General features: G+C 45.9%; 1 protein-coding gene, 1 non-coding gene and 1 pseudogene across 3 annotated transcripts; all 3 read left to right on the forward strand.

Moving 5' to 3' along the window:
- Positions 1-17546: 17546 nt before the first annotated feature.
- On the forward strand, positions 17547-69303 carry NUS1 (NUS1 dehydrodolichyl diphosphate synthase subunit). 2 transcript variants are annotated; one of them, XM_063917215.1, is made up of 5 exons: positions 17549-18174; positions 30930-31058; positions 49101-49253; positions 50102-50201; positions 66608-69303. In XM_063917215.1, exons 1-5 carry the CDS (start codon positions 17733-17735, stop codon positions 66696-66698), a joined length of 915 nt encoding a protein of 304 aa, XP_063773285.1. In that variant the 5' UTR covers positions 17549-17732; the 3' UTR covers positions 66699-69303. The 2 variants fall into 2 exon arrangements, with proteins under 2 accessions (XP_063773286.1, XP_063773285.1); XM_063917216.1 differs by lacking the exon at positions 50102-50201 and having other exon boundaries at positions 17547-18174.
- LOC134913575 (U5 spliceosomal RNA) lies at positions 36373-36478 on the forward strand (annotated as a pseudogene).
- Positions 38082-38198, forward strand: LOC134913415 (U5 spliceosomal RNA). The gene has a single exon (XR_010177179.1). It is a non-coding gene; the product is annotated as a U5 spliceosomal RNA (small nuclear RNA).
- Positions 69304-144179: the final 74876 nt, after the last annotated feature.

The following is a 144179-nucleotide window of genomic DNA, read 5'->3' on the forward strand; positions in this document are numbered from 1 at the left end:
ACACCGATCGATCACTTAATTGCCTCAATATCTCATTGCGGTAAGCATCAGTATTCTGTATAACAATTGCCCTTCCTTTATCCACGGGGCGTATTATCACATCTTGATATTTAGATAGGTTTTGGAGGGCAGTATGTTCCCCTTTAGTAAGGTTATGGCGGTAAGTTGGATTTTCTTTATTGTATTTATGAACCGAATCATCAAATAATCGTGTAAAGCACTTGAGTGATGAATTTAGCACAGGCGGGTCATATGTAGATTTGATGGAACTCCTACAGAATTGTTCAACTGGATTTGTATCAGACGTGATGGTATTACTAGCTCCAGGGGTTTTATAGAAATGTTCATGGAGCCTCAATTTCCTCCCAAATTGGTGCATGTCTCGGTTCCACTCATATTCAAAATGTGAGTTTGTCGGTACAAATGCTAACCCTTTGTTTAATACTGCTGTTTCATCAGGAGTGAAAATTCTATCCGATAAGTTGAAAATTAATTGGTGATCTTTTTCCACGGGGGGCGGCCTACACTTCTTCGTTTGGCCACCTCGCCTTGTGTATTTGATTGCGGTTTCCAGTGCGTGTATTCACTGCTAAAGGGGCCTCCGACATATTGTGCATATCTTCACCCTCAGATACAACAAAATCACTGTCACTCTGTGACGCTCCTGGATCTGTGCTTGGTTTTGGTGTGCGTACCCCTCTGTAATTTCTCTGGTACCTCCTATAATTTCTAGACGGTTTATTTCCATTGAGACATCTATATACACGATTTTCTTCGTAGTCTTGGACCACTTTGGTGCGTTTGAGTTTTTTAAACTTAATAAGATCAGACTTATATTAATCACATTGTACTTGTAGTTTGTTGAGCCAGTTCGTAGACGTATCCTGTAGCAGAGTGTCCTTGTGGGTTGTATCAAACTGTAAGATTTTAGATTTCACCAGCTCTAACTCTTTGGATGCTTCCTCGATGACTAAAATCATTAAATCGAAGGCGCATTTATTGAGGATCGCTATCCACTTACGGCAGAACTCCTGACTTTGTCTGCCTATAGTAGGTGTATTTCTGACTCTAAAGCCCCGTGGTATGTATTTGTCCAGATAATAGTCTGAAAGAGTTAATCCATGCATGGTGTAGTTTATTTCACGTTTCTTCAATTTATATATCGTTTGATACAAATCCTCACATGTGTCACTCTGTTCTGCATATTGCGGATCTTCTATAAATAATATATTTTTAATCTGATCATCTGTGAAGCTCATAATGTCCCCTAATGGCATTTGGGGTGGTACAGATATTTCATGTGCCATATTTCAAAGTGTCACAATAGTACAGGCGACTCAAAACAACTAATGAGATTCAATATGCTCAGTGGTTATCAGCAGTTGAAGAAATGACCCTATTTTCTCATAAGCGCCAGTAACAAGCAGCGTAAGTAATTTATAAAACATATACCATGGTGCCTTGAAGGTGATAGAACAATGTCCATCCAATATGCATGTAGTTTTGATCCGGCACTCAATTAATAGAAAAATGTCTTAACCTGGTGTCCAGTCCTAGGTAGGTATCCACCAATTTAGAAATACAGAGGGGACGGCACTCAGAGGATTTTTCAATATTGTATTCAAATATCCAGCTTAAAAATCTCCAACAACGTTTCGGTGCCACAGCGGCACCATCTTCAGGATGTACAAACAGGTGATAAAGTGCAGAAAATGACGATACACACATATACCTACTTACCCCGCTTATATACACACGCCAACTACTGTGGATACCAATCAAACCTGGCAGGCTCGTGGCGCGCACACAGGCGCCGGGACGCACAGGGGAGACGTCACCTGGTAACCCGTGCATCGAGATCCAGCGTGCGCTCCACCTCCCGTGACGTATACCCGTTGCCTGGGGAACTGTCAAACACAGCCGCACGGGGTTACTAAGGACGCTGTACTAACATAGCTGACGGCTCTAGGATGACGCGTACAGCGTCCTTAGTAACCCATGCGGATGTATTTGACAGTTCCCCAGGCAACGGGTAATTCTCCGCTATGGCACCGAAACGTTGATGGAGCAAAACAAAGGTAAGTCCGTGTGTTTCCTATAAAATTATGAGATAATTCATTAGAGTAGGAAGTTTATTATTGAAAAACTTAGGATATATAAAATTATTGATAATTGTGAAGGGCTACCCCCTATGGAATTTCACAACCAATTAAATATAAATAAATGGCCATTGACAAACTATAATTGCTAACTAAATAAATAATATTTAATGTATATACCTCATATCAATCCAATACGAAGCCAATAATAATTTTTTAAGTGGTGGGCTCACCTTTTAATGTATCCTATTGGACTTCAACATCAAATAAGGAATGGCATTCCAGATTAGTACAAACACTATCCAGTAAACTCCCTATAAAAATGGGATATCTAATTAAAGTTAAACAGGGCTTATTATATTTCAGACTTGACAGGATTGATAAAGAACTCACCTTTTTATTGTGCCTCAGGGTTCACCTCACAGCTATAAGTGAGAGTGAACTCTGGGCACCTATAAATACCCCCTGTGGGTATCCGGACTCCAGGTCGACAACAAAAAGGTCGACACCAATTGGTCGACACACCTTAGGTCGACATGGACAAAAGGTCGACATGAGTTTTTCACATTTTTTTTCTTTTTTGGAACCTTTTCATGCTTAACGATCCACGTGGACTACGATTGGAACGGTAATCTGTGCGGAGCGAAGCGGAGCGGAGTGAACGCACCATGCCCGAAGCATGGTGAGCCATGCGAGGGGACGCGGTGCACTAATTGGGGTTCCCCGTCACTCTACGAAGAAAACTACACCAAAAAAACATTAAAAACTCATGTCGACCTCTTTCCATGTCGACTTTGTTCCTGTCGACCTTTTGTCCATGTCGACCTTTTGTCCAGGTCGACCCAAGGTGTGTTGACCAATTGGCGTCGACCTAAGGTGTGTCGACCTTTTTGTTGTCGACCTGGAGTCCCAGACCCCCCCTGTGTGGTTGACATAACTTCCTGTTAATTAAATTAGTCAATTCATTTAGAATCCCATGTACAACCTATTTTAACTTTCTTTATATGTTTCCTTATAAGTTATGGATCAGTAAGTGTAAGCAAGAGACTATATTTGTGTGGTAAAACACTTTGAAGAAATTTAGGGGCGCATTCGTGCTCCTAACAAGCGGCGTGCGTTCCACAGTCACTACTTCCAGTATCGGCGGCGTGCGTTCCACAGCCGCTGCTTCCGGTTCCGGCGGAAGGACGTCATGCGTTCCATGGACGCTGGAGATGCGTTCCACGGATGCTATGTAGCGTTCAGCATATGTCTGCATCCTCATTGGTTGCCGCTAATAACGGCAACACTATACAATGCCCTACTGGTACTATTATCCTAATGTTATGCCATAGATAATAAATTATTCACTATGAGCAACTCCTTTAGTCTCAATAACACTATATTAATGACCACTGGTAATTTATTGTTGATGCCTCAATTAGTGTACCATAATATTCACCCAGTTTACACCTTAATAAATGGTATCCTATATTAATTAGTACCATTATTCCATTACTATTTTTTTATATAATAAAGGCTATTAAGTTTAATTGATTAATTATTATTCATTTTTTATTTCATTATTTATCAATTTCTATTTATTTAACTAATTATTAGTAAAAGCTAGTTGGATTAATTACTTCACTATACATGTTAATCACTATGCTATTCAAATGCTACTAAAATGCCCTATCGATCAGTGGTTAATTTTTTATTTATAAGCGCTAATCTCTATACAACTAAAAAGATGCTTATTATCCTATCTTTATCAATTATGTGCAACACCATGGCATTCATCTAGTATATAAATTACTAAATGATACCTCCATATATCATTAATTAATAAATTACATTTTATACATTTAATTTTTTTAATGTGCTACTCACAACGTATATACCATACAGTACCATTGGCTAGTCAAGCTTTACCATACCGTGGGCTATGTGCTAACAACATATTGTTGAACCCTAAGTACAAATTACAATAAATTGATTATATATACACAAATATGACTGTGCTAATATTATATAGTGCTGAATTTTTTAGTGCTGAATTTTTTATTTTTTATTAGTGCTTCCCATCCTATAACCTACCGCACTAAAACTTAGTGCTACCCAATTTTTAAGTGTATTAACTCAATTTCTTTTCATTAAACATTATTCACAGCACTATCTTTAATAGTGCCAAAATTAATCTATTTTATTTATCGCAACGTTAGGTATCCTATAAATAGAAACCAGTGGTCTTGACTAATTAGATGTTACAGTATATAGGTTACTCCAATGATGATAACTCAGAACTATGAATAAATCTAGTAAATATTACTTATGGGCATAGTGGTCTGATAATTGTACATAGAATAGAGGAGTAACAATTTAATGCCTAGATCAATATATATAATCCAGGACAATATTGAAATAGCGCAAAACAAATTCTGATCCTTTATTATCTACAGAAAAAATGAAGTTGGCACAGGTCTACTGTTGGCTACACACCCTATTCTCAGAGTCGTAACTTTAATGAATCGGGAAAAAATTAATAACTAGTACTAAATTACTGTTGATTCATTAAGGAGTGGTTTATTGGACCTGCTTGTCCTGGGTTATGTCTACCATATGTAATCAGAGATCTAAATATATATAAAATGGATTCACAACCCAAAGTAAATGTAAATATATAGAAATATATCTCTAGATTTACCTACATCGTTGGATATCCAACGAATGTACATACCAATGGTAGATTGGACATAACTATTAAATTATTCCTAAAATAGAGACAAATTAAAACCTACAAAAAAAATGGTATTGTGGGATAAATACCATCAATTGTGATGAATGTGATCCTATATTCTTATTGCCGACTTGACGGGAACGTTTAAGATCATCAAAATAAAGATTAGTGGAATATTAAACTTGAACCATACGACTGTCTATATCAGCATGGTCCCCCATTTACAGAGTTTCGAGACAGATGTTGAATCGTATAACTATAACAACATAAACTCCTATTCATAGGATGGTAAAGCAAATTAATAAGACATATATATATATATATATATATATATATATATATATATATGTTTCATATTAATAAAGACATAACTGGAATAGAACAGATATACAGTTAATGACCCAGAAAGAGCAGATAGACAAGAGTGAAGAGTCCTAAAGGAATGAAACGATATCTATATCTTCATTCAGGCCTTTAGGGGTCAGGGTATCTAGTGTATATATCCAGTATGTCTCCCGTTTGGATAGGGTTAGATCTCTACTGCTACCTCTTGGATCCAACGGTATATGCTCCAAGATTGTGAATGAGAAATTATCCTTAGTTACAGTAGAATTATGTTTATTAGCATAATGTTTAGAGAGACTATGAGAGGGGAGTTTGTTTCTCACATTTCTCATATGCTCCTGTATCCTGATATTTGTAAGTCTTTTTGTCTTTCCCACATAGGAAAGATTGCAATCACATGTGACCCTGTAGACCACATACTCAGTGTTGCAATTAACCAAATGGGTTAATCTATACCATCTCCCTGTCTCTAATTTGATATTAAAAGATTTCCGTTCCATAAATTTACAGCATATACATCTAGAGCACGGAAAACAGCCTTTAGTGGGTATAATATAACCCGTACTCATGCAGGGATTCTTAGGTCTCGCAATTCTGCTAGGTGCTACGATACTCTTTAGATTCGTAGCTTTCTGAAAGATCAAGTTTGGTCTTGAATGAAGGGAAGGACCCAATACGGGATCCCTTAAAAGTATGCCCCAATGGTGTTCCAATATTTTTCTAATGGACCGATTTTCCTGATTAAATTGTGTCACAAAGGGTCTAGAACACTGCTGGTAGTTCGAGGTCCTAATTTTGGGCTGTAGCATCGCTTCCCTTTTTTATAAAGAGGCTTTATACTTTGCTGTTTCAATGGAATCCAGACTGTAGCCTCTTTCCTCAAATCTTTTTTGGATCAATGCTGACTGCTCCCAGTAGTCATCTATATTGGTGCAATTCCGTCTCAGACGGAGAAACTGCGCATAAGGGACATTATTCTTCCATGCTGGATGGTGACAGCTCGTTTGTGGGATGTAGCTGTTTGCGTCGACCTCCTTGAAGAAGGTTTTGCTATTGATCCTTTCTCCTGGTCGACCAGTTAAGGTCAGATCAAGGTAATCGATGCTTCTGGTGTCTTTTTGGTGTGTGAATTTCAAATTGAATTAATTAGATTGTATATATAGCATAAAATTATCTATACTGCTTTCATTTCCTTTCCAGATAAAGGGAAGGTCATCGATGTACCTTTGGTAGAATAAAATGTGATCCTGAAAGTTACAACCATGGGGGTCATTCCGAGTTGTTCGCTCGTTGACGATTTTCGCAACGGAGCGATTAAGGTGAAAATGCGCATGCGCATGGTACGCAGTGCGCATGCGCTAAGTATTTTAGCACAAAACTTAGTAATCTTACTCACGTCCGAAGAATTTCCATCGTTGAAGTGATCAGAGTGTGATTGTGGGTGTTTCTGGGCGGAAACTGACCGTTTTCTGGGAGTGTGTGAAAAAACGCAGGCGTGCCACGATAAAATGCGGGAGTGTCTGGAGAAACAGGGGAGTGGCTGGCCGAACGCAGGGCGTGTTTGTGACGTCAAACCAGGAACGAAACGGGCTGAACCGATCGCAGTGTAAGAGTAAGTCTCGAGCTACTCTGAAACTGCTAATAATTTTCTATTCGCAATTTTGCTAAGCTAAGATACACTCCCAGAGGGCGGCAGCCTAGTGTGTGCAATGCTGCTAAAATCTGCTAGCGAGCGAACAACTCGGAATGACCCCCCATATACGTAGATGTCTTCCCATACTTTCATAAACAGGTTAGCGTACGATGGGGCAAACTTAGTCCCCATCGCCGTACCCTGTTGTTGCAGATAGAATTTGTTGTCGAATTCAAAAAAGTTATGGTTTAAGATGAAAGCTATGCTGTCCAATAAGAAAGCAATCTCGTTCGAGGACAGTTTCGAATCATTCGATAGTACAAGCTCGATGGTCTCCAAACCCTTGCAGTGTGGTATAGAAGAATACAAGGCTTGCACGTCTATAGTGAGCCAATAGTATTCGTCCGACCAAACGAAAGTTTCCAATTTTTGTAAGACACTAGTTGTGTCTTTAAGATAAGACCTCATTTCAATCACATAAGGTTGTAACCTAATGTCTAGGTAATGGGACAAATTAGAAGTCAGAGAGTTAATCCCTGCAACTATCGGTCTTCCCGGTGGGGCAGTTTTATTTTTATGGATTTTTGGAATATGATAAAAATTGGGGACTAAAGGATGTTTGACGTACATATAATCAAACTCATCCTTACAGATCAAATGATCTTTCAGGGCCTTCAATAATAGATGCAAAAGCTCTTCTTGATACGGTCCTGTAGGATTACCTGGTAATTCTATGTACGTCTGTCCATCTAGAAGGATTTTTGACGCCTCAGCCAGATACGCTGTTTTGGTTTGGAGGACAACAGCCCCTCCCTTGCCTGCCCCTTTGATCACTAAATTAGTGTCTTTGCTAAGGGATTTCATAGCCCCCTTTTCCTGTGGATTCAAGTTAGTGCCATATTTGTCACTTTTCAATTTCATTTTCTTGAAGTCTTCCCTCACAGACTCATAGAAAATGTCCAGGTTGCTACCTCTGGACTCGACAGTGTAATATTTAGATGGTAATTTTACCAATGGGGTTTTGTCGTTAACCAGGTTTGAAGAAGGAGGATTTTTTAAGAAATGTCTTTGTACGGTTAATTTGCGAATGTATTTATTTACCTTAAATAGTTTTTAACACCCAGTGCCTTTGGAGCCAGAGTGCGCCAATTCAGACCTCTGCTGACGTCGTCTGCAGCGGACAAGCCCTCCGCATCGACATCAGCGTCAGCCTATTAGAAAAGTGTCACCATTCTATGGTGATGGTGACACTTTTCTAATAGGCTGATGTCGATGCGGAGGGCTTGTCCGCTGCAGACGACGTCAGCAGAGGTCTGAATTGGCGCACTCTGGCTCCAAAGGCACTGGGTGTTTGAAACTATTTAAGGTAAGACTGTTCTGTACTATGTATTCCTGATGACGTTTATGCACAATAAAGCCGAAACGTAGACGTTGTACATTTGTACTCCTCTTGATTTGTACCTGAGAGTGCTGCCATCCTATTTGCTGTATTTGTTACCATTATTTGGAAGGCACCGGGTCGTTGCTGAATGGAAGGCAAGGAGTGCCGGTAATAAGAATACACACACATATATATATATATATATATATATATATATATAATAAGAATTTACTTACCGATAATTCTATTTCTCGGAGTCCGTAGTGGATGCTGGGATTCCTGAAAGGACCATGGGGAATAGCGGCTCCGCAGGAGACAGGGCACAAAAGTAAAGCTTTCCGATCAGGTGGTGTGCACTGGCTCCTCCCCCTATGACCCTCCTCCAAGCCAGTTAGGTACTGTGCCCGGACGAGCGTACACAATAAGGGAGGAATTTTGAATCCCGGGTAAGACTCATACCAGCCACACCAATCACACCGTACAACTTGTGATCTAAACCCAGTTAACAGTATGATAACAGCGGAGCCTCTGAAAAGATGGCTCACAACAATAATAACCCGATTTTTGTAACTATGTACAAGTATTGCAGATAATCCGCACTTGGGATGGGCGCCCAGCATCCACTACGGACTCCGAGAAATAGAATTATCGGTAAGTAAATTCTTATTTTCTCTATCGTCCTAGTGGATGCTGGGGTTCCTGAAAGGACCATGGGGATTATACCAAAGCTCCCAAACGGGCGGGAGAGTGCGGCTGACTCTGCAGCACCGAATGAGAGAACTCCAGGTCCTCCTTAGCCAGGGTATCAAATTTGTAGAATTTAGCAAACGTGTTTGCCCCTGACCAAGTAGCTGCTCGGCAAAGTTGTAAAGCCGAGACCCCTCGGGCAGCCGCCCAAGATGAGCCCACCTTCCTTGTGGAATGGGCATTTACATATTTTGGCTGTGGCAGGCCTGCCACAGAATGTGCAAGCTGAATTGTATTACACATCCAACTAGCAATAGTCTGCTTAGAAGCAAGAGCACCCAGTTTGTTGGGTGCATACAGGATAACAGCAAGTCAGTTTTCCTGACTCCAGCCGTCCTGGAACATATTTTCAGGGCCCTGACAACATCTAGCAACTTGGAGTCCTCCAAGTCCCTAGTAGGTGCAAGGCACCACAATAAGCTGGTTCAGGTGAAACACTGACACCACCTTAGGGAGAGAACTGGGGACGAGTCCGCAGCTCTGCCCTGTCCGAATGGACAAACAGATATGGGCTTTTTTGAGAAAAAACCACCAATTTGACACTCGCCTGGTCCAGGCCAGGGCCAAGAGCATGGTCACTTTTCATGTGAGATGCTTCAAATCCACAGATTTGACTGGTTTTAAACCAATGTGATTTGAGGAATCCCAGAACTACGTTGAGATCCCACAGTGCCACTGGAGGCACAAAAGGGGGTTGTATATGCAATACTCCCTTGACAAACTTCTGGACTTCAGGAACTGAAGCCAATTCTTTCTGGAAGAAAATCGACAGGGCCGAAATTTGAACCTTAATGGACCCCAATTTGAGGCCCATAGACACTCCTGTTTGCAGGAAATGCAGGAAACGACCGAGTTGAAATTTCTTTGTGGGGCCTTCCTGGCCTCACACCACGCAACATATTTTCGCCACATGTGGTGATAATGTTGTGCGGTCACCTCCTTTCTGGCTTTGACCAGGGTAGGAATGACCTCTTCCGGAATGCCTTTTTCCCTTAGGATCCGGCTTTCCACCGCCATGCCGACAAACGCAGCTGCGGTAAGTCTTGGAACAGACATGGTACTTGCTGAAGCAAGTCCCTTCTTAGCGGCAGAGGCCATAAGACCTCTGTAAGCATCTCTTGAAGTTCCGGGTACCAAGTCCTTCTTGGCCAATCCGGAGCCATGAGTATAGTTCTTACTCCTCTACGTCTTATAATTCTCAGCACCTTAGGTATGAGAAGCAGAGGAGGGAACACATACACCGACTGGTACACCCACGGTGTTACCAGAACGTCCACAGCTATTGCCTGAGGGTCTCTTGACCTGGCGCAATACCTGTCCCGTTTTTTTGTTCAGACGGGACGCCATCATGTCCACCTTTGGTATTTCCCAACGGTTTACAATCATGTGGAAAAAACTTCCCGATGAAGTTTCCACTCTCCCGGGTGGAGGTCGTGCCTGCTGAGGAAGTCTGCTTCCCAGTTTCCATTCCCGGGATGAAACACTGCTGACAGTGCTATCACATGATTTTCCGCCCAGCGAAAAGTCCTTGCAGTTTTTGCCATTGCCCTCCTGCTTCTTGTGTCGCCCTGTCTGTTTACGTGGGCGACTGCCGTGATGTTTTTCCCACTGGATCAATACCGGCTGACCTTGAAGCAGAGGTCTTGCTAAGCTTAGAGCATTATAAATTTACCCTTAGCTCCAGTATATTTATGTGGAGAAAAGTCTCCAGACTTGATCACCCTCCCTGGAAATTTTTTCCTTGTGTGACTGCTCCCCAGCCTCTCGGGCTGGGCTCCGTGGTCACCAGCATCCAATCCTGAATGCCGAATCTGCGGCCCTCTAGAAGATGAGCACTCTATAACCACCACAGGAGAGACACCCTTGTCCTTGGATATAGGGTTATCCGCTGATGCATCTGAAGATGCGATCCGGACCATTTGTCCAGCAGATCCCACTGAAAAGTTCTTGCGTGAAATCTGCCGAATGGAATTGCTTCGTAGGAAGCCACCATTTTTACCAGGACCCTTGTGCAATGATGCACTGTTTTTAGGAGGTTCCTGACTAGCTCGGATAACTCCCTGGCTTTCTCTTCCGGGAGAAACACCTTTTTCTGGACTGTGTCCAGAATCATCCCTAGGCACAGCAGACGTGTCGTCGGGATCAGCTGCGATTTTGGAATATTTAGAATCCACCCGTGCTGTTGTAGCAGTATCCGAGATAGTGCTACTCCGACCTCCAACTGTTCCCTGGACTATGCCCTTATCAGGAGATCGTCCAAGTAAGGGATAATTAAGACGCCTTTTCTTCGAAGAAGAATCATCATTTCGGCCATTACCTTGGTAAAGACCCGGGGTGCCGTGGACAATCCAAACGGCAGCGTCTGAAACTGATAGTGACAGTTCTGCACCACGAACCTGAGGTACCCTTAGTGAGAAGGGCAAATTTGGGACATAGAGGTAAGCATCCCTGATGTCCCGGGACACTATATAGTCCCCTTCTTCCTGGTTCGTTATCACTGCTCTGAGTGACTCCATCTTGATTTGAACCTTTGTAAGTGTTCAAAAAATTTTTTAGAATAAGTCTCACCTAGCCTTCTGGCTTCAGTACCACAATATAGTGTGGAATAATACCCCTTTTCTTGTAGTAGGAGGGGTAATTTAATTATCACCTGCTGGGAATACAGCTTGTGAATTTTTTCCCATACTGCCTCCTTGTCGGAGGGAGACCTTGGTAAAGCAGACTTCAGGAGCCTGCGAAGGGGAAACGTCTCGACATTCCAATCTGTACCCCTGGGATACTACTTGTAGGATCCAGGGGTCCTGTACGGTCTCAGCGCCATGCTGAGAAAACTTGTCAGAAGCGGTGGAACGCTTCTGTTCCTGGGAATGGGCTGCCTGCTGCAGTCTTCTTCCCTTTCCTCTATCCCTGGGCAGATATGATCTTATAGGGACGAAAGGACTGAGGCTGAAAAGACGGTGTCTTTTTCTGCAGAGATGTGACTTAGGGTAAAAACGGCGGATTTTCCAGCAGTTGCCGTGGCCACCAGGTCCGATGGACCGACCCCAAATAACTCCTCTTCCTTTATACGGCAATACACCTTTGTGCCGTTTGGAATCTGCATCACCTGACCACTGTCGTGTCCATAACATCTTCTGGCAGATATGGACATCGCATTTACTCTTGATGCCAGAGTGCAAATATCCCTCTGTGCATCTCGCATATATAGAAATGCATCCTTTAAATGCTCTATAGTCAATAAAATACTGTCCCTGTCAAGGGTATCAATATTTTTAGTCAGGGAATCCGACCAAGCCACCCCAGCTCTGCACATCCAGGCTGAGGCGATCGCTGGTCGCAGTATAACACCAGTATGTGTGTATATACTTTTTATGATATTTTCCAGCCTCCTGTCAGCTGGTCCTTGAGGACGGCCCTATCTATAGACGGTACCGCCACTTGTTTTGATAAGCGTGTGAGCGCCTTATCCACCCTAAGGGGTGTTTCCCAACGCGCCCTAACTTCTGGCGGGAAAGGGTATACCGCCCATAATTTTCTATCGGGGGGAACCCACGCATCATCACACACTTTATTTAATTTATCTGATTCAGGAAAAACTACGGTAGTTTTTTCACATCCCACATAATACCCTCTTTTGTGGTACTTGTAGTATCAGAAATATGTAACACCTCCTTCATTGCCTTTAACGTGTGGCCCTAATAAGGAATACGTTTGTTTATTCACCGTCGACACTGGATTCAGTGTCCCTGTCTGTGTCTGTGTCGACCGACTAAAGTAAACGGGCGTTTTAAAACCCCTGACGGTGTTTTTGAGACGTCTGGACCGGTACTAATTGTTTGTCGGCCGTCTCATGTCGTCAACCGACCTTGCAGCGTGTTGACATTATCACGTAATTCCCTAAATAAGCCATCCATTCCGGTGTCGACTCCCTAGAGAGTGACATCACCATTACAGGCAATTGCTCCGCCTCCTCACCAACATCGTCCTCATACATGTCGACACACACGTACCGACACACAGCACACACACACACACAGGGAATGCTCTGATAGAGGACAGGACCCACTAGCCCTTTGGAGAGACAGAGGGAGAGTTTACCAGCACACACCAAAAACGCTATAATTATATAGGGACAACCTTATATAAGTGTTTTCCCTTATAGCATCTTTTTTATATATTTCTAACGCCAAATTAGTGCCCCCCCTCTCTGTTTTAACCCTGTTTCTGTAGTGCAGTGCAGGGGAGAGCCTGGGAGCCTTCCCTCCAGCCTTTCTGTGAGGGAAAATGGCGCTGTGTGCTGAGGAGATAGGCCCCGCCCCTTTTTCGGCGGCCTCGTCTCCCGCTCTTAACGGATTCTGGCAGGGGTTAAATATCTCCATATAGCCTCCGGAGGCTATATGTGAGGTATTTTTAGCCAAAATAGGTATTCATTTGCCTCCCAGGGCGCCCCCCTCCCAGCGCCCTGCACCCTCAGTGACTGCCGTGTGAAGTGTGCTGAGAGGAAAATGGCGCACAGCTGCAGTGCTGTGCGCTACCTTTAGAAGACTGAGGAGTCTTCTGCCGCCGATTCTGGACCTCTTCTTACTTCAGCATCTGCAAGGGGGCCGGCGGCAAGGCTCCGGTGACCATCCAGGCTGTACCTGTGATCGTCCCTCTGGAGCTGATGTCCAGTAGCCAAGAAGCCAATCCATCCTGCACGCAGGTGAGTTCACTTCTTCTCCCCTAAGTCCCTCGTTGCAGTGATCCTGTTGCCAGCAGGACTCACTGTAAAATAAAAAACCTAAGCTAAACTTTTCTAAGCAGCTCTTTAGGAGAGCCACCTAGATTGCACCCTTCTCGGCCGGGCACAAAAATCTAACTGGCTTGGAGGAGGGTCATAGGGGGAGGAGCCAGTGCACACCACCTGATCGGAAAGCTTTACTTTTGTGCCCTGTCTCCTGCGGAGCCGCTATTCCCCATGGTCCTTTCAGGAACCCCAGCATCCACTAGGACGATAGAGAAATATATATATGCATTGCCAGTGGATGGAGGAACTCTAGAAGTCTTAAATATATATATGTGTGTGTGTATGTGGGTGCGTGATGCTGTGCTGACCAACCCCGGCCTCCTTGTGTGTTATTTTGTGCTGCTTTCTGCCATGTGTGTAGTGTGCTGTATGCATTGTGTGCCCCTTACTGTCTCCATGTATGTAGTGTAATGTACCTAGTGTGTGCCCCTGCTGCCGCCATTTATGTAGTGTGCTGTATGAAGTAATGTGTGCCTCCTGTTGCCACCATGTATGTAGTGTGCTGTACGTAGTGTGCGTCCCCTGTTGCCGCCATCTGTGTAGTGTATGCCCACTGCTGCCGCCATGTATGTAGTGTGCTGTACATTGTGTTTGGCCTCTGCTGCCACCATGTATGTAGTGTGCTGTACATAGTGTGTGGCCTTTGCTGCCACCATGTATGTAGTGTGCTGTACATAGTGTGTGGCCCACTGCTGCCGCCATGTATGTAGTGTGCTGTACATTGTGTTTGGCCTCTGCTGCCACCATGTATGTAGTGTGCTGTACATAGTGTGTGGCCTTTGCTGCCACCATGTATGTAGTGTGCTGTACATAGTGTGTGGCCCACTGCTGCCGCCATGTGTGTAGTGTGCTGTATGTAGTGTGTGCCCCTGCTGAAGCCATGTATGTAGTGTGCTGTATGTAGTGTGTGGCCTCTGCTGCCACCATGTATGTAGTGTGCTGTACATAGTGTGTGGCCTCTGCTGCCACCATGTATGTAGTGTGCTGTACGTAGTGTGTGGCCCACTGCTGCCGCCATGTATGTAGTGTGCTGTACATAGTGTGTGGCCTCTGCTGCCACCATGTATGTAGTGTGCTGTATGTAGTGTGTGGCCCCTGCTGCCACCATGTATGTAGTGTGCTGTATGTAGTGTGTGCCCCTGCTGCCACCATGTGTGTAGTGTGCTGCATGTAGTGTGTGCCCCCTTCTGCCACCATGTGGTAGTGTGCTGTATGTAGTGTGTGCCTCCTGCTGCCACCATGTGTGTCGTGTACTGTATGTAGTGTGTGTCCCCTGCTGCCGCCATGTGTGTAGTGTGCTGTATGTAGTGCATGCCTCCTGCCACCATGTGTGTAGTGTGCTGTATACGTGTGTCTCCTGCTGCCACCATATGTGTAGTGCGCTCTATGTGTTTGTTTGTTTGTTTGTTTTTCCTGTGTGGGCCATTGTGTATGATTTTCTACTTTTTGAGGCTAGTGTATTTTTGTTTTATTTTCCTATTGAGGCTATCATGTTTTTTTTTCCTTGTGCAATGTGTTCACAAAGAATTGCTGTACAGAGTCAGACGCATGCACCATGAAGTATATTAGACGTTCGCACATTCCTGGGCCGTTACAGGTGGTTGGCTAATCAGATGCAGACGTGGCATAGTAATGGGCATGTTGCTGAAAGTGGCTGCATATAGAGACGTAGAGACGCTGCAGTGCTCACAATGGAGGTCATACTCAGACAGGTGATCTGTGCCTAGCATAGGGCTGGTGTACAGTAGGTTAGAATTGTGCGACCGATGGTGGCATCTAAAGACGCACAAAGCATGAGTGCAGCCCCTTTATACACCGACAGAGGGCGTCTCAGTCCTTGCACGGATGTACACCAGGGAAGGGCTATATAGCTGTATTAGCACAATGTTGCAGACACAACTGCAGCTAAAGAAGCATCGAGACTGCAACTGCGAACAACTCCGAATCAGGCCTTATGAGGAGTGATCCCGCCCTCTTGACAAACTCCACCCCCTCGACAGACTACACACCATCTGGGCTGCTTCCATAAATTTCCCGGGCTGGTTTTAGATCCCAATCCGCCCCTGGCTATGAGCGAGATAAATTCCAGGCTAAATGGCCATGAAGAGGCAGGAGGAGGCAGTCAGGTCTGCTCAACAAGAAAAGGGGGGCATCGGTATAGGTGGGAGGTGCAGGGGCGTGGAGGTGCGATTGCATCATCGTAGCCACGCCCCTCCGCTATACAATGCCTAGATTATAGCATTGTACAGCATTGTAAAGAGGGGTGTGGCGCTATGATGATGCAATTGCGTCATTGTCCCGCCCACTTTTGCAGAGTAAGCAGGCAGATAGGGACTGGGAAAAGAGGAAAAGATGGTATGCCAGTTCCGGGAGCCTTGTCTTCTTTTTTTAGGAGAGTAAGCCAGTATGCCCCAAATATCTTGACCTTGGGGCCAGTGTGTTTCATGGGGAGGGAAGTTGAGAAGGAACTCTTTCAAATGATGCTCTGCATAGCGGAGCAATGGGTGAGTAGGTGCCACGTACATCTAAACAGTGTCAGGAGAAGCTAGAGGCAACGAACCCTAGGGTGTCAGAAAACAGGGAAATTATGTAAGGCCACTTCCCTGTCACTCACAATGTTGGGAGATATATTATTATAATAGCTACAATCTGAAACACAGAGGACGCTTCTTTGGTTTATAATAACTCTAGTTCATTTAATTTTGTAATAAAGTGTGATATATGTCATGGAGAACAGAACAACTTCCACAAAGTCTTCAAGGGGTACATTTACTAAGCACTGATAAGAGCGGAGAAGTGAGCCAGTGAAGTTGCCCAGGGCAACCAATCAGCACTGAAGTAACATCTATAATTTGCATACTATAAAATTATACGGAGCTGCTGATTGGTTGATGGGGAAATTTCTCCACTGGCTCACTTCTCCGCTCTTATCACTGTTTAGTAAGTTCCCCAAATCTTGGTTTGGCAATGTTGGCTGATTAATACTAAAGTGGAATTTTAACAATTTTTATTTTTATTTAGCTGGATTTGTTGTGATTGACCCTTTGTCAAATGTCATAGAGGCTCAGGTAAGGGCAGCATGTGACAGGAACATAACCAACTTTCTGATTGTTGCGACAGAGGTGTCGCAATCAGGATAAAAAGACAGAGGGCGGGATGTACTAAGCGGAAAATGCGGTAAACTCCCTGTTTACCGCATTTTCCTGATGTACTAACCCCCGGCCGGCAGGACAGCGCTGATAGTCCATAGAAGCCTATGGGCTTCTCTCCGCGGCGCTGTGTGAGGGATCCGATCGGATCCCTCCCAGCATGCCCTGCGGCCGCCCCCGTCACCCCACTCCTGGGGCCGAATCCCGGAAGTCAGGCTGCCGCTGCGCATCGCGTAGGACAGCTCTTATCGGAAGAGCTGTCCTCCGCAATGCTGATCGCATATGTTAGTACATATGCGATCAGCATCGTGGCGCAGGGCGGCGATGTACATTAGTACATCCCGCCCAATGAGCCCTCAAATCAGCTGTCATGCCTACTGTGGGATAGCTGGCTGGGCTGTATGACATTGTTGCAGAGTTTGTGACTCTATAACAGTAATGTAAACACATTTCACTCATTTTGTAAGGCCATTCATGTGCAGTATTTCACTCATTTCAGAAAACTTTTTATCTCCATTGTACATAACAACAACTCCCATACATTCCAACTGATTGCATTAGAATTCTGGCTTCTGCATTAAGCGTAGACCATTCCTCGCCGTGACAGCAGATGTCGCTGTCACTTTCTCAGACTCGTCACTCCTGACATCCAACTCTATTGTTGGTGCCGTAAACCTTTCCTAGATTCCGGCTCCAACCTGCAGTAGCCACATCACTTCGCTTCTTTCCTGCGGAAGTGACATCACGCTGTATACTGACCAATCCGGGCCGCGGATGTGTTATGCCCCGGAGTCACACACAGTGTATGGCAGGCACTGAGACAGTGGTGGGATGCTAGCAGCGGGGCTGAGGTGCCGGTGTCAGTGAGCGGCGGACATGTCCGTGCTATACGCGCTGGCCTGGCGCCTCCTGCACGTGTTGCTCGGCGTGCAGCGCGCGCTTCTCTCGTGGCTCCGGCTCTGGCACTGGCGGCTGTGGCGGGCTGCGGGCGCGCTCCTCGTGCCGGCTGATGCTGGCTTCCACGAGCGGGGTCTGCGAGGGGACGGCTCATGCCTTTCGCGACGACGAGATTGTACCGGCAGTTGCGGGTGCCCGGAGCCCGCGGACATCCCTTCCCTCCGGCAGCGCTGTGACTGCTCCTACCTGCAGCGCGATTTCACCGCGCATCACCGGAGAGACCGAGCCAAGCTCAACAAGCTGCCCGTGCACCTGGGGCTCCTCATCGGCGAGGAGCAGGAGAGCTACACGGACGTGGCCAGCCTGGTGGTGTGGTGCATGGCTCTGGGTATCTCCTATGTCAGCGTCTATGACCAGCAAGGTACCTGGGGAGGGGGGTGGCCTGCATATGGTTATCGTGTGTGTACCCCCCGACAGTATTCGGCCCACACTCTAGTGCCCAGCACTGTGACCCCTTATTTTCTTGCATGCATTTAAAAACTACAGCTCCATTACATCAGCACCCATGACATGCCAGGTATCCCCCGTTTACTGCAGCACTGGTGGGTAAATGCCCTGATCTGGGGAATCTGCTTGCCATACTATCACTCAGCAGTGATACCCATGAGTGACACTGGTTCGGTGGCAGATTAGAACCAGGTGACATGCTGGCTTGATTTTAGCCAGACACAACCTGTATCAATTATGAGTGTCCCTGATTAAAATTATATTATGGTAAGTATAAAGGAACCGTGCTCCACTTTCATTCCTTTATACTTACCATAATATAATTTTAATCAGGGACACTCATAATTGATACAGGTTGTGTCTGGCTAAAATCAAGCCAGCATGTCACCTGGTTCTAATCTGCCACCGAACCAGTGTCACTCATGGGTATCACTGCTGCGTGATAGTATGGCAAGCAGATTCCCCAGATCGGTTATGTCTAAATCCAAGTTGGCTAAAGGACCAATGATGTCACCATGATGTCACTCGTGACGAGGGAGCTGAAGCAAGGTTGCAACATGGAACCCGAAAAGTACCCTTGCTGGCTCAGTGGCTTGCTTCGCTTGCCAACAGGTTACTAAAGGGAGTAGTTGTTGACATGGATAGTGAAAGTGCTATCCCACTGGCCTTGCTCATACCCCAGATATCAGAGGTCCTTTAGCCCACTTGGATCTAGCATCGACTGTCCTCATGGTAGCGCCTTTAAAATAAGTTTTGTTTAATTTGAAGATTCCGCACTTGTACTTTTTAATATAGTTTTCTCTAACGTCCTAGTGGATGCTGGGGACTCCGAAAGGACCATGGGGAATAGCGGCTCCGCAGGAGACTGGGCACAAAGTAAAAGCTTTAGGACTAGCTGGTGTGCACTGGCTCCTCCCCCTATGACCCTCCTCCAAGCCTCAGTTAGATTTTGTGCCCGAACGAGAAGGGTGCAATCTAGGTGGCTCTCCTGAGCTGCTTAGAGTAAAAGTTTAAATAGGTTTTTTATTTTCAGTGAGACCTGCTGGCAACAGGCTCACTGCATCGAGGGACTTAGGGGAGAGAAACGAACTCACCTGCGTGCAGAGTGGATTGGGTTTCTTAGGCTACTGGACATTAGCTCCAGAGGGACGATCACAGGCCCAGCCATGGATGGGTCCCGGAGCCGCGCCGCCGGCCCCCTTACAGATGCTGAAGCAAGAAGAGGTCCATAAATCGGCGGCAGAAGACTTTCCTGTCTTCATAAGGTAGCGCACAGCACTGCAGCTGTGCGCCATTGCTCTCAGCACACTTCACACTCCGGTCACTGAGGGTGCAGGACGCTGGGGGGGGGGCGTCCTGGGAAGCAATGAATTTACCTTAGTTGGCGAAAAATACATCACATATAGCTCCTGGGCTATATGGATGTATTTAACCCCTGCCAGTTTTCCAGAAAAAAGCGGGAGAAGAGCCCGCCGTGAAGGGGGCGGGGCCTATCTCCTCAGCACACAGCGCCATTTTTCCCACACAGCTCCGCTGGTAGGAAGGCTCCCAGAATCTCCCCTGCATCCTGCAACTACAGAAACAGGGTAAAAAAGAGAGGGGGGCACTTATTTGGCAAAATAACAGATATAAGCAGCTATAAGGGATAGACACTTATTGTAAGGTTGTCCCTATACATATATAGCGCTCTGGTGTGTGCTGGCAAACTCTCCCTCTGTCTCCCCAAAGGGCTAAGTGGGTCCTGTCCTCTATCAGAGCATTCCCTGTGTGTGTGCTGGGTGTCGGTACGTGTGTCGACATGTATGAGGAGGAAAATGATGTGGAGGCGGAGCAATTGCCTATAATGGTGATGTCACCCCCTAGGGAGTCGACACCTGAATGGATGGCCGTAATTAAGGAATTACGTGACAGTGTCGGCACGTTACAGAAAACTGTTGACGACATGAGACAGCCGGCAGCTCAGTTAGTGCCTGTCCAGGCGTCTCAAACACCGTCAGGGGCTATTAAACGCCCGTTACCTCAGTGGGTCGACACGGACACAGACACTGACTCCAGTGTCGACGGTGAAGAAACAAACGTATTTTCCAGTAGGGCTACACGTTACATGATCACGGCAATGAAGGAGGTTTTGCACATCTCTGATACTGCAAGTACCACAAAAAGGGGTATTATGTGGGGTGTGAAAAAACTACCCGTAGTTTTTCCTGAATCAGATGAATTGAATGAAGTGTGTGATGAAGCGTGGGTTACCCCCGACAGAAAACTGCTAATTTCTAAAAAATTATTGGCACTATATCCCTTCCCACCAGAGGTTAGGGCTCGTTGGGAAACACCCCCTAGGGTGGATAAGGCGCTCACACGCTTATCAAAACAAGTGGCGTTACCGTCTCCAGAAACGGCCGCCCTTAAGGAGCCAGCAGATAGGAGGCTGGAAAATATCCTTAAAAGTATATACACACATACTGGTGTTATACTGCGACCAGCAATCGCCTCAGCCTGGATGTGCAGTGCTGGGGTGGCTTGGTCGGATTCCCTGACTGAAAATATTGATACCCTGGACAGGGACAATATATTGACTATAGAGCATTTAAAGGATGCATTCCTATATATGCGAGATGCACAGAGAGACATTTGCACTCTGGCATCAAGAGTAAGTGCGATGTCCATTTCTGCCAGAAGAGGATTATGGACGCGACAGTGGTCAGGGGATGCGGATTCCAAACGGCATATGGAAGTATTGCCGTATAAAGGGGAGGAGTTATTTGGGGGCGGTCTATCGGACCTGGTGGCCACGGCAACGGCTGGGAAATCCACCTTTTTACCCCAAGTCACCTCGCAGCAGAAAAAGATACCGCCTTTTCAGGCTCAGTCCTTTCGTCCCCATAAGGGCAAGCGGGCAAAAGGCCACTCATATCTGCCCCGGGGCAGAGGAAGGGGAAAAAGACTACAACAGACAGCTTCTTCCCACGACCAGAAGCTCTCCCCCGCTTCTGCCAAGTCCTCAGCATGACGCTGGGGCCTTACAAGCGGACTCAGGCACGGTGGGGGCCCGTCTCAAGAATTTCAGCGCGCAGTGGGCTCACTCGCAAGTGGACCCCTGGATCCTGCAGGTAGTATCTCAGGGGTACAAATTGGAATTTGAGACGTCTTCCCCTCGCCGGTTCTTGAAGTCTGCTTTACCAACGTCTACCCCCGACAGGGAGGCGGTATTGGAAGCCATTCACAAGCTGTATTCCCAGCAAGTGATAATCAAGGTACCCCTCCTACAACAGGGAAAGGGGTATTACTCCACGCTGTTTGTGGTACCGAAGCCGGACGGCTCGGTGAGACCCATTTTAAATCTGAAAACCTTGAACACTTACATAAAAAGGTTCAAGTTCAAGATGGAGTCACTCAGAGCAGTGATAGCGAACCTGGAAGAAGGGGACTACATGGTGTCTCTGGACATCAAGGATGCTTACCTCCATGTCCCAATTTGCCCTTCTCACCAAGGGTACCTCAGGTTTGTGGTACAGAACTGTCACTATCAGTTTCAGACGCTGCCGTTTGGATTGTCCACGGCACCCCGGGTCTTTACCAAGGTAATGGCCGAAATGATTCTTCTTCGAAGAAAAGGCGTCTTAATTATCCCTTACTTGGACGATCTCCTGATAAGGGCACGGTCCAGAGAACAGTTAGAGGTCGGAGTAGCACTATCGCAAATAGTACTACGACAGCACGGATGGATTCTAAATATTCCAAAATCGCAGCTGATTCCGACGACATGTCTGCTGTTCCTAGGGATGATTCTGGACACAGTACAGAAAAAGGTGTTTCTCCCGGAAGAGAAAGCCAGGGAGTTATCCGACCTAGTCTGGAAACTCCTAAGACCAGGCCAGGTGTCAGTGCATCAGTGCACAAGGGTCCTGGGAAAGATGGTGGCTTCTTACGAAGCGATTCCATTCGGCAGATTCCACGCAAGAACTTTTCAGTTGGATCTGCTAGACAAATGGTCCGGATCGCATCTTCAAATGCATCAGCGGATAACCCTGTCTCCAAGGACAAGGGTGTCTCTCCTGTGGTGGTTACAGAGTGCTCATCTCCTAGAGGGCCGTAGATTCGGCATTCAGGATTGGGTCCTGGTGACCACGGATGCCAGCCTGAGAGGCTGGGGAGCAGTCACACAGGGAAAAAATTTCCAGGGCTTGTGGTCAAGCATGGAAACGTCACTTCACAGAAATATCCTGGAACTAAGGGCCATTTACAATGCCCTAAGTCAGGCAAGGCCTCTGCTTCAGGGTCAGCCAGTATTGATCCAGTCGGACAACATCACGGCAGTCGCCCACGTAAACAGACAGGGCGGCACAAGAAGCAGGAGGGCAATGACGGAAGTGGCAAGGATTCTTCGCTGGGCGGAAAATCATGTGATAGCACTGTCAGCAGTGTTCATTCCGGGAGTGGACAACTGGGAAGCAGACTTCCTCAGCAGACACGATCTTCACCCGGGGGAGTGGGGACTTCACCCGGAAGTCTTCCACATGATTGTAAACCGTTGGGAAAAACCAAAGGTGGACATGATGGCGTCTCGCCTTAACAAAAAACTGGACAGATATTGTTCCAGGTCAAGGGACCCTCAGGCAATAGCTGTGGACGCTCTGGTAACACCGTGGGTGTACCGGTCAGTGTATGTGTTCCCTCCTCTTCCTCTCATACCAAAAGTACTGAGAATCATAAGAAGGAGAGGAGTAAAGACTATACTCGTGGCTCCGGATTGGCCAAGAAGGACTTGGTACCCGCAAATTCAAGAGATGCTCACGGAAGACCCGTGGCCTCTACCTCTAAGACAGGACCTGCTCCAGCAGGGACCATGTCTGTTCCAAGACTTACCGCGGCTGCGTTTGACGGCATGGCGGTTGAACGCCGGATCCTGAAGGAAAAAGGCATTCCGGATGAAGTCATCCCTACCCTGATCAAAGCCAGGAAGGATGTAACCGTACAACATTATCACCGTATTTGGCGTAAATATGTTGCGTGGTGCGAGGCCAGGAAGGCCCCTACGGAGGAATTTCAACTGGGTCGATTCCTGCATTTCCTGCAAACAGGACTGTCTATGGGCCTCAAATTAGGGTCCATTAAGGTTCAAATTTCGTCCCTGTCGATATTCTTCCAAAAAGAACTAGCTTCTGTACCTGAAGTTCAGATGTTTGTCAAGGGAGTACTGCATATACAGCCTCCTTTTGTGCCTCCAGTGGCACCTTGGGATCTCAATGTAGTGTTGGGATTCCTAAAATCACATTGGTTTGAACCACTCACCACTGTGGACTTGAAGTATCTCACTTGGAAAGTGGTAATGCTGTTAGCCCTGGCTTCAGCCAGGCGTGTATCAGAATTGGCGGCTTTATCCTATAAAAGCCCTTACCTAATTTTTCATACGGACAGGGCAGAATTGAGGACTCGTCCTCAATTTCTCCCTAAGGTGGTTTCAGCATTTCACTTAAACCAACCTATCGTGGTGCCTGCGGCTACTAGGGACTTGGAGGATTCCAAGTTGCTGGACGTAGTCAGGGCCCTGAAAATATATGTTTCCAGGACGGCTGGAGTCAGAAAATCTGACTCGCTGTTTATCCTGTATGCACCCAACAAGCTGGGTGCTCCTGCTTCTAAGCAGACGATTGCTCGTTGGATTTGTAGTACAATTCAGCTTGCACATTCTGTGGCAGGCCTGCCACAGCCAAAATCTATAAAAGCCCATTCCACACGGAAAGTGGGCTCATCTTGGGCGGCTGCCCGAGGGGTCTCGGCTTTACAACTTTGCCGAGCAGCTACTTGGTCAGGGGCAAACACGTTTGCTAAATTCTACAAATTTGATACCCTGGCTGAGGAGGACCTGGAGTTCTCTCATTCGGTGCTGCAGAGTCATCCGCACTCTCCCGCCCGTTTGGGAGCTTTGGTATAATCCCCATGGTCCTTTCGGAGTCCCCAGCATCCACTAGGACGTTAGAGAAAATAAGAATTTACTTACCGATAATTCTATTTCTCATAGTCCGTAGTGGATGCTGGGCGCCCATCCCAAGTGCGGATTGTCTGCATTACTTGTACATAGTTATTGTTACAAAAATCGGGTTATTGTTGTTGTGAGCCATCTTTTCAGAGGCTCCTTCTGTTATCATGCTGTTAACTGGGTTCAGATCACAAGTTGTACGGTGTGATTGGTGTGGCTGGTATGAGTCTTACCCGGGATTCAAAATCCTTCCTTATTGTGTACGCTCGTCCGGGCACAGTATCCTAACTGAGGCTTGGAGGAGGGTCATAGGGGGAGGAGCCAGTGCACACCAGCTAGTCCTAAAGCTTTTACTTTGTGCCCAGTCTCCTGCGGAGCCGCTATTCCCCATGGTCCTTTTGGAGTCCCCAGCATCCACTACGGACTATGAGAAATAGAATTATCGGTAAGTAAATTCTTATTATTTTTTTCATTAAACTGGAATGAGTTGCCCTGTTATCTTTAATATTTTTGTTAACTTTCCAGCAAAGGGCTGGGTGATCTGAATAAGATGCTGGTAGGTTGGGTCAATTCTAAACTTACACCTTCAGTGACTCATCTTACATTTTAATGCCTTGTATTGTAGGTGGGAAGGAATAATTGTTCTTGAATATCTCGGGGCTTGTTTTTGCTAGTCACATATTGTTAAGGTTAAACTGATGTCCATTAATCCTAATCTTAGCATCACACAGGCTAGTACATTTACCTGACGTTGGCTGACAATCATTGTTCAGGGTTCTAAACCATTTTATAAATCAAGCTGAAAACTCTGGTTGCCAACAAGTCATCTGGTATAAGTTTGCATGGAAAGCACATCATCCCTCTCTCTTGGGCAGAAGAATTTCTGCACACTTACCCTAAAATTTGTTGTTCAGCATATATTGGCACCATAGTGTGGTTAGCTGTTTATGACTTAATCTGAATTGAAAATAATTATTTTTCAGAAAACGTTCTTTTACAACTGACATTGACAGCAGTAGCTTTCCATATTGTTGCTGGTACATAAAACATTTATTGTCAGTCTGGCTTGGGACACAGCTCACATAGCCAAGTAGGTGGAAGACGGGCTTATGCCCTCATTTTCATAATGAGCTATCTGCACTAGGCGCTGTGTATGTTTAATATGTGTACTACCTTGTTCACGCGTGCACTGCATTGCCAAACTAATGGGCCCACTTATCAACGATAAAACCCGTTGGGAATGATGAAGCTTGTTGCGTATGATAAATGCTGCTCAAGCCAGTCAGCTTCCAACTGTCTTGTGTTCCGCTCCTGTTGTGTGAAAAATGACAGTTGGAAGCTGACGGGAAAACCCATTGATCATTCACAATGGGGTCATTTCTATTCCCGGCACTATTCAATACAGTGCCAATTGACACCAATTACCGGGAATTCTTCTCTCACCCCCGGGGATGAGAGAGAAAATCCGACAAAAGTGCTGCCGCGAGGCTGATTCTGTTGGGAATCAGCATCGCAGCGGGGAGTTAAGTCGGAGAATGCCCGTTCTCACCGACTTAGTTTGAATTGTCGGGAGAACATGCCTTTGCCGACTTAACATGAGCTGAATTGAATAGCGACGGGACCTAACTCCCGGCGCTATTCAACTGTCGCTGAATAGAATTAACACCATTGAGTTTTATGACTCATTGATAAATGGGCCCCTATGCCCGGCAGCTGCGACACTAGGGACAAGATTCAAATCTCCGCCTGCCCACTATTGGGCCTGCCGGCAGTATTCTAATGTTACTGCGGATGGGCGTGACAAGTTCATTTCAGCTCACTACCCCGGGGAGTTGCGAGCTGAAATACGGGTAAAGAGACCCGTTTGGGCATTGGTAAGGCACATCACTGCAGCCAGGGAGCACTTAGCCCTAGGATAAGCTGTAAGGCTGCCTTCTGCATGGCACTGGGACACTGCATAGGCAAGTCACAGTGCTGGGAGTTGGGGCTAGTATATTTAAAAGGTGAACAAATGTACATGTATTACACTGTAAGCAGATGCATTTAAGTTAATGTGCATCTCTGCAGCAAGGACTGCAAATTGAAATATTTGAATGTGTTTTTTTTTTTTTTTTAAACAGTTATATTTAATGTGCTGTGTGCAGTTCTAGATTTATAGAAACTAAAGTTTAAATGTGTGGACTACTCACTTTGAGAAATATATTTTATGGTCTTTGATTTACAGATGTGATACTGCTCGCCTTACACAATTTCACAACCCACATTCGGGTACGATTATTCGTTCCCGTGTGCGACACATATTGGAGTGTGAGCACCATGTGATGATATGGATTGCGGTTGTGCAGGAGCGCACCTGCGGGCACTCTTACTGTGGCAAACGAGCCATGAATACCCACTGACACCAGTAGGATGAGCCTTATCACATCTGAGCCTTGCTGTTTGGGAAACAGAATGATTTTGGGATGTTCTCACATAGGAAGTCCTGTGTTAATGACTCTATCCCGAGAACAGCAAAGGCCTGATGTTAATTTAAGAAACTCTCTATGTAATGCACACTAGTGGGTCTCCTTTCTGTCGGTGTAATATGCACAGCAGGTAATTTGGTAAAAGCAGTTTGTGGTTTTCTAAGAGTGTACTGTATAATTGTGGAAAAATGCTTAATTCTATTACTGTTTAAACCACACAGATACTATGATTGTGTGACAAATATATGAAAGGAAGGATGCAGTTGACCAGTTCCTGTGGAATGCAATTTGTATCCATGTTTTGCTATACAGTTTCCTGATTTGTGTACTAGTCTTAGGGGTATATTTAATTGGCGTCAGATCCATTCCGACAGGCATTTTTCAGGAATGGATCCGACAACCCCTATTCTATCCCATCTCAATTCGACTTTTTCAAGTCGAATTGAGATGAGAAACCCAGAAGAGGAGAGGGGGGGGAGACCAGCAGGGGACAGCTGCGGGCAGCCAGAGGAGATCAGCGCTACAGTAGTGCTGCAGAAGGATGTCACACAGCCGCCCAACCTCACGGCAGTGTCCACTTGGCTCTTACTATAAAAAGGGCTGATATGGATCTATAGGGTAAATCCACGTGGACTGGTCCAGCACTGGTTGCTTGACCATTTTTAAAAAATGTACTGAAAAGAATGGTTTTTATCCCAGCTTTCTAGAACTTTTCTGAGCTGAGATATTGCATTTACCCCAAACGTCCGCAAAAATGAAATGTCATACGCCATGATACAAAAATTGCTGCCTTCTTCATATGAAGGCAAATAAAAATAAAGTAATGGGTGTTTCTGACTACTAACTTAAAGGGGTAAGACTACCAACTTATAGGGGTACGCACACACACAAAAAAATGTATATATATGTGTGTGTATATAGAGAGATATAGATAAGATATATGTATGTATTATATATATATATATATATATATATATATATATATATATGTATATGTATGTTGAGTCTCCCTTATCCAAAATGCTTGGGACCAGAAGTATTTTGGATATGGGATTTTTCCGTATTTTGGAATAATTGCATACCATAATGAGATATCATGGTGATGGGACCCAAGTCTAAGCACAGAATGCATTTATGTTACATATACACCTTATACACACAGCCTGAAGGTAATTTTAGACAATATTTTTTATAACTTTGTGCATTAAACAAAGTGTGTCTACATTCACACAATTCATTTATGTTTCTTATACAGCTTATACACACAGCCTGAAGGTCATTTAATACAATATTTTTAATAACTGTGTATTAAACAAAGTTTGTGTACATTGAGCCATCAAAAAACAAAGGTTTCACTATCTCACTCTCACTCAAAAAAGTCTGTATTTCGGAATATTCCGTATTTTGGAATATTTGGATATGGGATACTCAACCTGTGTGTGTATGTATATGTGTGTGTATATATATATATATATATATATATATATATATATATATATATATATATATATATATATATATATATATATATATATATATATATATATATATATATATATTTAAAAATGCTTAAGCCAGAGTGAGTGATCAAGGGAGGCAAAGCTATAGCAGATAAGCTAAATCATTTTTGCTCAGTGTCCACTACAGAAAGGGAGATGGGACCATTGTTAAGTTGAAAGCATATTCATAAAAATTAGGTAGGTAAAAGTACATTTACAGTTGAGAAGGTCATAACAGAACTCTCCAAACTTAAATTCAATGGGGCTAGATGTGGTTCATTGAAGGATACTAAAAGCTTAAAGGGATTCTGGTAAGACCATTAACAGAACTATTCAACCAGTCGCTAGTTACAAGAGTAATTCTAGAGGACTGGAAAAGAGCAAATGTAATCCTACTGCACAAAAGTGGAAGCAAGGAAAAGTCTACTACTCAACAGCGAGCTCTACATCAGTAATGGAAACACCTTTAAAAAGCGAGAGTTGTGCAGTGTCTGAGATCCAGCAACTTACAGCATCCCAGACAGCATGGATTTACTGGGAGGGTCAAGTGAAACTAAACTTTTTTTGAATGGCTGATGGGTATGTGTGTCTTTTTGCAGGTGACACAAAAGTATGCAACAGCTAAGACACCAGGAGGGTGAAGTACATGATTGGATATCTAGGTAGATTAGAGGAATGGTCAACTACAGTTTAATGCTAAACAATGCAAAATCATGCACTTAAGTCTCAAAAACCTAAAGGCTAAATATAGTATCATCGGCACTATAATAGCTACTGAGGAGGAAAGGGATACACGAGTCACTATTTCAGGTGACTTACAGGCAAGTAAGCAATGAGGAAGGCTAGTCAGATGCTTTGTTTCATAGGAAGAGGAATCTACAGCAGAAAAGTAATAATGCCACAGTATAGGTCAATTAGTACGGCTTCATCTAGAATACTGTGTTCATTTCTAGACGCCATATCTTCAGAAGGATAAAAATACGTTAAAGACTACAAAGAAGGGCAACTAAAATGGTGCAATGTATAGTTTGGAGCAGATAAGGGAAAAGGGGACATGATGGAAACTTTCAAATATATCAAGGGTTTTAACAATGTACAGGAAGGAGACACTCTTTAAAAGAAGTATTAGAACATGAGGAAATGTACAGAAACTGAACGGATGTAGGCTCAAAGGAAACTTGAGGAAAAATTTCTTTACGCAAAGGGTGGTGGATAGGTGGAATAGCCTCCCAGCCGAGGTGGTAGAGGCTAAGGGGTACATTTTACAAAGGTGGTAGTTTTTTTTAGAACTGGTGATGTTGCCCACAGCAACCAATCAGATTCTATTATCCCCTGGAGGCAGCTAGATAAATGTTAAGTAGAATCTGATGGGCGCGCAAACGGGTCTCTTTATGTGCATTTCAGCTCGCTACCTCCGTGGGTAGCGAGCTGAAATGAGCTTGTCGTGCCCGTTGGCAGTAACATTGGAATACTGCCGACGGGCGCGGCCGGGGAGGGGGTTAACATTTGAATCCGGCCCTAAGAATGCTTGGGATAAACACAAGAACAGCCTTAAAAAGAAATAAGGATCAAATAGGGTTGAGGTTACCAAAAAGTAAAGTGGCAGACTTGATGGGCCGGGATGCAGTCAGTTTGCCAGTTGTTGGGATCCCGGCGATCAGGACACCGACGCTGAAATCCCGACAACTGGAATCCCAGCGCTCCAGGGCTATTCCCACTTGTGGGTGTTCACGACACCCATGGAGTGGAAATAGATCTTGTGGCGAGCCCACAGAGGGACTCTCAGCGCTTGCTTTGCTGTCGGCATTCTGGTGGGCGGGATGGCGCTGTCGAGATATGGACAGCCAGCCGCCGGTAATACATACCAGACCCGATGGGTCAAGTGGTTCTTATCTGCCGTCAGATTCTATGTTTCTGTGAGTCTAATAGGCAGTTACTGACAGAGAGCATATATCCATAGTAGTGATGAAGTAAGCCCACTCCGGTTACTCAAGGATGAGTAACCTCCTCTGTTTTATCTACAATGAAGATCGACTGGCGTTTAGGGGTCATTCGGTCACAGCCACTTTTCTTTTGTATATTGACTGTACAGGAACCTCTTGAAGATTTGTTTACAAATCTAAATGATTTAATCTGGCGCACATTTTTATTATGTCTTTGGCTGTTGTGGTTGGGGATAATGAGCTGAGGTGGAGATGGCAGAGAGGCCGTTTTGGACACATGGGCTAAGAAAGGAGTGGAGAGGGTGAGGGTCCGTGTCATCGGAGTAGAGACTTTATGGATCATGCCGCTCAATACTCATGTTCATGGTCATTCATGTGGTAGAAAGCTGTGTTATTGCAGGGAAAGGGCACTTGTCTGCCGCCTTAACATGTACTGTAGTTATGAAAGTCCCTTAATTGTGGGAGTGGCAGAGAGGAAAGCAAGTTTTTATTTAGTTTTTTTTCCCTTTTATTCCTTTGGTAATTGTGTAACTGGTATGAGCATGAAATTATACTTAATATGCATTAGAGGAGCTATGCTTTCAAAAATAAAATAAAAAAAATTCTTCTCCCAAGTGTCAAAACAGTTGCTCTCATAAGCATGTGTTATTTGCAGGTTTACTGTTAGTCCAAAGTTGTTCTGACTGCCTCTTTCCTCTCTGTGTTTGGTAGCAAACAGAACATGTGGACATATACACACAGCACAAGAGTAATGGAATTTTTTTTTTTATCTGTCCTTTCAGGGATCTTCAAGCAAAATACTTCCAGACTTATGGATGAAGTTTTAAAACAGCAGAAGGAATTATTAGGTGATGAATGTTCAAAGTATCCACTAGAGTATGCAAATGGTAGCACTGACAAAACAGATAAAGGTAAGCTAAGTTGGCAGAGTGTAGTGTTTGTTTATTAATACTGAAAGTTGGTTCTCTTGCAGTGTTGCAAAGCTTCCCTCTACCCCTATTTACATGCCACATTCATGCAGGATTGTGCAATATGTTTATATCCACCATTTAATTGGTAAAAGTAAGTATATAGTTTATCCAAAGTGAAAGATGTTGCATAAACACTTAATATTATTTAGTGTTATCAATTTAAGAGTCCTCTGCCTTCTTGGAGTAACAAGTACACAGATTGAGTTTATATATCTGCTATAAGACATGTCACATGAAGCAAGGAAGGATTATAAATATACTGCATGCTGGAAAGATGGTGATGACTCGATCAACCATGTGATGTGAAGTCATAATGCTTGACCTAACAAATTGGGTTGATCATAGTTCAAGATACACCACCCAGCATTGCTAAGTACAGTCTCTTCTGCATGCACTGAATTTGGTGATTCAGCCATTTTTGCAGATTACTTAACTATAGTGTATTTTTTTTTATTATTTTTTTTTAAATTGCAAAGTGTGAGGATTAGCAAAGAAAAAAAAAATAGAAATACTGGATTGGCTTGTCACCCTGTCAACATGGTGACGGGGGACTACTGTGGAGAACATCATGTAACTGCCACCGATGAGGAAAGCTAGACTGAATAAATCGATCATGGCGATGATGTGATCATATTGACCAAGAGAAGTATCTTATGGAAATGCACGTTATATATTACTATTGAAGCTACATAGTGGACTTTTTGTTGTCGTCTTTATCATCCTTTTTATGGTGCACAAAGTGTGGACAGCTTACAGAGTATATACAAAAAGAGTGCAACCATAACCCTGCATGGAAATTGCCTTGTTACTGCTAATAAGCAGTATTTTAGAATGAGAATTATCTCTGATTATAGTTCTCTAACCTGTGTTACATCAGTAATACATTACTGTAATACAGAGTACTACTTTCAACTTTAATTAGTTTATAAAAAAAATAAAATAAAATGAATAGAGGGAGGGGAGCAATGGAAGCTGGATTCTAGGTACATTGTGGAAATTAAGGGTATTGATATCCAAAACTCTTTTAATAGCCTAAAAATGCTGATTAATCTGGTAACATTTGTGTTAACATTTTACTTATCAGTAAAAAGTGTAGTGAAATGTAAAATTAAAAGATTAGTCCATATAAGTCCCTGTGCTTATACTTTTATTCTTGGAGTCATTTCTCCTATTAGAATGTAAAGGGCCCCATACACTAGTATGATTTTACACAATTTTATACAATTCCGATATATCCGTCTGATATATTGTATGAAATCGTGCACAATCATATGTGTTTTAGATCGTATCCAATCTGATGCGCGTGGCTGTCGGATAGGATCCCCTAGGTTGTTGGTGCTGCACTAATGTACCTGAATTGGATGGAATCTGATGGAAAAAGTGTTTATGTGCATGTGATATATCGCATGCAATGTAGTGTTCACTCTAGGCTGTTTTAGCAGGGCGCCGCGCCCTACCCGATTTTATTAAGGCAAAACCCACCCTGCCCTTTCTGCGGCGCCCTGCTAAACAGCCTGCCCGCTTCCTGCTTTCCCAGCGTGTATAGATGCCGTGCGCATGCGCACAGCATCCATTCACGCTATGGGAGAGTGCTTGGGGGAAGCCCAGCACCTCCGTAGGTGCTAGGCACGCCCCCTTTAGTGACGCCGCCCACGCCCTGTTTTCAGACGTGTGCACAAGTGCCCCCACAGACCGGTGCCCTACCCTCAAAAATTCCTAGGGGGAACACTACAATGTATCACAGGGAAGTTTGACTGACATTCTCAGGACACTCCCAGCCCCCAGAGTCCTCTATCCAGCCCATCAGATATATCTTATGGTACAATTGTATGCCGTACGATATATTGCATGCAATATATAACTCCTTCATCAATCGTATGCGATATATCTTATGCAAAAAATAGCACAAAAGTACCAAAACGTATGGAATCACTCCTGGGAAGGTCCCGGGGTAGTTCAAGGGAAATTACATCCGACTTCAGCCTCAGACATATTGTTGTAGTGTATGGGGCCCTTAAATGTCCTAATTTGGTTGTTGGGAAGGTATTCCTTGTCAGTAAATATCTGCGTGGAGTTTGGTTGTTTTGGTAAGTTCAGTATTGTACTTGATATTGTATATTAACTTAGTACTCCACAAACTGATTATGGATAGGGCAGTATTATAGACACCCAGTGACCTTCAGGTTTCATATTAGTACAAGGTAGATATTCCACTGCTTTTTTAAGATAGTCCTACTTAGTCAATTAGTGATGTACCTTCTGTTATGATACAAACCTTCTAATTAACTGTAGGGTTAAAAACAGTCAGTGTAATTCAGAGTATTACGGAGAAGAATACATTGAATCTACTGCTAAATATGGAGAAATCACCAGACGGTCATAGTAGTAAAAGATCCTCCAAGAGGCAATTATTCACAGCCTGATACATAGTGTTATGTGTTTATATATACCACAGTAGTTAGCTGTGTTGTCACTTTAATTTCATATTTTCCCTGTAGAATTAGATCAGTATAATGCAGAGAGATGTTTTGCTAATGTAAGAATAGTGCCTGAATACCAGGCTTCTTTCTACTTGATTATGGAAGCGAGTGCAGAGTACATTAAAGCTGCAGGGTAACTGCCGCGGTCAGCCTTTCTGCAGTGTTCATTTTTCAGTGTTCCCAAGTGAGGGAAGGAAGAATAAATGAGGGAATAGCGCCCTGCTCGTGAGAACTTAAAATGTATGCTAGGACATCAGGCAAGGGTGACTCAGTGGGGTAGTCACTGCTAGGGCAGAAAGGGATGGCTTATGATGATTAGTATGGGTAGGCTTTAGTAAAGAGAGGGTTGTGTACCTGTGTGAAGTGTTGCAAAAACATAAAGAGTCAAATGATCAACACAAGTGCAGAGCATTTGGATGGACATATGAGCTGCGCAGCAGCATTAAGAATTGTTTGGAGTAGAGCTGTGTGGAGGCCAGATAAGTCAAAATTCTCCAGTTGAGAAGTGAGCAGTGAATGCCTTTGTTGTCGCAGATGTAAGAAATGGTCTAATCATGGAGATATTCTGGAAGGTGGAAGTGAAAAGAATGGGAGAGGAGGCCATGAATGTAGGGTATGAAGGGAAGGGATGAGTTGAGGACAGCATTTATCCAGCAGACTTGTGGCACAGAAGAGGTGATAATTATTAATGCATAGTAAAAAAAGGGGGAGAAGAGGGCACTTGGCTAATGACACTGAGATTTCGTCACCACACTTTGATATCAGAGTGGGCAAGTAGGGAGGGCAGTGATGGGGTAAGGGGAGTCTAGTGGGAGGTAATGTCTTGGTCCAAGGAGTAATGGTATATTATGGTAAATCGAGCTTAAGGGTGCAGGCTGGCATGTGGAGATAATAGTATGCTGTGGGGATATAGGCTGATATGCACTGATTAAGGTCAAGTGTGCAGTCTGCTTTATTTTACATACCCCATTTCTCTTATTGTCACATACTGCAGTTTTTCATTGTATTTCTTTTTCATCCACTAGGGGTCACTGGAGTACTCTTGGGATATGGACGGGCGGAGCCGAACAAAGGCACTGAATATTCAAATTTAGGACCCTCCCACCCCTCCATATCCCCGAGTACCTCAGTGTACTGTCTCAGTGTTTTTTCGGTGCTCACAGCACGAACATCGGCTTGTGGTATAGCCACACTTGGATTTTTATTTTTAAATTTTATTTTTAATTTTTATTTTTACAACTTAGCACATCCCTTCCCAGTTTCTGAAAAAACATGGGTCCGGGATAGTGCCGCTGCACGGGCAGCGCATGGCGTGTCGGTCCTCACAAAGAGCACCCTCACAGCCACAGACAGCATGGCGTGTCGGTCCTCACAAAGAGCACCCTCACGGCCACAGACAGCACTGCTTCTACAAACAGCAGCCAGGACTAGAGAGCTGGACGGGCTTGCAAAAAGCCGTCGCAGCCAATAGATCACTGGAAGCTGACTGCGTCACAAGGACTACAGAGCTGACGGAGCTTACACAACGAAGCCCCGTTGCAGCCATGAGTCACACCACTGAAGCTGGACGGAGCTTATACAGAAAGTCCCGCCACAGCCAGAAGTTACAGAAAGGTAGGCTGGGGAGCGGGGCGGTCAGCGCAGGCTGCCGCCCCGCTATGTGTGGGTTAATGTGAATACAATACAGCTCCGTCCCGCCGCACAGCAGGGGGAGCTCATACCCGCCAAGACAGCCACTACCTTCTGAGGAGACAAGCCGTCCCAGTGCTCCGGCAGCCGCCAACTCCGTCCTGCCGCATAGCAGGGGGAGATCAGACGACGCTAAACAGCCGCTATGTATCACACAGACGGGGACATCAAGCCGCCCGTCCCAGCGCTCCGGTCGCCGCCAAGCTCCCTCCTGCCGCAGCAGGGGGAGTTCATACGAAGCAGCTGCTCCGTCTGACATCAGGCCGCCCGTCCCAGCGCTCCGGTAGCCGCCAGTCCGTCCTGCCGCACACTGGGCTCCGTACGGCTGCACAGCAGGTAAGCCATACTTAGTACCAGTATGACCGCCGCTCCGTCACGGCCTGCAAATGCCAGGGCAGGCTTCCAACACTGGGTATATATATACGGCCGCCCAGCTACGTCCGGCCGCCCATCAGTCTCACTACAGAGACGATCACAAGTGCAGGCTTCCCGCAGATGATCATAGGGGGGGAAGAGGCACGGTGGAAGCTGGCGGATATATGACCAGCTGGGTATATATATATTTATATATATATCTATCACAGATATAAGCTTGTTACCGATACTGACAGTAATAATTGAACTATATTACTGGCTGTGATTTTCAGAGTTAACCTATATTAATGGCTGCTATTAACAAAGCTAGGGAGCCTATATTGATATATTAATATTAATGTCTGATGTGATCATGGCCTATCAGCTTATATATATATTTATTCATAGAACAGTTGTAACCGTCCTGTGGTTATACTGTATAATAACCTATACGGAAAGGTCAGCATGGCAAACGGGCCATTTTAACCATGCTGCCTGTTGTTTTCCAGTTTGTGATTCTGGAACATTCCTGCCCTACATCTCTAAGCCACTGGAGGCGCAGGGGTGTTAGTGGGAAATTTTAATCGGCATAAGTAAGCCATGTAAACTGTTTTTCTACATGATTCTAGAACATTCCTGCCCTACATCTCTAAGCCACCAGAGGCGTAGGGGGGTTAGTAGGAATTTGGTTCGGGTTTCATAGGCCATGTGAACTGCTTTTCACATAAAGATTACTCTGTTTTCTTCACAGCGAATAAATCTTTAGTTTTACTAAAGATTTCCGTAGAGAGAATCAACCTTGAGTTTAATATTATTATGCTGTTCACCAATACAATATATATATATGACATGATAACGTCATAAGGCGTGCAATGGCTGTCCGTGGCCTATTGGGGTGTCTGTCTGCATAGCGAGTAAGGCTCTAGTACAGACCAAAAAAAATACCATTGGCATCGGAGTCTCGGAAGTTATTCCGCCAGCTCTAACAAAAGACAGTTTTCCAGAGGAATTCCCTTTGGGTACCACAGTGCTTATTTAACTGGTCTTATAATGTAATGCACGATTCTATGTCAAATCTCACACCGATAACCACGAGTGAGAAGGGTTCATTAGACCAGCACTCAGTGCAGGGTTGTTGCGAACATACATTGCTAAATTACAGGGAGTCAATGTCTCCATTGTTCCACTTAGTAGACTTTGACCACTATTTAATCGTTTACAATATGACGCCATCCGACATTGGTAAATGCGTCTGTGTCAAACATAAAGACCCATGAAACATTTGGGTCACTAGACATTACGGTTAAAAGAAGCTACAGAGTATATCTGTAAAGCTTCTAACGACGTTTCATCGTCGCCAGTTCAGCACGACAAGGCCACAGCTTGTTGGTCCTACATTTGATATTCAGCCGTTAATCGAAACGGAATTCTTGTGCCGGCATTTAATCCCTTTAGACTTCAGTTTCAAGGCGGTGATACAAACACTCACGCCTTGTAACGACAGGTCGCTACGGTCTGCAAGCCAGTAGTTGATGACCTCTTTTCCAATTGTGGGAGCGCGTCTTTACATGTTACCTTTGCGGGGTTTCCAGACTTCAACAGGGTCATGACTGCCTCTGTCGAACGGATTGGCAGGTAGCCATTTGGTCTCTACTGGGTTTCAGCTGTCTTTATAATACAGGCAGAGTCAGGGTGGCTTATTCCCCTCTGGTTGGGGTAACCAATCCATACAGCTCCGTCGCAGTTGCAATCAACAAATCACTTACTGCAGTTTGAAAATGGATTTGCTGCGGGTAGTATGGGCATATTGGAGCCACAAAATACTGGCATTTGCAATGCGTATATACCCATTCCGGTTTGTTCATCACAGGTTTTAGCGTTTGCAATTCGCCACAACCATTAACCATTTCATGTCTACCGTTGCTTATCGCTTTGGGTGTTTACCAAAAGTGATGTTGGGATGATAGCTCATCTCACATACGAACTCTGTCTCAACAAAGTTCCTCTAAACTTGCGCTACTAAGGTATACTGCGGTAGCAGAGCAAGTTCGAAAACAATCGCATCTAATTCCGTCTAAACGATGTCAATGCCTAGGTAAGATGATAAATACGGTAAATCAAAGACTTTTACCTACTACACCAGCAATAACAAATGTACGTCTAGTAATTAGTGCAAAACACGCACACTAGCGGTACATTGGTGTATTCACCTATTACGAATAACGATGTGTTTTCAATTTAGTTCGCCACCCTTCACTCGCGTTTCCCACAGAGGGAAAAGGGTGCATATACTCTGGACGACAGTCGCAGAGGGTCAGGATTTGTAGTTAAAATTAGCAACAAAGGTTCTAAAACACGACAGATTGCTGTCGATAAATGTCCTAGAACTCTGGGCATTTTACAATGCAATACATAATTCGCTTTCAGTCTGACCAGGTATATACTCTGGTTTCTCTTCAGAACGAATAAATCTTTCGCCTTTTACTAAAGATTTCGGTGGAGAGGAACAACCATGAGTTTCATGTAAATTTTTGATGCATGTCCCACGCTGGCCTTAAGCAGTCAAACAAGGCAACGGCAGTTGCATACACAACAACCAGTGAGAACCAAGTAGCCGCATGGCAATGCGGCAGGTAACTCAGATCCTCAATGACTCAGAACACCATTATGTGAAAATGTCAAGAGATCATTATGTGAGTGGACATCTGTTAGACAGAGGATCTCACCCGTCAGGATTTGGATCCTGAAAACTGGACATTAAATCTAGAGGTGTTTCATATGTGAGTCCACAGAAGGGGGTTACCCTCAAGTATACATGATGGCATCTCGCCACAATTACGAAAGTTCAGTATGTGTACAAAACAGATCACAAGGGCAGTGGCGGTGGAGTCTCTCACATTCATGTGGTCATTCAGCATCGTGTATCTGGCTCCACCATTTTCCGCTGCTCTCTCCGTTGTCAAAACGGATCATAAGACAGTTTGTCACAGTCATACTGGTGGTATCTCATGGGTTTCGGAGAAGTTGCTTCTCGAATTTTCAAGGAATACTTGCACACGATCTTGGCCCGCTCATAATACGTCCAACCTGTTACATCAGGGAACGTTAGTTTACCCATAGTTCCCTAGGTACCTATTATCTAGGTACCGCAGCTGCGGTTGACGGGGTGAGGGTTCAGACCGCCCTCTTAAGAAATTGAGCATTACAGTATCGGTTATACTAACCATGTTACGAAATAGTAAGCCGTTTAAGGCAGCTCATTTTTACAAAATTTCGTGTGCTTACATAGGTTGTAAACCTCGGAAGTTCCAACATCATCCTTCAAGTAACCCGTATTCTGTTAAACGGGGTGGGATGGAAAACTGCGTTGATCTGCACGAAGAGTGCAGGTATCTGTGTGGTAAACTTATTTTCAAAGACGTTTGCTTCTATTTGCGTCTGTACACATCTTTCTACAAGGTGTCATCAAAGTTCACACTCTATTTATCCCACCTACAGCGCCAGGCGACTTGAAGTTGGGTTCAGATTTCTTACAGTTTCATATTGTGAACCCTTTCAACAAATGGGAATTAAGTTTCTCACTTTGGAAAACAATTTTTTCTTCTAGCCTTGGCTTCGGCAAGGGTTTGTTTTCATATTTGGGTGCCTTGTATTCCAAGCCACCGTATTTCAGTTTTCTCATGACAAAGCAGATCTTCGGACGAATCACGCTTTCGTATTCTTCACATCAATGTACCAATAGGGGTTCCTGTGTGGACAGCACATTCTAGAACTGAATGTGGTACACGCATTACGCGTTTATATATGTGCCGAACGTCAACAGTACGTGTTATGAATACGTTGTTTGTTCTCTATGATACTGCCAACTGGGGTTAGCCAGTTTCTCAGCAGACATTATCGAGTTGGGTAATAATGATGACTACAAGTCAGGCTTACCTTAAGGCTAGGTTACAATCGCCTACGTCAGTAATAACTCATCCCACAGGTTCTGTGGGAATGTCAGACCCAGTGGGTCGTGGAGTGTCTAAAACGCGGCTATATAGCCTTCATGTGCACCATGTTTGTGCACGTTTACACGTTATAAATGGTGGCGCCATCAGCATCTAGCCTTGGGCTGCCTACTGTTACAAGTATCAAACAGCTCTCCCGCCCACGAGGGAAGCTTTGGTACGTCCCAAGAGTACTCCAGTGACCCCTAGTGGATGAAAAAGAAAATAGGATTTTGGTACTTACCAGGTAAATCCTTTTCTTTGAATCCATAGGGGGCACTGGACGCCCACCCAGAGCAGTTTACCTGGGTTGTTTTAAGCTCAAGAGAGCTTAGGGTAACAAGTTTTACTTGATTGATATTAAGCTCAGAGGAGCTTATGGTAACACATTTTCACCGATTGGTTCAAATTATAAAGTTCTATCGGTTATGGTGTCAACTGTTTAGTTGACAGTAAGGTTATGGGTCAACATTGTTGTTGTCCGTTATGTTATAGGTATTCTCCATTGTCAACCTCTCTATATCGTTCCTGTTCGCTCAGTAAAAAACACTGAGACAGTACACTGAGGTACTCGGGGATATGGAGGGGTGGGAGGGTCCTAAATTTGAATATTCAGTGCCTTTGTTCGGCTCCGCCCGTCCATATCCCAAGAGTACTCCAGTGCCCCCTATGGATTCAAAGAAAAGGATTTACCTGGTAAGTACCAAAATCCTATTTTTCATTGCTTCTGGCTCTAAACATAACTTTATAAACCTGGAAAAACTAAAATAATTTTGGTTACTTATACATGCTGATGTGTGTAGAGCCAGCAGCTAGAGTACAGGTGAAACTCAGAAAATTAGAATATCGTGCAAAAGTTCATTTATTTCAGTAATCCATCTTAAAAGGTGAAACTATTTTATATTCTATAGACTCATTACATGCAAAGTGAGATATTTCAAGCATTTATTTGTTATAATTTTGATGATTGTGGCTTACAGCTTAAGATAACCCCAAATCCCGAATCACAGAAAATTAGAATATTACATAAAATCAATACAAAAAGGATTTTAAATACAGGTATGTCGGCCCTCTGAAAAGTATAATCATGTATATGTACTCAGTACTTGGTTTGGGCCCCTTTTGCATGAATTACTGCCTCAATGCAGCGTGGCATGGATTCTATCAGCCTGTGGCACTGCTGAGGTGTTATGGAAGACCAGGATGCTTCAACAGCGGCCTTCAGCTCTTCTGCATTGTTCGGTGTCATGTGTCTCATCTTTCTCTTGGCAATGACCCATAGATTCTCTATGGGGTTCAGGTCAGGCGAGTTTGCTGGCCAATCCAGCACAGTAATCCCACGGTCATTGAACCAGGTTTTGGTACTTTTGGCAGTGTGGGCAGGTGCCAAGTCCTGCTGGAAAATGAAGTCGGCATCTCCATAAAGCTTGTCTGCTGAAGGAAGCATGAAGTCCTCTAAAATGTCCTGGTAGAGACTGCGTTGACTCTGGACTTAATAAAGCACAGTGGACCAGCACCAGCAGATGACATGGCTCCTCAAATCAACCCAGACTCTGGAGACTTCACACTGGACTTCACTCATCTTTGATTGTGTGCCCCTCCATTCTTCCTCCATACTCTGGGACCTTGGTTTCCAAATGAGATGCAACATTTGCTCTCATCAGAAAAGGACTTTGAACCACTGAGCAACAGACCAGTTCTTATGTTCTTTAGCCCAGGTAAGACGCTTCTGATGTTTGTTGTTCAGGAACGGCTTGACAAGAGGAATACGACATTTGAAGCCCATGTCCAGGATCAGTCTTAGAGAGCCACCACACAATCTCCAGCCTCGGTCCACTCTTCACACTCGGTCACACTCGCTCCCCCACACTTTTGAATTGCCTTTTTCTGACAATCCTCTCCAGGCTGCGGTCATCCAGGCTGCTTGTGCACCTTTTTCTTCCACGCTTTTCCTTCCACTTAAATTTCTATTAATATGCTTTAATACAGCACTTTAAGAACATCCAACTTCTTTTGCAATTTCCTTTTGAGGATTTCCCTCCTTGTTGAGGGTGTCAATGATGGTTTTCTGCAGAACTGTCAGGTCAGCAGTCTTACCCATGAATGTGAATTGTACTGAACCAGATTGAGAGACCATTTAAAGCAGGGATGGGGAACCTTCGGGCCTCCAGCTGTTGTTGAACTACACATCCCAGCATGCCATGCAATAGTTTTAGCATGGCCAAATAGGAAAACTGTAGCAAGGCATGCTGGTATGTGTAGTTCAACAACAGCTGGAGGGTCAAAGATTCCCCACCCCTGATTTAAAGGCTGAGGAACCCTTTGCAGGTGGTTTGGATTAATTAGCTGATTAGGGTGTGACACTTTGAGCCTACAATTTTGAACCTTTTCACAATATATTCTAATTTTCTCTTACGTCCCAGAGGATGCTGGGGACTCCAAAAGGACCATGGGGTATAGACGGGATCCGCAGGAGCTTGGGCACACTTAAAAGACTTAATCTGGGTGTGAACTGGCTCCTCCCTCTATGCCCCTCCTCCAGACCCCAGTTAGACTTTGTGCCCAGGAGTGACTGGATGCACACTAGGGAAGCTCTCCTGAGTTTCTCTAGAAAAGACTTTTGTTAGTTTTTTTTTATTTTCAGGGAGACCTGCTGGCTACAGGCTCCCTGCAGCGTGGGAGTGAGGGGAGAGGAGCAGACCTACTTCTTCTTAGTTAAGGGCTCTGCTTCTCGGCTACTGGACATCATTAGCTCCAGAGGGTTCGATCACTTGGTTCGCCTAGCTGCTTGTTCCCGGAGCCTCGCCGTCACCCCCTCACAGAAGCCAGAAGAAAGAAGTCTGGTGAGTATGAGTAGATCAGAAGACTTCAGGACGGCCGAAGACTTCAGTAACGGAAGGTACAGCATAGCGGTAACGCTGTGCTCCATGCTCCCACACACATCACCAACGGTATTTACTGGGTGCAGGGCGCTGGGGGGGGTGCGCCCTGGGCAGCATGTTACTGGAGTTTTGGGGCTGGCAGAGAGCTTTCCAGAAACCCCCGCCGGCATTTTTCAGTTTTAAATTTGGCGGGCCGAAGCGCGCCGGGAAGGGGGCGGAGCTTCGTCCCGCGGCTCACAGGCGCCATCTTCTCAAACACGCGGCTGAAGTCTCGCTGCCGGGACCTCCACATTCCTCTCACAAGTAACGGGGAGATATTCAGAAGGGGGGGGCCGCAGTGTGGTGCTTATTATCATTACTAAGCAGCGCTGGGTACATATATCTTTTCTTGGGATATATGGGTGCTGGGGTGTGAGCTGGCATACTCCCTCTGTGTCCTCTATCTGGGCTTCATTGTGGGCCTGTGTCGGTACTACGTGTCGGCATGTCTGAGGCTGAATGTTATTCACCAGAGGAGGTTATTGGGGAGCGGATGCGGCGCTAGATTTGGGACTGTCGACGCAGCCGACACCTGATTTACTCGCATTGCTCAGTACGATAAATTCGAATGTTGCTTCTTTATCAAAGAGGTTGGATAAGTCTGAGTCACAGACGCAGGTGTGGAAAAAGTCCATGGAAGAGGCTTTGTCTCGGGTTCAGCGGCCATTTACTCAGGTGGTAGATACTGATACCGACACGGACTCTGATTCTGAGGTCGATTTCACTGAGGCTGCTTTACATGCACGGTTAGTTAAGAGTATTCAGTACATGATTGTGGCTATAAAAGATGTTTGTTCATTTCTGATGAACCTGAGGTACAGGAAACAAGGATTTGCTTGTTCAAGGGGAAAAAACCTGATGTGAAGTTCCCCCCCCTCTCATGAAATAAATACTCTTTTTGTGAAAAGGCTTGGGAGTCGCCGGATAAGAGGTGGAAGATTCCCAAGAGAATTTACATGGCGTATCCTTTCCCGTCTGATGACAGGGGAAAATGGGAGGCGTCTCCAAATGTTGACAAAGCTCTATCTCGTTTGTCTAAGAAAGTGGCACTTCCGTCCCCTGACATGGCAGCTCTCAAGGATCCGGTGGATCGTAAGCTGGAGACGTCTTTGAAGTCCATTTTCGCTAATTCGGGTGCATTGCTCAGACCTGCTGTGGCGTCGGTATGGGTGAGTAGTGCTATTGCTAAATGGGTTGAGAATTTAGCTAATGATATGGATACCCTTGATTAAGATAATGTCCTTTTGACTCTCGGTTATATCAAGGACGCTGCAGATCACCTGAAGGATGCGGCGAGGGACGTCTGTCTCTTGGGTTCAAGAACCAATGCCATGTCGATATCAGCCAGGAGGGCGTTGTGGATCCATCAATGGAACGATGATGCAGACTCCAAGAGGGCTATGGGAATCGTTACCCTTCAAAGGTACTGTCTTGTTTGGGGACGGCTTGGCTGACCTTGTCTCGACTGCGGGTAAGTCCTCTTTTCTTCCTTATGTACCCACACAACAGAAAAAGGCACCACATCAGCAAATGCAGTCCTTTCGTCACAATAAATACAGGCGTGGAAAAGGATCGTCCTTCCTCGCTTCAAAGGGTAGAGGAAGGGGAAGGAAACTTCCTGCAGGCTCAGGCGCCCAGGACCAAAAGTCCTCCCCTGCTGCTACAAAGTCCACCTCATGACGCTGGTGCTTCCCTGGGGGAGTCCGGACTGGTAAGGGGCCGTCTACGAATATTCAGTCAGGTCTGGATTCAATCAGACCTGGATCCTTGGGTCCTAGATATTGTGTCTCAGGGATACAAACTGGAGTTTCAGGAGATACCCCCTCACCGGTTCTTCATTTCGGCATTACCAGTAGCTCTTCCGGACAGGGAGGTGGTGCTAGCAGCGATTCAAAAATTGTGTCTACAGAGGGTCATTGTTCCCGTTCCCTCGTCCCAGCGGGGGGAGGGGTGCCTCTTTGTTGTGCCGAAACCGGACGGTTCAGTCAGACCAATTCTAAATCTAAAATCCCTCAATCCATACTTGAAAGTTTTCAAGTTCAAGATGGAATCCCTTCGAGCGGTAATTGCCAGCCTGGAAGGGGGGGATTTTATGGCGTTAGTCGACATAAAGGATGCCTAGTGTTCACTCAAGGAGTGAAAAGGGGCAGGGTGCCGGACTCCGGGGGCACATGTGCCCGCGCCCGAAACGGGGGCGTGGCCACGCCTACGGCATTTTAGGGGCGGGGCGGCCCACAGACGCTACTATGTGGCCGGCGACGTCACTGTTGGGGGCGTGCCCAGCACCTCCGTCGGTGCTGGGCTTCCCCCCAGCCCTCTCCCAATGCGTGAATGGATGCCGCGCGCATGCGCACGGCATCTATACACGCCGGGAGGGCAGGAAGCGGGCGGCTGTTCTAGCAGGGCGCCGCAAAAGGGGCAGGGCGGGTTTTGCCTGCTAAAAAAACGGGCAGGGCGCGGCGCCCTGCTAAAACAGCCTAGAGTGAACACTAGATGCCTACTTACATGTCCCGATATATCCTTCGCATCAGGCCTTCCTCAGGTTTGCGATACAGGATTCTCATTACCAATTTCAGACGTTGCCATTTGGGCTCTCCACGGCTCCGAGGATTTTCACCAAAGTCATGGCGGAAATGATGGTTCTCCTTCGCAAACAAGGGGTTACAATTATCCCGTACTTGGACGATCTCCTGATAAAGGCGAGGTCCAAGGAACGGTTGCTGAGAAGTGTAGATTTGTCACTGTCGGTTCTGCGACAGCACGGTTGGGTACTCAATTTGACAAAATCTCAGTTGATTCTGACCACTCGGCTGCCTTTTCTGGGCATGATTCTGGATACGGATTTACAGAAAGTATTTCTTCCAGAAGAAAAGGCTCTGGAACTGCAGGCGATGGTCGGGGAACTTCTGAGGCCGACGAGTGTGTCAATCCATCACTGTACTCGGGTTCTGGGGAAGATGGTTTGCGGCGTACGAAGCCATTCCATTTGGCAGGTTTCATGCCTGGGTGTTTCAGTGGGACTTGCTGAGCAAATGGTCCGGGTCTCACCTGCACATGCACCGGAAGATAAGTCTATCTCCCAGAGCCAGAATTTCTCTCCTGTGGTGGCTACAAGATCATCACCTCCTAGGGGTCGCCGGTTCGGTATCCAGGATTGGGTGCTTCTAACAGATGCAAGTCTCCGGGGCTGGGGCGCAGTCACCCAAGGAAGAAACTTCCAGGGGAAATGGTCGCTCCAGGAAGCCTGTCTCCACATAAATGTTAAGAGCCATTTACAACGGCCTGCTGCAAGCAAGAAGCCTTCTTCAGGGTCGACCTGTCCTGGTACAGTCAGACAACATCACAGCGGTGGCGCATATAAACCGTCAAGGCGGAACAAGGAGCAGAGCGGCAATGGCGGAGGCCACAAGAATCCTTCGCTGGGCGGAACAACACGTGAGCGCCCTGTCAGCAGTCTTCCTACCGGGAGTGGACAACTGGGAAGCAGATTTCCTCAGCAGACACGATCTCCATCCGGGAGAGTGGGCTCTTCACCAAGTGGTATTTGCAGAGATGACAAAACGTTGGGGAATTCCGTTGATCGACATGATGGCGTCTCGTCTCAACAAGAAGCTCCCGAGGTATTGTTCCAGGTCAACGGACCCCCAAGCCAGTGCAGTGGACGCCCTGGTGTCTCCGTGGGTTTTCCAGTCGGTGTATGTGTTCCCTCCACTTCCTCTCATTCCAAAGGTACTGGGGATCATTCGACGAGCAAGGGTTCAGGCGATTCTCGTCGTTCCAGATTGGCCAAGAAGGGCCTGGTACCCGGATCTTCAGGAATCACTGGTGGAAGATCCTTGGCCGCTTCCTCTTAGAGAGGACCTGTTGTTGCAGGGTCCATGCGTGTTTCCAGACTTACCGCGGCTGCGTTTGACGGCATGGAAGTTGAGCGCCAGATCTTAGCTCGTAAGGGTATTCCCAGGGAGGTCATTCCAACTCTCATTAAGGCTAGGAACGAGGTTACGGCGAAGCATTATCACCGTATTTGCAGAAAGTATGTTTCCTGGTGTGAGTCTAAAATGGCTCCTGCGGAAGATTTTCACTTGGGTCGCTTTCTCCACTTTTTACAGGCGGGAGTAGATGCAGGCCTGAAATTGGGTTCCATCAAAGTGCAGATTTCGGCTTTGTCTATTTTCTTTCAAAAAGAGTTAGCTGTCCTCCCAGAGGTTCAGACTTTTGTGAAAGGAGTAATGCATATCAATCCTCCGTTTGTGCCTCCTGTAGCTCCATGGGACCTTGATGTAGTCTTACGGTTTCTCATGTCTTCCTGGTTTGAACCTTTGCATAAGGTTGAGTTGAAATTTCTCACTTGGAAGGTAGTTATGCTATTGGCACTGGCGTCTGCCAGGCGGGTGTCAGAGTTGGCGGCCTTATCTCATAAGAGCCCGTACTTGATTTTTCATTCGGATAGGGCGGAATTGAGGACTCGTCAACGATTTCTGCCGAAGGTGGTTTCTTCATTTCACATTAACCAACCTATTGTGGTCCCGGTGGCTACGGAAGCTGTGGCGATTCCAAAATCTCTGGATGTTGTAAGAGCGTTGAAGATCTACGTCACTAGGACAGCTGTTGCTAGGAAAACTGAGGCGCTGTTTGTCTTGTATGCTTCCAACAAAATTGGTCATCCTGCTTCAGAACAGACTATTGCACGCTGGATTTGTAGTACGATTCAGCAGGCTCATTCTTCGGCCGGACTACCGGTGCCGAAATCAGTAAAAGCCCATTCTACCAGGAAAGTGGGCTCATCTTGGGCGGCTGCCCGAGGCGTCTCAGTGTTACAGCTTTGCCGAGCAGCTACTTAATCGGGTTCAAACACTTTTGCTAAGTTATATAAGTTTGATACCCTGGCCGATGAGGACCTTGCGTTTGCTCAGTTGGTGCTGCAGAGTCGTCCGCACTCTCCCGCCCGTTCTGGAGCTTTGGTATAATCCCCATGGTCCTTTTGGAGTCCCCAGCATCCTCTAGGACGTAAGAGAAAATAGGATTTTGGTACTTACCGGTAAATCCTTTTCTCCTAGTCCGTAGAGCAGGCTTTTTCAACCAGTGTGCCGTGGCACACTAGTGTGCCACGACCAGTTGCAAGGTGTGCCACGGAGCCAGATACACTTCCTGCACCTTCAGAGTGAACTGTTGGCCCGGGCTCTTCTTAGAGGATCAGTCGTGCTCCAGCCGTGACCTATGCCTTGAAGACGTGGCGGTGTGATATCATAGGTCACAGCTGCCGCATCTCGCACCCAGCCAGCCCACCCACCTGCATACATATCTTCCAGTTGCCGCCTACATCCACAGCTTTCCTTGCCTACCCATGCCCACACCTGCCCGACTGCCCACTGCTCAGTATTCGCAGCACTCCACTATGAACAACCCCTGCCACTGAGGGACAAGGAGGAGGACAGCTGACTGGTAGGGGCTAATATTTGTTATTTTATTTCTCCTGTGGGGAGCAATAGGATTTATGTGGGAGCAATGTAATAGTTTTTTCTGTGTAGACCAATGTATGTGTGGATTTTTTTTTTTTTTTAACTGTGAGGGCCAATGTGTGGATTTTATTTTCCTGTGGGGAACTGATGGTGTGCCTTGGCAATTTTAAAATATTGTTCGGTGTGCCGCGAGTAAAAAAAGGTTGAAAATCACTGCCTCAGAGGATGCTGGGCGCCCGTCCCAGTGCGGACTATTACTTGCAGTGTTTTCTTGCTGGTTAAATTAGTTTATACACGGGTTGTGTATTTCTAGTTTCAGCTTGTTGCTGGTGTTAATTCATACTGTTATCTGGTTTAAAGTTATACCGTACAACCGGAGTGTTTGTGGGGTGGGCTGGTATGTTTGTAGCCTTTAGTTTAAACAAAAATCTTTTCCTCTAAATGTCCGTCTCTCCTGGGCACAGTTCCTATAACTGGGGTCTGGAGGAGGGGCATAGAGGGAGGAGCCAGTTCACACCCAGTTTAAGTCTTTTAAGTGTGCCCAAGCTCCTGCGGATCCCGTCTATACCCATGGTCCTTTTGGAGTCCCCAGCATCCTCTACGGACTAGGAGAAAAGGATTTACCGGTAAGTACCAAAATCCTATTTTCTGAGACTTTGGATTTGGGGTTTTCTTAAACTATAAGCCACAATCATCAAAATTATAACAAATAAGGGCTTGAAACAACTCACTTTGCATGCAATGAGTCTATATAATATATTAGTTTCAACTTTTAAGTTGAATTACTGAAATTAACTTTTGCACAATATTCTAATTTTCTGAGTTTCCCCTGTAAGATATGTTTGGAGGCATTGTTTAAGATGCTACTCCTACGTCCTTGGAAGTGAAAGTGTTAAAGAGTTCAGCAAAGTTGCAGGTGTGCTTGAACAAGCCAATAAACTAGGGACATTTTAAGGTGTAAATCCCTTTACTCACTTTAAGTATTCAGTCCTGGTGGAATAGTTGTTGTGTCAAACAGGAGGCAGGACCTTGAGGCTCCTACACGATGTCAAATTATCTGTTATTAACCCTATGTTCTGTATATCTACAGATTTCCGCCATTTGTCTGTACTAAAGGTGCTATCGCCCGAAGATGGGAAGCCCAACATTGTGAAAGCTGCTCAAAGTTTTTGCCAGCTCGTGGCAGAGAAACAGAAGACGCCAACAGACCTGGATGTAGAATTCTTTGACAATCTATTAAGAAGTAATCTATTTAATTTGTACTTGTCTTTATTCACCATGTTTAAAGTAATACAAATTAATGTGTTAGAAAAAATTACTTGCATGCATTTTTGTTTCTGGTGGTCTGTAGAGCATGAAAACAAACTAGAGTTTCAGCATGCTGTTTTAAAGTGGCTTATTGTGACATTTGTTCTATTCACTAGACTAAAACAATAGTGCTTTCCATAGATAATTGCATACAATTCGTATGTTAGCTTGTAAAAATACTGCAAAAGCATTGGTAAAAATATTATATATATTTTTTTTTTTATTTCCATTTATTTTTTTCCAATTTTATATTCAGTTTAATCTGAAATTAGAAAAATGCGTTATGCAGGCATTTACCGCTCTCGGTACAAGAGTAGGCTTTAATATCGATAATGCATATCGACACCATTTTTTTCAAAGACAAGGCCACTGTATTCTTGCCAACACTTCCATTCCCTCAGTTCTGTGGTTCCCAACCTTAGGTGCTAGTACCCCATGGGTAACTCTCTGTGACTGTCAGGGGTACTTGTCAAATTTTCTGTTATTTTATGGCAGTTCATGAAGGTGATTAGACAGAGGAAAAGCAGTGTCTTAGCGATTTCTAGCCACATGTATCGCTGTACTGCTACTCTTAATATAATCATGGGTGTCCAGTATTGATAAATTTTAGTATAATTTCAACCAGATTCTGATATTTAAATTGAGGGAATAGTACTCTCTGTGGAGAACTCACGACAGTATAGATAATGTCATGCACATTCCATAAGGTACAGTGTCTTCATATGTCTTTATTGATACTTCATGGAATTTATGACCATAATCTATCATTCTTTTCTTTTGTAGGTACACAGAATTTCCCAGACCCTGATCTAATATTAAAATTTGGTCCTGTAAACAGCACATTAGGTTTTCTGCCATGGCACATACGACTTTCGGAAATAATGTAAGTGTATGCATCCTGTGTTGGAGTTCCTCTTTTTATTTGGGATGTGGTGTTATCCCTCCTTATTCTTGCTCCTTCTAAGGTTAAAATATCCTCTTGGGCCAGATTCAATTAGCTGCTCTAATTACCGCAGGCTAGTAGCAGTGCACGGGGCTAAAGCAAATGCAGCCAGCACGCTGCATTTAACACTGTGTTTTCTGTTTGCCCTCTCCTTAGGCTCACACAGTAATCTGTGGTAAGTAGGGCTTTCTCAACGCAGCCGCTGCAAATGCGTTCATTCATAGCTCTGGGCACTTAATCCGGAATATAAGAGTTAGTAGCGGCCGGCAAGAGGATTGTTATTGATTAGCTCCACTCGTTAAAGTCCAAGGTTACAGTCATGTTGTAAGCATTCCGGCAGAATACGGCTCTGAATCTATTTTTGAATTTCTGATACAATTTTAAGTAGACACTAGAAGAAAGGTAATGGTTTTTCTCTAACGTCCTAGTGGATGCTGGGGACTCCGTCAGGACCATGGGGAATAGCGGGCTCCGCAGGAGACGGGGCACATCTAAAAAAGCTTTTAGGTCACATGGTGTGTACTGGCTCCTCCCCCTATGACCCTCCTCCAAGCCTCAGTTAGGTTTTTGTGCCCGTCAGAGAAGGGTGCAATCTAGGTGGCTCTCTTAAAGAGCTGTTTAGAAAAGTTTTTTTTTTTTTAGGTTTCATTCAGTGATTCCTGCTGGCAACAGGATCACTGCAACGAGGGACTTAGGGGAGAGATCTCCAACTCACCTGCGTGCAGGATGGATTGGGATCTTAGGCTACTGGACACTGAGCTCCAGAGGGAGTCGGAACACAGGTCAGCCTGGGGTTCGTCCCGGAGCCGCGCCGCCGATCCCCCTTACAGACGCTGAAGAAGACGGCAGAACGGAGGTCCGGAAACAGGCGGCAGAAGACTTCACAGTCTTCATGAAGGTAGCGCACAGCACTGCAGCTGTGCGCCATTGTTGTCACACGGCTCACTGACCTAGTCACGGAGGGTGCAGGGCGCTGCTGGGGGCGCCCTGGGCAGCAATATAAGTACCTTATTGGCAAAATAAATACATCACATATAGCCATTAAGGCTATATGTATGTATTTTAACCCAGGCCAGTTCTTAAAAACCGGGAGAAAAAGCCCGCCGAAAAGGGGGCGGAGCTTATTCTCCTCAGCACACAGCGCCATTTTCCCTCACAGAAAGGCTGAGGGGAAGGCTCCCATGCTCTCCCCTGCACTGCACTACAGAAACAGGGTTAAAACAGAGAGGGGGGGCACTGATTGGGCGATATAAATATATATTAAATGCTATAAGGGAGGAACACTTTTATAAAGGTTGTCCCTGTATAATTATAGCATTTTGGTGTGTGCTGGCAAACTCTCCCTCTGTCTCCCCAAAGGGCTAGTGGGTCCTGTCCTCTATCAGAGCATTCCCTGTGTGGGTGCTGTATGTCGGTACGTGTGTGTCGACATGTATGAGGAAAATGTTGGTGAGGAGGCGGAGCAAATTGCCTGTAATGGTGATGTCACTCTCTAGGGAGTCGACACCGGAATGGATGGCTTACTTGTGGAAGTACGTGATCATGTCAACACGCTGCGAGCCGGTTGACGACATGAGACGACCGGCAAACAAATTAGTACCTGTCCAGGCGTCTCAGACACCGTCAGGGGCTTGTAAAAACGCCCATTTACCTCACGGACACTGACTCCAGTGTCGACGGTGAAGAAACAAACGTGTTTTCCTTTAGGGCCACACGTTACATGTTAAGGGCATGAAGGAGGTGTTACATATTTCTGATACTACAAGTACCACAAATAAGGGTATTTTGTAGGGTGTGAATAAACTACTTGTAGTTTTGCCTGAATCAGATAAATTAAATGAAGTGTGTGATGATACGTGGGGTTCCTCCGATAGAAAGTTATGGGCGGTATACCCTTTCCCGCCAGAAGTAAGGGCGAGTTGGGAAACACACCTTAGGGTGGATAAGGCGCTCACACGCTTATAAAACAAGTGGCGTTACCGTCTCCAGATACGGCCGCCCTCAAGGAGCCAGCTGATAGGAAGCTGAAAAATAGCCTAAGAAGTATATACACACATACTGGTGTTATACTACGACCAGCAATCGCCTCAGACTGGATGTGCAGCGCTGAGGGGGTATGGTCGGATTTCCTGACTGAAAATTTTGATACCCTTGACAGGGACAAGATTTTATTGTCTATAGAGCATTTTAAGGATGCATTTCTATATATGCGTGATGCGCAGAGGGATATTTGCATTCTGGCATCAAGAGTAAATGTGATGTCCATATCTGCCAGACGAAGACACGACAGTGGTCAGGTGAGGCAGATTCCAGACGGCACATGGAAGTATTGCCGTATAAAGGGGCGGTCCATCGGACCTGGTGGCCATGGCAACAGCTGAAAAATCCACCTTTTGTTCCCCGAGTCACATCTCAGCAGAAAAGGACACAGTCTTTTCAGTCTCAGTCCTTTCGTCCCCATACGGGCAGGCGGGCAAAGGCCAGTCATATCTGCCCAGGGGTAGAGGAACGGGAAGAAGACTGCAGCAAGCAGCCCATTCCCAGGAACAGAAGCCCTTCACAGCTTCTGCCAAGTCCGCAGCATGACGCTGGGGCAGTACAAGCGGACTCAGGTGTGGTAGGGGGTCATCTCAAGAGTTTCAGCACGCAGTGGGCTCACTCGCAAGGGGACTCCTGGATCCTACATGTAGTATCCCAGGTGTACATTGGAAATTCGAGACGTCTCCTCCTCACAAGTTCCGGAAGTCTGTTTTACCAACGTCTACCTCCGACAGGGAGGCAGTATTGAAAACAATTCACAGGCTGTATTCCCAGCAGGTGATAATCAAAGTACCCCTCCTACAACAAGGGAGGGGGTATTATTCCACACTATATTGTGGTACTGAAGCCAAACGGCTCGGTGAGATCTGAAATATTTGAACACTTACATACAAGCATTCAAATCAAGATGGAGTCACTCAGAGCAGTGATAGCGAACCAGGAAGAAGGGGACGAGATGGTGTCACTGGATATCAGGGACATTTACCTACATGTCCAAATTTGCCCTTCTCACCAAGGGTACTTCAGGTTCGTGGTACAGAACTGTCACTATCAGTTCAGACGCTGCCGTTTGGATTGTCCACGGCGCCCCGGGTCTTTACCAAGGTAATGGCCGAAATGATGATTCTTCTTAAAAGAAACTTGGACGCTTTCCTGATAAGGGCAAGGTCCAGAGAACAGTTGGAGGTCGGAGTAGCACTATCTTTAATAGTTCTACGACAGCACGAGTGGATTCTAAATATTCCAAAATCGTAGCTTTTCCGAGGACACGTCTACTGTTCCTAGGGATGATTCTGGACACAGTCCAGAAAAAGGTGTTTCTCCCAGAGGAGAAAGCCAGGGAGTTATCCGAGCTAATCGGGATCCTCCTAAAACCAGGAAAAGTGTCAGTGCATCATTGCACAAGAGTCCTGGTAAAAATGGTGGCTTATTACGAAGCAATTCCATTCGGCAGATTTCACGCAAGAACTCTTCAGTGGGATCTGCTGGACAAATGGTCCGGATCGCATCTTCAGATGCATCAGCGGATAACCCTATATCCAAGGACAAGGGTGTCTCTCCTGTGGTGATTACAGAGTGCTCATCTTCTAGAGGGCCACAGATTCAGCATTCAGGATTGGATGCTGGTGACCACGGAGGCCAGCCTGAGAGGCTGGGGAGCAGTCACACAGGGAAAAAAATTTCCAGGAAAGTGTGATCAAGTCTGGAGAATTCTCTCCACATAGATGGAGCTAAGAGCAAAATTATAAGGCTCTAAACTTAGCAAGACCTCTGCTTCAAGGTCAGCCGGTATTGATCCAGTGGGATAACATCACGGCAGTCGCCCACGTAAATGGAGGGCAGTGAAAAAACTGCAAGGATTTTTCGCTAGGCGGAAAATCATGTGATAGCACTGTCAGCAGTGTTCTCTCCGGGAGTGGACGACTGGGAAGCAGACTTCCTCAGCAGGCATGACCTCCACCTGGGAGAGTGGGAACTTCATAGGGAAGTTTTTCCGCATGATTGTGAGCCATTGGCAAAGACCAAAGGTGGAAATGATGGCGTCCCGCCCGAACAAAAAACGGGACAGGTATTGCGCCAGGTCATGAGACCTTCAGGCGATAGCTGTGGATGTCCTAGTAACACCGTGGGTGTAACAGTCGGTGTATGTGTTCCCTCCTCTGCTTCTCATAACCAAGGTATTGAGAATTATAAGACATAGAGGAGTATGAACTATACTCGTGACTCCGGATTGGCCAAGAGGGACTTGGTACCCGGAACTTCAAGAGATGCTCACAGAGGACTAAGGGCCTGGGGAGCTAAGAAGGGACTTGCTTCAGCAGGTACCATGTCTATTCCAAGACTTACCGCGGCTGCGTTTGACGGCATGGCGGTTGAATGCCGGATCCTGAAGGAAAAAGGCATTCCATAAGAGGTCATACCTACCCTGGTCAAAGCCAGGAAGGAGGTGACCGCACAACGTCATCACCACATGTGGTGAAAATATGTTGCGTGGGTGAGGCCAGGAAGGCCCCACGAAGAAAATTCAACTAGGTCGAATTCTACACTTCCTGAAAACAGGAGTGTTTTGAGCCTAAAATTGGGGTTCTTTAAGGTTTTAAGTTTCGGCCCTGTAGAATTTCTTCCGAAAAGAATTGACTTCAGTTCCTGAAGTCCAGATTGTCAAGGGAGTATTGCATATACACCCCTTTTTGTGCCTCTAGTGGCACCGTGGGATCTCAACATAGTGTTGGGATTCCTTAAAATCATATTGGTTTGAACCGCTCAAATCTGTGGATTTGAAATATATCACATGAAAAGTGAACATGCTGTTGACCAATATCTCACATGGACAGTGACCATGCTGTTGGTCCTGGCCTCGGCCAGGCGATTGTCAGAATGGGCGGCTTTGTCTTACAAAAGCCCATATTTAAATTTCCATTCGGACAGGGCAGAACTGGGACTCGTCTCCAGTTTTCTTCCTAAGGGGGTGTCAGGTTTTTCACCTGAAACAACCTATTATGGTGCCTGCGGCTTCTAGGGACTTGGAGGACTCCAGGTTAATAGACGTTGTCAGGACCCTAAAAATAAATAAATATATATATATATATATATATATATATATATATATATATATATATATATATATATATATATATATATATATATATATATATATAGTTTAGGACGGCTGGAGTCAGAAAGTCTGACTTGCTGTTTATATTGTATGCACCCAACAATATGGGTGCTCCTGCGTCTAAACAGACGATTGCACGTTGGATCTGTAGCACAATCCAACTTGCACATTCTGTGGCAGGCGTGCCACAGCCTAAATCTGTAAAGGCCCACTCCACTAGGAAAGTGGGCGCATCTTGGGCGGCTGCCCGAGGGGTCTCGGCATTACAACTTTGCCGAGCAGCTACGTGGTCAGGGGAGAACACGTTTGTAAAATTTTACAAATTTGATACTCTGGCTAAGGAGGACCTGGAGTTCTCTCATTCGGTGCTGCAGAGTCATCCGCACTCTCCCGCCCGTTTGGGAGCTTTGGTATAATCCCCATGGTCCTGACGGAGTCCCCAGCATCCACTAGGACGTTAGAGAAAATAAGAATTTACTTACCGATAATTCTATTTCTCGTAGTCCGTAGTGGATGCTGGGCGCCCATCCCAAGTGCGGATTGTCTGCAATGCTTGTACATAGTTATTGTTACAAAAATCGGGTTATTCTTGTTGTGAGCCATCTTTTCAGAGGCTACTTCGTTTTGTTATCATACTGTTAACTGGGTTCAGATCACAAGTGGTACGGTGTGATTGGTGTGGCTGGTATGAGTCTTACCCGGGATTCAAGATCCTTCCTTATTGTGTACGCTCGTCCGGGCACAGTACCTAACTGAGGCTTGGAGGAGGGTCATAGGGGGAGGAGCCAGTACACACCATGTGACCTAAAAGCTTTTTTAGATGTGCCCTGTCTCCTGCGGAGCCCGCTATTCCCCATGGTCCTGACGGAGTCCCCAGCATCCACTACGGACTACGAGAAATAGAATTATCGGTAAGTAAATTCTTATTTTTTTATTTTTTGTTTTTTCTTCTATAGTATTGCAATGGTTTCCAGCGAGATGTGGGCAAACATGATCAATGAGTAGTGAGGTTTCTTGGCGGTTTGTTGTAGCGAGTTTACATGTCATAAAAGAGAATAAAAATTAAATATTTTGTGTAGGAAAGATTACTGTATTTTCTTGCCGGTTTGTAAATGTAAGAACATCTCGGTTAATTGTAGTACACCACATGGCAACAAAAGTGACATCTCACCCATATGTGCTTAATTATGTATACATAGGTGCTCAAACCATGGTCATTGTTGGTTTCCCTTGAGATAATAGGAATTCCTTTTTATTTTAAATTTGTTTATATGCGATTTGTCAATAAATTGTTATTTTATACATAGAGCAAACCATCCCTATTATTACTATTAATTTGCTTAGCCAGCGTGGGTATTTACTCCTTTTTTACTACTTGGTTTCTGAGGAATTGACCTTCCTCCTACCTGCTGCTGTTGGTTGCGCACCTGCATATTTATTTATTGTACTTTGGTTTCCCTTTTGGCTGCTTTAACAGCCCCCACTCTTTATGGAATACTTTCCGCTAGATTTTAGAATTGATCTGCATCCGTTCAGCCACAAGAGCATTAGTAATGTTGGGCAGTTAGGCCTGTCAGCATTTCAATTCATCCCAAAGATGTTAACTGGTTTATCCACACCAGCCTCTGTAAATTATTCTTTGCTGCACCTTGCTTTTCTGCATGGGTACCCCCTCTCCAAACAGTTGCCACAAAGCTGGAAGTGCACAAATCCCTAGAACAGTGGTTCTCAACTCCAGTCCTCAAGAATCGCTGATGGGTCATGTTTTCTTGATTTTTCTTTAATCACTCACAGGTGAATGAATCTGTTTTGTTTGATTAGTAGCTATACCACTTGCTTTCACAGAGAGAAATCCTCAAAACATGGCCTGTCGGGGAAATCTTGAGTGTTGAGAAACACTGCCCTAGAATGTAATTGTGTGATGCAGGATTAATGTCTCCCATGGGCCAAAATTATTCCTCCATCAAATTTTATAGTGTTGTAGCAGTAAGTTTTTGGGTGGACAGGAAGCTAAATACTAGCATATGACAACTAGATTCTCCTGCCAGATTGTGAAGCACAATTTGTCTCTACAAAACGCTTTCCACTGCTCTAGAGTCCAGTATGTCTAGTACGCTATTCCAGCCAATCTTTGTCAGTGCACATAATGATCTGAGGCTTACGTGCAGCTGCATAACCATGAAAACCCAATCTATGAGTCTCTAGACCAGTGATTTTCAACCTTTTTAAACTCGTGGCACACTAAACAAGATTTCAAAATTGCCAAGGCACACCATCAGTTGTTTTAATAAAATATAATACATATAATAATAAATATCGTCATATATTTAATATATGTTTGATATTTGTTATTATTTCTCTTAAAATTAATAGAACTAAATAGGTTTTACTTACATAAGAATATCAGTGGGAAACCTGTGCTTGGTGATGTCTCATGATGTCTCTTGTCCGAGGACGGATGGTTGACAAGCATACCCTCAAGTCCTCCTCCAATGATTGAAGCCGTGACCTGTTCTTACACTTCATGGTGTTCATAGCAGAAAAGGCAGCCTCACACAGATACGATGTTGAGAAAGGAAGGAGTGCTTCAATCACCTTTTTTGTGACCATGGGGAATTCTTGTCGGAGAGACAACCAGAATGAGGCCATATCTGTTGATGAGTGCTTTAATTTCAGCCCTCTGTCATTCCTTATTTCTGCCAGCTCATCTTCTTCTGCAACACTTAATGCTGCCGACGCGTATGCACTTGGCACAAATGGATCTCTCACCCAGTCCAAGGAAGAAATATCAAGTGATGGGAAATACTTGTCAATGTTGTTACTCAGCAGTAACAAACTTTGTAGAATTAAATTGACAAGATTTTTGTCAAGTCTGCAACTTTTAGTCAGCTCAAACATCTCAACTTTGTTGTCTTTTTTTATTCTGGCTCCCCACAATGTTAATTTTTCCTTGAAAGTGGTAATTTTGTCAGTACAAGTAAGAATATTTTCATTCTTTCCCTGCATACTCTTGTTAAGAGTATTCAAGGCTTGGCAGATATCCGCTAGGAAGGCAACTTTATTGCACCAGGTCTCATCACTAAGCCGGTCAGCCATCTCAGAATTTTCAGAAGTAAAAAAAATGATGAGCTCTTCTCTAAGTTCATAGAATCTTGAAAGCACCCGACCTCGAGATAGCCACCTCACGTCTGTGTGCAGTAGGAGTTGAGTGTGAGCAGCATCCATGGCAGAACATAGTACTGAAAACAACCTTGATTTTAATGGCCTACTCTTGATGTAGTTGACCATTTTTATTGTCTCGTCCAGTACTTTTTGCAGCTCAGGTACTACTGACTTTGAAATGAGGGCCTCTCTGTGAAGGAAACAATGTGTAAAAACAATGGCAGGGTTCTTTTGCTTGGCTAGTGCAACAAATCCTTTCACTCTTCCCGACATAGATGGAGCACCATCTGTGCAGATGCTGATGCATAATTCCCAAGACAAATTGTGAGAAGTGAAATAAGTGTTCACAACATCAAAAATGTCTTGGCCTTTTGTTGTTTCTGGAAGTATTTTGCAAAACAAAAATTGTTCAATGAATTCTTCATTACAAACAAACCTGCTGAATGCTAGGAGTTGAGCTTTTCCAGTGATGTCAGTTGACTCATCCAGTTGGAATGCAAAGACATTGGCTTCTTTAATCTTGGTGATCACTTGTGACTCAACATCTTCAGACATGTCTAGTATTCGCCGACAAATAGTGTTATCAGACAGAGGGATTTTCAAAATCTCTTGTTCATATTTCTCACCAAACATGATATTTACAATTTTACAGCATGCTGGTAAAATTACTGACTCTGCAATTGTATGTGATTTCATCTTCTTTGCCACAATTTCTGCAACAGCATAGCTTGCTTCTTGAGCTTTGTCAGAAACCGTTGTGATTTTGGCCCACTGTTTAGCCTGGCGTTTTTGTTCAGCTAGAAGTCTGTTAAAATACTCAATTGGCTTCTTGCACAAATGTGAGTGCTTTGTGTGAAGGTGTCTCTTCAGCTTACTTGGAACCATGGCTTGGTTTGCCAGTTTCTCACCACATACAAGGCATTCAGGACGTGGCTGCTCTTCTCCAGATGAAATGAATCCAAAGGACAAATAATCTTCTTTATACTGGCGCACAACGGCTTTAGCACCAGAACTATGACCAGCAACATTTGATTCACTGTCATCATCATTTGACTCTAATGCATGTTTCTTAGTTAGAAACTTGTCCATGTTTCATAAACTCTGTGAAAAAGAAAAAAAAACAAGTAAATTCAGAATTTATATTCCTCAAAAACACACTGACTCCCACATAAAAAAAACACTGGTCCCTACCTGTCCGTGTCTCAACGATGTAAGATTCTGCAGCCTCAATCAAGAAGAGCCTCGGTCACACGCTGGAGTGGCAAGAAGAGCCTCGGTCACACGCTGGAGTGGCAAGAAGAGCCTCGGTCACACGCTGGAGTGGCAAGATGAACCTCGGTCACACGCTGGAGTGGCAAGAAGAGCCTCGGTCACACGCTGGAGTGGCAAGAAGAGCCTCGGTCACACGCTGGAGTGGCAAGAAGAGCCTCGGTCACACGCTGGAGTGGCAAGAAGAGCCTCGGTCACACGCTGGAGTGGCAAGAAGAGCCTCGGTCACACGCTGGAGTGGCAAGATGAACCTCGGTCACACGCTGGAGTGGCAAGAAGAGCCTCGGTCACACGCTGGAGTGGCAAGAAGAGCCTCGGTCACACGCTGGAGTGGCAAGATGAGCCTCGGTCACACGCTGGAGTGGCAAGAAGAGCCTCGGTCACACGCTGGAGTGGCAAGAAGAGCCTCGGTCACACGCTGGAGTGGCAAGAAGAGCCTCGGTCACACGCTGGAGTGGCAAGAAGAGCCTCGGTCACACGCTGGAGTGGCAAGAAGAGCCTTATATAAAACACATTGGCCCCACAGTAATAAAACACATTGGCCCCCACAGTAATAAAACACATTGGCCCCCACAGTAATAAAACAAATGCTGTCACCCCCCCCCCCCCCCCGCCCCGGTAATTCCACACACCTACCCCCAGCGTTTTACACACCATGTCCCCATTGTAATTCCACACACGTCTCATTGTAATTCCACACCTGCCCCCCCCAGTATAATTCTACACACATGCCCCTCATTATATTTCCGCACAGCTGCCACCCCATATTAATGCAACACACCTGCCCCCCAGTAATGCCACACACCGCCACCCCCACAAGTAATGCCCCATACATGCCCTCGTATTTACACACATCAGCTCCCCCACTTAGTAATTCCACACACATGCCCCACTTAGTAATTCCACACACCAGCTCCCCCCTTACCAGCTCCCCCACTTAGTAATTCCACACTCCAGCTCCCCCCTTACCAGCTCCCACCTTAGTAATTCCACACACCAGCTCCCCTTTACCAGCCCCCCCTTAGTAATTCCACACACCAGCTCCCCTTTACCAGCCCCCCCTTAGTAATTCCACACACCAGTTCCCCTTCCAGCCCCCCTTAGTAATTCCTCACACCAGTTCCCCTTTACCAGCCCCCCCCCTTAGTAATCCCACACACCAGCTCCCCTTTACCAGCCCCCCCTTAGTAATTCCACACACCAGTTCCCCTTCCAGCCCCCCTTAGTAATTCCTCACACCAGTTCCCCTTTACCAGCCCCCCCCCCCTTAGTAATCCCACACACCAGCTCCCCTTTACCAGCCCCCCCTTAGTAATTCCACACACCAGTTCCCCTTCCAGCCCCCCTTAGTAATTCCTCACACCAGTTCCCCTTTACCAGCCCCCCCCCCTTAGTAATCCCACACACCAGTTCCCCTTCCAGCCCCCCTTAGTAATTCCTCACACCAGTTCCCCTTTACCAGCCCCCCCCCCTTAGTAATCCCACACACCAGTTCCCCTTCCAGCCCCCCTTAGTAATTCCTCACACCAGTTCCCCTTTACCAGCCCCCCCCCCCTTAGTAATCCCACACACCAGTTCCCCTTCCAGCCCCCCTTAGTAATTCCTCACACCAGTTCCCCTTTACCAGCCCCCCCCCCCCTTAGTAATCCCACACACCAGTTCCCCTTCCAGCCCCCCTTAGTAATTCCTCACACCAGTTCCCCCTTACCAGCTCCCCCACTTAGTTCAAAACAATAAATATAATATATAGTGGTGAGGAGCGCCGGGACCTCACCACAGAGCAGCAGAGCAGCGTGTGAGAGGGCGGGCGCAGCGACAGCCGGACCGTGACCTATGGTGAGTCATAGGTCACGGTCCGGCTGACTGCGGAATGGATGTTAACAGGATCACAGGATCAGTGAGAGCGGGTGCGGCAGAGATCAGGTCCGTGCGGCGGGGCGGATGGCGGCAGTGACGGCTCTGGCGGCAGTGATCGGGTCAGTGCGGCGGGACGGATGGTGGCAGTGACGGCTCTGGCGGCAGTGATCGGGTCAGTGCGGCGGGACGGATGGTGGCAGTGACGGCTCTGGCGGCAGTGATCGGGTCAGTGCGGCGGGACGGATGGTGGCAGTGACGGCTCTGGCGGCAGTGATCGGGTCCGTGCGGCGGGTGCGGACGGCGAGCGGCGGCACACTCAGCAACTGTTCGCGGCACACTAGTGTGCCGCGGCACACCAGTTGAAAAAGGCTGCTCTAGACTGACTGTTCTCGTTCCTTTTTTCTAAATCAAGTATGTTTTATTGATTTTTCTTTCATTCCACTAGGGGACACTGGAGTTTACGCTTGGGTATTGAGGGGTTAGCTAGTGGGAACCGGCACATCTAAATTAAAGTGTGTGAGTTTTCTACCCCTCCACTACCCACTATTCCCCAGTTTGAAAAATGTGAAAGAGGGCGCTGGTCACAATGGAGCTTGCTACAGTAGTTTATTAGGTATTTTAATCTTTTATTTCTTCTTTACTTCTAACTTGATAGTAACACCAGGAGGTGTTTACAGGGTTACCAGGGCTCATCAAAGCCTGTGCTACACCCAGAGATTCTGGCTTGCGGCCCCTAATACAAAGCAGCCAGCAGTGTGAGAGTACTCTGCCTCCTCCTCCCCTCTCTGCAGCGGTATTTTAATTCCGCTGAAAGACGGCGGGTCACGGCGGTCAGAATCTTTGGCTATATCGCCGTGTACATAGTCTTCGCACAGTTTGAAGCGGCGATGAGAACGGCGGGGAACAGACGGCGGGCAGCATAAGGCTGCGCTGCAACATAAAGTGCTGTCTAGCAGGCGCCTCCGTTCCCCTGCGGCGGTCTATAGACACCACTAAAATATACAAACGACGTGGCATAAAAGGCTGCGCTGCACCAGCCATTACTATGTAGAGGGGAAGCACTATAAAGGCAGGGGTTGGAGTTTCACTATGGCGCCAGTTTTTTCTCACTTTTAGCAGAGTATATAACCTGCTAGACGATTACAAGGCTGAGTAAATACAGGAACAGTTACAATTATATCTGTACCTCTCCTTACACAGGCTGAGCACAGATTTACAGAACCTGAAGGAGACTTGCGCTGCACGTCTGTGCAATCCACGTCTCCTACTAAAATACTGCAAGAGAGACACACAGCTTCTGCAGTTGCCTTCAAGTCTCCTACCAACATCGTTATCCCAGCAAGGTCGTGAGTATGCTGGGGTGTTGGGTTAGTTGGTGGAGATAGGGACTTAAGGGTGGGTTGTGTGGCCTCCCCCTCTACTCCCTTATCATTGTCTGGTCTATTTTTCCTTTATATATATATTTCACATAGTGTGTGTGTGTATACTGCTCTTCACCTGTGTGTGTTAAACATGACTGGCAGGTCAGGCACAAAAGCTTCTCATGCTTCCAATGCAAAGCTAAGTTTACATTGTCTGATTCACACAGTAACTCCTTGTGTGAACAATGTACCACAGGTGAGTCAAATAAAGCTGACGATGCAACTGCCTTGGCGTCAGCACTAGCTGTTTCCGTTGCAACTTTATCAGCAGATTTGGCTAAATCCCGTAAATCGGAGCCAACCTGGGCCAAGAATTTAACAAAATCTATGGAAAGTCTTGTGACTATTTTAGGTTTGTCTAACAGACTTACCCAGTAACCATCTCAGTCTTCTTCCCAACGATAGAAGCGACCTCTTCTGTCTATTCTTCAGTCTGATGAATCGGACAATGATCAACTACACGACGACGTGGAGGAGAGTGAATGGGAAGAACTCCCGGAAGAACCGGTCCAGGATACCGGCGACAGTGGTCATGGGGTAGAAGGTCTTATTCTGATGGTAAAGAGGGTTCTCAATTTTCCAGAGGATCGAGTACCAGTTGTTCAAAGAACAACACCGTTACCCCAGTTGTTAATCCATTTTCACAACTTCCTGATCATCTGGCTACTGCATGGAAACATCCAGAAAAAGCGTTTCCAAATGCCAAAAAAGTTCCTGTCTTATTATCCGTTTCAACCTTCCATGGCAAGTGGGAAACTCCACCACCTGTGGCTGCTTCTGTGTCTCGTTTATCCAAGAAGACTACCCTTCCAGTACCAGGAGCCACTTCACTTAAGGAGGCTTCAGACCGTAGACTGGAGTCCACTCTAAAGTCCATATACACAGTGGCAGAAGCCCAGCTCAGACCTAGTCTGGTAAGCGCCTGGGTTAATACTGCCATTGTCAAATAGGCAGAAGAATTGAGCAACGGCTTGGAGTCTGGTGTATCTGGAGCGGAGCTTAAAATTATAGCGGTGCACGTACGTGAATCGGCTAATTACTTGGCGTCTGCCGCTATGGACACAAGTCTTATTGGTTTCAGAATATCTGCTTCAGCTGTTTCGGCTTGCAGAACTCTTTGGCTAAGATCTTGGCACTCGGATACAGAGTCCAAGAAAGCGGCCGAAGCCTTCCCTTTTGCAGGTGATGCTTTATTTGGACCGGAATTAGACAAGTGGATTTCTCAAGCCACTGGAGGGAAATCCATATTTTTGGCATGTAGAATACTTAAGTGCCTGTAAATGCACAGCGCTGATGAGACAGACTGCTTTAGATGAGACAGTTCCCTGCAGTCCCGGAGATCAGCCCAGCTGCTTGTGTAAAGATGGCGCCAAAATCTGTCGGGGAATGAGGGAGAGTGAAATGCAGCTCCAGGGCCGGAGCACCAGCAATAGATGTCGCCCAGAGCTGGGGGAGGGTCTACAGGTCAGCGCCTTTTCCCCTATGCTGGTCCTCACCACCGGGTACTGTGGAGCCTATGTAAAATGGATTTTAGTAAATCCGACCTGTGCTCCCTGCCCTGGTGGATATAGTGGGGGGTCCCTGTGCAGTACAGTGTCCATGCCAGCGACGCGGTCCATCTCCTGGGACCGTGACTGGACTGCGCTTTACTGGCGGGTCCCCTCCCTGATGTGCAGCCACGCGATCCAGGAGAGCGTCAGCGGCGGTGTGCCTCCGGTGCAAGTACCTGGGAACCCGGCTGCGGGAGTATGCAGCGCTGCTGGGGAGGTGATGGAGCCGCAGCACAGAATGTCAGAATTACCTAAAGCTCTTTTCAGGGCTGCCTAGCGCAGCTCCACCTGTTAGTGACCTGCTCTGCAGGCACCAACTTACAAACTGAGCTCCAGCGCCCGGAGGCGTTGTTATAGAGGAGTCTGTGCAGTGCATCCTGGAAACAGTCAAAGCTTTAGCCTGTTGGTGCCTCGGATCAAGATCCAACTCTACACCCTGGTGTATTCCCTGTGGAATCCCAGTGTACCCCGCTGAAGAAATTCACTTTTTTGGGGGGTGTCTGTAAGTAATTGACTCCCGATGGGAGCTATTCACTTGTCTTGCCGATCGGTCACAAGTGCCACGTGCGCCCATTTTTTCTGCTCGCACCCTCCTGAGGTGGCGAACAGTTGTGTGAAAAGTCAGGCCGTTCTGCAGTGTGCCCATTACTGTGCACAGATTTATTAGCCTTGCACGTCTAATCCTGACATTTTTGGGCATGATGAGAACTGGCAACCTCTTGGGAGAGAGGAGGTGTTTTGCCAATACTGTATGAGCAAACAAAATCCTATCTTACTCTGTAGAAAATTGTATACTGCAAACTGCTCCAACTGCAAGATTTCCGGCTGCTGAGTATCTGCAGTTTCTCCCTCTGTGGTACTTAGGAGATTAAAGCGAAGGACCCATTTGCCTTGCTTGGGGGCCAGATTTGCCCACGCCTGTTTGTCAATATCTCCTTGCTTACACTTTAAAATCACTGTTAAAAAGAAACTGCTGCTATCAAACGTCCCGTTGTGCAGTTTTCTGTAGTGTGGGACAGGGGAGAAAATACAACACTATGAAGGAAATACTGCACTTTCAAAGCCCACCTGCCCTACCGGTATGCTTGGTCAAAAGAGGTTTTCATGCAAATGTTGTCATACACTGGTTGCTTAACAGGTGTGATGGCCTCTATGTGCCATCTGGCCACTTGCAGGCCTTGTGGGTCTACCACAATAGGAAAAGTGGTTACCCTTGTGGTTGGCATTGTCCTCTTATAATGCAGTCTTTGCAAGGCTGCTGCTTTACATAATCAATCAGGTTCTGTTATATAAGTTTTTCCAAACTGTAAAACGCAACTACATATGCTAGCATTATATAAATCTAAGCAAATATGTTTGAAACTGATTTTGTCCAGTTTTTTTACGCCTTTCTTAAAATATATATATCTAATGTGGCGAGTTTGACTAATTGAATGTATGTGGACAGAAAACATGTAGACAAGTGAGTCATCAAAGCTTTTACAGCAGCAGGAGACTAATTTGCTGATCTTGTAGACCGTATAACATGCAACAAAGTTACTGAAGGCAGAGCTACATGTGGTAAGAGTGGTGTCCTGATGAGATGAAGAAAGGAATGAAAGCATACAGGAAGCCACCAACAGAGTTGGATAGTGGAAGAAGCAGATCATGATCCCAGAACAGCATAGCACAGAGTAGTGGAGTACAGAAAACCATAGGAAGTGATAAACTAGTGATATGTGCAAGGTGATAAAGGCACCAGCCAATCAGATCCTAACTGTTAATTTACATATTGGAGCTGATTGGCTGGTGTCTTTATCACCTTGCACATATCACTGGTTTATCACTTCCTTATGCCTTCTCCAGGTTAATACATCTGCCCCCATGTCTCATGCTCATCTATTTTAAAGATTGTAACCTGATGATATTTTTTTTTTTCTTCCCCTCTTTCAGTTCTTTACCAACACATGTGAATATCCAATATGAAGACTTTTTTTTTGCTCTACGTTGCTACGCGGGCTGTGAGCAGCGTCTTGGGAAATGACCTTTTCGGTTACACCTTTCGGACTTCATTCAAAAAAGGACTGAACACATGCTTACAAGCAGTCTGTTATTGTCTCTTTGGTTCACAGTACTTACCCCAGATTTGGTCTCCACCTATTATACATCTGTTCCTAATGTTGTCTTAATGATTAGAAAGTGTCATCAGCACTCTGGAAAGCAGAAGGGATATATGTGGATACGAGCACTGTGTAAAGATATTGTTAATTGAGGCATCCACCTGCAAATAAAGTGTTCCATGTAAGGTGTATCGTAAGAAAGTCTATTATGACTACCTATGAAGAATTGTTTAAGCAAGCAGTCCGTCCAGCTATTGGAAGGTATCGTATGGGCTGTTGAACGGCCAATCACGGGGATGTTTCTTCGGCCAGCACGCACTTAAGATGTGCAGAATGTCAAAGGTCATTTATTGTCCACTGCAGTAAAAAGGACACATGCTTTAGTTACCAAAAATGCTTATTAGAGATGTATAATTTCATTAAGTGTCCCAATAATATGAAGTATTTTAAAATACTACACATTAAAATACAAACCAAAAAGTTAAAATCTTTATTTCAAATATATTCTTTGTTATGGATCAATCAACGTTTAAGTAGAAATGTAAAAGAACTGAATAGCTGTAGCACAAAATTGCACTGGAACTAGTCAAACAACTTGATAAGTTTATAATTTATCATACAACAGTAATATTTAGGATAAAACAACTTAAAGTGGTTGCCTGGAGCTCCAAACCTCTCAACTTCTACTATATTAGGTTGTAGCTGCTGTTGCTTATACATTGTAAAACAAAGCTTTTACAATATTTATGTATACATAGCTATATATGATTGCCACCGTGACATTGCTTCCATTAGGATGGGTAATAAAATTTGGACAATGAGCAGTATTTGCAAGCTTCCCATGCTGAAAATACACTTGAAATTCATGATTATTTTAGTGGTGTTCTGTTTGCAGTTATTTATTACTTTTGTCTTAATTTGCTATTGGTTACCATGTAATCCTTTCTACCATATGTATTTAATAGAAGTGTTCCATGTTAACAATGTTGCTTGCAGTAGCTTCTGCTTTAGTCTATTTGAGTAGAACTCTGCCAGAAGGGTATACTTTTTGGTTCGTGGTTCTTTTTCTAATGCTGTTGATTAAGTCCAAGGAACTTCAGTCTTTAGGAACTATGCCAACACAGAGTGACCTGTTTCAGGTTGACACAAATGCATTTTCCTAACTTTTACTACATAATTGTGCCGCACAGTGAATAAGACTGTAAAAAAAAAAAAAAAAAAAAAATTAAAAGTGTCTACAATATCAGAAATGTCTTCGTTTTACCTATTTACAAACCTCCACTTTTACAAAATTAGAGATCTCCAGTAAAATATACTTCCAGCAGACGGAACGTTGGACCATCTGCTTTTTTTGTTTAGACCCACCAGGCGTATTGTCTGCATTCTCCATTACTAAAGAATACTAATATCAGAGATTGCAAGCAGTGGAAAGAATAGTGCAGACACATGGGTACCAAGTAGAAGCCCTGCAGCTTTACTAAGTATGTACTAGTTACTATAGGTTAAGCCAGTTTCTCTTGTGCTTAGGGAGGCCAGTTCAGGGCTGTTTTCAATCCCAGGATTAGCTATTGAAAAACTCACAATCCCTGGAGACACGGGATTGAGGTGATAAAAAAAAAAAAAAAAAATCTCATTCCCCCGCTAAGGAATAAAATAACTTTATGCCCCTCCAACCAGTCCAGAGAGTCCACTCCAAAAAGAGCAGCAGGAACATAGGTACCACCATTGCACTTCCGTCCCAGTTAGTCCCAACACCAAGAAGCGGTGATGAGTGTCACACTTGGTGTCACTCGACACCCGCACCACCCAGACGCTCAGCACTGTAGTATTCTGCGGCTGAAGAGGCAGGCTGGTATGCTGCGCAGCGTGACCTCTCTGAAGTCACGTCGGGCAGCGTCTCAGCCAAGCGCTGCTAGTGCTCAAAACTGCTCAATCCCAAAAAACCTAAACTGTGCATATGCAACCGAATCCTGCAAATCCCAGGATTGGCCTCCCTAATTTGCTCCTTTTTAAAATGGCGTAAACTTTCTAGAACAGAACTTAAATACAGGTGACAATTTTGTCATTCTGTATTTCTATAATAAGACACTAAATTATGTAACAGGTCTCTGAACCTACATTTCTTGTTTGCTGTATTCTGCCTAATACACACTTTGTGTTTTTTTATTTTGTGGAGTATTGGATTCATATTCATGTAGATGGAGACTAGAGCTTGATGGCTGTGGGAAATCCTATTCTAACATAAGTTTTATTAAAAATGTGCACTCTACCATTTGTGCCAAGCACTTTGTCCATCTCTGGGGATTTATCTATGAATGTATGTGAACCTGTTATGTCATTATCTTGACAACTTCTCAATAGCATTTTTACAGATGCGTCCTCTTGTGCTCTATGTTGCTGTAATGTTTGGCTAAATGTAAATTTGTACATTTTTTTTTTTTTATGGTTTTAAGAACCCGACCATGAATTTTAATATGGAAAAATATACATTGTATAAGAACAGATTGTAAATAAAGTCATTTAATACTACTCTGTAATCTGTATATGTTTTGAAGTATGTTTTCTAGTGCAACTCAAGATGTGTCACACATAAATGACCCTTCACATTACGTGACGGAGCCCCCGCAAGTGTGTCCAGTCAACAGAACAAGAGACGGAGAGATGGATTTTCCTCTATCCCACCCAATCCACTGACTGCACTGATGTTAGACATCATCATTCCGCGGTTGTCACTGATGCAAGTGTCATTCATCATCTGAACACTGTTTATATAAGGTGAGGGTTAGAGGAGTTGAACAAAAACAGGTAGGCAACAGCCACTGCAGACTTGGTTGTCCAAAGGGCTAAGTAAGGGAAGTGGGGGAGGGGGTTTGTTTAAAAAAAAAAAACCGCTGGTGTTTGGGTGGTTATGTTGGGAGGGTGACTAAGAGCAGTGTTTGGGATGGTTATAGATTGAGATATATAGATATGAGAGAGAAGGGCGCAAAAGTGAGAATGGATATGGGTGGCTAGATATAGATATCTTTAGATCTGTCTATTAATAGAGATGGATATCTTCCTATAGATCTACTATGTCCTAGGAAATACTGGGAATCCATTGAGTACCATTGGGTATAGATGGGCACTTAAATTTGATAGTGTGCGCTTGCTTCTCCCTCTATGCACCTCCTACCAGACTCCGTTTAGAAAATGTGCTCAGAGGAGCCGGTCGCGTCTCTGGAAGCTCCTGAAGAGTTTTCTGCATTTATTTTCGGTGTTTGGTGCCATCTAGTCCTGCCTGAAAATAGGTCTGCCTGCTTCATGGGACTAATGGTCCTGTTCCTCGCTGACAGGACACCAGCTCCTGAGGGAACTATTCGCAAGCCCCACGACGGCGAGCGTACATTCCCGCGGTACGCCGCCATCTCTAACAGCCAGAAGAATGAAGTGGTTGAGTACTAAACCGGCGTTCCAGTTAGCGGCTCGCCGGCCGTTATGGCGGCATGAGGGTACGGAGACGCACGGCTTAGGAGTCAGTCTCCATTTTAGGCACAAGACATATACAGCCAGTATAAAAAAAGCGGGAAGACCGTGTGCCATTGAAGGTGCAGGGCTTCACTATGAGCGGATTCATCAGCTGACCAGCACCATTTTCCCTCTGCAGCTGACACAGACGCTGACTGACAGGGACGCGCAGCTCGTCCGGAGAGACTCCAGATTACCTCCGTGGTACCAGGGGGTCATAGCAAGGGGGGGGGGGGGGGGAGAGATTATTAGTGTACTAAGTCCCTAATCTAGGTACTTAGTCTGCGACCCTGCTATACTTGGCGTTATCGTTAAGGGCACCGTGTGCTGTTTCCATACTCCCTCTGTCTCTCCCTGGAAGGGCTCTTTGTAGGTTGTGTATTTAACATTTTCCTGTGTGTGTGTGCTGTCACTGTTATAGTATGTCAGACAAAGAGTGTGTTTCATGTAAAGCACAGTGTTCCTCTTCCCCAGGGGGTTCACTAGTGTGTACTCAATGTAGTGTCTCTTCCCAGGCTAGTGGGGCAGAACCAGCATGGCTGGACTCCATTAGGGGAATGATTTCCACAATCTCTACTGAGTTATCTCAGAATGAGAAAGACACAATACTTATCTCAATCTATGACTGAGTTTATGAAAGGACTCTGTACCCAAACCAGCTTCTCTGTCCCCTGCCATTTGTCCGCAGAAACGCACTGTGGCCATATCCTGCAGTCTGACTCAGATGATGAAGGGTCAGACATGGAGGAGGAGGAGGTGGAATCGGGTTGGGGGGGGGGGGGGGGGGGTACTCTGTCGCAGGGAATAGAGGCTCTTATAGAAGCTATCAGAGAAGTTCTGAATATCCCTGATAAGGTGACAGGGGAGAGTGAGGAATCTTATTTTAATATAAAAAAGAAATCCTTGGCCACTTTTCCTGTGCCAGAGGAATTCAATACCCTGTTTGAAGAACCGTGGGTTAATCCTGATAGAAAATTTAAAATCCCTAAATGGTTATTTTCATACTTAACTTTAACTCCTGAGGATATGAAAAAAATGGGAAAATCCACCGATAGTGGATGCATCAGTATCCATGCTCTCACGGAAAATTGTATTGCCTGTCCCGGGTGCAGCCTTCCTGAAAGACGTGGCTGACCGCAAAATTGAGACTACGCTCAAATATTTCTATACAGCCACGGGGGTGGCCCAGAGACCCACTATAGCATGTGGGTGGATTACGCGAGCCATTGCTAAATGGTCTGGCAACCTAATTGTGGGGTTAGATACCTTACCTCAAGGGGAGAGTGTTTTGCTGCTGCAACATATACAGGACTCTGCGAATTTTATGGTGTAAGCCTTAAAAGAAATAGGCTTGCTTAATGCATGCACTTACAGCTATGGCAGTGTCTGCACGCAGGGGTCTATGGCTACGCCAGTGGACTGCGGATGCGGACTCCAGGAAAGGCGTGGAAGGCCTACCTTTCACAGGCGAGGCCTTATTTGGAGATGAACTAGACAAATGGATCTCCAAAGCTACTGCGGGTAAGTCCACATACCTTCCTTCTGCAGCTCCCCCAGCTAGGAAGGACTACTCGGGTCCCAATTTACAGTCCTTTTGGACTGCCAAGTTAAGGGGCAAACCCAGAGGTTCTTCTACCACCACCAGAGGCGCTAGAGGTAAACCATGCAAACCAGCAACTGCCGGTTTCACAGGAACAGGGTTCAAGCTCTGCATCCTCAAAACCTTCAGCATGATGGTGAACCGCGATGCCTGGAAAACTGGCAGGTGGGAGCCCGGCTAAAATTCTTCAGTCACATCTGGACAAATTCGTGCCAGGATCCCTGGGTCATAGATATTATTTCCCAGTGCTACAGACTGGAGTTCCAAGAGCTCCGACCTCACAGATTCTTCAAATCTGGCTTACCAGTTTCACAAAATTCAAGTATAACTTTACAGGACACCATTCAAAAACTGGTACAGACTCAGGTCATTGTTCCAGTTCCACCTCATCTGTAAAGCAAGGGGTACTATTACAACTTGTTTGTAGTACTGAAACCAGACGGTTCAGTAAGACCGATTCTGAACCTCAAGTCGTTGAACCCGTACTTACGAGTGTTCAAATTCAAGATGGAGTCTCTGAGAGCGGTGATCTCGAGTCTGGAGGAGGAGGAATTCCTAGTGTCTCTGGATATCAAGAATGTGTACCTTCACATTCTGATCTGGCTGCCTCATCAGGCTGGTGGACAGCATTGGCTTCTCAATCAGACTAATCCTGGATCACGGGTGGATTCTGTACCTACCAAAATGTCACCTAGAACCAAAACAGAGGCTTACCTTCCTGGGAATGATACTGGACACAGAGTCTCAGAAAGTGTTCCTCCCCTTGGAAAGGCAATGGTAATCCAGTTGATGGTTCGGGCTGTCCTGAAGCCAACCCGGATCTCTGTGCATCTGTGCAGTCGCCTTCTGGGGAAAATGGTGGTACGGAAGGTTTTATGCGAGTCCCTACCAGCTAGATCTGTTGGACAAATGGTCCAGATCGCATCTTCACATGCACCAAAAGATCAGTCTGTCGCCAAAAACCAGGATCTCCCTTCTGTCGTGGCTACAGACTTCTCACCTAGTCGAGGGTCGGAGGTTTGGGATTCAGAATTGGATTCGGCTAACCACAGACGCAAGCCTCAGAGGTTGGGGAGCAGTCACCCAGGAGTTGCAGTTTCAAGGAAGATGGTCAAGTCAGGAAGTCGTCCTTCCAATAAACATCCTGGAACTCAGGGCTATAATACAACCCCCTTCTGCAGGCCTCCCCTCTTCTTCAGAATCGGGCCATTCAGGTCCAGTCGGACAATGTGACTGCAGTGACGTTCATAAACTGACAGGGCGCAACGGAAAGCAGAGCCGAAATGTCAGATGTGTCAAGAATTCTCCTCTGGGCGGAAAAACATGCCATGGCATTGTTGGCAGTCTTCATTCCGGGAGGAGACAACTGGGAAGCAGACTTCCTCAGCAGACACGACCTGCACCCTGGGGAGTGAGGCCTTCACCCGGAGGTGTTCTGGTGGTTGACACATTGGTGGGGATATCCACAAATCAACATAATGGCCCCTCGACTCAACAGGAAGCTCAAGCTGTATTGTTCTAGATCGAGAGACCAACAAGTGCCGGTAGATGCTCTGACGACTCCGTGGGTCTACCAGCTGCTGTACATGTTTCCTCCACTTCCTCTGATCCCAAGAATTCAAAAAAGATTAAAAAGAGAATAGGTTCAAGCAATACTCATTGCTCCAGACTGGCCACGAAGGGCCTGGTATGCAGATCTTCTTAAGATGCAGCTCAAAGATCCGTGGCCTCTACCTCTTCTCGAGGATCTTCTGCAACAGGGCTCGTTCATCTATCAATACTTATGTCAGCTATGTTTAACGGCATGAAAGTTGAACGGCTGATTCTAGCCAGGAGAGGAATTTTTGACAAGGTCTTCCCGACTATGATCCAAGCCAGGAAGGGGGTAATGTCTAAACATTACCACCGTATCTGGAAGAAATATGTCTCTTGGTGTGAGTGCAGACAATATTCTGTGGTAGAATTCCATCTAGGACGTTTCCTGCTTTTTCTGCAGTCGGGAGTGGATGTGGGCCTGCGTGTAGGCTCCATAAAAGTCCAGATTTCGGCCTGGTCTATTTTCATTCAGAAACAATTGGCTTCTCTCTCTGAGGTCCAGATATTCTTGAAAGGTGTTTTGCACATCCAACCTCCCTTTGTGCCTCCCACGGCACCTTGGAATCTCAATTTGGTGCTGCAGTTTCTACAATCGCACTGGTTTGAACCGTTGCAGGAGGTTGACGTAAAGTACCTTACGTGTAAGACCGTCACACTGTTGGCCTTGGCTTCAGCAAGACGTGTGTCGGAGTTGGGGTTGTGTTCTTACAAGAGCCCCTATCTAATTAATGTTCCATGAGGACAGAGCTGAACTCTGTACTCGTCAGCAATTTCTTCCTAAGGTGGTGTTTGTGTTTCACATAAACCAACCTGTTCCGGTTGTTACGGACACCTCTGCTACTTCAAAGTTCTTGGATGTTGTGAGAGCTTTGAAAGTGTATGTAAAGAGGACAGCTCATCACAGGAAATCAGACTCCCTGTTCGTTCTCTATGATCTCAATAAAATTGTGTGTCCTGCTTCAAAGCGGTCTATTGCACACTGGATCAGGCTCACTATCCAGCATGCTTATTCCACGGCAAGCTTGCCGGTTCCTAAAATCTGTACAGGCCCACTCTACTAGGTTGGTGGCTTCTTTTTGGGTGGCTGCCCGGGGTGACTTGGCTTTACAGCTCGGCCGAGTAGCTACTTGACCAGGATCGAACACGTTTGCTAAGTTTTACAAGTTCGATACTTTGGCCTCTGAGGACCTTCAGTTTGGTCAATCTGTTCTGCAGGAACCTCAGCACTCTCCCACCTGGTTTGGGAGCTTTGGTACTTCCCCATGGTAATAAATGGATTTCCAGTATCCCCTAGGACGTAAGGGAAAATAGGATTTTTTATTACCGGTAAATCCTTTTGTCGTAGTCCATAGGGGATACTGGGTGCCCGTCCGGTGCTTCGGTCTTCCTGAACTGTTACTTGGTTAAGTATTATGGTTTGCTCAGCTGTGGCTGCTCCTGTTTCAAGTTTGGTTAGCATGGCTTTCCTCTTGTTCAGTGTGTGCTGGTTCGTAATCTCCCCACTTTCCTTATCTACCCTTCTCTTAAAGTATGTCAGTCTCCTCGGGCACAGTTTTCCTAGACTGAGTCTGGTAGGAGGGGCTTAGAGGGAGGAGCCAGCACACACAATCAATTTCTTAAAGTGGCCATGGCTCCTAGTGGACCCGTCTATACCCATGGTACTAAAGGGATTAGTTTGCAAATACAAGTTATCAGTTCCGCACCAACTAACACAACCTAAAGCTGTACATGCGTATAAATATATGTATACAACCAATATAAACAGCGTTGTTATTTAAACAATTTTGCAACACTTAATTATTGGTGCTCCCAAAAAACTTTTTGTAGATCAGCTACAAGTATGTGGGGAAAGAAAAGACGAAAAAATTCCTTTTTGGGAGCACTCTTTAACATGAATTCATATGAATATAATCAAAATATGGATCTGAGATAAGCAGTGTATTGATGAATCATCTAAAACATAACATTTATTCTGTTTATTTTAAAATAAAGACCTTGCGGTCAAAATTTAAAAGTCTTGATCTTCTCCATTGTTGTGAATTCTAGACAAGAAAAAGGTGAAATAAAGAGTTTAGTTGTGAGGATATGCAATGATTGCTATTCAACCAGGAAGCAGCAGTGATAGCAACTCCAACCACATCTGAATGAGGCCCATAGATATACTGTAGATCGAGATAGACAGAGATATATATATAACTCTGTGGAAAGAGTTTTATAGGTTGGTGCGCTTAGTCTAACGTTCAAATGTTCCTTTGAAGGAAGGGGTCGTCAAAAAGTCCAGATGTTTGGACTTAATCGGTCGTGAATGCTCCGTCAATAGACACCTCCCAAGCTTCTTTGGTGGCTGCTCAGTTCTTCAAAATATGACCTGGGTATATTCAGTCATGCAATTCTGTAGAGGCAGGGGAGAAGAACAAGCGCCATATGGTGTAGTATTTTAGATAAGTCGGAGTATTATGTACACGTATATAAAATGTAAGTACCGGATGGATTCTTGAGATCAGGCCTGTCTGTCTCTCTCTATTCTTGGTGGCTGTTCCCCACCTATATGTTAGGAGACAAAGATCATCGCCATATAGTGTAGTAACCTCGTATTTCTCTTAGGGAACCCTCCCCTATATTTCATGCGTACCAAATAAAAAATTCAATTTAGCATATAAGATATACTTATATCCAGGTGGATCAAGTCGGTCCAGTATGATGTATTAGCTCAATCAATCGCCTGCTGCTGCCTTATATAGCAATATCAGAATTTTAATCAACAAATATAATATACAAAATGAGGAAGCCCTGGAGGCGAAACGCGTTGAGACTGACCTACCTACTGCTTATATCAATCGGCTAAGATTTTTTATTTGATTTATCTTTATTTGAATTTTGTATATTATATTTGTTGATTAAAATTCTGATATTGCTATATAAGGCAGCAGCAGGCGATTGATTGAGCTAATACATCATACTGGACCGACTTGATCCACCTGGATATAAGTATATCTTATATGCTAAATTGAATTTTTCATTTGGTACGCATGAAATATAGGGGAGGGTTCCCTAAGAGAAATACGAGGTTACTACACTATATGGCGATGATCTTTGTCTCCTAACATATAGGTGGGGAACAGCCACCAAGAATAGAGAGAGACAGACAGGCCTGATCTCAAGAATCCATCCGGTACTTACATTTTATATACGTGTACATAATACTCCGACTTATCTAAAATACTACACCATATGGCGCTTGTTCTTCTCCCCTGCCTCTACATATATATATATCTCTATTTATAAATAGCTATATATAGGTTGATAGAGCTAGATATACAGTGCATGTATGTATGTGTGTGTGTGTGTGTGTATGTGTATGTGTGTATATATATATATATATATATATATATATATATATATATATTTATATATAATAAGAATTTACTTACCGGTAATTCTATTTCTCGTAGTTCGTAGTGGATGCTGGGGACTCCGTAAGGACCATGGGGAATAGCGGGCTCTGCAGGAGACTGGGCACTCTAAAGAAAGATTTAGTACGATCTGGTGTGCACTGGCTCCTCCCTCTATGCCCCTCCTCCAGACCTCAGTTAAGGAAACTGTTTCCCGGAAGAGCTGACATTACAAGGAAAGGATTTTGGAATCCCGGGTAAGACTCATACCAGCCACACCAATCACACCGTATAACTTGTGATAAACTTACCCAGTTAACAGTATGAATAACCAACAGAGCATCAACCAATGCATGCCAACATAACATAACCCTTTATTAAGCAATAACTATATACATGTATTGCAGAAAGTCCGCACTTGGGACGGGCGCCGAGCATCCACTACGGACTACGAGAAATAGAATTACCGGTAAGTAAATTCTTATTTTCTCTGACGTCCTAGTGGATGCTGGGACTCCGTCAGGACCATGGGGATTAGCGGCTCCGCAGGAGACAGGGCACAAAAATAAAAGCTTTAGGACTAGGTGGTGTGCACTGGCTCCTCCCCCTATGACCCTCCTCCAAGCCTCAGTTAGGTTTTTGTGCCCGTCCGAGCAGGGTGCAATCTAGGTGGCTCTCCTAAAGAGCTGCTTAGAAAAAGTTATTAGGTTTTTTATTTTCAGTGAGTCCTGCTGGCAACAGGCTCACTGCAACGAGGGACTTAGGGGAGAAGAAGTGAACTCACCTGCGTGCAGGATGGATTGGCTTCTTAGGCTACTGGACACCATTAGCTCCAGAGGGATCGAACACAGGCCCAGCCATGGAGTCCGGTCCCGGAGCCGCGCCGCCGACCCCCTTGCAGATGCCGAAAAGTGAAGAGGTCCAGAAACCGGCGGCAGAAGACTTTTCAGTCTTCATGAGGTAGCGCACAGCACTGCAGCTGTGCGCCATTGTTGTCAGCACACTTCACACCAGCGGTCACTGAGGGTGCAGGGCGCTGGGGGGGGGGGGCGCCCTGGGCAGCAATGATAATACCTTGTTCTGGCTAAAAATACATCACATATAGCCCCTGGGGCTATATGGATGTATTTAACCCCTGCCAGGTCTCACAAACACCGGGAGAAGAGCCCGCCGAAATAGGGGGCGGGGCCTATCTCCTCAGCACACAGCGCCATTTTCCTGCACAGCTCCGCTGCGAGGAAGGCTCCCAGGACTCTCCCCTGCACTGCACTACAGAAACAGGGTAAAAAAAAACAGAGAGGGGGGGCACTTTTTTGGCGATATTGATATATTAAGCTGCTATAAAGGAAACAACACTTCTGTAGGGTTGTTCCTATATATTTATAGCGCTTGGGTGTGTGCTGGCAAACTCTCCCTCTGTCTCCCCAAAGGGCTAGTGGGGTCCTGTCTTCGATAAGAGCATTCCCTGTGTGTCTGCTGTGTGTCGGTACGTGTGTGTCGACATGTATGAGGACGATGTTGGTGTGGAGGCGGAGCAATTGCCGGTAATGGTGATGTCACCCCCTAGGGAGTCGACACCGGAATGGATGGCTTTGTTTATGGAATTACGTGATAATGTCAGCACGTTACAAAAATCAGTTGACGACATGAGACGGCCGGCAAACCAGTTAGTACCTGTCCAGGCGTCTCAGACACCGTCAGGGGCTGTAAAACGCCCTTTACCTCAGTCGGTCGACCCAGACACGGACACCGAATCTAGTGTCGACGGTTAAGAAACAAACGTATTTTCCAGTAGGGCCACACGTTATATGATCACGGCAATGAAGGAGGCTTTGCATATCTCTGATACTGCAAGTACCACAAAAAGGGGTATTATGTGGGGTCTGAAAAAACTACCTGTAGTTTTTCCTGAATCAGAGGAATTGAATGAAGTGTGTGATGAAGCGTGGGTTAACCCCGATAGAAAACTGCTAATTTCAAAGAAGTTATTGGCATTATATCCTTTCCCGCCAGAGGTTAGGGCGCGCTGGGAAACACCCCCTAGGGTGGATAAGGCACTCACACGCTTATCAAAACAAGTGGCGTTACCGTCTCCTGAAACGGCCGCCCTCAAGGATCCAGCTGATAGGAGGCTGGAAACTACCCTGAAAAGTATATACACTCATACTGGTGTTATACTGCGACCAGCCATCGCCTCAGCATGGATGTGCAGTGCTGGGGTGGTTTGGTCGGATTCCCTGACTGAAAATATTGATACCCTGGATAGGGACAGTATTTTATTGACTATAGAGCAGGCCTGGCCAACCTGTGGCTCTCCAGATGTAGTGAAACTACACATCCCAGCATGCCCTGCCACAGTTTTAGCATTCCCTAATAGCAAAACTGTGGCAAGGCATGATGGGACTTGTAGTTTCACAACAGCTGGAGAGCCACAGGTTGGCCAGGCCTGCTATAGAGCAATTAAAGGATGCTTTTCTTTATATGCGAGATGCTCAGAGGGATATTTGCACTCTGGCATCGAGAGTAAGTGCGATGTCCATATCTGCCAGAAGAAATTTATGGACGCGACAGTGGTCAGGTGATGCGGATTCCAAACGGCATATGGAAGTATTGCCGTATAAAGGGGAGGAATTATTTGGGGTCGGTCTATCGGATTTGGTGGCCACGGCAACAGCCGGGAAATCCACCTTTTTACCTCGGGTCCCCTCCCAACAGAAAAAGACACCGTCTTTTCAGCCGCAGTCCTTTCGTTCCTATAAGAACAAGCGGGCAAAAGGACAGTCATATCTGCCCCGAGGCAAAGGAAAGGGTAAGAGAGTGCACCAAGCAGCTCCCTCCCAGGAGCAGAAGCCCTCCCCGGCTTCTGCAAAGCCCTCAGCATGACGTTGGGGCTTTACAAGCGGACTCAGGGGCGGTGGGGGGTCGACTCAAGAATTTCAGCGCACAGTGGGCTCACTCACAGGTGGACCCCTGGATCCTGCAGGTAGTATCTCAGGGTTACAGGTTGGAATTCGAGAAGTCTCCCCCTCGCCGGTTCCTAAAGTCTGCTCTGCCAACGTCTCCCTCAGACAGGGCGACGGTATTGGAAGCCATTCACAAGCTGTATTCTCAGCAGGTGATAGTCAAGGTACCCCTCCTACAACAGGGAAAGGTGTATTATTCCACACTATTTGTGGTACCGAAGCCGGACGGCTCGGTAAGACCTATTCTAAATCTGAAATCTTTGAACCTGTACATACAAAAATTCAAGTTCAAGATGGAGTCACTCAGAGCAGTGATAGCGAATCTGGAAGAAGGGGACTTTATGGTGTCCTTGGACATCAAGGATGCTTACCTGCATGTCCCAATTTGCCCTTCACATCAAGGGTACCTCAGGTTCGTGGTGCAAAACTGTCATTATCAGTTTCAGACGCTGCCGTTTGGATTGTCCACGGCACCTCGGGTCTTTACCAAGGTAATGGCCGAAATGATGTTTCTTCTGCGAAGAAAAGGCGTATTAATTATCCCTTACTTGGACGATCTCCTGATAAGGGCAAGGTCCAGAGAACAGCTGGAGGACGTAGTAGCACTAACCCAAGTAGTGCTGCAACAGCACGGGTGGATTCTGAATTTTCCAAAATCTCAATTGACCCCGACAACACGTCTGCTGTTCCTGGGAATGATTCTGGACACGGTTCAGAAAAAGGTGTTTCTTCCGGAGGAGAAAGCCAGGGAGTTATCCGAACTTGTCAGGAACCTCCTAAAACCAGGAAAAGTGTCTGTGCATCAATGCACAAGAGTCCTGGGAAAAATGGTGGCTTCTTACGAAGCGATTCCATTCGGCAGATTCCACGCACGAACTTTTCAGTGGGATCTGCTGGACAAATGGTCCGGATCGCATCTGCAGATGCATCAGCGGATAACTTTGTCTCCACGGACAAGGGTGTCTCTTCTGTGGTGGTTGCAGGGTGCTCATCTGTTAGAGGGCCGCAGATTCGGCATACAGGACTGGGTCCTGGTGACCACGGATGCCAGTCTGAGAGGCTGGGGAGCGGTCACACAGGGAAGAAACTTCCAGGGAGTGTGGTCAAGCCTGGAGATGTCTCTTCACATAAATATACTGGAGCTAAGAGCGATTTACAATGCTCTAAGCCTGGCAAAACCCCTGCTTCAGGGTCAGCCGGTGTTGATCCAGTCGGACAACATCACGGCAGTCGCCCACGTAAACAGACAGGGCGGCACAAGAAGCAGGAGGGCAATGGCAGAAGCTGCAAGGATTCTTCGCTGGGCGGAAGATCATGTGATAGCACTGTCAGCAGTGTTCATTCCGGGAGTGGACAACTGGGAAGCGGACTTCCTCAGCAGACACGATCTACACCCGGGAGAGTGGGGACTTCATCCAGAAGTCTTCCACATGATTGTGAATCGTTGGGAAAAACCAAAGGTGGATATGATGGCGTCCCGCCTCAACAAAAAACTGGACAGGTATTGCGCCAGGTCAAGAGACCCTCAGGCAATAGCTGTGGACGCTCTGGTAACACCGTGGGTGTTCCAGTCAGTGTATGTGTTTCCTCCTCTGCCTCTCATACCAAAAGTACTGAGAATTATACGGCAAAGGGGAGTAAGAACGATACTCGTGGCTCCGGATTGGCCAAGAAGAACTTGGTACCCGGAACTTCAGGAGATGCTCACGGAAGATCCGTGGCCTCTACCTCTAAGACGGGACCTGCTTCAGCAGGGACCGTGTCTATTCCAAGACTTACCGCGGCTGCGTTTGACGGCATGGCGGTTGAACGCCGAATTCTAAGGGAAAAAGGCATTCCGGAAGAGGTCATCCCTACCCTGGTAAAAGCCAGGAAGGAGGTGACTGCACAACATTATCACCGCATTTGGAGAAAATATGTTGCGTGGTGTGAGGCCAGGAAGGCCCCGACGGAGGAATTTCAACTGGGTCGATTCCTACATTTCCTGCAAACAGGATTGTCTATGGGCCTCAAATTAGGGTCCATTTAAGGTTCAAATTTCGGCCCTGTCGATTTTCTTCCAGAAAGAATTGGCTTCAGTTCCTGAAGTCCAGACTTTTGTAAAAGGAGTACTACATATACAGCCCCCGGTTGTGCCCCCAGTGGCTCCGTGGGATCTTAATGTAGTTTTGGATTTTCTCAAATCCCATTGGTTTGAGCCACTCAAATCGGTGGATTTGAAATATCTTACATGGAAAGTAACCATGCTACTGGCCCTGGCTTCAGCCAGGAGAGTGTCAGAATTGGCGGCTTTATCGTATAAAAGCCCATATCTGATTTTCCATTCGGACAGGGCAGAACTGCGGACGCGTCCTCAGTTTCTGCCTAAGGTGGTTTCAGCGTTTCACCTGAACCAGCCTATTGTGGTGCCTGCGGCTACTAGCGATTTGGAGGACTCCAAGTTGCTGGACGTTGTCAGGGCATTGAAAATATATATTTCAAGGACGGCTGGAGTCAGAAAATCTGACTCGCTGTTTATACTGTATGCACCTAACAAGCTGGGTGCTCCTGCTTCTAAGCAGACGATTGCTCGTTGGATTTGTAGCACAATTCAACTTGCACATTCTGTGGCAGGCCTGCCACAGCCTAAATCTATCAAGGCCCATTCCACAAGGAAGGTGGGCTCATCTTGGGCGGCTGCCCGAGGGGTCTCGGCATTACAACTCTGCCGAGCAGCTACGTGGTCGGGGGAGAACACGTTTGTAAAATTCTACAAATTTGATACCCTGGCTAAAGAGGACCTGGAGTTCTCTCATTCGGTGCTGCAGAGTCATCCGCACTCTCCCGCCCGTTTGGGAGCTTTGGTATAATCCCCATGGTCCTGACGGAGTCCCAGCATCCACTAGGACGTCAGAGAAAATAAGATTTTACTTACCGATAAATCTATTTCTCGTAGTCCGTAGTGGATGCTGGGCGCCCATCCCAAGTGCGGAGTGTCTGCAATACTTGTACATAGTTATTGTTACAAAAAAATCGGGTTGTTATTGTTGTGAGCCGTCTGTTCAGAGGCTCCTACGTTTGTCATACTGTTAACTGGGTTCAGATCACAGGTTGTACGGTGTGATTGGTGTGGCTGGTATGAGTCTTACCCGGGATTCAAAATCCTTCCTTATTGTGTACGCTCGTCCGGGCACAGTATCCTAACTGAGGCTTGGAGGAGGGTCATAGGGGGAGGAGCCAGTGCACACCACCTAGTCCTAAAGCTTTTATTTTTGTGCCCTGTCTCCTGCGGAGCCGCTAATCCCCATGGTCCTGACGGAGTCCCAGCATCCACTACGGACTACGAGAAATAGATTTATCGGTAAGTAAAATCTTATTTTCTCTAACGTCCTAGTGGATGCTGGGGACTCCGTAAGGACCATGGGGATTATACCAAAGCTCCCAAACGGGCGGGAGAGTGCGGATGACTCTGCAGCACCGAATGGGCAAACACCAAGTCCTCCTCAGCCAGGGTATCAAACTTGTAGAACTTTGCAAATGTGTTTGAACCCGACCAAGTAGCAGCTCGGCAAAGCTGTAATGCCGAGACCCCTCATGCAGCCGCCCAAGAAGAGCCCACCTTCCTTGTGGAATGGGCTTTTACTGATTTTGGATGCGGCAATCCAGCCGCAGAATGAGCCTGCTGAATCGTGTTACAGATCCAGCGAGCAATGGTTTGCTTTGAAGCAGGAGCACCCAGCTTGTTGGATGCATACAGGATAAACAGCGAGTCAGTCTTCCTGACTCCAGCCGTCCTGGCAACATAGATCTTCAAAGCCCTGACTACATCAAGCAACTTGGAATCCTCCAAGTCACGGGTAGCCGCAGGCACCACAATGGGTTGGTTCAGATGAAAAGATGACACCACCTTTGGCAGAAACTGCGGACGAGTTCGCAATTCTGCCCTGTCCATATGGAAAACCAGATAGGGGCTTTTACATTACAAAGCCGCCAATTCTGACACACGCCTAGCTGAGGCTAGGGCCAACTGCATGACCACTTTCCACGTGAGATACTTTAGCTCCACCGTCTTAAGTGGCTCAAACCAGTGGGATTTCAGGAAAGCCAAGATCACGTTAAGATCCCAAGGTGCCACTGGTGGCATAAAAAGAGGCTGAATAAGCAGCACTCCCTTAACAAACGTCTGAACCTCAGGCAGTGAAGCCAGTTCTTTTTGAAAGAAAATGGATAGGGCCGAAATCTGGACCTTTTATGGACCCTAATTTTAGGCCCATAGTCACACCTGACTGTAGGAAGTGCAGGAATCGACCCAGCTGGAATTCCTCTGTAGGGGCCTTCCTGGCCTCACACCAAGCAACATATTTTCGCCATATACGGTGATAATGTTTTGCTGTCACGTCCTTCCTAGCCTTTATCAGCGTAGGAATAACTGCTTCCGGAATGCCCTTTTCTGCTAGGATCCGGTGTTCAACCGCCATGCCGTCAAACGCAGCCGCGGTAAGTCTTGGAACAGACAGGGCCCTTGTTGTAACAGGTCCTGTCTGAGAGGCAGAGGCCATGGGTCCTCTGTGAGCATTTCTTGCAATTCCGGGTACCAAGTCCTTCTTGGCCAATCCGGAACAATGAGTATTGTTCTCACTCCTCTTTTCCTTACAATTCTCAGCACCTTTGGTATGAGAGGAAGAGGAGGAAACACGTAGACCGACTGGAACACCCACGGTGTTACTAGTGCGTCCACAGCTATCGCCTGAGGGTCCCTTGACCTGGCGCAATATCTTTTTAGCTTTTTGTTGAGACGGGACGCCATCATGTCCACCTGTGGCAGTTCCCATCGATTTGCAATCTGCGTGAAGACTTCTTGATGAAGTCCCCACTCTCCTGCTGAGGAAGTCTGCTTCCCAGTTGTCCACTCCCGGAATGAACACTGCTGACATTGCTAGTACGTGATTCTCCGCCCACCGAAGAATCCTGGTGGCTTCTGCCATTGCCACCCTGCTTCTTGTGCCGCCCTGGCGGTTCACATGGGCCACTGCCGTGATGTTGTCTGACTGAATCAGCACTGGTTGGTTTCGAATCAGAGGCTCTGCTTGACTCAGGGCGTTGTATATGGCCCTTAGTTCCAGGATATTGATGTGCAGACAAGTCTCCTGACTTTACCACAACCCTTGGAAGTTTCTTCCTTGAGTGACTGCCCCCCACCCTCGGAGGCTTGCATCCGTGGTCACCAGGACCCAGTCCTGTATGCCGAATCTGCGGCCCTCGAGGAGGTGAGCACCTTGTAGCCACCACAGAAGAGAGACCCTGGCCCTGGGGGACAGGGTGATCATCCGATGCATCTGAAGATGCGATCCGGACCACTTGTCCAGCAGATCCCACTGAAAGATCCTCGCATGGAACCTGCCGAAGGGAATGGCTTCGTATGACGCCACCATCTTTCCCAGGACTCGCGTGCAGCGATGCACCGACACCTGTTTTGGCTTTAGGAGGTCTCTGACCAGAGTCATGAGCTCCTGAGCCTTCTCCTCCGGGAGAAATACCTTCTTCTGGTCTGTGTCCAGAATCATGCCCAGGAAGGGCAGACGCGTCGCAGGAATCAGCTGCGACTTTGGAATGTTCAGAATCCAGCCGTGCTGACGCAACACTTCCTGAGAGTGTGCTACGCTGATCAGCAACTGCTCCCTGGACCTCGCCTTTATGAGGAGATCGTCCAAGTATGGGATAATTGTAACCCCTTGCTTCCGAAGGAGCACCATCATTTCCGCCATCACTTTGGTAAAAACTCTCGGTGCCGTGGACAGGCCAAACGGCAACGTCTGGAACTGGTAATGACAGTCCCGTACCACAAACCTGAAGTACTCCTGATGAGGCGGATAAATGGGGACGTGCAAGTAAGCATCCTTGATGTCCAGAGACACCATAAAATCCCCTTCCTCCAGGCTTGCAATGACCGCTCTGAGCGATTCCATTTTGAACTTGAATTTCTTCAGATAAATGTTCAGGGATTTTAAATTTAAAATGGGTCTGACCGAACCGTCCGGTTTCGGTACCACAAACATAGTGGAATAGTAGCCCCTTCTCCTTTGAAGGGGGGGACCTCTACCACCACCTGCTGGAGAAAAAGTTTGTGAATTGCCTCCAACACTATCTCCCTTTCCATGGGGGAAGTTGGTAAGGCTGATTTTAGGTAACGGTGAGGGGGCATCACCTCGAATTCCAGCCTGTATCCCTGAGAGACAATTGGTATAGCCCAAGGATCCACCTGTGAGCGAACCCACTGGTGGCTGAAAAGTCGGCGACGCGCCCCCACGGCTCCTGGCTCCGCCTGTGGAGCCCCAGCGTCATACGGTGGATTTAGTGGAAGCCGGGGAAGACTTGTTCCTGGGAACTAACTGCATGGTGCAGCTTTTTTCCTCTACCCCTGCCTCTGGCAAGAAAGGACGCACCTCTGACCACCTTGCTCCTCTGAGAACTAAAGGACTGCATTTGGTAATACGGTACTTTCTTAGGTTGTGGAGGGACAAGGCAAGAAATTTGACTTCCCAGCCGTAGCTGTGGAAACTAGGTCCGAGAGACCGTCCCCAAACAATTCCTCACCCTTATAAGGTAAAACCTCCATGTGTTTTTTAGAGTCGGCATCCCCTGTCCATTGCCGAGTCCATAAGACCCTTCTGGCAGAAATGGACATTGCGTTAACTCTAGAGCCCAGCAGGCAAATGTCCCTCTGGGCATCCCGCATATATAGGACCGCGTCCTTGATATGTGCCAGGGTCAGTAGAACAGTGTCCCTGTCCAGGGGGGGGGGGGGGGCTGGGCTGCAATATTAAGTACCTTGGCTGGCAAAACTACATATAATATAGTCATAGAGACTATATATGTGTAAAATCCCCTGCCAGATATACCTACAAAAAAGCGGGAGAAGTCTGCCGGAAAAGGGGCGAGGCTATCTCCCTCAGCACACTGGCGCCATTTTCCCTCACAGCTCCGCTGGAAGGATCGCTCCCAAGCTCTCCCCTGCAGTTTCCAGATTACATAGGGTAAAAAAGAGAGGGGTGGCACTAAATTTAGGTGCAATATTGTGTATACAAGCAGCTATTGGGAAAATCACTCAGTTACAGTGTTAATCCCTGTGTTATATAGCGCTCTGGTGTGTGCTGGCATACTCTGTCTCCCCAAAGGGCTTTGTGGGGTCCTGCCCTCAGTCAGAGCATTCCCTGTGTGTGTGCGGTGTCGGTACGGCTGTGTCGACATGTTTGATGAGGAGGCTTATGTGGAGGCGGAGCAGTTGCCGATAAATGTGATGTCACCCCCTGCGGGGCCGACACCTGAGTGGATGGACTTGTGGAAGGACTTACGTGAAAGTGTCAACTCCTTACATAAAAGGTTTGACGACATAGCAGATGTGGGACAGCCGGCTTCTCAGCTCGTGCCTGCCCAACTGTCTCAAAAGCCATCAGGGGCTCTAAAACGCCGCTACCTCAGATGGCAGACACAGATGTCGACACGGATACTGAATCCAGTGTCGACGACGATGAGACTAATGTAACTTCCAATAGGGCCACACGTTACATGATTGAGGCAATGAAAAATGTGCACATTTCTGATGTTACCCAAGGTACCACAAAAAAGGGTATTATGTTTGGGGAGAAAAAACTACCAGTAGTTTTTCCCCCATCTGAGGAATTAAATGAAGTGTGTGAAGAAGCGTGGGCTTTCCCCGATAAGAAACTGGTAATTTCTAAAAGGTTACTAATGGCGTACCCTTTCCCGCCAGAGGATAGGTCACGTTGGGAAACATCCCCTAGGGTGGATAAAGCGCTCACACGCCTGTCAAAGAAGGTGGCACTACCGTCTCCGGATACGGCCGCCCTAAAGGAGCCTGCTGATAGGAAGCAGGAGGCTATCCTGAAGTCTGTGTATACACACTCCGGTATTATATTGAGACCGGCTATTGCTTCAGCATGGATGTGCAGTGCTGCAGCTGCGTGGTCAGATTCCCTGTCAGAAAATATTGATACCCTAGACAGGGACACTATATTGCTAACCGTAGAGCATATAAAAGACGCAATCTTATACATGAGAGATGCACAGAGGGATATTTGCCGGCTGGCATCTAAAATAAGTGCAATGTCCATTTCTGCCAGGAGAGGATTATGGACTCGGCAGTGGACAGGTGATGCAGATTCTAAAAGGCACATGGAAGTTTTGCCTTACAAGGGTGAGGAGTTGTTTGGGGATGTTCTCTCGGACCTCGTTTCCACAGCGACAGCTGGGAAGTCAGCATTTTTACCCCATGTTCCCTCACAGCCAAAGAAAGCACCGTATTATCAGGTACAGTCCTTTCGGCCCCAGAAAGGCAAGCGGGTTAAAGGCGCGTCCTTTCTGCCCAGAGGGAGAGGGAAAAAGCTGCAGCATACAGCCAGTTCCCAGGAGCAAAAGTCCTCCCCCGCTTCCTCCAAGTCCACCGCATGACGCTGGGGCTCCACAGGCGGAGCCAGGTACGGTGAGGGCCCGTCTCAAAAACTTCAGCAATCAGTGGGCTTGCTCACGGGTGGATCCCTGGATCCTTCAAGTGGTATCTCAGGGGTACAAGATGGAATTCGAGACGTCTCCCCCCCCCCCCCCCCCCCCCCCGCCGTTTCCTCAAATCTGCCTTGCCAACAACTCCCTCAGGCAGGGAGGCAGTGCTAGAGGCAATTCACAAGCTGTATTCCCAGCAGGTGATAGTCAAGGTGCCCCTCCTTCAACAAGGACGGGGTTACTATTCCACAATGTTTGTGGTACCGAAACCGGACGGTTCGGTGAGACCCATTTTAAATTTGAAATCCTTGAACACTTATATAAAAAAATTCAAGTTCAAGATGGAATCGCTCAGGGCGGTTATTTCAAGCCTGGACGAGGGGGATTACATGGTATCACTGGACATCAAGGATGCTTACCTGCATGTCCCCATTTACCATCCTCACCAGGAGTACCTCAGATTTGTGGTACAGGATTGTCATTACCAATTCCAGACGTTGCCGTTTGGTCTGTCCACGGCACCGAGGGTATTTACCAAGGTAATGGCCGAAATGATGATACTCCTTCGAAAAAAGGGAGTTTTAATTATCCCGTACTTGGACGATCTCCTGATAAAGGCGAGGTCCAGGGAGCAGTTGTTGGTCGGGGTAGCACTATCTCGGGAGGTGCTACAACAGCACGGTTGGATTCTAAATATTCCAAAGTCACAGCTGGTCCCTACGACACGTCTACTGTTCCTGGGGATGGTTCTGGACACAGAACAGAAAAAAGTTTTTCTCCCGGAGGAGAAAGCCAAGGAGCTGTCATCTCTAGTCAGAGGCCTCCTGAAACCAAAACAGGTGTCGGTGCATCACTGCACGTGAGTCCTGGGAAATATGGTAGCTTCCTACGAAGCAATTCCATTCGGCAGGTTCCATGCAAGGACTTTTCAGTGGGACCTGTTGGACAAGTGGTCCGGATCGCATCTTCAGATGCATCGGCTGATAACCCTGTCTCCAAGGACCAGGGTGTCTCTGCTGTGGTGGCTGCAAAGTGCTCATCTTCAAGAGGGCCGCAGATTCGGCATACAGGACTGGGTCCTGGTGACCACGGATGCCAGCCTTCGAGGCTGGGGGGCAGTCACACAGGGAAGAAACTTCCAAGGACTATGGTCGAGTCAGGAGACTTCCCTACACATAAATATTCTGGAACTGAGGGCCATTTACAATGCCCTAAGTCAGGCAGAAAACCCCTGCTTCAAAACCAGCCGGTACTGATCCAGTCAGACAACATCACGGCAGTCGCCCATGTAAACTGACAGGGCGGCACAAGAAGCAGGACGGCGATGGCAGAAGCCACAAGGATTCTCCGATGGGCGGAAAATCACGTGTTAGCACTGTCAGCAGTGTTCATTCCGGGAGTGGACAACTGGGAAGCAGACTTCCTCAGCAGGCACAACCTCCACCCGGGAGAGTGGGGACTTCATCCAGAAGTCTTCCAACTGATTGTAAACCGTTGGAAAAGGCCACAGGTGGACATGATGGCGTCCCGCCTCAACAAAAAGCTAGAATGATATTGCGCCAGGTCAAGAGACCCTCAGGCGATAGCTGTGGACGCTCTAGTGACACCGTGGGTGTACCGGTCGTTTTATGTGTTCCCTCCTCTTCCTCTCATACCCAAGGTACTGAGGATAATAAGGAGAAGAGGAGTAAGAACTATACTCATTGTTCCGGATTGGCCAAGAAGAGCTTGGTACCCGGAACTTCAAGAAATTATCTCAGAGGACCCATGGCCTCTGCCGCTCAGACAGGACCTGCTGCAGCAGGGGCCCTGTCTGTTCCAAGACTTACCGCGGCTGCGTTTGACGGCATGGCGGTTGAACACCGGATCCTGAAGGAAAAGGGCCGTTTTCTGGGCTGTTTTCTGCACTTCCTACAGTCAGGGGTTACTATGGGCCTAAAATTGGGTTCCATTAAGGTCCAGATTTCGGCTCTATCGATTTTCTTCCAGAGAGAACTGGCTTCACTACCTGAAGTTCAGACTTTTGTTAAGGGAGTGCTGCATATTCAGCCCCCTTTTGTGCCTCCAGTGGCACCTTGGGATCTCAACGTGGTGTTGGATTTCCTAAAGTCACATTGGTTTGAGCCTCTTAAAACCGTGGAATTAAAATCTCACGTGGAAAGTGGTCATGCTGTTGGCCTTGGCTTCAGCCAGGCGTGTGTCAGAATTGGCGGCTTTGTCATGTAAAAGCCCTTATCTGATTTTCCATATGGATAGGGCAGAATTGAGAACTTGTCCCCAGTTTCTCCCTAAGGTGGTATCAGCCTTTCATTTGAACCAACCTATCGTGGTGCCTGTGGCTGCTAAAGACTTGGAGGCTTCCAAGTTGTTGGACGTAGTCAGGGCCCTGAAAATTTATGTTTCCAGGACGGCTAGTGTCAGGAAAACTGACTCGCTATTTATCCTGTATGCACCCAACAAGCTGGGTGCTCCTTCTTCAAAGCAGACTATTGCTCGCTGGATCTGTAGTACAATTCAGCTTGCACATTCTGCGGCTGGACTGCCGCATCCTAAATCAGTGAAAGCCCATTCCACGAGGAAGGTGGGCTCTTCTTGGGCGGCTGCCCGAGGGGTCTCGGCTTTACAACTTTGCCGAGCAGCTACTTGGTCGGGGTCAAACACATTTGCTAAATTCTACAAGTTTGACACCCTGGCTGAGGAGGACCTAGAGTTTGCCCATTCGGTGCTGCAGAGTCATCCGCACTCTCCCGCCCGTTTGGGAGCTTTGGTATAATCCCCATGGTCCTTACGGAGTCCCAGCATCCACTTAGGACGTCAGAGAAAATAAGATTTTACTCACCGGTAAATCTATTTCTCGTAGTCCGTAGTGGATGCTGGGCGCCCATCCCAAGTGCGGATTGTCTGCAATACTTGTATATAGTTATTGTTTAACTAAAGGGTTATTGTTGAGCCATCTGTTGAGAGGCTCAGTTATTATTCATACTGTTAACTGGGTATAGTATCACGAGTTATACGGTGTGATTGGTGTGGGTGGTATGAGTCTTACCCGGGATTCTAAATCCTTCCTTATTGTGTCAGCTCTTCCGGGCACAGTATCCTAACTGAGGTCTGGAGGAGGGTCATAGGGGGAGGAGCCAGTGCACACCAGGTAGTCCTAAAGCTTTCTTTAGTTGTGCCCAGTCTCCTGCGGAGCCGCTATTCCCCATGGTCCTTACGGAGTCCCAGCATCCACTACGGACTACGAGAAATAGATTTACCGGTGAGTAAAATCTTGTTTATTCCAGTCAGGAAAGAGCAACATTATTCCCTAGCTGCTGTATACCGTCTAGCTCGATTTCATCCCTTAATGCCTCCTGTACCACCGTCGTTCAGGACTAATAACAGGTGGTCTTCAGTTTGCCGGCTGTTGGGATCCTGGCACACAGTATACCGGCGACGGCATACTGACAACTTTTCTCCCTCTTGGGGGTCCACGAATCCCCTGGAGGGAGAATAGATAGCGTGGTGTGCATAGTGCACCACCGTGCCTGCAGCATGGTGAATGCAGCGAGCCTGCAAGGGGCTCATTTGCGCTCGGCCAGCTGTCGGTATGCCGGCGGTCGGCATACCATACTACACCGCTAATAACTAATCTGGAGAGACTTACTCTTGCAGCAAAGTGCACTTAATCTGAACTGAGGTTTGCATTAACGGGGCCCCGATTGTAGAGTAATTCTTAGGTGACTATATTTTCAGTTGTATATTTAAGGTTGTTAAAATTGTTACTTATTGACAACATACTGTATGTTGTAATATGTACCTGATGTATGTAAAGGTATAACAGAGGAATCTACTTTATATATGATATAAGTATTGTGGCTTGTGATAATTTCTTTCAAATTCTTACACAGGAAAAAGCTTTTACAGAAGTATTCCAGTATAATAAAAAGCCAACATAAAGATGGTGTAGTTAATGTCTGTGTAAATTGTATTTTGAATTGTACTATGATCCAGCTGTGTAACCTGTTTCTGTGAGGAGACTTAGGGGTACATTTACTAAGCAGTGATAAGAGAGGAGAAGTGAGCCAGTGGAGAAGTTGCCCATGGCAACCAATCAGCACTGAAGTAACATCTATAATTTGCATACTATAAAATCATACAGAGCTGCTGATTGGTTGATGGGGAAATTTCTCTACTGGCTCACTTCTCCGCTCTTATCACTGCTTAGTAAATGTACCCCTTATTTCTCAACCCATGAAATGAAACCGAGAGGTAATAGAGACCTGTAGAACCTATAACCATTACCATAACCCAACCTATATACTTAACTAGCAAATTGAACTGCACGTGATACTTACCATGAGTCTCACATTACACAACATGAGTGCTGTGTGACTCGGTAGCGTTGATCATCTGTTTTGCAATTTATTTTCGTGAAAATGCGTCTTAGACGCAATGTAATGCCATAGGATGAGCAGCTTCTGTTGATTAAAATGGCATGCAGCATGTCTACAGTATATTCTGTGTGTGACTGAGACTGTATTTACTTACAAAATGCTATACTACAGTGTTTCTTTTTCATCCACTAGGGGTCACTGGAGTACTCTTGGGATATGGACGGTGTTAGCAAGGACTGGGCACTGAATATTCAAATTTCAGTAACTCCCCTCCATACTCCCAGAATACCTCAGTGTTTTTTCGGTGCTCACATGGACAAGAGCACAAGTGTGGACCTCCAGAGGGGGACATACATTTTTTGCTTTTAAATATTTTTGTTTGTATTTTTTATACATTACAATCCTTTCCCAGCTTACACAAAAGCTCTGGGTACGGGATTATAGAAGCTGCTTCGTGCAGCTCTTGGCGTGTCGGGCCTCACAAAGGAGCCCCCTCACAGCCACAAGCAGCTCAGCTAACAACAGTTGAGGCTGCAGAAAGGACTGGACGGAGCTTGCTGGAAGAAGCCCCGTCAGAGCCCAAGTACATCAGCTACCTTCAGCTGAGGCTGCAGAACGGAGCTTGCTGTAGAAGCCCCGTCAGAGCACAGGAACCCAGGTATTTATGACCGGGGCGGTCAGCTCACGCTGCCGCCCCGCCGTGTGGGGGGACTGCTATGTGCGTCGCCCGAGGCATCCCGCTGCTCCGTCCCCGCTGTTATCAGCTCCCCGCCGCCGCTCCCCTATTCCTGGCCGCCGCTCAGAGGGACGCGCTGGAAGGCCGCTGCAAGCGCCGTTCTCAGTGCTCCCTGCCTGTAGTGCAAAATCAGACCGCGGACAGCGTTCAGTGCTGCCGCGGTCTGTCCCTGTAACGGCCGGAGGCTCCGTCGCTTAGGGGAAGGTAACTGCTCCCTCAGACCGCGGACAGCGTTCACTGCTGCCGCGGTCTGTCTCAATAACGGCCGGCAGCTCAGCACTGCTAGCGCTCCCTGCACACACTAAGGGGGTAGCAGGGGGGGGGGGGATGCCAGCGCCTCTGATCACTCAGACCGCGGACAGTGCACACTGCTGCCGCGGTCTGTCCCTGTAAATCAGCCCTCTAGTAACTAGTGGGCTCATGCTGGGCAGTCAGGAGTTTCCCTGTCCCTATTACTTGTAGCGCAGCTGCAGGGGGGGGGGGGGGGGGGGAGAGATTATGCCACAGCAGCAGCAATAGACAGCCTATGCTAAAGGGGCTGCATTCTGTTATATATGCATTCGTGTAGCACTTGTTATACCATAGACAATGTTATACCATAGAAAATGTATATAAAATACTGTATGTATATATGGTCATGTAAGGAAATATGCTATATGTTCTTTGACTATAAGCACATGGCTGGAGGCCATTTTAATCATACTTTCTGTTTCTTTTCCAGAACGTTCCTGTCCTACAACACTGCTCCACCGGATGGCGCAGGGGTGTTGGTAGGAATTTTTGGATCAGGTTTCTTATGGTCTGGCCACGTGCACTGCACTTTGACCATATACACATTTTCGCAATTTTACTGAGGTGGAATTGGTCTGTCTTTGTCTATTTATTTGTCTGGTTACATAATAAGTAAGTCACCAGCAAAGACGGAAAAGTTGTTTCACTGCAATGTCTGTACCAGTGGGTTCCCGGTGAGTTCTACCACATGCACAGTATATTTTATACTCCCATTTCATCTCCTATTTTGCAAAGATAGTTCTCATTTGCCTTATAAATTCCCAGTTTCTGCTATGTTGCAATCCTGACGATTCTATGCCAGGCCTAACTGCGCAAGATGAATGTGAGAAGGGTGAATAGAGTCAGATAGTGTGGGTGCGTCAGACTGAAGAGGCTCTGACAATTTATAAGGTGGTCTTTACTAGACCACAGATCTCCAGCGTGTTTCTTATTTTTTTTTCGGAATCTCTAAATAAGATGTTAATAGGATCCTGATACACAGGTTTCTAAACCTCGCCGATTTCAGTCTAGTTACCCGTTTCCAAAGTCAGTGACATCTCCATGGGAGCTATGCTAGAGTCGCTGTATACAGCAGCAGGGGTGTTGCTTCGACCCTGTTTGGTTGGCATTTGGGTAACTACGGCGTTGCTTGTCTGTATAACAGGACTCCGGTCCGCCCTACAAAACGTCCACCTTATGCTTCTCGCTGATCAAATCTGCTGATTATCTATGTACAGCTTCTACGGACGTCTGCCTAGTCAGTTCTCGCATTTTAGCGTCATTCGTGGTGGCACGACAAGTGCTCTGGCTGCGTCCTTAGCAGGCGGAGGCAAAGGTCGAGAGAAGAATCAAAGCATTACCTTATGCGAAGGTTGTTTGGTCCTAATTTGGACAAATGTATACTCTGGCCCAGTGTTTGAATCCTTTAGACCTCAGCCCTTTTGAGGCCGTGGTAGAGAAACAGCCACGCCTGGTAGGCGAGGTCGAGGACGTGGTTTTCAACAAACCAACACCAGCGTCCGGACGCTAAGGTCACCGGCAAGCCAGTGGCAGGACGGGCTCCCAGCCCATCTCGGTTCTCCAGTTGTGGGAGCACGCCTTCAGACGTTTCATTTGGCGTGGTTCCAGACATCCACAGATGGGTGGATCCGCAATTTAGTGTTAAAAGATAAGAGTTCGACTGTCTACCGCCTCTGCGGTTTTTCAAGACAGGACTGCCTGTGTCGGACGGCAAGAGGGCGGTTCGGTAAATTGCCATTCACTCTCTGCTGGATTCAGCAGTTTTGTTTCCAGTCCCTGTACACCAACAAGGTCAGGGTTATTATTCCAGTCTGTTTGTGGTACCAAAGCCGGATGGCTCGGTCAGGCCAATATTGAATACTTACTTCAGATTCAAGATGGAATCTCTGCGGACAGTACTTGCAGGTTCAGAGCCACAGGAAATTCATGATTGCGCTGGATCTCGAGGACGCGTACTTACACATTCCGATTTGCCCACCTCATCAGAGGTTCTTGCGTTTTGCGATACGGCAGATCCATTATCAGTTTCAGGCTCTACCGTTTGCCCTCTCGTCGGCGCTTAGGGTATTCACCAAAGTGATGTCTGTTATGATGGCTCATCTCATATCGCTGGAAGTGATAATAGTTCCGTATTTAGACGTTTTGCTCATCAAAGCTCCGTCTCACCAAATGCGCCTGCAACATGTGTTGCTAACGTACAATGTGTTGGATTGTCATCTTCAAGAACTCGCATCGGATTCCGTCTCAACGACTTCAATTCCTAGGGATGATTCTCGATACGGTAGATCGAAGAATTTGCCTACCAGAACAGAAAGTACAGACTATTCGTCATCTGGTACGATTAGTGCTCAAGCCTCGGTACATTTGTGCATTCGCCTGTTAGGCACAATGGTGGCGACTTTCAAAGCGCTTCTGTTCGGAAGATTTCACTCACATCCTTTTCAACTGCATGTGCTCGCACAGTGGTCGGGCTCGTATCTGCAGATTCACTAGAGGTGAGGTTGTCTCCACGGGCCAGAGTTTCTGTACTCTGGTGGCTCCAAGTACACAATCTAACCGCAGGAAATCGGTTCTGCGTCTGGGATTGGATAGTTCTAACCACAGACGCGAGTCTCAGAGGTTGGGGAGCTGTAGTTCAAAATTGTCAGCTCCACGGTCTCTGGGCGGATCAAGAAAGATTGCTGTCTATAAATGTCCTAGAACTCCGGCCAATTTACAATGCGCTACGACAAGTAGTGCACATGCTTCGGTCTCAGACTGTCCAAGTGCAGTCAGACAACGCAACGGCGGTCGCGTACATCAACAAACAAGGAGGAAAGAGAAGCCGCATGGCATGCGGGAAGTAGCTCGAATCCTCAATTGGGCCGCCCATCACCAAGTGATATTGTTGGTAGTGGTCATTCCGATAATGGACAACTGGGAGGCAGATTATCTCAGCCATCGGGATTTTCATCCAGGAAAATGAGCATTAAATCCAGAAGGGTTTCACATGTTGGTCCAGAGGTGGGGTTACCCTCAGGTGGACCTGATGGCATCTCGCCATAATCACCAAACGCCCCAGTATGTGTCCAGAACGCGAGATCCAAAGGCAGTGATGCTCTCACGATTGCGTGGCCGTACAGCCTCGTGTATCTGTTTCTACCATTTCCGCTGCTCCCTCTGTTGCTAAAACGGATCAAACGAGAGTCCGCCACAGTCATACTAGTGGCGCCTCATTGGCCTCGGAGAGCTTGGTTCTCGGATCTTTACGGGCTACTCGCAGAAGATCCTTGCCCGCTTCCGCTACGTCAGGACTTGTTACAAAAGGGTCCATTCCTTTACCCCGATTTAGCGCGGATGCGTTTGACGGGGTGGCTGTTGAGACCGCCCTCTTAAGAAGAGAGGGCATTCCACTATCGGTTATTGTAACCATGTTACGTGCTAGAAATCCAGTTACGACAGCTCATTATTACAGGATTTGGCGTGCCTATATAGGTTGGTGTGAAGCTCGGACGTTTCCGACATCATCTTTTAAGTTATCCCGTCTTTTGTTATTTCTACCGACTGGCTTAGATGGAGGACTGCGTTTATCTACTCTAAAGGTGCAGGTATCTGCTTTGTCAATTTGCTTTCAAAGACGATTGGCTCTATTGCCGCCTGTACACACCTTTCTGCAAGGTGTCCTCAGAGTACAGCCTCCATTCATTCCACCTACAGTGCCATGGGACTTGAATCTGGTCTTAGATTTTGTACAGTCTTCGTACTTTGAACCCTTACATCAAGTGGATATTAAGTTTCTCACTTGGAAAACGATTTTTCTCCTAGCCTTAGCTTCGGCAAGGCGTTTTACAGATTTGGGTGCATTGGCATGCAAGCCACTGTTTTTAGTGTTTCATGATGACAGAGCGGAGCTTCGGATGAATCCCGCTTTCTGGCCAAAGGTAGTGTCATCTTTTCACATCAATCAACCAATAGTAGTTCCTGTGTTAAAGGACATTCTGGAACTTTGGATGTGGTACGCGCATTACGCGTTTATGTATCCCTAACGTCTACAGTTTGTAATACGGATACGTTGTTTGTTCTCTATGATGCTGCCAAAATGGGTTGGCCAGTTTCTAAGCGGACCTTATCCAGATGGATTATACTGACCATACGTCAGGCTTACCTTCATGCTAGGTTACAGCCGCCTACATCAGTAACAGCTCATTCCACAGGTTCTGTGGACACTTCATGGGCAGCTGGTCGTGGGGCTTCTACGACGCAGCATTGCCGTGCGGCTACATAGTTATCAGTGCACACGTTTGTGCACTTTTACAATTTTGATACGTTTGCGGCATCAGCATCTAGCTTTGGCCGCCTAGTGTTACAGGTGCCAAACAGCTCTCCCGCCCACGAGGGAAGCTTTGGTACGTCCCAAGAGTACTCCAGTGACGCCTAGTTGATGAAAAAGAAAATAGGATTTTGGTACTTACCAGGTAAATCCTTTTCTTTGAATCCATAGGGGGCACTGGACGCCCACCCAGAGCAGTTTTACCTGGTTGTGGTAAGTTCAGTGGATCTTATGGTAACACATTCTCACCGATTTATCGGTTATGGTGTCAACTGGTTAGTTGTCAGTTACGTTATGTGTCAACTTTATTGTTGTCCGTTATGTTATAATGTTATAGGTAATTCTCCATTGTTCATCCTCTCTATCCTGTTCACCTCAGGAAAAAACACTGAGGTATTCTGGGAGTATGGAGGGGAGGAGAGTTACTGAAATTTGAATATTCAGTGCCCAGTCCTTGCTAACACCGTCCATATCCCAAGAGTACTCCAGTGCCCCCTATGGATTCAAAGAAAAGGATTTACCTGGTAAGTACCAAAATCCTATTTTTCCTGAATTTTTCAGATACAGTTGCAATTACACACACAATACAGGCATGCTGCATATCATTTTAATCCGCAGAATCTGCGCGTGCGTCCTATTGTATTACATTGCATGTAAGGCGCATCTTTGCAGGAACAAATACAAAGAAGACCATCAGTGCTACCAACTCCCACCATGTCATGGCGCGACTTGGAGGGCTGTTTAGCGTGATTTACATAATTGCTGCAGAGGACACATCTGTAATGCTTCAAAAGTTTACAAAGCAGTTCCTCAAGCAAACTTAAAATCAGATAAATACGCTTACCTAGAAATACAATCATATGATAAAGAATAGTATATTTGCCATCAATGTGTAATACACAGCCGTATGGCTAAGCAGGATACGTACGATTTACTGGCAGAATGGAAACCGTCTGTCATGAGCCAGACAACGGGATCCCATCTGCCAGAATGCTGGCAGCGGGGCGAGTGCTAGAAAGCCCATTGTGGACTCGCTGCGCTTGCCACGCTGCAGTCACAATGGCTTGTGTTCACCACAGGTTATATTCTCCCTATATGGGTGTTGTGGGCACCCACAGAGGTAGAATAGCCTGTGCCACCGGTCTTCACCACATGTCAAGATTCCGGCATCAGTATTGTGACCACCAGGATCCAGACTAGCGGTAATTTAACCGCTTCCCGGATAAGCACCTATTAGAATTCAATGTGTTCAGTTTGATGACATATATCTATATAGGTGCACATGTGTGCTCTCATCACTGGTTCATTGTCATTGTGCACATGGGTGACAGCAGAAGTCTAGCATCTACAACCCAGATGTTTTCCACACCACACTGCTACTTAAATTTGTACATACAGGGGTATATTCAATAACTGTCGGAAGCTGTTGTCGGAAAGACTGCAGCTTCCGACAGATTTTAGTCGGAAGGGGTTCCGACCTATTAAAAATATTCATGTTTTTCCCGACAAGTCGGAAAACATGTGGATCAGTGGAATAGCCGCCGATCCGCGTGCTTCTGTTGGAAATGGGGCCAAATCCGACAGGTTTTGGCCCCCTTTCCGACAAACTGAATCTGACTTGAAAACAAGTTGGATTGAGGTAAGGAGATGGGGAGCGTTGCGGCAGGCTACGGGTATGAGAGGTACCTTGCCTGGCTGTCCCCCGGTCAGGCACCTCTCTCCCTGCAGTGCCTGCCACAGACATCACTAGTCTTCACTGCCGCAGATGCTGGCAGCTCGCCCCGCCGTCTCCCCTGCCGCTGTCTGCGCACCCGGCAGCTGCTGACAACGGCAGAACAGCACCCCGGGTACTGCCAAATCCGACAGTCTGATTTGGGCGTCCATTGAATAGGGGTTGAGGATCCATTCCGACAAATGCATGTCGGAATGGATCTGACTTTTATTAAATATACCCCTCAGTGATAATTAGAACAATAATCTATATTAAAGAGTCTAAACATCTGCATTTTGAAATTGCTATCTCTCAATTCGAGCACATGATGTTATTTAACAAAACATTTCTGGATAATGTGGTTTGTGGTATCTGTTTTTAATTATGTTTCTATATTATTTGATTATTATTACTTTTGCAACATACAGCATTTAAATGTCTATGTGTGCAGTTCTAAAGTGTTCTATGTATTAGTGATAATTTACCTTATTTCCTTAGATACAGTTTTTGAGTATACAGTAAGTATTATTATATACAAACCAGGGTGTACTACGCTGTAGATAATACATTACAGTACATATTATCACTTACAGCAACCTTTTTCACTTTGCGTAGGTCTGCATGTAGCGTAGGAATAAGTATCATATGAAACATTTCCATGAGAAGTTTATATTGTACACTTGCATTGTTTTGGGTGTTACTTCCATTGTGATAAATCATGACATATATATTTATTAATTTTTAGTATGTGGCTAGTATCTTATATGACTAAATAATAGTTACATTTTATAAATTTCCATATATACATCAAAGTTTTTAATAGTGCCCCAGCAAGAGAGAATTATTTTTGTCTTCTCTGGACTTGAGTTCAATTATATGGGATTGGATACAGTTGTACATCCATTACTGATAGAGAGCCAGCAGGACTGCAACGACATCAGCAGAATAGGAGAAAGGTAAGGGGTGAAGAGTTGAGAAGTAGAAGAAAGAGGAGACACCTTCAGGAAAATTCTACGCTTTTAATAAATCACAGCCATGTGTGATGCGTTCCATAAGGCTCCACAGGGAAAACAGTGGGGTGTAGGTGGTGGTAGGACCGAGCACCAAATAGTTAAGCTTTTACATATCCCAAGATGCTCCAGTCTTTTCCCCCTTATACTCCGCCTCCATGCTCAGGATCCTCAGTTTTAGTTTGATGATGGCAGGAGCCGGCTCACTGTTTAAACAGTGTGGCTGCTTCTAAACAGCCCCATGCTTTTATTTTAGGATTTACTTTTTATTTTTTAGAACTTATGCACAGCAGCACTAGGTTGTCCTGGGGACACCACCAGCGCTGCTATGCCATCACCCTCCGGCCATAGGTACTTCCAGCAGGGCATGGGGAGCGACGGCTAACAGCTCACTCCAGAGACCCCAGGATTGTGAGCTAACATTGCCTGCCGCTGAGCTGCTCCTCCTTCACCCTCCTCTTCCCCCTCAGAGATCTATAACAGCCATCTTCATTGCAGCTACAGGTATGCTGGGTCCAGTCTCCCTATATACCTCTCCAAGGAGCCATGTTATACAGCACTAACATCCTACCTGCCACTGCGTCTGTGTAGTTGATTTAGTGCCTACCACAGTGTATTTAAATTGTATTCTGCATTGTCTCTGACTTGTGCTAGCTTTGTTGTCTGTTCTTCTTTCATATTCACTATCAGCATATAACTGTCCCTTGTTTCCTTCCCTTTCACCTACCTCCATATATTTAAGGGGTACTACATCTTCACAGCTCTCAGAGCTGGTGAAGTTAGTCACAGTATTCAAAGATAAATTCTTCAGCCTGAACATCTCATGGAACTTGGATGTGAAGCCTGAAAAAATGTTTGCGGTTCCAGCAGTGACTGCCAAGTGTGAGACTCCCCCACTGGTGCATTCCCACATAGCCCGTTTAGTTAAATCTTCTACCTTCCCTATCCCTTCAGCTTCTTCCCTAAAGGAGACTACAGATTTGAAGCTTGTCTTAACTCTGTAAATTCCCTTACAGGTGCTGTGACTAGACCTACCATGGCCAAGGCCATTGAACACTGGGCAGACACTTTGGCAGAAGGACTTCCCTCAGATGTTTCACGGGAGACTCACATCGCTCATATCAGGGAGGCTGCCTCTTACTAAGGGGAAGCAGTTTTGGATGCCGATCTCCTAGCTTCCAAGGCGTCTGCTACCTCCTTGGCTGCCCACCGCATCATCTGGCTCCGCTGTTGGAAAGCAGACATGAAATTCAAGAGGCCTTGGAATTCTTAAGTTTCAACAGGGATATTCTGTTTGAAGCCAAATTGAACAAAATTTTGGCTACTCTGGCAGTCGCCAAGACGGTTTTCCTGCCCTCGGTCTCTGCTTCATGGGATCAGATCTCTACCTATCGATCACAAGTTAATGGTAAAGGCCAGTCCTTTCCCAGACAAAAGACTTCCTCAAAGACTACCCAACCCAAACAGGCTTGGGCTGCAAGATGACCCCCTACCAAGACTGACTACAAGCCCTCGGCCTGAGAGGGCGGGCCTCCTGAGGGGCTTCAGGGTGGGAGGCAGACGTCTTCAGTTCCCACAAGTCTGGCGCCTGACCGCTGCAGATGCCTGAGTGCAAGAAGTGGTCTCCCATGGACCCCCCCCCCCCCCTTCAGTTCCCAGTAAGGATGAAGATCTCCAAAAGGTTATTCAATCTTTCCTGTAATCGGGGGCAAATGCAGGATTTTCAGTCAGGTTCCGTATAAATATCCTATCCATCTATCTATCTATCTATACACTGTATATATATGTGTGTGTGTGTGTGTGTGTGTGTGTATATATATATATATATATATATATATATATATATATATATATATATATATATATATATATATATATATATATATATATATATGTGTGTGTTTATATATATATATATATATATATATATACATACATACATACATACATACATACAAACAGTATATGTTAACAAGTTAGTCCAAGAATATCAGCTGCCCTTCCTCAAGAAATGTACATATGTCTTAAAAAAGGGCCATACCATCCAGCATCCAACTACGTGTGTGTGTATATATATATATATATATATATATATATATATATATATATATATACACACACACACACACACACACACACACACACACACACACAGTGAGAGAGAGTATACAGTATGTGTGGCACCCAGCATACACACAGCATTCTTAGAAACACAAAGCATACATGTAGAATGCACACACACAGCATGCTTAAAGACACACAGAGGGCATATACACACACAGCATACTTCTTGCACACACTCACATAAACACACACCAGTTGTAAAAAAATACCAAAGGGCATACAACAACCCCCGCCCCCCTTTCCCCCATACTTCATACGTAGTTTGTTGCAGCAGCAGGAGCACCTCCGTGACTACTGGCCGTGCTGTCCGGTGCAGAAGCTCTTCCTCACTGTCAGGCAGGGCTGTAATAGTGTGCGCGCAGTGAGATGCCCGGCCATTACCGATTCAGCTTTCAGCTGACGCAGAAGCGCTGATAACTGAATCGGCAGTGGCCGGGTAGCGGCAATGGGGTGCGTGGCTGGTGCAGAGACAGAGACGAGGTTGTCTCCGTCTCTGGAAAAAGAACTTGGTCTGTCAGGGGGGATTTCTGGGTACTCAGAAACACCCCCTGCGTGCGCTACTGAATCGGGAGTGATAGTGCCTGTTCTTTGGTCTCAACAAGGGACCGGTTTCTATTCCACCCTGTTTCTGGTTCAGAAACCCATCGGGTCTCATCGACATATTCTCAATCTCAAATCTCCCTCTTCTCTATTGTCCTAGCTATGGAGCCTGGGGATCTTATGGTGTCAATGGACGTTCAGGATGCTTACCTACATGTCCCTATAGCACCCTCTCATCAACGATTCATGCGTTATTTAGTATACAGTATTTCAATAAAAGCTGTGACCATTTTTTCTGATTGTGAGTCAGACAAATCTCTGTGCCCAAATGCAAATGGTGAATTTTTGCATACAGTGCATGCACGGTCTTTCTGTGAAATTGGATGTTTCGGGACTGTGAATATGGGGTAATAAATGTATTGAAAAATAGAGTTAACGCATTTTGTAACTGGCTTACTACAGTTACCAGAATATCTCTGTGCAAAAAATGCTATACCAGCTTGCCCAGACACACCTGCAATGCACCAGGGAAAATGCAAATAAAGACAGAGTACAAGTTGTGGTTGTTTGTTTGTTTTTTGTTTAAAGAAAAATTACACACACCCCATGTTTGAAGTCATTTTTTTTTTATTGGATTCATACCATTCCATGGGTCCTGAAGTCTAATCTGGTTTCAACACAGTGAAGACATTTGGGAATGCCCAGGAACTCTGGACGTAGGTGAGCAATACATTGGAGAAAGATGATTGCGTGGGAGAGTTTGTTTTCGAATAGGCTTTAATAATTTAGGTGGTGTTGTTCACATTTTAAGTACATCATTTCTCCATAACTGACAAAGCTTCTTCACTACGGAAAGTGTTTGTACTGTGCAAATAAGCCCATGTCACGACATTATTTTGTTCATTTTAAACACTGAATTTTAATATATTTCATACCTTTAAATAACTAAAATTATAGTGTTACATAAATATGGCAGCTGCTCTACACTTTTTAAACAAATAACTTCTGCAAATGATCACCTGCTCCCAAGATAGTGCATAAGCTTTTTGTTAGGTTTGATAACAGTAGTATTGTGTTTTTGTTATTGTTGTTATTATTATTATCATTACTATTATTATTTTATTAACTTGGCATAACATTTTTATAGCATATTGTTTTGAATGTAAAAAATGTTACACTTGTTTTCTAGAATTTTATATCTAAAAGTTTTACCTAGGTCAGAAAATGCATAAAAAGAGAAGAAACATTTGCAGAGCAACAACACAGCGCTCTTCATCAGAACAGTTGGCAAACAGGCATCCAAGGGACCTACATTACTTTTTATTTTATTGCACTTATTTCCTGAAGTTTCTGGTGGGGAGAACAGCACAGTCCTGTGATTTAGATTTTCTGCAGTGTGGTACACTGTGTTCCACAGGGAATATATTGGGGTGTAGAGATGGATCTTGATCCAGAGGCACCAACAGGCTAAAGCTTTAGACTGTCCCAGGATGCATTGCGGGCCTCCTCTATAACTGCGCCTCCATGGCACTGTGTGCTCAGTTTTAAAGTTGGTGCCTGCATGAAGCAGGTCACTTAACAGGGGGGCTGCACTAGGCAGCCCTGAAAAATCTATTTAGAAGACTTCAAGGGCTGCAGCACTTCATATGTCAGTGTGACATACTGTGCTGCGGCTCCATCACCTCCCCAGCGGCGTTGCATACTCCCGCTAGCTCTGTTCCTGGGTACTTGCGGCGGAGGTGCTCCGGTTCCTAGGCACACCACCGGAGACGCTCTCCTGGATCGCGTGTGTCACAACTGAGGGCTGAGGCTGACCTGGGGAGGCCTCAGTTAAAGGGGCTGGAGTGTAAGTGAACCGGGGTGGTTGGATAGGGTTCTTAGACATGAAGAGGATTAGGCACTGAAGCCCGAAGGCGTGACGAAGACAACGTGGTCAAATAAAGTTTGTTTATTAAACACACAGTCTGAAACACCAAGGCAGTTCAGGTAATTCAACGGTAGATTGTGCAATGCAAACGACAGTACAGTTCCTTTAGCACAGTGGTAGAAACATGCTGTGGCAATATAGAATGAGTTGGAAATAAAGTCACTGCAAGACCCGGAGATGTAATGTCTGTTGGCCACAACTAACCACTGTAGAGGGAAACAAGCATGACCAGCAGGTTATACTCTGAGAGCTGGAGTTGAGATAGATGCACAGAGGTTGAGAAGAACACAGGAGAACTGCCGGGGATGCCGGATGGAACCGGAATAGACGGGAAGGTGTAGCAGAACTCACCAATGATGTTAGAGTCCGATGGTGAGTACCGATGCTGGTGAGTGTTGATAGTGATGAGTATTGATGGTGGAACACCGATGAAGCGGGAGATCGATGGCGGAACACTGATGGAGCTAGGGATCGGTGGCGGAACACCGATGGAGTTGGAGATCGATGGCGGAACACGGATGGAGCTAGAGAGCTGCAAACAACGGGAGTGGAGAGATACCAAACACTGCTGGAAGTGGAACAGAGTCCAACGCTGGAAGCTGAAAGCTGATGTAGGTATCACAGCAGATAACCAGGAAGCAGAGCTGGAACACTGCTGAAGTCAGGCTGCACCGCAAGCTGGTAACTGGTGCAGGTCTTTAAGTGGAGCTAAATCACAGGAGTTGAACACAGGAGCTGTTATACTTGGAGACTCAAACTGTAGATTCCACAAACAGGAGAGACGTGTACAAGGATTGACAAACAAAGCACTGATGATTAGGCAGCCTTGATGCAGGATATTTATACCAGCTGGGAAGCAGGCAGAGTCCAGAGTGCAGCTGCTGGGTAATCAGCATACTTGCCTACTTTTGAAAAAGCATTTCAGGGAGATGTGAAAGTAATACCTATCAGTGCGGGCGTGTACTGCTACATCTGAGAGGTGGGTCATGAAAATGATTTATATCCAAATGTAAATGGGCCCCAAAGTTAGTAAGATCTACTCGTTGAAGAAAAGACTCTTATATTTTGCAGGATTTGTTCATGCATTGTTTTACAAGAGGTTCCACTTCCATATACTGTAAGTGTCCATGAGAAACATTATTTAAAATGTATGTTGTCATAGGGATCATTGTGCCTTATAACCAATACAGGGAAATGGCACTGATGTTCCCTTTTGAATGTATATATCTCTGATTTCTTCCCCCCCCCCCCCCCCCCCAAGAATGTAAAAGCTACATAATAGGGATAAGGTGCAATGAGGGAGATTGCTGGACTATTCAGGGAGTCAGGGAGATTGCTGCTATTTCAGGGAGTCTCCTGCAGAATGAGGGAGGGTTGGCAACTATGGTAATCAGGCAGAGTCCAGAGAGCAGCTGATAGACTGTAAAGCAACATGTGATGAATCCAAACATGGCTGCGCCCATGTTTGAATCTGGAGGGAAATATATATATATATATATATATATATATATATATATATATATATATAATCTCTTGTAGGTCCGGCTCTCCAAATACATAAATTGCCAGCCCGGGTGCCCCCACACCTTTCACAATAGTGCTGTTTCCACGTGCGGCACTCCTAGGCATACATCAATCCAGTCTACTCGGCAAACAGGGTAACGTTTCAGTGCCCCCTTTATTAATAAATCGGCACTTTCATCAGACAAACAGGTACAACATACAATCTTGAAAACTAGAAAATTGAACTGTCCCAAGGCGCAAACAAAACTTATGCAGCTGGCTACAAACAAAGGGACCACCAATTCCCTATATGGAAGCAATACAACAGAGAAAAAGAATGTAACTCAGCGCTCAGTCCTGTTCCAACATAAATGTCCAATGTGAAGCGATATCTTCTGTATGTCGCAAGACCACTGATGGACGGTATGTCAATGTTCAATCGTCAGTCCATATTGTTCTCCATGATGATAAACCTCAGGATAAACCAAAATTGAAACAACAATGTGTAGTATGTCCAAATTCATGTGGACATACTACACGTTGTTTCAATTTGGTTGAACTGAGCGCTGAGTTACATTCTTTTTCTCTGTTGTATTACAACATACAATCTTACCTATATAAGTGCTCCCATCACCAAGACGACAATCGCCGGAAGCCAAACTGCACGGCACGCCCGGCGTCTCATCAACAATGACGTCATTCCCGAATACACCTGACATAGGTCAGATCATCAACACCCAGTGTACTAACAAAACAATACTAAGCACAATGCTAAAGCTATACATACTTAGCTATCCTCATATTTATACCAATTATCATACATTTTGTTATATATATCAAATATGACAAACGTATCAATTTTAAGCTGGAGACATAATAAACATTTACTACTCAAAAGGTAAAATAAACACTGCACAATAACCATAATGGCTAGTACCCAGTTAAATTACCGGGATAGGGGTACACTAGAATTAAAGAAACCAATTCAGACCCAGGTGTTCGTTTAACCCCTTAGGGCTGAGTGTATCCAACCTGAATATCCACTCTGATTCACGCTGAAGTAATTTGAGTGATCTATTGCCCCCCGAATCATCGGGGGCACATGATCAATCATACGATATCGTAAAGTGCTTAAGGGGTGTGTTGCCATATAGAAGTGACGGGCTACGGGCTGTTCACTACCACCCTTGTTAATAGCTGCCTTAATGGCGCTACGATGTGCCGCCATACGCTCCTTGAAAGCTCTTTCAGTTTTGCCTATGTATAATTTCCCACAAGGGCAAATGATTTGATAAATAGTGAATTTAGAATTACATGTCAAAGCATGCCGGATCTTATACTTTTTGCCTGACCCCGGGTGATGAAATGTGTCACCTGCAATTAAAAATTGACAGGTGGTACAGGCACATCTCATACACCCCAACTTCCATCTGAGGAAGGTAACAGCGCTATATATATATACATATATATATATGCATTGGGAGAGGAATCAGCAGCAGAAGAAAGAAGTAATAGGTCATTGGTACGGCCTCATCTAGAATACTGTGTTCAATTCTGGAGGCCATATCTTCAAAAGGATATTAATACATTAGAGACTGTATAAAGAAGGGCAACTAAAATGGTGCATGGCCTACATCACAAAACATACCCAGAAAGACTAACAAATCTCAATATGTATAGTTTGGAGCAGAGAAGGGAAAGGGGAGACATGATAGAAACTTTCAAATATCTCAAGGGTTTTAACAAAGTCCAGGAGGGTAACATTCTCCAAATGAAGAGAAGCAATAGGACACGAGGACATGCACTCAGACTGGAGGGGGGTGGGGGGGAGGTTCAGGAGAAATATGAGGAAAAATTACTTTACAGAAAGGGTAGTGGGCAGGTGGAATAGCCTCCCATCAGAGGTAGTAAAGGCTAAGACAGTAGAGCAATTTAAACATGCATGGGATAGACATAAGGATATCCTTACAAAGAAATAAGGATCAAATAAGTTTTGAGATAAAAATATGGTTAACAATAGGGCAGACTAGATGGGCAAAGTGGTTCTTATCTGCCATCAAATTCTATGTTTCTATATGTATATACATCCCCCTAATGAAGTCCTAATGATATTATGTCATATTTAATGGATGAAATGCGTTGAGGGGTCCCTCCAAGCTGTATCTCCTGCTGGGCTGATTCTGGAATCCCTGCTGGTTTTGGACCTTTGTAAGAAAGCTTACCTTTTAGAACTTTACATGTATGTATGGATATGTCTTTGTACTAATAAATAACGGTTATATTTTTTAATCATAACATTTCATTACTATTTTATGATACACCGAGGATACTATTGAAGTGCACAGGACTAAGAGACTTCACCTAAGCGAGTTTAGGCAAAAAACATTTTTTTTTGCCCCCACATTGTGGTACGTCATTATACACCTTAATACAGAGCACAAGTCACTTTAAGAAATTGCATATTGCAGTAGGAGGCGCTTTTCTTCTTTTGATTTTTAAGATTTTATTCTGATGTGAACCATCCGATTGAATGATAAAGCTTACCACTGTTCATCACGGGAAGTGCACATCCTGAAAAAAGGACGTAATTATAATTTATTTAGAATTATTCACTTTTTTAGCGCTATTGTTTAATATATATATATATTCTGAATCCAGGTGCGGCACTCAGACTGATCGATGACACTCAGACAGGCTTTATGAATAAATAGGAAATGAAACGTTACCAAATAAGCCTGTCTAAATGTCATCGGTCAGTCTGTGAGTGCCGCACCTGGATTCGGAATATTTGCATGTATATGTGAGGGCATCGGATGAGAAATTATCATACAGGGAGAGCCGGACCACACGCTGCTGTATATATAAAGTGCGGGAAATCCACAAACGCTTCTGCCTCATGCAGCGCATGCGCCAAGGATTTGCCTGAGGGGGAAGTTTTGCATGATGGTCTGTGTAATATGTGTCATACATCTACCAATCAGCCCGCAGCTCCTGCAGCCAATCAGGAGCCACTTTGGGTGGCGTTCTCATCTATGCTCAATATACTTGTGATACACCTTGCACCCCCTATGGGACCTCCTGTGCCATTGCAGCCACATATTGTCCCTGTGATAAATCCACCTTGGGCGGATACTTTGTCTACCCAGTTGCAGCAATTAGATCAATCTTTGGTTAGACAGAAACCTACCCCACTCTGGTGTCAAGGGGTCATCTAAGCGGTCCGCTTCCTCCTCACAATCCACTAATAGTATCTCAGATTATTCGTCTGATGAGGATGGGGAATATACTGAACCGCCAGACACTGATAAAGCTGCTTCTGACGAGGAATCTACAACTCAGGTTAATGTCCCTGACCTAGTGGAAGCTATTAAGCTAATTCTACAAATCGATGATGATGTAGATCCCACTACTGCGTCTAAGAAACCTGATAAGTTTAAACGACCATTTAGTAAACATACGTCAGGAACCCAGGTCTTCGCCAGGAAAGAAATTCTCCCTGTCTAAAAAGATGCTAGCTCGTTATCCTGTCCCTGCTGAGTTGTGTAACAAGTGGGAAATTCACCTCCGGTGGATTCCCATGTCACCCGTCTTATGGTGTCATCTACTCTGCCTGTCACCTCACTGAAGGAACTGACAGATAAACGTGTGGAGGGATGCCTGAAGTCTATTTGCTCCCTTACAGGTGCTGTACATAGACCCACTACAGCAGCCTCCTGGGCTGCAAAAGGAATTGAAGCATGGGTTCAAGCAATAGAGGAAGAGCTGCCTCAGGATATATCTGACACTGCCAGACAATATCTGTCTCATATTACCACCGCCTCCCACTACATTCAGAAGGCGTCCTCTGAAGCAGGTGTAATGGCGGCCAAGACGTCGACTACGTCCATCCTGGCTCGCCAAATTCTGTGGAAAAGGTCATGGAAGGTGGACCTGGACTCCAAAAAGTCCTTGGAGGTACTCCCTTTTAAGGGAGACATCCTGTTTGGGGAAGATCTGAATAAGATTGTGACTGACTTAGCGGCTGCTAAGACTGCATTTCTCCCGAATATTAATCCTTCTGCTCCGAAGACAAAGAAAACCACTTTTCGTTCCTTTCAGCCTCCAGGGAAGGCAAAGGGTCAGGCATACCCGAGACAGGCTCGTGCTTCCAAAACCACTTAGCCCAAAGCAAAGCCCGTCAGCCTGTATACACACAAGACAAGCCTACTGCATGACGGGGCGGGCCTCCCCCTTGGGGATCCCAGGGTGGGAGGCCGACTTCTGCAGTTCACCCAGGTCTGGTTAAAAGACCACTTCAGATGCATGGGTGTGAGAAGTCGTCTCTCGTGGGTACGCAGTCTCTTTCAAGAGACGTCCCCCTCGCCAGTTCTGCACAACGGTTATTCCTTCAGATCCATTGAAGGCGCAAGCTCTACACCTGGTTGTGCATTCTCTCCTGGATACAGGGGTGGTAGTGCCAGTACCACTATCCCAGAGAGGTGGAGGATACTACTCGACCCTGTTTCTAGTCCCGAAACCCAATGGGTCTTTCCGGTCTATACTCAACCTCAAATCACTGAAAGTTCCATATGGAAATGCTACGCTCGATTGTACTGACCATGGAACCCGGAGGTTATATGGTATCCCTGGATGTACAAGATGCTTATCTGCATATACCTATTGCCATATCGCATCAGCAATATCTGCGGTTTGCTATTGGCAACCTTCACTATCCGTTCCAAGCTCTGCCGTTTGGAATGGCCACGGCTACTCGGATCTTCACCAAGGTTATGGCCATGATGACGGCTCATCTACGTCGTCAGGGAATCAGGATCCTTCCATATCTGGATGACTTGCTGATCCTGGCGAACTCCCACAATGTCCTCCTCAGTCATTTGCAACTGACGGTACACTTCCTACAAGCCCACGAGTGGCTAGTCAACTGGAGGAAGTACTCTCTGGTCCCTGCTCGGAGCATGGTGCACCTGGGGGCACTGCTGGACACACACAGCCATAGACTGTTTCTGTCTCCAGAGAAAGTCCTGAAACTTCAGGACAGGATCAAATACTTTCTCTCTCGCACAAGAGTGTCGATACACTCGGCGATGCAAGTACTAGGCCTCATGGTGTCAGCTTTCAACATGGTAGAGTACTCTCAATTTCATTCTCACCCTCTGCAGACTCCGGAGGTTCGTCTGTCACTGAGCTGGTGGCTACAGGACCAACAGTTGAGCAGGGGCCGTCCCTTCTGGATCCCAAACTGGGTCCTACTGACTACAGACGTCAGAGGAGATATAGGATTTAAGAGGTTCTAAAGTGCGCAATACAAACCGGAAATCAGCTCAGTGATATATATAAATGAAGTTTCACCTACTTCACAAGTTTGTCACAATTTTTTTACACAGATAATATATTCCACTTTAGCGCTCTCCGGATTTAACACGTCACTTTTGCATGCACAATTCTTCCAAAGGCCACAACCTGTATAATATGTGTCTCTGATGGCAAATACCAATCAGAGTACACACAGAAAGAGACAAAAGGCACACAATAGTGTAGAGTCTTTTTGTCAGGCGGAGATAATTCTTATTTCAATACATCACACTCACAAGGATCCATAAGATCTTAGGCATATCTTGGTTTCTTTATATCACATAGTTTGTCCCATTCCACAGAAATGGAGGAGGAGGAGGAGGAGGGCCACTTCGTCTGGAGATTCAAACTCCTATCACTCCAGTTCTCATATAACGAGAAAAAGAAGGCAAATAGTGCAGCAAGCCCTTACAAATGGCAAGTATTTATTTTTTTTAAAAATGCACTCACATGTTAACAAAAATAAAAAGGCATATCACAGCGTTATTCCTGATTTCCCCAATAAACACCTCACTGGCTCGCTAAGATGTCCTTCAGCAGGTATAGTCAGAGTCCCGGGCACTCACGGCTTTCCTTCCAGGTGGTGAAGAGAGGAATCTCAGGAACCGTCAGGATATCCAGTACAATCCCGCTTAACGCGTTTCGGTTATTACCTTTCTCAAAAGCGGATTGTGGTGTAATGAAAGCTTCCCCTATATATACCCCCATAAGTCCTTTAATAAATTCCAGGTGTTAGGATTGAAATTACAATGTTCAAACGAACCGCCGCGCATTAGCGGCTACCACTTCCGGTCATATGGTGCTGCGTCCTCCGTCAACTTCCGGTTGCCGTTATGCGGTTCAAGATGCGTTCCAAGTCACTGCATCTCCCGTCAGCTTCCGGTTAGCGGCGCACTCATTTCCGTGCGGCTCACAATGCGTTCCAACTTGAATAACATACTTTTCAGCCGCTGGCATGTTCGTTTTTATACTAATCGGATATATTTCAAGTTCCTCTGACATCTTTTTATTAATATGTATCATACAAGGTGGTTTCTCTTCACATAGTGATATTTATAAGTCAGATGCAATCCGGAAGTTATTCACAAGTATTATTTCAATAATGGAATATCATAAAGTGCATATAGGAGAAAAACGAAAAAACAAACACACATATCAATAATCAATAAAACAAAGTATTAAAACAGATCTTAAATTACTGAACTAATAATTTATAAAGTGCATTATCTAATTTAAAAACCATTTTAACTCAAATTCCCCGTTAAGGCCATGAGGTACTAATGTCTTCAAATTAAAAATCAACTTCATTTCCGTTTTTGCCAACCTGGTCTCAATATTTTTATTTTTCCATGTACCCTTTACTTGTTCAATTCCCCAGAAATTTTTTATTGCACATTCCCTAGAATTATGGTGTTGTTTAAAGTGCATAGAAAGGGTATGTGTTTCTAATCCCTTACGAATGTTATAAATGTGTTCACACAGCCTAGTTTTTAACATTCTTGTGGTTTTCCCCACATAAAATAGGCCACATTTGCATTCAATGGCATAAACAACATTTTTTGATGTGCAGGTAATAAAATGGTTTATTTTATAACTATTCCCATTTATTTTAATTTCTTTAAATTTGGATGTATTGGTTTTCACGGTTTTACACACTAAACATGACCCACAACGATGAAAGCCCCGAACTCGTTCGCTGCTTCGTTTTTGTTCATTAAGAGAGCTCTTAACAAGTTTATCTTTTAATGACTTAGATTTCTTATATATAAAAGATGGTCTAGTGGGGATTTTTCCTTATAGAATGGGATCTTGTTCTAACAATTTCCAGTTGTTTTTAATTATTGTCTCTATGTCTTTATGTAAACAACTATATTCAGAGATAAATGCCCATTCAAAATTTTCTTTAGGTTCTCTTTTAGGTTTTTCAATTAGAAGCTCATCTCTCACTAGTTGAGCTGTCTTATCTTGTGCGGCTATTAATTTATGTCTTTGATAGCCTTTTTCTTCAAAGCATTTTGACATTTCGGCTATTTCTACACTACACGTATGTGGGTCAGAACAATTCCGTTTTACCCTAACAAACTGGCTGAAGGGTATACCCTCCAACCAGTTGGTATGATGTTGACTATTTCTCTCTATAAAGGAGTTAGAATCAGTGGGCTTCTTGTAAATTTTAGTCTCCAATTGGAGATCTCTTACATAAATACTGAGGTCAAGGAAATGTACCTCATGTTTGCTCTTATTAAATGTTAGTTTGATGTTTTTATCATTTGAATTTAGTTGATTGCAGAAGGTATTTAGAGTATCCTCACTTCCTTTCCATACAAATAAAATGTCGTCGATAAAACGATGCCAGGACACCAGGCCTGCCCCTGCCAACTCACCATGCCACACCGCCATCTCTTCCCAGTGGGACATGAATAAGTTGGCATAACTGGGGGCAAACCTGGTGCCCATGGCTGTACCGACTTGTTGGAGATCATAATCTCCATTGAAGTAAAAGTAATTGTTTTGTAAAATAAAAAGAATACTCTCCAAAACAAATTCTTTCATGGGGTCCTTCATATCACTTTTATCTAAAAAGTACGATACAGCCTGTATTCCTAGATCTGGACGGATAATTGTATACAGGGTACTCACATCTGCTGTGCACAAAAAACAATCTGAGTCCCACTTCACTGTCTGTAATTTTCTCAGAGTGTCTCCTGTGTCTTTTAAGTAAGATTTACTTTCAGTTACCAACGGCTGCAGAAAGGAGTCTACTAAAGCTGAAAGATTTGTGGTTATCCCATTACACCCAGAAATGATTGGTCTACCAGGGGGGTGGAGTGGATCTTTATGAACCTTGGGCAAAATGTATATGGTGGGTACACTAGGTTCTTTAATGTTGATAAAATCGTATTCATCTTTAGAGATAAGATCCTTTTCTAACGCTCTAGATGTTATATCTTTTAGAGCATCTACAATTTTACATGTAGGGTCACTTTTTAATCGTTTGTATGTGTTACCCTCTTTTAATTGTTTTTCAATTTCATTTATATAATCAGATCGATTCATAAGTACCACTCCACCCCCCTTGTCTGCAGGTTTTATGACCAAATCGCTATCCTGTTGCAGTGATTTAATTGCCATAGATTCTTTTTTGGACAAATTGTACCTTTTATACTTTTTATTTTTATTTTTTTGGATACACTTTTCAACTTCGTTTATTACCACTTTTCCAAAGCAATCTATACAGCTACCTTTCATATTTGCTGGGTAAAAGCTAGATTTATTTTTAAATTTTGATCTAGGGGCTGTATCTTGCTCGACTACATCAGATGTAGTCTGTTTATTTAGAAAAAACTTTTTGATAGTAAGCTTCCTCACAAATTTATTGATGTCGATATATAGTTCAAAAGGACTTGGTTCACTTGTAGGAGCAAATTTTAAACTTTTCTTTAAAACTTTCTCCTCTACATCAGTTAATTTTCTATCACTCAAATTAAAAATTTTTACTGTATCACCAATTTCCTTTGTTGTAGTGAGTACTGGATTAGATTTTTTCTTTTTTGATTTTATTTTCCTCTTTTCCCTCTTTTTATTTTCTTACTTTTTTTTAGGAGTAACAGGTTTGGCTACAGCTATTCCCTCCTCGGGGTTCTGAGATCCCAATCTAAAAAATGTTGCTGCTGGCCTGTTCTATTTGATGGTATTTCATATCTATTAGTTGTTTCTATGTTGTATTCCCTTCTTTGATCATCCCTCCAGGGTTCCTTCCTAATATTCTCTCGACTATATGTTGTTCTCTGATTATTCCTCCATACATCTTTCCTATTATTTTCCCTCCACTCATCCCTCCATTGTTCTCTTGATCTTATATTATAATGTGAGTTTCCCCAATTATAATTATCTCTTCTGGACTTCCCATATCCTAAAAACTCATTTTGTCGTCTATTCTGATAATTGGACCTGTTTATTTTATTTCCCCTTTGGGTCGTAGCCCATTGTCCTTGATCTATATTTGGTTCTTCTTCGCTCAGAGCTTTATCCCTCACTAATTGATTAATGGGGATACTAGTATTTTTGTCCCTCAAATATTTTTTTTGTTTTTTTATTCTTAATTCTTTTGTATTTTTTTCAATTTTGGATACAATCTGTTTTTCTGCATCTTTAACATCCTGTTGATCTCTAAAGGGAATAATTAAACTCTCTAGGTTTTTAATTTCCTCATTCAGTTTCAAGAGGTCTGATTTTCTCTCTTTTACAATTAGCTCCATTAATGATGTAGAGCAGTGTTTTAGAATTTGTTCCCAAGTCTTAACAAACTCTTCATTAGAGCTGTTAAAGCTGGGTGCTTTAGAGATCATCAAACCTTTCGGGACCATATGTTCTGCTAAATATTTCTCCATGGTGACGAGCTCCCACCATGTACGATTTTCTTTCAAGATAACAGTCTCTAATCTAGATAGTAAGCTGCATAAATCCTCATTTTCCACATTATCAACAGCATTATACTCAAAAGTATCTTTCAAGAGATCTTTCCTCTTATCTTGATAAGTGAACATGCTTGCAGCACAAAAAACCCCTATTAGTGAAAAATGAATACAGAGGAGATATAGGATTTAAGAGGTTCTAAAGTGCGCAATACAAACCGGAAATCAGCTCAGTGATATATATAAATGAAGTTTCACCTACTTCACAAGTTTGTCACAATTTTTTACACAGATAATATATTCCACTTTAGCGCTCTCCGGATTTAACACGTCACTTTTGCATGCACAATTCTTCCAAAGGCCACAACCTGTATAATATGTGTCTCTGATGGCAAATACCAATCAGAGTACACACAGAAAGAGACAAAAGGCACACAATAGTGTAGAGTCTTTTTGTCAGGCGGAGATAATTCTTATTTCAATACATCACACTCACAAGGATCCATAAGATCTTAGGCATATCTTGGTTTCTTTATATCACATAGTTTGTCCCATTCCACAGAAATGGAGGAGGAGGAGGAGGGCCACTTCGTCTGGAGATTCAAACTCCTATCACTCCAGTTCTCATATAACGAGAAAAAGAAGGCAAATAGTGCAGCAAGCCCTTACAAATGGCAAGTATTTTTTTTTTTTTAAAATGCACTCACATGTTAACAAAAATAAAAAGGCATATCACAGCGTTATTGCTGATTTCCCCAATAAACACCTCACTGGCTCGCTAAGATGTCCTTCAGCAGGTATAGTCAGAGTCCCGGGCACTCACGGCTTTCCTTCCAGGTGGTGAAGAGAGGAATCTCAGGAACCGTCAGGATATCCAGTACAATCCCGCTTAACGCGTTTCGGTTATTACCTTTCTCAAAAGCGGATTGTGGTGTAATGAAAGCTTCCCCTATATATACCCCCATAAGTCCTTTAATAAATTCCAGGTGTTAGGATTGAAATTACAATGTTCAAACGAACCGCCGCGCATTAGCGGCTACCACTTCCGGTCATATGGTGCTGCGTCCTCCGTCAACTTCCGGTTGCCGTTATGCGGTTCAAGATGCGTTCCAAGTCACTGCATCTCCCGTCAGCTTCCGGTTAGCGGCGCACTCATTTCCGTGCGGCTCACAATGCGTTCCAACTTGAATAACATACTTTTCAGCCGCTGGCATGTTCGTTTTTATACTAATCGGATATATTTCAAGTTCCTCTGACATCTTTTTATTAATATGTATCATACAAGGTGGTTTCTCTTCACATAGTGATATTTATAAGTCAGATGCAATCCGGAAGTTATTCACAAGTATTATTTCAATAATGGAATATCATAAAGTGCATATAGGAGAAAAACGAAAAAACAAACACACATATCAATAATCAATAAAACAAAGTATTAAAACAGATCTTAAATTACTGAACTAATAATTTATAAAGTGCATTATCTAATTTAAAAACCATTTTAACTCAAATTCCCCGTTAAGGCCATGAGGTACTAATGTCTTCAAATTAAAAATCCACTTCATTTCCGTTTTTGCCAACCTGGTCTCAATATTTTTATTTTTCCATGTACCCTTTACTTGTTCAATTCCCCGGTACAGCCATGGGCACCAGGTTTGCCCCCAGTTATGCCAACTTATTCATGTCCCACTGGGAAGAGATGGCGGTGTGGCATGGTGAGTTGGCAGGGGCAGGCCTGGTGTCCTGGCATCGTTTTATCGACGACATTTTATTTGTATGGAAAGGAAGTGAGGATACTCTAAATACCTTCTGCAATCAACTAAATTCAAATGATAAAAACATCAAACTAACATTTAATAAGAGCAAACATGAGGTACATTTCCTTGACCTCAGTATTTATGTAAGAGATCTCCAATTGGAGACTAAAATTTACAAGAAGCCCACTGATTCTAACTCCTTTATAGAGAGAAATAGTCAACATCATACCAACTGGTTGGAGGGTATACCCTTCAGCCAGTTTGTTAGGGTAAAACGGAATTGTTCTGACCCACATACGTGTAGTGTAGAAATAGCCGAAATGTCAAAATGCTTTGAAGAAAAAGGCTATCAAAGACATAAATTAATAGCCGCACAAGATAAGACAGCTCAACTAGTGAGAGATGAGCTTCTAATTGAAAAACCTAAAAGAGAACCTAAAGAAAATTTTGAATGGGCATTTGTCTCTGAATATAGTTGTTTACATAAAGACATAGAGACAATAATTAAAAACAACTGGAGATTGTTAGAACAAGATCCCATTCTAAAAGGAAAAATCCCCACTAGACCATCTTTTATATATAAGAAATCTAAGTCATTAAAAGATAAACTTGTTAAGAGCTCTCTTAATGAACAAAAACGAAGCAGTGAACGAGTTCGGGGCTTTCATCGTTGTGGGTCATGTTTAGTGTGTAAAACCGTGAAAACCAATACATCCAAATTTAAAGAAATTAAAATAAATGGGAATAGTTATAAAATAAACCATTTTATTACCTGCACATCAAAAAATGTTGTTTATGCCATTGAATGCAAATGTGGCCTATTTTATGTGGGGAAAACCACAAGAATGTTAAAAACTAGGCTGTGTGAACACATTTATAACATTCGTAAGGGATTAGAAACACATACCCTTTCTATGCACTTTAAACAACACCATAATTCTAGGGAATGTGCAATAAAAAATTTCTGGGGAATTGAACAAGTAAAGGGTACATGGAAAAATAAAAATATTGAGACCAGGTTGGCAAAAATGGAAATGAAGTGGATTTTTAATTTGAAGACATTAGTACCTCATGGCCTTAACGGGGAATTTGAGTTAAAATGGTTTTTAAATTAGATAATGCACTTTATAAATTATTAGTTCAGTAATTTAAGATCTGTTTTAATACTTTGTTTTATTGATTATTGATATGTGTGTTTGTTTTTTCGTTTTTCTCCTATATGCACTTTATGATATTCCATTATTGAAATAATACTTGTGAATAACTTCCGGATTGCATCTGACTTATAAATATCACTATGTGAAGAGAAACCACCTTGTATGATACATATTAATAAAAAGATGTCAGAGGAACTTGAAATATATCCGATTAGTATAAAAACGAACATGCCAGCGGCTGAAAAGTATGTTATTCAAGTTGGAACGCATTGTGAGCCGCACGGAAATGAGTGCGCCGCTAACCGGAAGCTGACGGGAGATGCAGTGACTTGGAACGCATCTTGAACCGCATAACGGCAACCGGAAGTTGACGGAGGACGCAGCACCATATGACCGGAAGTGGTAGCCGCTAGTACGCGGCGGTTCGTTTGAACATTGTAATTTCAATCCTAACACCTGGAATTTATTAAAGGACTTATGGGGGTATATATAGGGGAAGCTTTCATTACACCACAATCCGCTTTTGAGAAAGGTAATAACTGAAACGCGTTAAGCGGGATTGTACTGGATATCCTGACGGTTCCTGAGATTCCTCTCTTCACCACCTGGAAGGAAAGCCGTGAGTGCCCGGGACTCTGACTATACCTGCTGAAGGACATCTTAGCGAGCCAGTGAGGTGTTTATTGGGGAAATCAGGAATAACGCTGTGATATGCCTTTTTATTTTTGTTAACATGTGAGTGCATTTTAAAAAAAAAAAAATACTTGCCATTTGTAAGGGCTTGCTGCACTATTTGCCTTCTTTTTCTCGTTATATGAGAACTGGAGTGATAGGAGTTTGAATCTCCAGACGAAGTGGCCCTCCTCCTCCTCCATTTCTGTGGAATGGGACAAACTATGTGATATAAAGAAACCAAGATATGCCTAAGATCTTATGGATCCTTGTGAGTGTGATGTATTGAAATAAGAATTATCTCCGCCTGACAAAAAGACTCTACACTATTGTGTGCCTTTTGTCTCTTTCTGTGTGTACTCTGATTGGTATTTGCCATCAGAGACACATATTATACAGGTTGTGGCCTTTGGAAGAATTGTGCATGCAAAAGTGACGTGTTAAATCCGGAGAGCGCTAAAGTGGAATATATTATCTGTGTAAAAAATTGTGACTACAGACGTCAGCCTGTGGGGTTGGGGCGCGGTACTAGAGCAATACTCTCTCCAGGGTCGATGGACCAAGGAGGAATCTCTCCTCCCGATAAACATTCTGGAATTACAGGCAGTGTTCAATGCTTTGACTCTTGCCCTGCCTTTGATACAGAACAGGCCTGTTCAAGTACAATCAGACAACGCCACCATGACGGCATACATAAATCATCAAGGCGGCACTCGAAGCCGCATGGCAATAATAGAAGTGTCAAAAATCCTTAGTTCGGCGGAGCGCTATCTGCCAGCAATATTGGCAGTGTTCATTTCGGGAATCCTCAACTGGGAAGCGTATTTCCTCAGTTGTTAGGACGTGCACGCTGGAGAGTGGAGTCTTCATCAGGAAGTCTTTCAACTCCTAGTGGACAAGTGGGGTCTACCAGATGTAGACCTGATAGCATCACGACACACTCACAAAGTTCCGGTCTTTCGGATCAAGAACAAGGGATCCTCAAACAGTGTTCGTGGACGCACTGGCAATTCCATGGAACTTTCGGCTGCCCTACGTTTTCCCTCCAGTGCCACTTCTACCCAGGGTACTACGGAACTTCAAGCAAGAAGGAGGAATACTACTTCTAGTCGCTCCAGCGTGGACCAGACAGCACTGGTTCCCAGACCTGCAGGGTCTCTTGATAGAGTGTCCTCTTCTACTTCCTCAACGCCCAGACCTCCTCATTCAGGGCCCTTGTGTCTACCTGGACCTGGCTAGTCTGGCTTTGACGGTGTGGCTCTTGAAGCTTCACTACTGAGGGCCAAAGGATTCTCCGAGGCAATTATCCAAACTATGCTGAAGGCCCACAAACCGGCTTCTGCACGGATTTATTATAGGGTCTGGAATTCTTACTTCACCTGGTGTGCTGCTAAGAATTACGATGCTTACAAGTTTAGTACTTCCAGACTTCTGGATTTTTTGCAACAAGGCCTGAAATTAGGACTTCGTCTGGCCTCCTTCAACGTTCACATATCTGCCTCATTGGTGTGATTTCAGAGAAAGATTGTGTCTATACCTGACGTTCGTTCATTCATTCATTCATTCACTCTCTCACTCAGGGCGTACTGCAGATTCAGCCTCCCTATGTCCCTCCTGTGGCTCCATGGGATCTGTCTGTTGTCTTGAATGCCCTAGGGGAAATGTTTCTAAATTGCACACCCTCTAGTAATGAAAGGTGCTATGCTGCTGAGAATAAAGTAGTATACACAGACAAAGGGGGTGCAGATGCATTAAATGATCATTACAGTATAATAAAATATAATATGTCATAAGAGGTTGTTGGCATATCGTTGGCCAATGATATCGGCCTGCCCACCAATCGTCCAGGTCCCCTCTTGTTGAGCAGATTCCTAACACTATGGGGCCAACTTCTGGAACGCAGGGAACCCCCAAACATGATCCAGCAAAGGACCCTCCCAGGGCATCACACTAAAAAATAGTGATAGTAAGTAATGATCGTTTAGTGCATCTGCACCCCCTTTGTCTTGAATGCCCTGCAAGAGTCTCAGTTTGAACCTCTTGAGTCAGTGGACCTTAAATGGCTCACAGCCAAGGTCCTGTTTCTGCTGGCTATTGCCTCTGCTAGAAGGGTGTTGGACTTAGGTGCGTTGTCCTGTCGTCAACCCTTTGTAATATTTAATCGTGACCGAGCAGTTCTTAGAACTTGCCCAGGCTATTTACCTAAGGTGGTGTCATCTTTTCACCTTAATCAAGAGATTGTGGTTCCAGCCTTTATCTCTTCTGAATTGTCCTCCAAAGAACGGTCTTTGGATGTCGTACGGGCTCTCCATATATATGTGGGGAGAACTGCCTCTATCAGGAGGTCAGATATCCTCTCTGTACTGTTTGGTTTTCACAAACGTGGCTGGCCTGCGAATAAGCAAACCTTGGCCAGATGGATTAGTATGGTGATTGCACAAGCTTATGCGCAGGCTGGACTCCCAGCGGTATCCGTTCAGATGGTCGACCATGTTATGGTCGACAGTCATTAGGTCGACCACTATTGGTCGACATTGACATGGTCGACATGGCCACATGGTCGACACATGAAAATGGTCGACACATTAAAAGGTCGACATGAGTTTTTTTAACTTTTTTTCTTTTTGGGGAACTTTTCCATACTTTACGATCCACGTGGAGTATGATTGGAACGGTAATCTGTGCCGAACTAAGTGGTAGCGGAGCGAAGGCACCATGCCTGAAGTATGGCGAGCGAAGCGATGCACTAATTGGGGTTCCCAGTCACTTTACGCAAAAAACGACACCAAAAAAAGTAAATAAAAAAACTCATGCCGACCTTTTCATGTGTCGATCTTTCATGTGTCGACCATTTTCATGTGTTGACCATGTGTCCACGTCGACCATGTCAATGTCGACCTAATGACTGTCGACCATAACATGGTCGACCATTCATACCGGAACCACTCCCAGCTCCTGCTGCTATTAAAGCCCCTTCTACTCGGGCTGTTGGACCCTCCTGGGCGGTCCTTCGTGGCACGTCTGCAGAACAATTGTGCAAGGCGGCTATGTGGTTCTCAGTGAACACGTTTATTAGGTTCTATGCCTTTGATACTTCCGCATCCCAGGATGCTTCCTTTGGACGCCGGGTTCTCATACCCGCTAAGGTGCGTCCCCTCCCTTGAGGTACTGCTTTAGGACATCCCCAATGTATTCCCTGTAGAACACAGTGTACCCCTCTGCAGAAATTGAGGTTTATGGTAGACTTACCATAGTTAAATGTCTTTCTGCGAGGTACACTGGGTTCCACAGGGCACCCACCTTGACGCACTTAGCTTCTTTGGGTTTGTATGGCATTAGCCCCTAGTCCCTTCTCCTGTTGTGAGAATGTGGTTCTATGTGACTAACATCTGCCTTCTCTTTTACCTGCTTCTGCATTGGACTGGTTAACAAAACTGAGCTCACAGTGCCTGGAGGCGGGGTTACAGTGGAGGCCCCGCAATGCATCCTGGGACAGTCTAAAGCTTTAGCCTGTTGGTGCCTCTGGATCAAGATCCATCTCTACACCCCAGTGTATTCCCTGTGGAACCCAGTGTACCTCGCAGAAAGAGATTTAACTATGGTAAGTCTACCATAAATCTCCTTTTTTCTGTCTATGGAGGTATCCAATTAGCCAAATCGGTTCGCCGGGGGCATGTGTAAAGTAAAGTGATCACATCAGTGATTGCTTTACTTTATGTTGCGGACCTACTGCACACGTACATTAGACAGTGTATGTGGCACTAACTGTTATCGGGGAGGGATCTGGAAGATCCCTCTCCTGCTTAATTATGTGATATGTAGCCAATAGGCTACAAAGGCTAATGCCATCGCGATTGGATCAGAAACAGGGAAAGCACAGCAGATATTTTTTTATGTCTGCTACAGAACTACCATAATATTTTCAGGGGATACTTATATTTAAAAACTGAAATGTTCAGAGGATTTCCCACAAAATGTGTATACTAAATATGCCCCTAAGACATAACTGTTAAATGTGAGTGACTTGCTTACATGTAGAAGATGAAGAAACAAGAGCCACTCATAGCTCACACCTTTGCTGAGGCTATGCATGGAGGTCAATGAGACTTTACAGGGTATATTCTCATTGAACCCGCCAGGAAATGGGGTGGCAATGGTGGAGAAAGGACGAAGAGAGAAGGAACATGTGAAGTGCGAGGAGAAAAGGCTTCAGGGCTGGTCCAAGAGTAGGGGCCAGCCCACAGTAATTAGCCACACACTAGGGGCTGGGTGCAGGGGAAAAGAGGGCCCTGTTGGCAGGTGAAAAATGTTTTGGGGGAGGGAGAAGGTGGAGCAGCCGAAAAGGGGATTAGTCTCATTCTGACACTGCCCGTGATAACCCTAGATGGTGTCCACACTCTGCCCTCAAACCCAGAGCCGGATTGTCCATGTCATTTTAGTGGAGTGAAGTCTTTAGTTTGTGAGCAGCTGTTCCACAAACATAATTTCTCTTACGTCCTAGTGGATACTGGGGAAGTCTAGATTACCATGGGGTATAGATCGGGTCCACTGTAGACTGGCATTTTAAGAAATCATTCCGTGTGTGCTGGCTCCTCCCCTCTATGCCCCTCCTAGAAGACTCAGTTTAGAAAATGTGCCCAAGGAGCCTGGTGCATTCTGTTTGCTCTCCAGAGAGTTTTCTCCAGAAATTTGTTTTAGTTTATTATTTTCGGGCACACTGGTTGGCAACCAGTCTGCCTGCGTCGTGGGACTTAAGTGGGGGACCGGACCAACTTCCTTAGAGTTAATGGTCCGTCATCTCAGCTGACAGGACACTGGGCTCCTGAGGTGCTGTTCTCACACTCCCAGAGGGTGAGCCCATTCCGCCACCCCTTAACAGATGCTGAAGACTGAGGTAACCACAATGCGGTGCGGTGAGTGTTACACTGGGGACCCAGTGTCCACCCGGCTCCGGGCTGCGGTGCACACTGACTACTCAGACTGGCAACAGATAACCGGGGGCTCTGTGCTCTCGATTTTACACTATTAGAGACAGCCAATATATAGATCTGATGCAGGGACCACGCGCCATTATGAGGACGGGGCTTCCCGGAGAGCGGGACCAGAAAGCAAAAGGCGCCATTTCCTGCTGCTGCTCACGGGCTGCGCGCGGACACTGCTCCTCCAGGACCCACTGAATCGCCACTGTATTCTGGTACCAGGGGGTTATAGTGAAGGGGGAGGGCTAGTTCAGCGTTTTTTACTGCTGAGTGGAAATTTACACTAAGAGGTCACCCAGTGGGGCGCTGCTCAGTCTGTGAAGAAGTGTGCTGGTTCCCATATCTCTCTGTGGTTTGGGTTAGTGTGCTTCTCTCACTAATCTTACCGTGTTTGCATACTATTCTGTGTACAAGCATGTCTGCAAATAAGTCTGTGTGTACCTTATGCAAAGCTAGGTTTACACCTTCCTCACAAGGGGGGTCATTCCGAGACGATCGCACGTAGCAACTTTTTGCTGCTCGTGTGATCAACCTGACGCCACCTATGGGGGAGTGTATTAGCATAGCAGGGCTGCGAACGCTTGTGCAATCCTGCTATGCTAAAAAAGTTTCAAGTAAAACAAAACCAGGGCTGCAGTTACTCACCCAGTGCAACGGATCCAGCGATGAAGGTCCCGGTCCTGTTGTCAGACATCTGCCCTCCAAACGCCTTGACATGCCTGCGTTGGACTCACCGCGCCTGGAAAACGGTGAGTATCCTCCCCGGAATGCCTCCTGCCTGTCCGTCTTCTTGTGATCGCCGCTGCGATCACATTTCTCGCTGGCGGCATCGTTGCATGGCGATGATCGTTGCCAGGCAATGACGCGCGTGCGCAATGCGTCCACCAAGCATGCGCGTTTTCAAACCGTTCGCACCGCAGCGAAGAACCGCTGCGTGCGAATTGGTCAGAATGACCCCCAAGGTTCACTGATGTGTACGCAGTGCTCAATTCCTTCACAGGGTAGTGAGGTGCAGGCACCAGAGTGGATGGAATCATTTAAATCTTTGATTTCCAATATTAATTCTGAACTAGCTATGGCTAAGCAAGAAAGGCAAGCCCTGAAACAAACTATGGACACGTTTATGGTAACTGCTGCCGACCACAGACAGGCTCTTCAGCCCCCCCTGTTGGTCTCTCACTAACGCACTCTTTCTCAATTGTTACATTCTGACTCTGATTTTGACCTACCAGAGCTTGATGAGGGAGAGGTTGAGGCGGACGAGGATGATTCCCTGTCCCCGGGTGTTTAAGCCATCATTTATGCCATTAGAGAGGTGCTTAACATCCCTAATAAAGAGGAAGAGCAGGTAGAGGAATGGTATTTTAATGTGAAGCCTAAGTCCTCTGCTACTTTCCCAGTTTCTAAGGAAATAGATTCCCTGGCTAGGGCAGCATGGATTAATCCTGACAAGAAATGTATTACCCCTAAATGGGTGTTAACTTCATTCCCTTTCCCTGCAGAGGAAAGGGCTGTCTCCAGGCTGCCACGTATGATAGTTTTACCTGCACCGGGGGCTGTTTCCCTTAAATACTCAGCTGATCGCAAGATTAAAACCACTCTTAAATCAATTTATACTGCAGCAGGTGTCGCCCAATGCCCTACCATAATTATGCGGCTGGATTTCCAGGACCATGGTAAAATGGTCTGATGAAATTTTGAAAAGGTTATTCACACTACCTCAGGAAGAGATAGTTACATTACTGCAACACATCCAGGATGCTACTAACTTTATGAACGAGGCTGTTAAGGAACTTAGGCCCTCGTTCCGAGTTGTTCGCTCGTTAGTGGTTTTCGCAACGGAGCGATTTGTCGCAAACTGCGCATGTGCAATGTTCGCAGTGCGTCTGCGCCAAGTAAATTTGCCAAAAATGTTAGGTATTTTACTCACGGCTTAACGAAGAAATTTCTTCGTTCTGGTGATCGGAGTGTGATTGACAGGAAGTGGGTGTTTCTGGCCGGAAACTGCCGTTTCTGGGAAAAACGCGGGAGTGGCTGGAGAAACGGGGGAGTGGCTGGGCGAACGCTGGGTGTGTTTGTGACGTCAAACCAGGAACGAACCTGACTGAACTGATCGCAGTGGCAGAGTAAGTCCCGAGCTACTCAGAAACTGCAAAGAAATTTCTATTCGCAATTATGCAAATCTTTCGTTCGCAATTCTGCAAAGCTAAGATTCACTCCCAGTAGGCGGCGGCTTAGCGTATCCAATGCTGCTAAAAGCAGCTAGCGAGCGAACAACTTGGAATGAGGGCCTTAGTATCATTAACGGCCGTGCCACTGCTATGGCAGTGTCGACTCACAGAACCCTGTGGCTTCATCAATGGTCAGCAGATGCTGATTCTAAAAAAGGTGTTGAAAACCTTCCTTTTACAGGTGATGCCTTGTTTGGAGAAGAACTGAACAAGTGGATATCTCAGGCAACTGCAGGTAAAACTAAATATCTGCCGTTTTCCCCGCCACCTGCCAGGCATCCTTACAGTCCTTTAGGGTGGCCAGATTCAGAGGCAAAGCCAGAGGTGCCTCCAATGCTGCCAGAGGATCTCGCAGTAAATCCCGTAAACCAGCTGCTGCTAGGGCTGCAGACCAGGCCTCAGGATCCTCCTCCGCGAAGCGTGACGGTTGGCCCCAGCATGTAGGTGCTTGCCTTCAACACTTCGCCCACATGTGGGCAGAGTCCTGCTGGGATCCTTGGGTGAGGGACCTTATATGCTAAGGATACCGGCTGGAATTCCAGGAACTCCCTCCTCCCAGATTCTTCAGGTCAGGCTTACCAGCTTCACAAGAAGCAAGGGTTTCCTTACAGCAGTTGGTACAAAAGCTGCTTTCTACAGGGGTTACTGTTCCAGTGCCTCCTCAGCAGCACACAAAGAGGTTTTACTCAAGTCTCTTTGTGGTTCCGAAGCCGGACGGCTCGGTACGGCTTATCTTGAACCTCAAATCTCTGAACCCATATCTTCGGGTGTTCAAATTCAAGATGGAATCACTGAGAGCAGTGATAGCGAATCTGGAGGAGGGGGAGTTTCTGGTGTCCTTGGATATAAAGGATGCATACCTGCATATCCCAATTTGGCCCCCTTCACCAGGCGTTCCTCAGGTTCGCGATTCTGGACCAACATTTCTAGTTTCAGGCATTACCCTCCGGTCTCTCCATAGCCCAGAGGGTTTTCACAAATGTCATGGCGGAAATAATGCTGCAGCTGCGCTTGAGGGGTGTCCAAATAATTCTGTACCTGGACGATCTCCTGATAAAGGCGGTGTCCAGGGAACAGCTACTGCACAGTATAGACTTGACTACCAGTGTACTTACGTATCACTGATGGATACTCAGTTTCCAGAAATCTCACTTGGAACTGTCTCAGAGAATTCAGTTCCTGGGGATGATCCTGGATACGGTGTCTCAGAAGGTTTACCTTCCTATGGACAAGGCCTCAACTATTCAGTCTATGGTCTGGTCGGTGCTGAATCCTCAAATGGTTCAATTCACCTTTGCATCCGTTTGCTGGGTAAGATGTTGGCCTCCTACAAGGCGATACAGTATGGCAGGTTCCATGCACAACCTTTCCAACTGGATTTGTTGGATAAATGGTCGATTCTCACCTGCACATGCATCGGCTTATAACCCTATCACTGAAAGCATGGATATCCCTGCTATGGTGGCAAAAAGTTCCCCATCTGGCGGAGGATCGGAGTTTCAACATCCAGTGTTGACAACAGATGCCAGCCTCTGGGGTTGGGGGGCTGTGACTCAAGGAGTTCCAATGGACATGGCCCTTTCAGGAGTCAGCCCTTCCAATCAACATCCTGGAACTCAGGGCAATTTACAATACTCTAATACGGGCCTCATCCCTCCTTCGGAATCAGGCCATCCAGGTGCAGTCGGACAACGCCACGGCTGTAGCATACATCAACCGACAGGGAGTAACCAGAAGCAGGGCCGCAATGCAAGAGGTGTCAAGAATTCTCCTCTGGGCGGAAGCCAACGTAAGGGCCATCTCTGCAGTGTACATTCCAGGAGTGGACAACTGGGAAGCGGACTTCCCATGCAGGCACGACCTCCATCCGGGGGGATGGGGCCTCCACCCTCAGGTGTTTTAACAACTTGTTCACCGTTGGGGTTGTCCACAGATAGACCTGATGGCTTCTCGGCTCAACAAGAAGCTCCATCGTTACTGTTCCACAATGAGGAACCCAAAGCGGTGGCGGTGGATGCTCTGACGACGCTGTGGACTTGCCAGGTCATTCACCTTTTTCTCATACGTCCTAGAGGATGCTGGGGATGCTTCAAGAACCATGGGGTATAGACGGGATCCGCAGGAGACATGGGCACTTTAAGACTTTGAATGGGTGTGAACTGTCTCCTCCCTATATGCCCCTCCTCCAGACTCCAGTTAGATTCTGTGCCCAGTGAGACTGGATGCACACTGAGAAGCTCTCCAGAGTTTCTCAGAAAAAGACTTTATGTTAGGTTTTTTATTTTCAGGGAGACCTGCTGGCAACAGGCTCCCTGCATCGTGGGACTGAGGGGAGAGAAGCAGACCTACTTCTGTGAGTTCAAAGGCTCTGCTTCTTAGGCTACTGGACACCATTAGCTCCAGAGGGTCCGATCACTTGGTCCACCTAGCTGCTCGTTCCCGGAGCTGCGCCATCACCCCCCTTGCAGAGCCAGAAGAAATAGCCGGGTGAGTAAAAGAAGAAACGAAGACTTCAGTGACGGCAGAAGACTTCAGTGTTGAGGTACCGCGCAGCGGTCGCGCTGCGCGCCATGCTCCCACACACACACAGCGGGACTTGCAGGGCGCAGGGGGGGTGCCCTGGGCAGCATGAATACTGAAGTCTTAAAACTGGCAAATACATATATTAAAAGTGCCTAGGCACTAAATATAGATCCCCCGCCAGTATAAATATATGGATTTGAGCGGGACTGAAGCGCGCCGGTGAGGGGGCGTGGCTTAGCCCTCACAGCTCTAACCAGCGCCATTTTCTCTTCACAGAAGCTGCAGAGACGCTGGCCCTGACCTCCACACTGCTGTACAACTAACAGGGTGAAAAGGGGGGGGGGGGGGGGCGCACAGTAGATTTGGCGCTATTATCTTTATTATAAAAGCGCTAGCAGGTCTGAGGTATTGTATGTAAAGTCTCAGTACCGGGTTGGGCGCTGGGTTGTGAGCTGGCAAACTTCTTCTGTGTCTTTCTAACAGGCTTTGCTGTGAGTCTGTCCCCTATAGCCCAGTGTGCTTGTAGGTGTCGGTACGTGTGTGTCGACATGTCTGAGACTGAGTGCTCTTCCCAGGAGGAGGCCGGAGTGGGGACAGAAAAGACTGTGGGAGTGACCGTGTCGGCACCGCCGACTGCTGAGTGGGTAAATATGTTGAGTGTTTTGAATGCAAATGTGACTAAGAGATTAGATAAATCAGAGTCTAAGAACCAGACATGGGTGAAATCCATGGAAGATGCATTGTCACAAGCTCAGACCCCTTCGGGGTCACAGAAACGTGCATTTACCCAGATAGCAGAGACAGATACCGACACGGACTCTGATTCCAGTGTCGACTATAGTGATGCCAGATTAAATCCTAAACTGGCCAAGAGTATTCAGTACATGATTGTGGCGATAAAAGATGTGTTCCATATCACGGAGGACCCTACTGTTCCTGATACTAGGGTCTGTATGTTTAAAGGAAAGAAACCTGAGGTAACGTTTCCTCCTTCTCATGAACTGAACGCTCTTTTTGAACAGGCTTGGGAAAATCCTGACAGGAAGGTACAGGTTCCCAAAAGAATTCCAGTGGCATATCCGTTCCCCTCTGGGGACAGGGAAAAGTGGGAGTCAACCCCCACGGTGGACAAAGCGCTATCGCGTCTGTCCAAGAAGGTGGCGCTTCCGTCTCTGGACACGGCAGCCTTAAAGGATCCTGCGTATCGTAAGCAGGAAAATACACTAATATCCATTTATGTCACTACAGGTTCGCTACTCAGGCCTGCCGTTGCTTCGGCATGGGTGAGTAGCGCTATTGAAAAGTGGGCAGATAACTTGTCATCTGAGATAGATACCCTGGACAGGGATAGTGTGCTTTTGACTCTGGGTCATATCAGGGACGCTGCAGCATTTTTAAAAGAAGCTGCAAGGGATATTGGCCTTTTGGGATCAAGGGCCAATGCCATGGCTGTCTCAGCTAGAAGGGCATTGTGGATTCATCAATGGAATGCTGATGCTGACTCGAAGAAGGCTATGGAGTTTCTACCGTTTAACGGTAGTGTCTTGTTTGGTGACTGCCTCACTGACCTGGTATCTACGGCTACCGCGGGTAAGTCGTCATTTGTACCTTACGTTCCTGCACAACAAAAGAAAACGCCCCACTATCAGATGCAGTCCTTTCGGCCCAATAAATTCAAAAAAGGACGAGGGTCCTCCTTCTTTGCTGCGAGAGGTAGAGGACGGGGAAAGAGGTCACAGGCTGTGGCAAGTTCCCAAGAGCAGAAGTCCTCTCCGGCTTCTACCAAATCCACCGCATGACGCAGGGGCTCTTCTGTGGGAGTCCGCACCGGTGGGGGCACGTCTCAAACTCTTCAGTCAGGTCTGGGTGTGCTCGGACCTAGATCCTTGGATATTAGAAATAGTAACCCAAAGGTACAAATTAGAGTTTCAGGACGTGCCCCCTCGCCGATTTTTCAAATCGGCCTTGCCAGCTTCTCATCTAGAAAGGGAAGTGGTATGCGCAGTGATACTAAAGCTGTTTCAAAATCAAGTCATTATCACTGTACCCCCGTCACAACGGGGGGAGGGTTTTTATTCGAGTCTGTTCATGGTCCTGAAGCCGGATAGCTCAGTCAGACCAATTCTGAACCTAAAATCCCTACATTTCTTTCTGAAAAAGTTCAAATTCAAAATGGAATCTCTCCGAGCAGTGATTTCCAGTCTGGAGGAGGGGGATTTTATGGTGTCGGTCGACATAAAAGATCCTTACTTACACGTTCCCATATATCCTCCACATCAGGCATACCTGAGGTTTGCGGCTCAGGATTGTCATTACCAATTTCAGACGTTGCCGTTTGGTCTGTCCACGGCACCACGGATTTTCACCAAGGTTATGGCGGAAATGATGGTTTTCCTGCGCAAGCAGGGAATAACAATTATCCCGTACTTGGACGATCTCCTCATAAAGGCGAGATCCAAGGAGCAATTGCTGAAGAATGTTGCGCTCTCACTGACGATTCTGCAACAACATGGTTGGCTCCTAAACTTGCCAAAATCACAGTTGGTTCCGACGACACGCCTGTCGTTCCTGGGTATGATTCTGGATACAGAATTACAGAGAGTTTTTCTTCCAGTGGAAAAGGCTCTGGAAATACAGAACATGGTAAAACAGATTCTGAAACCAGCAAGTGTCAGTTCTTCAATGCACTCAGCTGCTGGGGAAGATGGTGGCGGCCTACGAGGCCATTCCGTATGGCAGGTTCCATGCCAGGGTCTTTCAGTGGGACCTGTTGGACAAGTGGTCCGGGTCTCACCTGGACATGCACCGGAAAATAATCCTATCTTCCAGGACCAGGATCTCCCTTCTGTGGTGGCTGCACAGTTCTCACCTTCTGGAGGGACGCAGGTTCGGGATTCAGGATTGGATCCTGGTGACCACAGATGCAAGTCTCCGAGGCTGGGGAGCAGTCACACAAGGGAGAAACTTTCAGGGAAAATGGTCAAGCCAGGAAGCTTGTCTGCACATAAACATTCTGGAATTAAGGGCCATTTACAACGGCATTCTGCAAGCGGAACATCTTCTTCGCGGTCTGCCAGTCTTTATCCAGACAACAGAACAGCAGTGGCGTACATAAACCGCCAGGGCGGAACAAAGAGCAGAGCGGTGATGGGCGAGGCCACGAAAGTTCTTCGCTGGGCGGAAAGACATGCAAGCGCGCTGTCAGCAGTCTTCATTCCAGGAGTGGACAACTGGGAAGCAGACTTCCTCAGCAGACACGATCTCCATCCAGGAGAGTGGGGTCTTCATCAAGAGGTTTTTGCAGAAGTGACAAGTCGTTGGGGAATTCCTCAAATAGACATGATGGCGTCCCGCCTCAACAAGAAACTTCAGAGATATTGTTCCAGGTCGAGGGACCCTCAAGCAATAGCGGTGGACGCTCTAGTGACACCGTGGGTGTTTCCGTCGGTCTATGTGTAACCTCCACTTCCACTCATTCCAGAGGTGATAAAGATTATAATAGGATTTTGACAACTTACCGGTAAATCCTTTTCTCCTAGTCTGTAGAGGATTCTGGGGATGACATCAAGACCATGGGGTATAGACGGGATCCGCAGGAGACATGGGCACTCTAAAGACTTTTCATTGGGTGTGAACTGGCTCCTCCCTCTATGCCCCTCCTCCAGACCTCAGTTGTAGGAACTGTGCCCAGGGAGACTGACATTTCGAGGAAAAGATTTACTTAAATTAGTGGTGAGATATCTACCAACTCACACCCTCAACCATGCCGCACACATGGCATTCAACATAACACACGCCAACAGGCATGAACCAATTGCAGCAACATGCTGAAACCAAGATAACACAACTTGTGTAACTGTAATAACTAAACTGTAGGTAAAGTACACACAGGGACGGCGCCCAGCATCCTCTACGAACTAGGAGAAAAGGATTTACCGGTAGGTTATCAAAATCCTATTTTCTCATACGTCCTAGAGGATGCTGGGGATGACATCAAGACCATGGGGTCTATACCAAAGCTCCAGTACGGATGGGAGAGTGCGGATGACCCTGCAGCACCGATTGACCAAACTTTAGGTCCTCATCGGCCAAGGTGTCAAACTTGTAGAACTTAGCAAATGTGTTTGACCCTGACCAAGTAGCTGCTCGGCAAGTTGTAATGCCGAGACCCCCCAGGCAGCCGCCCAGGATGAGCCCACCTTCCCAGTGGAGTGGGCCTTTACCGACGTCGGTAACGGCAATCCAGCCGTAGTATGAGCTTGCTGAATCGTATTTCTAATCCAACGTGCAATAGTCTGCTTGGAAGCAGGACAGCCAATCTTGTGATCGTACAGGACAAACAGAGCATCTGTTTTCCGTATACGAGCTGTACTAGCAACATAGGTTTTCAAAGCTCTAACCACATCTAGAGACTTTGGGGTAAATTTACTAAGATTCGTATTTTCCAGATTCAGGTCAAAGTTCAATCACGAATGACATCGAAAGTGTAAAACTGCAACTTTTTGAATTGATTACGACTAATTTACTAAGCTGTCGTATTCGGGTTTTTCTTTTGTTCCGATGTCGATGTCATTCGTGGTTTTTTTTCTATTTTTACGGCAGTGATTAGCAAAACACTGCCGACTTTTTTTACAATCAATCTCGGCCGGATCTGTGTGATCCGTGCTGGGGTTTATTTTTTTTTTTTTTTTTAATTAAACACTGTAAAATAATAAAAAAAAATGCGTGGGGTCCCCCCTCCTAAGCATAACCAGCCTCGGGCTCTTTGAGCCGATCCTGGTTGCAAAAATATGTGGAAAAAAATGACAGGGGTTCCCCCATATTTAAGCAACCAGCATCGGGCTCTGCGCCTGGTCCTGGTCCCAAAAATACGGGGGACAAAAAGAGTAGGGGTCCCCCGTATTTTTAAAACCAGCACCGGGCTCCACTAGCTGGACAGATAATGCCACAGCCGGGGGTCACTTTTATATAGTGCCCTGCGGCCGTGGCATCAAAAATCCAACTAGTCACTCCTGGCCGGGGTACCCTGGGGGAGTGGGGACCCCTTCAATCAAGGGGTCCCCCCCCCCCAGCCACCCAAGGGCCAGGGGTGAAGCCCGAGGCTGTCCCCCCCCATCCAATGGGCTGCGGATGGAGAGGCTGATAGCCTTTGTTGTAAAAGAAAAGATATTGTTTTTAGTAGCAGTACTACAAGGCCCAGCAAGCCTCCCCCGCATGCTGGTACTTGGAGAACCACAAGTACCAGCATGCGACGGAAAAACGGGCCCGCTGGTACCTGTAGTACTACTACTAAAAAAATACCCAAAAAAAGACAAGACACACACACCGTGAAAGTATAATTTTATTACATACATACACACATACATACATACTTACCTTAAGTTCCCACGCAGGTCGGTCCTCTTCTCCAGTAGAATCCAAGGGGTACCTGTTGAAGAAATTATACTCACGAGATCCAGGGGTCCAGGCTCCTCGGGAAATCCAGGGGTAATCCACGTACTTGCATAAAATAAGAAAACGGAAAGCCGAGCCACGAACTGAAAGGGGCCCCATGTTTTCACATGGGACTCCTTTCCACGAATGCCAGAAACCCACTCTGACTGATATCTAAGTGGGTTTCTTCAGCCAATCAGGGAGTGCCACGTTGTAGCACTCTCCTGATCGGCTGTGTGCTCCTGTCCTCACTGACAGGCAGCACACGGCAGTGTTACAATGTAGCGCCTATGCGCTACATTGTAACCAATGATGGGAACTTTCTGCCCTGCGGTTGACCTAAAGTGACGTCACCGCTGAGCAGAAAGTTCCCAGCATTGGTTACAATGTAGCGCATAGGCGCTACATTGTAACACTGCCGTGTGCCGCCTGTCACTCAGTACAGGAGCACACAGCCGATCAGGAGAGTGCTACAACGTGGCACTCCCTGATTGGCTAAAGAAACCCACTTAGACATCAGTCAGAGTCGGTTTCTGGCATTCGTGGAAAGGAGTCCCATGTGAAAACATGGGGCCCCTTTCAGTTCGTGGCTCGGCTTTCCGTTTTCTTATTTTATGCAAGTACGTGGATTACCCCTGGATTTCCCGAGGAGCCTGGACCCCTGGATCTCGTGAGTATAATTTCTTCAACAGGTACCCCTTGGATTCTACTGGAGAAGAGGACCGACCTGCGTGGGAACTTAAGGTAAGTATGTATGTATGTGTGTATGTATGTAATAAAATTATACTTTCACGGTGTGTGTGTCTTGTCTTTTTTTGGGTATTTTTTTAGTAGTAGTACTACAGGTACCAGCGGGTCCGTTTTTCCGTCGCATGCTGGTACTTGTGGTTCTCCAAGTACCAGCATGCGGGGGAGGCTTGCTGGGCCTTGTAGTACTGCTACTAAAAACAATATCTTTTCTTTTACAACAAAGGCTATCAGCCTCCCCATCCGCAGCCCATTGGATGGGGGGGGGGACAGCCTCGGGCTTCACCCCTGGCCCTTGGGTGGCTGGGGGGGGGGACCCCTTGATTGAAGGGGTCCCCACTCCCCCAGGGTACCCCGGCCAGGAGTGACTAGTTGGATTTTTGATGCCACGGCCGCAGGGCACTATTTAAAAGTGACCCCCGGCTGTGGCATTATCTGTCCAGCTAGTGGAGCCCGGTGCTGGTTTTAAAAATACGGGGGACCCCTACTCTTTTTGTCCCCCGTATTTTTGGGACCAGGACCAGGCGCAGAGCCCGATGCTGGTTGCTTAAATATGGGGGAACCCCTGTCATTTTTTTCCCCATATTTCTGCAACCAGGATCGGCTCAAAGAGCCCGAGGCTGGTTATGCTTAGGAGGGGGGACCCCACGCAATTTTTTTTAATAAAATAACAACTTTCCCACCCCTTCCCACTGATATACATGCACGGATCTCATGGATCCCTGCATGCCTATCCAATCACGGAAAAAAAAAGTAGGTCTGTTTTTTTTTAGCACTTTTTTACGAGTTGTAATTTTTCACGGCAGTGTTTGTTTGTTTTTTGCTTTGCACTTCTTAGTAAATGACAGAGATTCATACTTAAACAGCCGCGTTTTGACCGATGGTGTATTCATTCGTAATTTTTTACTTGGACTTGCAAAAAATTACGAATGCCCTCATCTCTGCCGTGATTAGTGTTTAGTAAATTACCGAGATGACACTTTGATGAAAAAACGGCATCTCGGTCAAAATCGGGAGCTTAGTAAATTTCCCCCTTTGACTCAGCGAACGTGTCAGTAGCAACTGGCACCACAATAGGTTGGTTTATGTGGAAAGAGGAAACCACCTTTGGAAGAAAATGTTGACGAGTTCTCAACTTTGCCCTATCTTCATGGAAGATCAGGTAAGGGCTCTTGTGGGACAAGGCCCCCAATTCAGACATCCACCTTGCGGATGCCAACGCCAAAAGCATCACCTCTTTCCAAGTGAGAAACTTCAACTCTATTTCTTGTAGAGGCTCAAACCAACCTGACTGAAGGATCTGAAACACCACATTAAGGTCCCATGGTGCCACTGGAGGCACAAATGGAGGCTGGATATGCAGAACCCCTTTCACGAACGTCTGAACTTCTGGAAAGGAGGCCAATTGTTTTTGAAAGAAAACTGTTAAGTTCAAAATCTGGACCTTGATTGACCCCAATCCAAGGCCCACATCCACACCAGCCTGCAGAAAATGGAGAAAACGTCCCAACTCAAACTCTTCCGTAGGAGCCTTCTTGGATTCACACCAAGACACATATTTTCTCCAAATACGATGGTAATGTTTAGACGTTACTCCTTTCCTGGCCTGAATAAGAGTGGGGATGACTTCCTTGGGAATACCCTTTCGGGCTAGGATCCGACGCTCAACAGCCATGCCGTTAAATGTAGCCGCGGTAAGTCTTGATACACACACGGCCCCTGCTGTAGTAGGTCCTCTCGAGGAGGAAGAGGCCGAGGATCTTCCATGAGCAACTCCTGAAGATCTGGATACCAAGCCCTCCTTGGCCAGTCTGGGGCAATGAAGATTGCTCAAACTCTTGTTCTTCTTATTATTTTGAGATCTTTTGGAATCAGTGGAAGTGGAGGGAAAACATATACCGACCGAAACACCCACTGGGTCACCAGTGCATCCACTGCTATTGCTTGAGGGTCTCTCGACTTGGAACAATATCTCTGAAGCTTCTTGTTTAGACGAGATGCCATCATGTCTACTTGAGGAACTCCCCAAAGACTTGTCACCTCTGTGAAGACTTCTTGGTGGAAGCCCCACTCTCCTGGATGGAGATCGTGTCTGCTGAGGAAGTCTTCTTCCCAATTGTCCACTCCCGAAATGAAAATTGCTGACAGAGCTCTAACATGTCTTTCTGCCCAGAGGAGAATCCTTGTCACCTCTGCCATTGCCGCTCTGCTTTTCGTTCCGCCTTGCCTGTTTATATACGCGACTGCTGTTACATTGTCCGACTGGATCTGCACGGGATCTTTAAGAAGATGTACCGCTTGTAGAAGGCCGTTGTAAATGGCTCTCAATTCCAGAACTTTTATGTGAAGGCAGGCTTCCTGACTTGACCATTTTCCTTGGAAGTTTTCCCCCTTTGTGACAGCTCTCCAGCCTCGGAGACTTGCATCCGTGGTTATTAGGACCCAGTCATGAATCCCAAACCTACGTCCCTCTAGTAGGTGAGAACTGTGTAGACACCACAGGAGCGAAATCCTGGCTTTGGGGGACAGGATTATTTTCCGGTGTATGTGTAGGTGGGATCCGGACCACTTGTCCAACAGGTCCCACTGGAATACTCTGGCATGAAATCGGCCAAACTGTATGGCCTCGTAGGCCGCTTCCATTTTCTCCAACAACCGAATGCATTGATGGATCGACACGCTTGTTGGTTTCAATATTTGTTTGACCATTTTCTGGATTTCCAGAGCCTTTTCCACTGGAAGAAATACTCTCCGTACTTCTGTGTCCAGAATCATCCCTAAAAAGGACAATCTTGTCGTCGGTTCTAACTGCGACTTTGGAAAATTCATGATCCAACTGTGTTGTTGGAGTATTGACAGGGAGAGTGCGATGTTCTGCACAAACTGTTCCCTGGATCTCGCTTTTATCAGGAGATCATCCAGATAAGGAATTATATTGACTCCTTTTTAACGAAGGAGGACCATCAGCTCCGCCATCACCTTGGTGAATACCCTCGGTGCCGTGGAGAGTCCGAACGGCAATGTCTGAAACTGGTAATGGCAATCCTGTACTGCGAGTCTCAGATAAGCTTGGTGAGGAGCAGTGCCGTTTCTAGTGGCGGGCGAGCCATGCAACCGCACGTGGCGCCCGCCGCTGCACTTTTTGAGGACTTTGAAACCCTCCTCCCCTCTCCTCCCGAGTGCCCAGCTCGGGGGGCGAGGTGTCGCGGAATGACGCGTTTGCGTCGTGACGTCACGACGCAATCGCGTCATTCCGCGAAACCCCGCCCCACTAGCTGGGCACTCGGGAGGAGGGAGAAGGGGGAGCCAAGCCGGCCGGCGGTGGCGCCGCGCAGACGAGGGAGAGGTGGCTGAAGAGCGGGAAGAACCGCTTGAAATGTAAGTCAGCCCCTCTCCCTCTCTCTCTCCCCCCCCCCCCCCCCACCTGCCGTACTGTGTAAAATGGGGACACCTGTCTGTCGGAATGTGTTAAATGGGGACGCAGTCTGCGGGAATGTGTTAAATGGGGACTCTTGCCTGCCTTAATGTGTAAAATAGGGACACCTGTCTGCCGGAATGTGTAAAATGGGGACACTTGCCTGCCGGAATGTGTAAAATGGGGACACTTGCCTGCCGGAATGTGTAAAATTGGGACGCAGTCTGCCGTAATGTGTAAAATGGGGGCACGTGCCTGCCTTAATGTGTAAAACAGGGACACCTGTCTGCCGGAATGTGTAAAATGGGGACACTTGCCTGCCGGAATGTGTAAAATGGGGACACTTGCCTGCCGGAATGTGTAAAATGGGGACGCAGTCTGCCGTAATGTGTAAAATGGGGGCATGTGTCTGCCGCAATGTGTAAAATGGGGACACTTTCCTGCCGCAATGTGTAAAATGGGGGCACGTGCCTGCCGCAATGTGTAAAATGGGGACACTTTCCTACCGCAATGTGTAAAATGGGGGCGCGTGCCTGCCGCAATGTGTAAAATGGGGACACTTTCATGCCACAATGTGTAAAATGGGGGCACGTGCCTGCCGCAATGTGTAAAATGGGGACACTTGCCTGCCGTGCTGTGTAAAATGGGGTCGCGTGCCTGCTGTAATGTGTAAAATCAGGCCTTTTTTTTTTTTTTATCCTGTGGCCGTGATGATGAGATCAGATGAGGTCACACCCATTTTAACGAGGCCATGCCCCCTTTCCGGGAGCGCACGCGCATGCTTTCACTCTTTATATCTATGGGGGGTGGGGGGGGGGGCGCATTTTTAAATCTCGCACTGGGAGCCAAATTGGCTAGAAACGGCCCTGGTGAGGAGGATAAATGGGAACATGCAAGTAAGCATCTTTTATGTCTACTGACACCATGAATTCCCCCTCTTCCAGACTGGAAATCACTACCCTCAGGGATTCCATTTTGAACTTGAACCTTTTCAGGTACAGATTCAGATTTTTCAGGTTTAAAATCAGTCTGACCGAGCCGTCTGGCTTCGGAACTACGAAGAGGCTTGAATTAAAAACCTTCTCCTTACTGTGAGAAGGGTACAATGACAATGACCTGATCCTGATATAATTTTTGAATTGCCGTTGTTACTGCCTCTTTTCCCGGAAGAGAAGTTGGCAAGGTCGATTTGAAAAATCGGCATGGGGGTACGTCTTGAAACTCTAGTTTGTACCCATGGGACACTATTTGTAAGACCCATTGGTCCAGGCCAGATTAAATCCATATTTGGCTGAAAAGTTTTCAGACGTGCTCCCACCCGAGCGGAGTCCCGCAAGGGAGCCCCAGCGTTATGCTGCAGATTTGGCAGAAGCAGGGGTGGACTTCTGCTCCTGCGATCCGGGAGACGCTGCAGATTTCTTTCCTTTTCCCCATCCCCTACCTGCAAAAAAAGGGGAGACCTTTGGCCTTTTTGTATTTGTTGGGCCGAAAGGACTGTATGTGAGAGTGATGTGTCTTTTTCGCAGGTGTAGGAGCATAAGACAAGAATGTCGACTTACCTGCGGTAGCCGCCGAGACTAACGCATCCAGCCCATCACCAAACAAGGCCTCACCTTTACACGGGAGAGCCTCCATATTTCTTTTGGAATCTGCATCAGCATTCCACTGGCGAATCCACAACGCCCTCTGAGCCGATACTGCCATAGTAGCGGTTCTTGATCCCAAGAAACCAATATATTTCATGGATTCTAGTACGTACGCAGCAGCGTCTTTGATATAACCTAACGTTAGGAGTATCTCGTCTCCATCTATTGTGTCAATGTCTAATGACAAGTTTTCTGACACTCACAGACAATGATAGGCCTCAGTAGTGTCGCATTGGCCACATCAATAGATCACCTCACTCACTTGCGGTCTGTCGGCTACTTAAGTGAAGCCATTCCAGGCGCAGGGGGAAACACCTTTTCTCTTTTATGACAGGGCCCTGTCTAAAATGCGGGGTGACTCCCACCTTTTTTGGAAAAAGGTAAGCTGCCTGATATCCTTTTGGGAATCAGAAATTTCTTTTCAGGTTAAATCAGACCTGAGGTGGAGGGAAAATTACATTACTTCTTTACTGAAGTAAACCCTCTCCTTGTGGTAAAAGAGGGGGCTTCGTAGCTTCTAATACCTCCTTTATAGCTAAAACATGTTTTGAATGCTTTTTTGCTAACTTAGGACCTATTCCCCTGGAATCACTAGTGTCGACACAGGAATCAGAGTCCGTGTCGGTATCAGTTTGTACTACTTGTGCAAATTTGTATGTGACCCAGAAAGGTCCCTGTGGATGAAAGGCAGAACTATTAAAAATCACATCTTCAACAGATTATTTTCATTTTCTGTATGAGATTCAGTCCAACCTCTTACTGATATGATTCACACTATCATGTAACCTTTCACCCAGTCAGGCTCTTGGTGTCATATTACACCTTTGTGTCCCTAACATGTCTCCACAGAGTTCCCTGCCACAGATATGTCACACACGTGCAGAACGACACCACAGACACTCCGGGATTTATAGGGGACAGACCCACACTAAAATCTGTCAGAGGGACACAGATAGGATTTTGCCAGTTCACAACCCAGCGCCAGTAACACAATGTCTGTGAACACAAAATGCCCACTGACATTCAGCGCTTTTATAATGTTAATCACACAATTATATAGCACCAAATTCACTGTGGCCCCCCCTGTTTTGCACCCTGATACTTGTTCAGTAGTGGAGGAGGACCAGCGTTGTCTCTGCAGCCTGAGGAGAGAGAGAAAATGGCGCTGAGCAGCGTGCTGGCTGACTGAGGAGGAAGCTCCACTCTTCAATGGTGTGTTTCTCCTCAGCTTTTATGAGGTAATTTTTTATACTGGCGGGGGTAGGACTGTGCCTCAGCAACTTATGCCCCTTATTTATGCCCGTTTCCATAGGTTTCATGCTGCCCAGGGCACCCCTCCCGCGCCCTGCAACCTGCAGTGCCTGTGTATGTGTGGCCAACATGGCGCGCTGCGCTCCCGCCAGCCACGCGGTACCTTTAGCCGTCACTTTCTTGATTGAAGATCTGTCTTCTAACACTCACCTGTCTTCTGACTTCTGGCTCTGTGAGGGGGGTGACAGCGTGCTGTGGGAGTGAGCATCTAGGCACGGCTAGCGTTCAGTTCCCTTCAGGAGCTAATGGTGTCCTGTCAACCAGAAGCAGAGCCATGAAACTCTTAGGAAGTTGGTTCCTACTTCTGCCCCTCTTTTCAGTGAAACTCAGTAGAGCTCCTCAGAGTGCATCCAGTCGACCTGGGCACATTTCTAAAACTGAGGTCTGGAGGAGGGGCATAGAGGGAGGAGCCAGTTCACACCCAATGAAAAGTCTTTAAAATGCCCATGTCTCCTGCGGATCCCGTCTATACCCCATGGTCTTGATGTCATCCCCAGCATCCTCTGGGACGTATGAGAAAAGAAGAACAAGGGTTCAGGCGGTACTCATTGTTCCAGACTGGCAAAGGAGGGCCTGGTATCCATATCTTCAGGAGTTGCTCATAGAAGATCCCTGGCCGCTTCCTCTACGGGAAGACCTGTTACAACAAGGTCCGTGCGTGTATCAGGACTTACCGCAGCTACGTTTGATGGCATGGCGGTTGAACGCCAGATCCTAGCCAGAAAGGGTATTCCCAGTGAAGTCATTACCACTCTGCTTCAGGCTAGAAAGGAAGTAACGGCAAAGCATTACCACCTTATTTGGAGAAAATATGTGTCTTGGTGTGAATCCAAGAAGGCTCCTACGGAAGAATTTCAGCTGGGGCGTTTGCTCCATTTTTTGCAAGCAGGTGTGGATGCGGGCATAAAGTTGGGCTCTATTAAAGTACAAATTTTCAGCCTTATCTATTTTCTTTCAAAAAGAATTGGCCTCCCTTCCAGAAGTTCAGACCTTTGTGAAAGGTGTGCTACACATCCAACCTCCATTTGTGCCCCCCAGTGGCACCGTGGGATCTTAATGTGGTATTGCAGTTCCTGCAATCTCATTGGTTTGAACCTTTACATAAGGTTGAGTTAAAATTCCTTACTTGGAAAGTAGTCATGTTGTTGGCCTTGGCATCCGCAAGGCGGGTATCTGAATTGGCGGCCTTGTCTCACAAAAGCCCCTATTTAATCTTCCATGCTGATAGACCGGAGTTGAGAACTCGTCAGCAATTTCTGCCAAAAGTGGTTTCATCATTTCATGTAAACCAGCCAATTGTGGTGCAAGTGGCTACTGATGCCTTGGCGTAGTCGAAGTCTCTCGATGTGGTCAGAGCTTTGAAGATCTGTGTCGCCAGGACGGCACAGCTTAGGAAAACAGAGGCTCTGTTTGTCCTGTGGGCTCCCAACAAGATTGGGGCTCCTGCTTCCAAGCAGACTATTGCGCGCTGGATCTGTAACACGATTCAGCAGGCTCATTCTACGGCAGGATTGCCGTTACCGAAATCGGTGAAAGCCCATTCACCAGAAAGGTGGGCTCATCCTGGGTGGCTGCCCGAGGGGTCTCGCATTACAGCTTTGCCGAGCTGCTACTTGGTCGGGATCAAACACCTTGGCGAAGTTTTACAAGTTTGATACCCTGGCTGAGGAGGACCTCTTGTTTGGTCAA

This window comes from Pseudophryne corroboree, chromosome 4 (assembly GCF_028390025.1).
Source record: "Pseudophryne corroboree isolate aPseCor3 chromosome 4, aPseCor3.hap2, whole genome shotgun sequence".
Lineage (NCBI taxonomy): Eukaryota > Metazoa > Chordata > Amphibia > Anura > Myobatrachidae > Pseudophryne > Pseudophryne corroboree.

Coding starts and splice junctions, on each gene's coding strand:
- NUS1 (XM_063917215.1), top strand. CDS start 17,733: ATGTCCGTGCTATACGCGCTGGCCTGGCGCCTCCTGCACGTGTTGCTC. Junction 49,254..50,101: donor CTTTGACAATCTATTAAGAA/GTAATCTATTTA, acceptor TTTCTTTTGTAG/GTACACAGAATTTCCCAGAC. Junction 50,202..66,607: donor ATACGACTTTCGGAAATAAT/GTAAGTGTATGC, acceptor CCCCTCTTTCAG/TTCTTTACCAACACATGTGA.